The sequence below is a fragment of the Mobula hypostoma genome, chromosome 1 (assembly GCF_963921235.1).
Source record: "Mobula hypostoma chromosome 1, sMobHyp1.1, whole genome shotgun sequence".
Classification (NCBI taxonomy): Eukaryota; Metazoa; Chordata; class Chondrichthyes; order Myliobatiformes; family Myliobatidae; genus Mobula; species Mobula hypostoma.
The window spans coordinates 42,012,244-42,156,422 of NC_086097.1; positions in this window are offsets into that span (position 1 = coordinate 42,012,244).

The following is a 144,179-nucleotide window of genomic DNA, read 5'->3' on the forward strand; positions in this document are numbered from 1 at the left end:
TAGAGATTCGAGCACCTCCGCTCCGTCCGCCACAACAGACAAGATCTCCCAGTAGCCACCCACTTCAACTCTGTTTCCCACTCCCATTCAGATATGTCCATACATGGCCTCCTCTACTGCCATGATGAGGCTAAACTCAGGGTGAAGGAGAAACACCTTATATACCGTCTAGGTAGTCTCCAGCCCCTTGGTATGAACATAGAATTCTCCAATTTCCGGTACTTCCCTCCCCCTCCCTTCCTCTATCTCTATTTCACTCTGCCCCCTCCCCCAGCTGCCTACCACCTCCCTCTTGGTTCTGCCTCCTTCTACTACCCATTGTGTTTTCCCCTATTCCTCCTTCACCTTTCCTGCCTATCCCCTCCCTGCTTCCCCTCCCCCACCCGTTTATCTTTCCCCTTACTGGTTTTTCACCTGGAACCTACCAGCCTTCTCCTTCCCACCCTCCCCCCACCTCCTTTATAGGGCCTCTGCCCCTTCCCCCTACAGTCCTGACGAAGGGTTCCGGCCCGAAACGTCGGCTCATCGTTCCCACGGACGCTGCCCGACCTGCTGAGTAAATCAGTGTGTTGTGAGTGTTGCTCAATCTGTTTGTTCATGTGGGGGTACCATCATTCTGGGGATGGCACCAAAGTCATTTTATCACTTGGTGGTATAAGTATAGATCTTGGCTTGGGTACTGCATTGTCAGCAGGGGCAGCTCAAAGCACAGATGATGAGGGAACATTCGCTGTGTCATTTGATCTTAACAAGTTTCTGCAGTCATCACAGAATCCTGTCCCATTTCTACAACTGGATCTGGATTGGTCAGTTTGTGCTGGTTTTCAGTAGCCTGAGAAGTGGGCAACAGCTAACCAACGTACCTTCTCCACGTGTTGAGGTTACTAGTTTCCACTGTGTATGACACCGGACCAGTTTGTGCCACCGCTGTCACAGGTATCCACTTTGTTCCAGAGATGTGGTTTGGGGCAAGTACTCTCTGCCTTGTTATGAAACCTCTGTACTTCGTTTTGGCGTGTCTCTCTGCTTGGGTTTTCTGCTCATTTAGCACAATTTGTTTTGTATTTGGGAGTCTAAGCAGGTCGGGTCTGGTGTGAAGTTGTCTCTTCATCAGTGAAGTGGCTGCCATTTGAGGTGGAGTGAGGTGTGTTGTGGTTTGTCAGCAAGACTGTGCTAGGGCGCTGGCTGAGGGAGTCACTTTCCACTGCAGTCTTGAGGACTTGTTTCATTGTTTGTACAAATTGTTCAGCAAGACCATTGGTAGCTGGATGATAAGGTGCTGAATAGCATTTGCTTCCATAAATGCTTTGGACTCTTCAGATGGGAGTTGTGGTCCATTATCACTTACAAGCTTTTGAGGAGGCCCAAAGTGACAGAAGATAGAACATAGCTTCTCAATGTATTTTTCAGATGTAGTGTTCTTCATGATGACAATGTCAGGCCATTTGCTGTGTCTGTCCACTATGATGATGAACATGTGGCCTTCTATTGGTCCTGCAAAAGCTACAGTATGTGAATCCTCTGCCGTGGTTCTTTAGGCCGTTCCTATGGATGCAAAAGAGCAACAGTGTGGCAAGCTTTGGCCTTCTATTCAATGGCCACCAGAAGTAGCTGCATGTGATCTCTTTCGTGCGCACTATGCTATGGTGTCCTGTACGTAGCTCGTCAAGCACTTGCTTTCTAAATGGTGGAGGAATGACAACATGGTAGTCCCATAGTAAACATCCTGCTAAGACTGAACTTCTTCCACTGAGCTTGGTAATGCTTCAATTCCATAGTTGGATCTCCTTTCCATTCACTTCTTACCATGTCCACTACTTTAGTTGGAACTGGGTCAGTACATGTGTGCTTCCGGACTTGCACACAGTTTTTGGAGTTGTAGGTACTTCCTTGAGTAAAAGATCTCTTTCAGGAAAGGCTCTGGAGCTGCAGCAGTTAAAGGAAGTCTGGAAAGCCATCAGCTTTAAAATGGTACTTGGATTTGCTATACCTTGTATTGTATTGATAGTAACAGAGCCCAATGTTCCATTTGATTAACAGCCAGGGAAGGAATGCCTGGATGTGGACCAAAAATTGACACCATAGGACAATGATCTGTCAGTACGGTAAATTGTAGACCAAAGAGAAATTGATGGAATTTCCTAACTCCAAAGACAATTGTGAGTGCTTCCTGCTCAATCTGGGCATAATTGTTCTATGGCTTTCTAATATCCTTAATGCAAAAAATGATTGGATGCTCTTCACCCGATGGCATGATGTGTGAGATAACTGCCCACAAACCATAAGGTGATACGTCACAAGCTAACTGCATGGACAATAATTGGTTGAAGTGTGTGAGTGCCTCAGGTTGTGACAAAGTTGCTTTGGCCTTTTTAAAATCCCCTTCACAATGATCACAGTCTATTGCCAGAGTGTTGATTTATTTAAAAGTTCATGAAGTGGTTTCTGCATGCTGGTTAGGTTAAGGGACAAACTTTGTGTACTATATTAGTAGTCCTAAGATAGATCTTAACTGACATACATTCTGTGTTGATGGAGACTCCATGAATGCCTTTACCTTTGATGGTGCCTGTGCTGTCAATTGCATGGTCCACATATTCAGTCGAAGGTTAAAAGAACTCACACTTATCCTTCCAGATCTTTAGCCCATATTTCTTGAATCTTTGTAGTGTAGCATCCAAAGTTCTGTAGGTGCTCACGCTCATTTTCCCCAGTAATAAGCAAGTCATCTAAATAACATTGCACCCCTGTCAACCCTCCGGATCTGCTCACTGTCAACTGTAAACCCAAGGTGATGCCAAATGGAAGCTTTCAGTACCTGAACATTCCTTCCTGTGACTCTGGCTCCACGTGCGTCTACAACTACGTTTGATACAATTCAGTCTTGCTAAATGTCTGTTCTCTGGCCAATCCTGCAAAAAGGTCATCAATGAGGGGGATGAGAGCATTGTTCAGATGTAGGAACTGGAAAGGTTCTACAAAGCCTAAAAAGACCCATCCCTTTTTAGGACAGGTGTAGTGTATTTAGTATTTTAGTAATAGTTGAGAAACATTGTAAATATATTGTTTGATTAAGTGTTCTTTGTTTAAATAATTCATTACAGGTTATATGTGAAAGAATATGAATGGCATATGTCTTTATGCCACCATCATATGCTGCACCTCATTAAAGTAAAAACAAGACTAAAGTAGACATGCATTACCTCCCGGTTCCATGTTTTTTAAAATTAGTTTTATGTTTTAGAGTTACAAATCTCTACAGTGGCAACAAGAAAGTTTGAAATGAATCCAAGATGATACCTACCTATTGAAGTACAGTGAGATGTTAGAGTTTAAAAAAAAATAAAACACAGCGAGACATTCAAGTTTTAAAAAAGCATAGCATGTGCTTCTTCAGGAAGGGACAGAAATAGTCGAGTTAAGGGGAAAAAAAAGAAAATGGACAAAATTCATGGGTTTATAAACAGTGAGTTCCAGGTGATAATAATTATAAATAATAAATTAAAAAGACAGCAGAAATGGCTGGCTACATTGGAAAGATGGATGCATTTGATTTCACAAATGATAACTGGCTGATGTATATTGAGTGAATTGAGCAGTATTTTGAAGCAAATGAAATAGCCAATGGGAAACAATTGCCAGATTTACTGAAAGTATTGGGTGAAAGAGTGTAGAGTTTGCTTAGAAGTTTGACTGCTCCAACCAATCCAACTGACATAAACTTTGCTGATATTGTCAAAGTAACGCAGGAGCATTTAGAACCAAAATTATTGTCAATTGCAAAACATTTAGGTTTCATAAGTGGAACCAAATGGAAGGGGAGTCCACTTCAGCATACGCCAATTGTCAGTTCTGTGATGGTCTTAATTATGTATTGAGAGACCGTCTGGTTTCTGGAATCTTAGAAGAAAGCATTCAGAAAGGCTCCTAACTGAAGTACAACTCACATTTAAAAGAATAATTGAAATAGCTGTATCAATGGATACAGCAGATAGAGACAAAATTGAGTTGCAGTCAGGAATGAAAGTGAGTGTGAATGAAATAACAACATCTATACAGAAACCTGCCTGGCCGAACAAATTGCGTTACCATTGTGGCTGAGGCTCACATACACCAGACCATTCAGGTCCTGGCTCAAAACGTCGACTGTTTATTCTTTCCATAGATGCTACCTGGCCTGCTGAGTTCTTCCAGCATCAGGATTTTCAGTATCAGCAGATTTTCTCGTGTTTGTAACAGGAACCACTGGACATGCCCATTTACTTACACACATTGGTCCAATACCTTACTCTAGACTAGACTTCCCAATGCAGCCTGTACCTTTGGGTTGAGGGCATAAGGAATTTGTCTTGCCTTCAGGCATTTAGTTGTGTCTTGGGCTTAATAGTGATTCCTCTCATGCTGTGCAGTTCACTGTTGGATATTTGTGCATGGTTCTTCAATACCTCTTGTAAACCATGCTTCCAATCAAGTGCACTTCACGCCAGTTGAGTTTGAGTTGCTCCATGAGCGGCCCAGAAGTACTGAATAACTCTCTTTAACAACGTACAGTGCAAGTTTTCTTTCTCTATTCTTTTAATATCCACTATAAAATGTACTACACCCCTCACTGGAACAATCTCACCAGGGTGTATTTAAAGTCAATCTTGTCCCTTCTGGGGTGAGATGGTGCAATTTCTCCTTGTAAACTGTCTCTGACACCTGTGATACTGCACCACCCTGTCCGACTGCATCCCCACTGTGGCTCCATCCAACCATGGGGTCACCCAATGACCATCTTTGTGTCTTGAAACAGATAAAACATGCAAAGCTTCTTCAACCACAGAGTGAGAGTCACTCAGTCCATCCTCAATATTCTCCATCTTGTTCACATGTCTCTTTTTGTTTTCCCAAAAGTTAGTTTTTGTTTGGTTGATAGTGTCTATTTGCTTTTACAGGTGTGTTCAATATGTCCCTTTTTGCCACAGCTTCAGCAGTCTAAATCCTTATACAAGCATTCTTTTGCTGAATGCCACAATGGTAACATTGATTGCCAATAGATGTCTTATTCTTAAAGGCAGTAGAAACTTTATGAACTTGGGAAGATACATTTAATAGCTGTGCTTCTTTAGCTGCCATCGCCATAGGTATATTAATCTCAATTGCCTTCTAACATGTTAGTCTGTCTTCTATAAGCAAACATTTCCAAATTGCCTCACTATGCAGACCACATATGAGTCCATCATGTAATATGTCATTCAGCGACCGCCCAAAATCACAGTGTTCAGAAAATTGCTTCAGCACCACCAGAAACTGTGAAATAGACTCAACTTCTTCTTGATTTCTTTCATGAAATCTAAACCTCTCAGGAATAATTTGAAAGGTTTTGGTGAATAGCAGTCCTTTAAGATTTCAACTATGTCCTCTTAACACTCATCGCTAGGCTTAGCATGTCACACTAGATTCTGTAATAAACTAAATGTTTTTGTACCCATCCCAGTCAGAAAAGTTGGAACATGAATATCATCTGAAATTTGATTTGCCAGTGCAAAGTATTCAAATCTTTCAATATATGAACTCCATTGCTCTGTTGTTTCATCGTACAGGTCCATACTTCCAAACACTGTCGCCGTTTTCAAATACAATCACATCCAGAAGAGTTAACTAGTCTTATACATCTCTCTCTCCCTCTCCCCCTCTCTTTTGTTTGAATTAACCATCACATTCTCATTCACTCTCCTGAGATTCTTCACTCACCATGCTTCCTGTGGTCATTTTCTTTTCGCTCACCCACATTCACAGCTACACAACCAGCGTTGCACATAGACCTTTCTTGCCGAAGGGCGCAAGACAATAAGTATCACATGAGGATTTGTCACTTCGTCACCAGTCATTACGTTTGTGGTACTGAGGCTACGTCCACACTACGCCGGATAATTTTGAAAATGAAGCTTTTTCTCTTCATTTTGACCTTCCATCCACACTGAAATGGCGTTTTCAGCCCCCGAAAATGGAGATTTTCAGAAACAGTCTCAAGAGTGAATAAATCTGAAGACGCCTAATATCCATTGCAGTGTGTACGGGGTAACCGGAGCTTTTTAAAACCGCTGTCGTGAGGTGCCGGAACAGATGGCGACAGCGCGGCATTTCATTGTTTTCTTCTTATTATTATTACTACTTTATTGTCGCCAAAGAATTGATGCTAGAGCGTATAATCATCGCAGCGATATTTGATTCTGCATTTCGCAGAACCTAACCATTTCAGAACAGATGGCAACGAGACTGAAGCCAGAAGCGTTTGAAATGTACTCACCAAATACTTTGACCCATAGCTTACTGAATAAATAAGTATACTCACTTTGCCCTGTTTTCTGTCCTTACTTGTATGAAGGTGCTTTACCTAGTTATGCAAGTACTTCTCTTGACAATAGATGTGTAACAGCCCTATGTAACATTGTATGCAAACACAAGATAACACTGATGCAGATGTGTTTTATACATTTAACAAGGTACTTTATTAATGCAACAGAGTTAGTCAGTTTTTCAATTTTCGTCATCAGCCGGGTCATACTGTCCGTGAACTCCTTGTTGGTTGCCTCCATACGCTCCAGTATTTGTTTTTTTTTGGTTTTAAGTCCTGCTGCACGAGAGCCAAGAGCAATTCCTTTTAAGTTTTTCTATTCTGTAACCAGACAAACGCGCACCAAGTATATCGTTTCCTCTTTGCTTGTTTTCTGTGTGTCCTGCGCATGCCCAGTAGGAGGAGATTCACCCAAATATCCGTCTAATGTGGACGGAGATATTTTGAAAAATGCTTAGTGTGGACACCTATTGTTTTTCCTTGAAACCAGCGTTTTCAAAATTATTCAGCGTAGTGTAGACGTATCCTGTGAAGCTGGGTGGCCATGAATAACACACACATGAATAACGGGACAGAGAGATGAGGAACAAATGTGCAACTGTCTATTTTACTTGTAAGCCATCTACCAGAATGCCTTCTCACATTACGTTCAGTATGTAGCACACAGGGAAGCTTAACAGCAACCCATAATGGTCAAATACGGAACATTGAGACTTGAGGAAGGGTTAAGTCAAGAGAATATATGCCAGTCCTCATTCAGGCATCAGTGGTGGAAAGGATGAGCAGCTTTATGTTCCTGGGTGACAGCACCTCAGAGGATTTATCATGGGCCCAACATGTGGATGCAATGATAAAGCCATATTTAAAGCTCTGCCCTGTCAGGAGTTTGAGGAGATTTGGGGTGTGAAAGACTCTTGCAGATTTCTATAGATGTATGGTGGAAAGCTTCCTGATGGGTTCCATCACAGCCTTGTACAAATCTCCAATGCACAGGGTCCCCAGGGGCTGCAGGCAGTTATAGACTCAGCCAGTTCCATCACACTCAACCCTCCCCACTATCGAGGACATCTTCAATAGGTGATGGCTCAAAAAGTTGACATCTGACATAAGGACTGTCACCATCTGTGACAAGCTCTCTTCTTATCAGGGAGGTGGTACAGAAGCCTGAAGATCCAAACTCCGTGATTCAGGAACATCTCCTTCATTTCTCCAATCATATGGTACCCTATGCCAGGCTTATTGAGAATGAAAGGAGGCACGGGATCCAAGGAGACCTTGCTTTGTGGGTCTAGAATTGACGCCCACCGAAGGGAAAGAGTGATTGTAGATGGGTTATATTCTGCATGGAGGTCGGTCACGAAAACAGAAGTGCCCCAAAGAATGAATGACAGCTAAATGTGAGAACCCCAAAGATTCCCCCCCCCATACGTAAGCGGCAGCGAGCAACATTCCCCTTTCCCCCCACTGGCAAAACAAAAAGTGCACCTGCTACCGAGCACAAGCGTGAGCTAAGCGATAGCAAAGACACAGACCAAAGTTGCCCCAAAGGCATCACATTTAATCCAACATAGGATGCAATACTGGGCTAAGAAGTGGCAGATGGAGTTCAACCCTGATAAGTGTGAGGTGGTTCATTTTGGTCGGTCAAATATAATGGCAGAATATAGTATTAATGATAAGACCCTTGTCAGTGTGGAGGATCAGAGGGATGTTGCGGTCCAAGTCCATAGGATACTCAAAGCAGCTGCTCAAGTTAACTGTGTGGTTAAGAAGGCATACGGTGTATTGGCCTTCATCAACTGTGGTATTGAGTTCAAGAGCCAAGAGGTAATGTTACAGATATATAGGACCCTGGTCAGACCCCACTTGGAGTACTGTACTCATCCCTGGACACCTCACTACAGAAAGGATGTGGAAAGCGTGCAGAGGAGATTTACAAGGATGTTGCCTGGACTAGGGAGCCTGCCTTATGAGAATAGGTTGAGAGAACTCGACCTTTTCTCTTTGGAGCGGCAGAGGTGACCTGATAGAGGTGTATAAGGTGATGAGAGGCATTGATCGTGTGGATAGTCAGAGGCTTTTTCCCAGGACTGAAATAGTTGCTACAAGAGGACACAGGTTTAGTGACAGTGATTTTATCGAGGTCCTCACCTCCTACTTCGTCCATAACATCCTTCTTTGGTATATTAGATGTATCCTCCACTGTGAAGACCGATACAAAGTAGTCGTTCAATGCCTCAGCCATTTCCTTATCACCCAATATCAATTTCCTCCTCTTGTCTTCCAAGGGACCTACGTTGACTTCAGCCACCCTCCTCCGCTTTATATATTTATAAAAACTTTTGCTATCTCTTTTTATATTTTGTGCTAATTTACTTTCATAGACTATCTTCTCTTTCCTTATTTCTTGTTTAGTTGTTCTCTGTTGCTTTTTAAAGTTTTCCCAATCCTCCAGTCTCCCACTACTCTTTGCGACTTTGTATACGAGTTTTTAATTTGATACTATCTTTTATTTCCTTTGATATCCAAGTCTGGCTCTCCTCACACTCACTGTCCTCACTTTTGACTGGAATATACTTTTGTTGAGCACTGTGAAAAATCTCTTTGAAAGAATTCTACTGTTCCTCAACTGTCCTATTAAATAGCCTGTGCTCCCAATCTACATTAGCCAACTCCTCCCTCATCCCGTTGTAGTCTTCCTTGTTCAAGTATAATACACCAGTTTTAGATTTAACTATTTCATCCTCCATCTGAATGCAAAGTCCTTTAAAATACTTCTCCTATATTGAGTATACATTTGTTTTGAATGCTACATTAAATTTAATATCTGTAAAGTTGGTTATAGATCAGAAGACTGTAAGACATAGGAGCAGAACTAGGCTATTCAATCCACCATGTCTGCTCCATCATTTAATCATGGCTGATTTATTTTCCCTGTCAAACCCATTCTCCTACCTTTACCCATAACTGTTGACACCCTTACTAATCAAGAACCTATCTAACTCCACTTTAAGTACACCCAGTGACTTGGCCTCCACAGCTGTTTTATGGCAATGAGTTTCACAGATTCACCACCTGAAGAAATAGCTGAATAAACTCTCCCTTATCACTGTTCCAAAGAGATATCCTTTTATACTGAGGCTGTTCCCTCTGGTCCAAGACTCTCCCACTACTGGACACATCCTCTACACATCCACACCATTCAAGCCTTTCAATATCTGGTAGATTTCAATCAGATCCCCCTTCATCCTTCTCAACTGTGGCAATTATAAGCCCAGAGCCATTAAATGCTCTTCATGTTAATCCTCTGATCCCTGAGATTTTTCTCAGAAACCTTCTCTGGACCCTTCCCAATGCCAGCAGATCCTTCCTTAGATATGGGGACCAAAACTGCTCACAATACTCCAAATGTACTTTATATAGCCTCTGCGTTGCATCCTTGTTTTTATATTCCAGTCCTCTCAAAATGATTCCAACATTGCATTCTTTCCCCGTTTAGAAAATAGTCTTCATCTTGACTCCATCTACTGAAGTGTATGGCCATACACTTCCATGCACTGCTTTCCATCTGTCCTTTCATGGCCCATTCTCCCAAATATTCCAAGTCCTTGTGCAGATTTCCTATTTCCTCAACACCATCTGGCCCTCCATTTACCTTTGTATCATCCTTCTTTTTCGAATGGGCTTCGTCACAAGCAGCTATCTTATAGGCACTCGAGATTCCTTCTTTTGGGATCCATTGCCAACATGATTTTCCCAATTTACCTGCATATTGAAGTTCTCCATAACCTCTGTAATATTGTTTTTCTTCCATGTCTTTTCCACCTTCTTTTGTGATTTGTACCCCACATCCTGGCAATAGATCAGGGGCCTTAATATAATTCCATTCAGGCTCTTTTCAATATTGAAATTTCTTACTTCTACCCACACAGATTATACATCTTCTGGCCCTAAGTCACTCCATGCTAAGGATTTGATTTCACTTTTTACAAACTGAAATCTCTCCACTCTGGCCACCTGCCTATCTTTTTGATAAAATCTGTATCCTTGATTAGGTCCCAGGTGTGTTGTTCTTCCAGCCATGACTCGGTGACGGCTACAACTTCGTATCTGTCAATTTCTAACTGCATTATAAGTTCATCTACCTTATTTTGTATTCTGTTTGTATTAGAGTACAACAACTGATGGCAGATGGAGTTCAACCCAGATAAGTGTGAAGTGGTTCATTTTGCTCGGTCAAATATGATGGTAGAATATAATATTAATGATAAGACTCTTGTCAGAGTGGAGGATCAGAGGGATGTTGGGGTCCAGGTCCATAGCACACCCAAAGCTGCTGCTCAGGTTGACTGTGTGGTTAAGGCATACAGTGTATTGGCCTTCATCAACCGTGGGATTGAGTTCAAGAGCCAACAGCTGATGTTACAGATATATAGGACCCTGGTCAGACCTCACTTGGAGTACTGCGTTCATTTCTGGTCACCTCACACCTTCAAGGTTGGCAAAGGTGCTGCAAGTGAAGGAGTGAGTGCGGGGATTGGCTGAGAAGTTAAACTCTTGGAAGTCTTTTTTCTGTTGTTTTCAGGAGCGGGTGATTTAAAAACTGGTCAGGACCAGCCTGCACCTCATACCTTCAAGGTCGGCAAAGGTGCGGCAGGTGCAGTGAATTATTCAGTTTATCATCCAATATAATCAAGGTTTGCTCTAGGGGAGCGGCCTTGTTGAGGGAAGTGCCTTGTGTGAAAAGTGCGAGTCTTTGTCTCGAGAGTCTTCGGTGAGGAGGCTGAGGGAGGAGACTACGCCACAGTTGGAGAGGGTGAGAGGTGGTGAAGAAATGACAGGTAAACTGATTCAGTGTGCTGCTTGTATGATGTGGGAGGTCAGGGACACTGATGGTGTCTCTGTCTGCTACAACTGTGGAAAGTGTGTCCAGGTTCAGCTCCTGAAGGACCGTGTTGGGGCACTGGAGAAGCAACTGGATGACCTCAGGTTTGTCCGGGAAAACGAGAATTTTCTGGACAGGACCTGCAGCTAGATCGTTACACCGAAGATACCGGAAGAGAGAAGGGGGGCGACGATGAGGAAGGGATAGATGCTTGGAGTAAGGAAACCCTGGGGAATGTACCTCTTGAAAACAGGTTCACCCTCTTGGAAGCTGTTGGGACAGAAGACACTGCCGTCTGAGAGGCGGACAGGTCTATGAGTCAAAAATTGGCGCTGAAACAAAGCCGAGGAGACAGACATCAGACAGAGCCGTGGTAGTAGGGGACTCCATAGTGTGAGGTACAGATAGGGGTTTCTGCAGCAACAGGCAGGATTTAAGGATGGTGCGTTGCCTCCCTGGTGCCAGGATCAAGGACATCACGGACAGATTGCAGGGCATCCTCAAGGGTGAAGGTGAACAGCCGAAAGTGGTGGTGCATATCGGCACAAATGATATCGGGAAGAGGAAAGAGATTCTGCAGCGTGACTTCAGAGAACTCGGATGAAGGCTGACAAGCAGGACCTCCAGCGGGGTCTCCGGTTTGCTTCCAGTTCCTCATGCTGGTGAGGGCAGGAACAGGGAGATAGGGGATCTGAATGTGTGTCTGAGGAGCTGGTATGGGAAGCAGGGATTTAGATTCTTGGACCACTGGGATCTGTTTTGGGGTAAGGATGAATTGTACAAAAGGGACGGGTTGCACCTTAACAGACGGGGGACCAGCATTCTGGCAGGCAGGTTTGCCACTGCCACACGGGTGTGTTTAAACTAAGTAGTGGGGGGGAGGAGGAGAGGAAATATAAAGATGGAGTTAAAGGGAAAGAGAGAATAAGGAAAGTAAGAAAGACAACAGAATTAACGGGACAGAAAGATCAGGAAGGAATCAGAGAGTACAGGCAAGTGCAATAGGAATCAATGTGAAAGGTGAGGGGAGTAATGGATTAAAAGTATTATATATGAATGCACAAAGTATAAGAAATGAAGTGGATGAGCTTGAGGCTCAACTGGAAATTGGCAAGTATGATATTGTAGGAATAACAAAGACATGACTGCAAAAGGACCAGGGCTGGGAAATGAATATTCAAAGTGCTACGTCCTATCGAAAGGACAGACAGGAGGGCAGAGGGGGTGGGGTGGCTCTTTTGGTGAGGAATGAAATTCAGTCCCTTGCGAGGGGCAACATAGAATCAGGAGATGTAGAGTCAGTATGAATAGAACTGAGAAATTGTAAGGGCAAAAAGACCCAAATGGGAGTTATCTACAGGCCCCCAAACAGTAGCCTGGATATAGGATGCAAGCTGAATCAAGAGTTAAAATTGCAATGTCGAAAGGTAATGCTACTGTTGTTATGGGGGATTTCAACATGCAGGTAGACTGGGAAAATCAGGTTGGTACTGGACCCCAAGAAAGGGAGTTTGTGGGGTGCCTCCGAGATGGATTCTTAGAACAGCTTATACTGAAACCTACCAGGGAGAAGGCAATTCTGGATTTAGTGTTGTGTAATGAACCAGATTTGATAAGGGAACTCGAGGTAAAGGAGCCATTAGGAGGTAGTGACTATAATATGATAAGTTTTAAACTACAATTTGAGAGGGAGAAGGGAAAATCGGAAGTGTCAGTATTACAGTTGAACAAAGGGGACTATGGAGCCATGAGGGAGGAGCTGGCCAAAGTTGACTGGAAAGTTACCCTAGCAGGGATGGCAGTGGAACAACAATGGCAGGTATTTCTGGGAATAATACAGAAGGTGCAGGATCAGTTCATTCCAAAGAGGAAGAAAGATTCTAAGGGGAGTAAGGGAGGACAAGGGAAGTCAAGGTTAGTATAAAAATAAAAGAGAAGAAGTCTAACATAGCAAAGATGAGTGGGAAGCCGGAGGATTGGGAAACCTTTAAAGAGCAACAGATGATAACTAAAAAGGCAATATGGGGAGAAAAGATGAGATACGAAGGCAAGCTAGCCAAGAATATAAAGGAGGATAGTAAGAGCTTCTTTAGGTATGTGAAGAGGAAAAAATTAGTTAAGACCAAAGTTGGGCCCTTGAAGACAGAAAGGGGTGAATTTATTATGAGGAACAAGGAAATGGCAGACGAGTTGAACAGGTACTTTGGATTTGTCTTCACTAGGGAAGACACAAACAATCTCCCAGATGTAATAGTGGCCAGAGGACCTAGGGTAACGGAGGAACTGAAGGAGATTCACATTAGGCAGAAAATGGTGTTGGGTAAACTGATGGGACTGAAGGCTGATAAATCCCCAGGGCCTAATGCTCTGCACCCCAGGGTACTTAAGGAGGTGGCTCTAGAAATCGTGGATGCATTGGTAATTATTTTGCAATGTTCTAAAGATTCAGGATCAGTTCCTGAGGACTGGAGGGTAGCTAATGTTATCCCACTTTTTATGAAAGGAGAGAGAGAGAAAACAGGGAATTATGGACCAGTTAGCCCGACATCAGTGGTGGGGAAGATGCTGGAGTCAATTATAAAAGATGAAATTACTACACATCTGGATAGCAGTAACAGGATTGGTCCGAGTCAACATGGATTTACGAAGGGGAAATCATGCTTGACTAATCTTCTGGAATTTTTTGAGGATGTAACTGTGAAAATGAATAAGGGAGAGCCAGTGGATGCAGTGTACCTGGACTTTCAGAAAGCCTTTCATAAGGTCCCACATAGGAGATTAGTGGGCAAAATTGGAGCATATGGTATTGGGGGTAGGGTACTGACATGGATTGTAAATTGGTTGGCAGACAGGAAACAAAGAGTGGGGATTAATGGGTCCCTTTCAGAATGGCAGGCGGTGACTAGTGGGGTACTGCAAGGCTCGGTGCTGGGACCGCAGCTATTTACAATATACATTAATGATTTAGATGAAGGGATTAAAAGTAGCAAATTTGCAGATGACACAAAGCTGGGTGGCAGTGTGAAATGTGCGGAGGATGTTGAGATAATGCAGGATGACTTGGACAGGTTGGGTGAGTGGGCAGATGCATAGCTGATGCAGTTTAATGTGGATAAATGTGAGGTTATCCACTTGGTGGCAAGAACAGGAAGGCAGATTACTATTTGAATGGTATCAAGTTAGGAAAAGGAGAAGTACAATGAGCTCTTGGTGTCCTTGTTCATCAGTCACTGAAAGTAAGCATGCAGGTACAGCAGGCAATGAAGAAAGCTAATGGTATGTTGGCCTTCATAACAAGGGGAGTTGAGTATAGGAGCAAAGACGTCCTGCTGCAGTTGTACAGGGCCCTGGTGAGACCACACCTGGAGTACTGTGTGCACGTTTTGGTCTCCAAATTTGAGGAAGAACATTCTTGCTATTGAGAGAGTGCAACGGAGGTTCACGAGGTTAATTCCCGGGTTGGGGGGACTGTCATATGTTGAAAGGTTGGAGCAATTGGGCTTGTATACACTGGAATTTAGAAGGATGAGAGGGGGTCTGATTGAGACATATAAGATTATTAAGGAATTGGACACACTAGAGGCAGGAAACATGTTCCCGATGTTGGGGGAGTCCAGAACCAGAGGCCACAATTTGAGAATAAGGGGTAGACCATTTAGAACGGAGTTGAGGAAAAACTTTTTCACCCAGAGAGTTGTGGATCTGTGGAATGCTCTGCCTCAGAAGGCAGTGGAGGCCAATTCTCTAGATGCTTTCAAGAAAGAGTTAGACCTTTCTTTTGTTACCTTCAATTAAGGGCTTATTTAAAAGGCAAACTGGGTCAAACAATGTTTTTGCCAAAACCCAGTGAAATTGAAATTTTAATTCAAGAAGGAAAAATTAAAAAATTTATTTCTTTTATGTATAATTTGATTCAAAAACAGACAATTAAACATGGAATCCACAAGTCAAAACAAAAATGGGAATCGGATCTGAATATGACAAATACAATAAACGTTCGACTTAGAATAGTACAATATAATTTTTTACACTAATTATATATTACACCGCAAAAAATAAATAGATTAAATTCAAACTTATCTGATCAATGCTTTCGGTGTAATCAAGAAATTGGTACTTTCTTACATTCTACTTGGTCTTGTTCCAAAATTCAAACTTTTTGGATAAATTTAAGAGTTTTATTGGAACAAATTACTGCAACTCAACTTCCACATAACCCCATATTATTTCTATTAGGTGATATTGAAGGGATAAAACCGAAACTTAAACTGAATAAATATCAGAAAGAATTTATAAAAGTTGCATTGGCAGTAGCCAAGAAGGCTATAGCAGTTACTTGGAAATCAGATTCGTATTTAAGTATGAATCGTTGGAATAATGAAATTTCTAGTTGTATTCCACTCGAAAAAATTGCTTATAATTTAAGAGATAAATATGATACATTTTTAAAAATTTGCACCCATATTTACAGAAGATAGGATGGCATATTTAGTTGCTCCGATGATAAAGATGTTGGTCTCTTGGGGTAAGTAATAAATAAATATGCTAAATTTATTTTGAATTCCATGGAGCATGTGGAAACCTTCCAATATCCAGGCGGTTCTTCTTTCTTTTTCTTTTTTTTTCAGGTAGGGGTATATATCGGGGGAAGGGTTAAGGGGAGGGGGGAGGGTAGATATTATCATTCTATTATCATTCTATGTAATCAAAAACTCAATAAAAATTATATTTAAAAAAAGAAAGAGTTAGATAGAGCTCTTAATGATAGCGGAGTCAAGGGATATGGGGAGAAGGCAGGAACGGGGTACTGATTGTGAATGATCAGCCATGATCACAGTGAATGGCAGTGCTGGCTCGAAGGGCCGAATGGCCTACTCCTGCACCTATTGTCTATTGTCTCACTACAGGAAGGATGTGGAAAGCGTGCAGAGGAGATTTACTAGGATGTTGCCTGGATTGGGGAGCATGCCTTATGAGAATAGGTTGAGTGAACTCGTCCTTTTCTCCTTCGAGTGACGAAGGATGAGAGGTGACCTGATAGAGGTGTATAAGATGATGAGAGGCATAGGTCATGTGGATAGTCAGAGGCTTTTTCCCAGGGCTGAGATGGCTAACATGAGAGGGCACAGTTTTAAGGTGCTTGGAAGTAGGTCAGAGGAGATGTCTGGAGTCGTTTTGAGTGTGTGGAATGGGCTGCCAGCAACAGTGGTGGAGGTGGATACAATAGGGTCTTTTAAGGGACTCCTGGATAGGTACATGGAGCTTAGAAAAATAGAGGGCTATAGGTAACCCTAGGTACTACTACTACGTCGACTCAGGCCTAGGGGGCTGGCGTCGGGCACGATGACGGACTCTCCACTTCTCCCTCTCCCTCATCAGTGTGTTCAGTTCATCTACATTAGCCGCGCCGCTGTCTTCTAGGAGCGTGTTGACCATAGTCTTGGGAGGGCGCCCAGGGTTCATCCTCCCGTGCTTGGGCTCCCATATGATGACTAGGCTGGCAGGTAGCTCGGGGTGGTGTAGACGGTGCCCTGCTAGTTGTAGTCTTCTCGCGTTGATTTTAGTGGTGAGCATCTGTAGGTCGTCATAGAGCTCAACGTTCATCATGTGCTGTTGCCAACTCACGTCAAGAGCCATCCGGAGCATTCATATATAGCAACCATCTAGAGACTTTTGCATAATCTTGGTGAGTGCCAACGTCTCACATCCATACGTGAAAATGGACTCTATAACTGCTATAAAAATCCTCTTTTTAAGCCCTCTGGTCAGGTTCGACTTCCAGATTTCCTTCATGTCATTCATAGCCCTCCACGCCAGTGTTTTCCGTATCTTTATGTCCTTCTCCGAATTCATCATTCTTGACCCAAGGTACTTGTAGTTATAGACTTTCTTAATGGTATCATTCTTTATGGTCTTGAGAATATCTTCGTTGCAGTTAAATGCCATGTACTCTGTCTTTTTAGCATTTAGGTGAAGTCCAACTTTATTGCACTCAATTTCCACTTTTGTCAGTAGCTGCTGTGCTTCTTCCATCTGGTCAGAGAGCAGGACTATGTCATCTGCAAAATCGAGATCTGTGAGCATAACTGGTCTGCCCTTTTGGTTCGTCCTGGTTTTATGGTAAAACCAAGCTTGTCATGATCTTTGGTAGCTTGACGTAGAGCGTAATCAAGGACGATTATAAAGATGTAGGGTGCCAGAGTGTCTCCTTGCAGCACACCAGCTAGGAGCTCGAACACTGCTGTTTCTCCATCTGGTGATACAACTTGCGCCATGGTTTTGGTATAGCTGGACTCCATTGCTCTCAGTAGATGGTCTGGCACTCCGTAAGCTTTCAGGATCTTCAGCATTTTACTTCAGTGAATGGAGTCAAAAGCTTTGTGAAAATCGATGCAAGCAAGCACGGCTGGTAGGTTGTTCTTCTTGACTTCCTCGATGATTCTACGGAGAGCAAGTATTTGCATTACTGTTGTGCGCTTCTGCCGAAAACCATTCTGATTGAATCTTAGCTTAGGGTCAATGGAAGTGCGAATCCTGTTCAAGATCATCCGATTGTATAACTTTGCTAAGATGCAGGTCAAGCTGATACTGCGGTAGTTATCTGTCTTCGTGAGGGATCCAGACTTGGGGACTGGGATAATGTTTGAGAGTGACCACTGTCCCGGTTTGTCGCCTTTCATCAGTGCCATATTACATATGTCCAGCAAGATATCGTCCAGGTCGCAGTTCTTCAGGACATCTGGTGGTATCCCATCTGGTCCAGCGCTCCTGCCCTGTTTGAGTGTATATTTGGCCTTCTTCAGTTCCTCAATGGTGAATGGGCCGTCATCGATGTCAACTTGCATTAGTATCATGGCTATGTCCTCTTCTCCTTCTGTGATCGTTGGATGGGTTCCCAGCAGGTTCTTAAAGTGGGTAAACCATGTCTGGACACGGTCTTCTGCTGTTTTACCACTTATTTGACCTGATGGGGACTTCTTCCGTCTACTGATCTCATTGACTAGGCGCTATGCTTCTCCATGCTGCTTTTCTTCATTAGCAGCCTCTACCTCTCTAATCCTCTCAGCTAGTTCCTCTTCATTCAGTCGGTCGTAGGTGGCAAAGAGATTCTTCTTTGCTGTCTTGAACTTGTCTTTTAGCTCTTCTGTTTCGCTCCTTCTAAGTTCAGCATGACAAGTATTGACCACACTTCCTTGCTGTGACGTCAGGATGTGTCAAGATCCGGCTCTAAACCCTAGGTAATTTCTAAATTAAGTACAAGTTCGGCGCAGCAGTGTGGGCTGAAGGGCTTGTACTGTGTAAGGTTTTCTATGTCTATGTTTCTATATTCCTGAATGATCCATGAACCTATACACGCTCCCTTGTCATTGCTCTGTTTTATTTATTTATTATTGTAATTTATAGACTTGTGGGCATGTGGCCAAGTAGTTAAGGCATTGGACTAGCAACCTGAAGGTCGTGAGTTTGAGCCCCAGCCAAGGCAACATGTTGTGTCCTTGAGCAAGGCACTTAATCACACATTGCTCTGCGATGACACCGCTGCCAAGCTGAATGGGTCCTAATGCCCTTCCCTTGGACAACATTGGTGTCGTGGAGAGGGGAGACTTGCAGCATGGGCAACTGCTGGTCTTCTGTACAACCTTGCCCAGGCCTGTGCCCTGGAGAGTGAAGACTTTCCAGGCGCAGATCCATGGTCTTGCAAGACTAACGAATGTCTTTAGACTTGTGTCTTTACATTGCTGTTGTCATATGCTGTTCACAGCTTATGTCAGTGTTAATAAATCTGATTCTGATATAAGATATTACAAACGTACATCAGTTCACTATTTGAAGGTTATAATTCAAATCATTCACAAATCTAAAATGAAGCACACCCTTAATGTTTGAAGGGATTAACTGCTATTTATAACATCTGCTATATTACACAATAGGAGATATTCAGAATTTTAAGTCAAATCATATCAAACGGGCAAAGGGAAAGCACTGGATAGCTGCAAATCTGATATGAAACAGAAAACAATGAAAATATTCACTTGGCCAGGAAACAGATGTGGAGAAAGAAAAAATTACTTTTACAGGTTAGTGGCCTTTCAGAGTGGGTATTGCCGGCATTTTCTATTTTTGTCTTGAAACCTACTGGCAGAGCAGTTGTCCACATTTCTGCAAGACTGTATATAGCAATTGAGGCAAATTCTGCCTGCTTTGCAGTCAAGAAATACCTCTGCTTATCTGAAGTATAAACTTAAACCGGGCCTGAAGAGAAGCTATGATAGTATCCGAAACAATGAGGGAAATGGACTAACTGGACAGAGGGAAACCATTCCCTTGGTAGAATAATCAACAACCAGAGGGCAAACTGAAGAAAACATTTTTATACAGCAACTGTATTACCTGGGATCACTTTTAAAAGTGACTTAGACCACAAGATATAGGAGCAGAATTAAACCCTTCAGCCCATCGAGTCTGCTCAACCATTCCATCGTAGCTGATCCCGGATCCCACACAATGCCATACACCTGCCTTCTTGCCATATCCTTTGATGCCCTGACTGATCAAGAAACTATCAACTTCTGCCTTAAATATATGCACAGACTTGGCCTCGAGCACAGTCTGTGGCAGAGCATTCCACAGATACACTACTCTGGTTAAAAAAATTCCACCATACCTCTTCTCTAAAAGGTCACTTCTCAATTTTGAGTCTGTGCCCTCTAGTTTTGGATACCCCACCCCCCCAACATAGGAAACTTGCTCTCCACATCCACTGTATCAACATTCAGGAAGTTTTAATGAGATCCTCATGCATTCTCCTAAATTCCAGTGAGTACAGGCCCAAAGCTGCCAAACACTCCTCATATGTTAACCCCTTCATTCCCAGTATCATCCTCGTGAACCTCCTCTGGACTCTCTCAAATGAAAACATTTCCTTTGTGAGATATGGGGCCCAAAACTGTTAACGATACTTGCTAATCTTGTTAATCTTGAGTGGCACCTTATCAAATGTCTTCTGGAAATCCAGTCAAACAACATCCACTGCCTCTCCTTTGTCCACCCTGCTTGTTACTTCCTCAAAGAACTCTAACAGATTTGTCAGGCAAGGTTTCCCTTTACAGAAGCCATACTGACATGGACTTACTTCACCATTAAGCCCAATTTATACTTCTGCATCAAATGTACGCCATAGGTACCATGTACCCTACGCCGTACCCTATGCCGTACCCTACGCCGTAGGGTGACGTGCACCTCCCCAAAAATGTAACTCAAGCATCACGGCGATGCAGACTGCAACAACTGTAATTGGTCCGCTTGGTAACATCGCATTTCCGCTTGCTTTTCTCTGCCATGTCTGTACACTGATGTGAAATAAATGCTTGGAGACGATGAGCCAAATCATCAAATCTACCTGCCGACATCCGAAAATATTTGAAATGCATTTCCTCGTCCATGTCTCTCACGAAGAAACTCAACACAGTGGCATAGAAACCCCACCGCCAACCAACGTTTTGGCGGTGAATTGCAGAGGAACGCAGACACAACTACACATGCTCGCTATGGCGTAGGGCTACACAAAAGTATAAATCAGGCCTACGGCGTAGGCTGTACGCACAGGTATAAATCAGCCTTTAGTCTCCATATACCCCGAAACCTCATCCTTAATAATGGACTTCAACACTTTCTCAACCACTGAGGTTCGGCTAACTGGCCTTCCGCCTTTCTTAAAGAGTGGAGTGACATTTGCTATCTTACAGTCTACTGGTAACATGCCAGAATTGTGATTCTTGAAAGATCATGACCAATGCATCCGTTATCTCTTCAGCAATCTCTCTCAGGACTCTTGGATGTCGTCCATCTGGTCCAGGTCACTTATCCACCTTAAGATCTTTCAGTTTGCCTAGTACTTTTTTCCTTTGTAACAGCAATGGCAATCACTTCTGCTCTCTGACACACCTGGATCTCTGGCACACTACTTGTATCTTCCACAGTGAAGACTGATGCAAAGTACCCATTAAGTTCATGTGCCATTTCTTTGTCCCCCATTACTACCTCACCAGCATCATTTTCCAGTGATCCAATATCAACTCTCGCCTCCCTTTTACTCTTTATGTAACAGAAAAAAAAACATTTAGGATCCTGCTTTATATTATTGGCTAGTTTGCCCTCGTATTTCATCTCTTCCCTTCTTAGAGCTTTCTTAGCTGCCTTTTGCTGGATTTTAAAATCTTCCCAGTCATCCAATTTCCCACTCACTTTTACTACCTTATATGCCCTTCTCTTGGCTTTTATGCAGTCCTTAACTTCCTTTATCAGCCACAGTTGCCTATCTCTGCTACTTGAGAACAACTTCTTCTGATGGACGCATCATTCCTGAGCTTTGTGAACGTTTCCCAAAAACTTCAGCCATCTCTGCTCTGCCATCATTCCTGCCAGTATCCCTTTCCAATTCATCTGGGCAAGCTCCTCTCTCATGCCTCTGTAATTCCCTTTATTCCATTGCGATACTGATACATGTGAATTATGCATCTCCCTCTCAAATTGCAGTATGAATTCAGTCATCTTGCTATTTGAATTAATACTGCAAAGAAAATTACATGTCTGTGTAAAGAGCAACTATTCAGCATGAGCTGCCTTGTGGAGACCCTGTGTAGTCTTGGCTCCAAAATGTTGTTCCATAGCAGAGAAAAAAAAGGAGCAAAATACATCACTAAATGAGTGCCCTACAGGCTTTAAATTCCAATGAATACTCCTAAGAAATAAATGGTAAAGTCTTGGGTACTTAAGTCCAATTTAATCAAGTAGTGAAATGATTTGTAAGAATGATTTACGGTCAATAAATCTATTCAGGGGTAACGCTGTGGTTTGCGAAGTGAATCTCACTGCTGTTTATCGATATTAGAATAATTTACATAATAAGTGGTGCAATGTTGAAAGCAGGAACTAGCCTTGCATTTAGAATAATTCAGAGTAATCTTATTAAAATATTCTGTTTAGTTAATGAATCCGTCAAATGATGGTTTTATTCGGAGCAGGAGTATCAAATTGGTCATTTAACAGTCCCTCTGGTTGTCAGTTTCCCAGACAACCTAAGTGTGGATAATCTACTGGAATCTGTTTAGTCATCCATTCGCCGTAGAACATTGGTTGTATGTGACAGTCTCAGCAGCCCCAAATAAATTATATTGATATCTCTCAGTCATTAAAGCACAGCGATTAGCTTATTCAGTCCTATCACTATAAACCAACCTAAGTCAAACCACCTGCATTATTGCAGGTGCTGGCATCTTGTGCCCCAAAGACCCATTCATCATCTAAGTAAAGTTTGAGAATCTAGTGTGGATTAGAGAATCTCTGGAACAAATATTTTTAAAAATCAATGATAGATATTTTAAGTATCTTTATTAGATGTAGAAAATGTGCATAATTAATATTACAGGTGTATTTTGAGACATGTCATCACTATATTAATCATTATGAGGTTGACTTGGTCAGAGCTGTGGGCATTGTAGTGGGAGATAGTTCCAGGTGGCAGATTTCAATTAAGTTGGCTTTGTCCTGGATGTCATCAAACTTCTAGAATGCTATTGAAGGTGCATTCCTCCAGGTAAGGGAGAGTGTTCCATCATTCTCCTGATTCCCGCCTTTGTGTGAAGAATATCCAGTCTCTAAATAACTGCCATTCTAGCCAATACTATCCCAGTTACGTTCTTGATCAATAGTGATAAGATTTTTATATTAACTTCGTATTAGACCAGCTGCAGGACAGTTATGACAGATTCTGAGATGTAGGTGAATCATAATCAAAAGCAGATTTATTATCACTGTCTTATGCAGCGAAAGGTCCTGAGTTCAAATCCAGCCTGCTCTCCTGCATGCTTTCCATCCGTGCGGGGTTACGAGCTGGTGATCTCTTTGGAAACTCACCTGGCAGAAGGCAATGGCAAACCACTGCTGTAACTTGCCTCGTACGCGGTTCCCCACCACGTCAGAGAGGCGGGGAGGGAAATCGGCCGCTAGCCGGAGAAACTCCTGATACGACGTACCTTTCCTTCCTTCCTTATGGAACACGGATTTTGTTATTTTGTGGAGGAGCTCAGAGCAAAGACAAAATTACAATGAATTACAGAATAAGTGTCTTGTGCAAAAAAAAAAGGAATAATGAGATAGTGTTCATAGACTGTTCAGAAATCTAATGTCAGAAGGGAAGAATCTGTTTCTGAATCATTGACAGAGGGTCTTCAGGCCTCTGTACCTCTCCCCCACAGTAGAAACAAGAAGAGAGCCCGTCCTGGATGGTGAGGGTTGTTAGTGATGGATGCCTCCTACCTGAGGCACTGCCTCTTGAAGGCATCAGAGGTGGGGAGGGTTGTGTCTTTGATGGAGCTGGTTGTGTCTTGAACCCTCTGCAGCCTCTTGTGATCCTGTGCATTGGAGACTGCATACCAGCTGATGCTGCAACTGGTCAGAATACACCCTTCTGTAATCTATAAGAAATCTGCAAGTGTCTTTGGTGATATGTCAAATCTCCTCAAACTCCCAAAAAGTAGAGCTGTAGACATTCCTTCTTCATGATTGCACCAACGTATAAGGCTCAACATAGATCTTCTGAGCTGTTGAAACCCAGGAACTTGAAGCTGCTCACCCTTTCCACTGCTGACTCTTCAATAAGGACAGCTATGGGTTCTTAGAATCAGAATCAGATTTAATATCACCAGCATATGTTGTGAAACTTGTTCACTTAATGGCAGCGTTGTAGCAGTGTGCTACACACAGCGCTAGAATAACCACATGGAGTCGGTGAGTTAGAGTTGCGATGAAAGAGACTTATTCAAACTTCACGGCCTGCTTTAAAGCCTTCCTGTTCCCGCCCTCCCTGGGGCAGGACTGCTGTGGGGAATGCATATTCCCAGACCCTTTCTGCGCGCGGGATTTTCCCCCTGCTGGTGAAGATGGCCTGGTGCCCTTTTTGGGGCCGGCCCTCTGCCTGCGCACGCTGTTGTGAGCTGGTTCGTGTGTGCCAGAAAGTGGGTCGCCACATAACCCCCCCCCCCAGAACCGGCGATACCTCCCCCAATGTCCACAGTCTGGATCGGCCTCTGTTTGGGAGGTCTGCCCCTGCGCCACGGTGCCTGAGCCTGGACCGGCTGCGCCAAGTCCACATGGGCTGGTTTGAGTCGGTCCACCGTGAAAACCTCCTCTCTCCCCCCAATGTCCAGCACGAACGTGGACCCGTTGTTCCTGATCACCTTAAACAGCCCCTCGTAGGGCCGCTGTAGCGGTGCCCGGTGTCCGCCCTGTCGTACAAAAAGAAACTTACAGTTCTGCAGGTCTTTGGGTACGCAGGTCGGGCTCTGTCCGTGCTGTGAAGTGGGTATGGGGGCCAGGTTACCGAGCCTCTCCCGTAGTCTGTCCAGGACTGCTGTGGGTTCTTCCTCTTGCCCCCTTGGGGCTGGTATGAACTCTCCTGGGACGACCAGGGGCGCGCCGTACACCAACTCGGCCGACGAGGTGTGCAGATCCTCTTTGGGCGCCGGGCGGATTCCAAGCAGGACCCAGGGAAGCTCGTCCACCCAGTTAGGCCCCTCCAGGCAGGCCATGAGAGCTGACTTCAGGTGACGGTGGAAGAGCTCCACTAGTCCGTTCGACTGTGGGTGGTAGGCAGTTGTGTGGTGTAGCTGAGATCCTAAAAGGTTGGCCATAGCCGACCACAGGCTGGAGGTGAACTGGGCGCCCCTGTCAGAGGTAATGTGGGCCGGTACCCCGAAGCGGGCTACCCAGGTTGCGATCAGTGCTCGGGTGCAGGATTCAGAGGTGGTGTCGGTGAGCGGGACTGCCTCTGGCCATCTGGTGAACCGGTCTATCATAGTTAGGAGGTACCGCGCTCCTCGTGACACTGGCAGGGGCCCCACGATATCCACATGAATGTGGTCGAACCTCCGGCGGGTGGGTTCGAACCGCTGCGGTGGAGCCTTGGTGTGCCGCTGCACCTTGGCCGTTTGGCACTGCATACATGTGTGTACGCACACGACTGGCGGCTCTCCGCCTCAGGACTCTGCAGAGATTCCTGTACGCCGAGCGCCCTCCCAGGTGGCACGTGTTGGCGACTTTCTTCCTCCGGAGGGGCTGCTGCCTTCACGAAGATATGCAGCTACCACCGGCAGGCGTCAGCCGTGCTGCTTTGCAGAGGCTGCCCGGCTTCTATCAGGACCTACTGAGAGTCTGGAACATGGTTGCCTCAGGCCGGGAATCCCCTCCTCTGGCAGAGGGCGGGGTCCTGGCCGACCCTTGCCCTGCCTCAGCGGATGTCGGTGCGGCTCAGGTGTGTGGATCGACTCAAGCTGAGCTGCTCGTCGGGCCCAGGCCCCGCAGCCTTACCCGAGAGACGAATCCACACAACTTGAGCCGTCTTTCATCGACACCCACAATCCCATTCAGGGATGCAGGCAGGAGGTACCTTTATGGGCTGCTGCTCCACACCCTCCACTTCCTCGCCTTTGTCCACCGTCCCGACACGCCATGGCGGTCGGTCTTTCCACCTGGAGGTGAGGGGGGTCCCCAGTGGAAGTCCCTTTACAAGGGAGTCCTCCCCATGCACCTTGGGGATCTCGGCTGGAGGGTGCTGCATAAAGCGGTGCCCTGCAATAAGTTCTTTAGTCTGTACACGGATCTCCCAGCCGCGTGTCACTTCTGCGGGCTGGAGGAGACCGTGTACCACATGTACGTGGAGTGTGTGAGGCTGCAGCCCCTTTTCGCGTTTTTGCGTGGGCTGCTTCTCGCCTTCTGGTTGCATTTCAGTCCCACCCTATTTATATATGGTCATCCAGTAAGGAGGGGGGCACAGAGGGATGAGGATGTCCTTGTCAACTTGCTCCTGGGGCTGGCGAAAATTGCCATCCGTGGCTCCTGGAAAAGGGTGGCAGGAGGTTCTCCCCGGGCGGACTGCCTGGCTATGTTTAGGGGGTATGTTCGTGCCCGGGTGAACATTGAAAAGGAATACGCACAGTCCACGGCGACCGTAGAGGTGTTCCGGGACCGTTGGGCTCCGCGGGGTGTAAATGCCATCATTGATGAGGATGGCAATATATTGGTTTAAGATGTATTGTCTGTATGTAGTGTAGTAAATATGTTAGTCAGTGGGTTTGTAAATATTGTATAGCACCGACATTTGTAATAAAGAATTTTGTAAAAAAAAAAAATAATACATGTTTTGGCCCATTCACTGACCTGTTTACGAAGTCCATGCCACACGAACCTGTTGGAGACCAGCCGGACAGTTGTCCTGATGGAGGGGTGCGCTAAGTTGTGAATGGACTCGAAAACCCGCCGGCGCCAGGCTGCTGGGACGACGGGGCGGGGTTGGCCGGTAGCGACGTCACATAGTAGAGTCCTCTCACCTGGGCCTACGGGGAGGTCTTGGAGCTGCAAACCGGAGACTGCAGTCCTGTAACTGGGGATCTCAGTGTCTGCCTGCTGTGCCTCTGCCAGCGCTGCATAGTCCACCCCCTGGGACAGGGCCTGTATGGTAGGTCTGGAAAGTGCGTCCGCCACGACGTTGTCCTTTCCCAGGACATGCCGGATGTCCGTCGTGTATTCGGAGATGTAGGACAGATGTCGCTGCTGGCGGGACGACCAGGGGTCGGACACCTTAGTGAACGCAAAGGTAAGCGGTTTGTGGTCTGTGAACGCGGTGAAGGGCCTACCTTTTAAGAAGTACCTGAAATGCCGGATTGCCAGGTATAGTGCCAATAGCTCCCGGTCGAAAGCACTGTATTTGAGTTCGGGTGGTCGTAGGTGTTTGCTGAAGAACGCCAGGGGTTGCCAGCGACCCTCGATGAGTTGTTCCAGCACTCCACCGACCGCTGTGTTGGATGTGTCCACCGTGAGGGCAGTAGGAATGTCCGTTCTGGGGTGCACTAGCATCGCGGCATTTGCCAAGGCTTCTTTAGTTTTAACGAAAGCGGTTGCGGCCTCTTCGTCCTAGGTAATGTCCTTGCCCTTACCCGACATTAGAGTGAACAGGGGTTGCATGGTTCGGGCTGCTGAGGGGAGGAAACGGTGGTAGAAATTCACCATACCCACAAATTCCTGCAGGCCTTTGATTGTGTTGGGTCGGGGGAAGTTGCAGACCGCGTCTACCTTGGCGGGCAGCGGGGTTGCCCCGTCTTTAGTAATCCTGTGGCCCAGGAAGTCAATGGTGTCGAGTCCGAACTGGCATTTGGCTGGGCTTGTAAGGCCGAATTCGCTCAGGCAGGAGTAGAGCTGGCGGAGGTGGGACAGATGCTCCTGCCGACTACTGCTGGCTATGAGGATATCGTCCAAATAGATGAATGCAAAGTCCAGGTTGCGTCCCACCGCATCCATTAGCCGCTGGAAAGTCTGTACGGCATTCTTTAAACCAAACGGCATTCGGAGGAATTCGAAAAGTCCGAACGGGGTGATAAGTGCTGTTTTGGGGATGTCGTCCGGATGTACAGGGATTTGATAGTATCCCCGGACGAGGTCTACCTTGGAAAAGATTCTTGCGCCATGTAGGTTTGTTGCGAAGTCTTGAATGTGCGGCACAGGGTAGCGGTCTGGCGTTGTAGCCTCGTTCAGTCTGTGGTAGTCACCGCATGGTTGCCAGCCCCCCGTTGCCTTGGGCACCATGTGAAGGGGGGAGGCCCATGGGCTGTCGGACCATCGTATGATCCCCAATTCCTCCATCTTCTTGAACTCCTCCTTCGCCAGTCGGAGCTTGTCCGGGGGAAGCCTTCGAGCACGGGCGTGGAGGGGTGGTCCCTGGGTCGGGATGTGGTGCTGTATTCCGTGTCTGGGCATGGCTGCCGTGAACTGCGGTGTCAGTACTGATGGGAAATCTGCCAGGACCCTGGTGAATTCGTCGTCGGACAGCGTGATGGAGTCCAGGTGTGGGGCTGGCAACTGTGCTTCACCCAGGGAGAACGTTTGAGAAGTCTTGGCGTGGACTAATCGCTTCCCTTGCAGGTCGACCAGCAGGCTGTGGGCTCGTAGAAAATCCACCCCCAGGAGTGGTTGGGCCACGGCGGCCAGTGTGAAGTCCCACGTGAACCAGCTGGAGCTGAACTGTAGCCGCACCGTGCGGGTGCCGTAGGTTCGTATTGTGCTGCCATTAGCGGCCCTCAGGGTGGGTCCCGGTTCTCTGTTGCGGGTGTCGTAATTCGTTGGAGGTAAGACGCTGATCTCCGCTCCGGTGTCGACCAAAAAGTGGCGTCCCGACTGCTTGTCCCAGACATACAGGAGGCTGTCCTGATGGCCAGCCGCCGTAGCCATCAGCGGCGGCTGGCCCTGGCGTTTCCCGGGAATTTGCAGGGCGGTCTGCAGCGGTGGGCCTCTGTACCCCACCGCTGGTGGTAGAAACACCATTGTTCTTTGGGTTCCTCACTCCCGTCGTCGGGTTTTGTAGGCTCTGCTGCCGGGCCTGGTCTGGTCTGCCGTTGGGCACGCGGCTTGGTGATCTGTGCGATGGACGCCCCTCTCTCTTTCCTGGCATTCCACAGCACATCTGCCCGGGCCGCCACCTCCCAGGGGTTGCTGAAATCTGCGTCGGACAGGCATATGTCCTCGGGCAGTTGCTCTAGGAACGCCTGCTCAAACATGAGGCGGGGTTTGTGTCCTTCAGCCAGGGCCAGCATCTCGTTCATTAATGCTGACGGCGGCCTGTCTCCCAAACCATCCAGGTGCATTAAGCGGCGTGCTCGTTCGCGCCGTGAGAGTCCGAAAGTCCTTATGAGCAGGGCCTTGAATGCTGTGTATTTGCCGTCCTCCGGGGGCGACTGTATAAACTCCTCAACTTGTGCAGCTGTCTGCTGGTCGAGGGAGCTCAGCACGTAGTAGTAGCGAGTGGACTCCGAGGTTATCTGCCGAATGTGGAATTGAGCTTCTGCTTGTTCGAACCATAAATGGGGTCGCAGTGTCCAGAAGCTTGGCAGTTTTAACGAAACTGTGTGAACAGATGCAGCGTCGGTCATCTCTGGTCCAAATATCGTTTGGGCCATCGGGGTCACCAATTGTATCGGTGTGCTACACACAGCGCTAGAATAACCACACGGAGTCGGTGAGTTAGAGTTGCGATGAAAGAGACTTATTCAAACTTCGCGGCCTGCTTTAAAGCCTTCCCGTTCCCGCCCTCCCTGGGGCGGGACTACTGTGGGGAATGCATATTCCCAGACCCTTTCTGCGCGCGGGATTTTCCCCCTGCTGGTGAAGATGGCCTGGCGCCCTTTCTGGGGCCGGCCCTCTGCCTGCGCGCGCTGTTGTGAGCCGGTTCGTGTGCGCCAGAAAGTGGGTCGCCACAGCATTACAATGAAATACATGGTAAATAAATATAGAGAAAATAAAGTTACACTAAGTATTTGTACATATGTCAATTAACTAGTTAAGTTAAAGGAAGTAGTGCAAGGCAGCAGAAATAAAAAAGTAGTGAGGTCGTGTTCGTGGGTTCAATGTCCATTTAGGAATCAGATGGCAGAGGGGAAGAAGCTGTTCCTGAATTGTGGAGTGTGTGCCTTCAGGCTTCTATATCTTCTTCCAATGGTAACAGTGAGAAATGGGCATGTCCCAGGTGGGGGAGATCCTTATTGATGGATGTAGCCTTTCTAAGGCACCACTCCTTGAAGATGTTTTGGATACTATGGAGGCTGGTACCCATGATAGAGCTGACTAATCTTGCAAGCTCCTGCAACTTATTCCCATCTTCTGCAGCCAGTCAGAATGCTCTCCACGGTACGTTTGTAGAGGTTTTTGAGTGTTTTAGTTGACAAACCAAATCTCTTCAAACGCATAATGAAATATAGCTGCTGTCTTACCTTCTTCATAGCTGCATCGATATGTCGTGTCCCGGTTAGGTCCTCCCAGATATTGACACCTAGAAACCTGAAATGCTCACTCTCTCCACTGCTGATCCTTCTATGAGGATTGGTTAGTGTTCTCTTGTCTTACCCTTGCCGAAGTCCACCATCAGCTCCTGGGTCTCGTTGAAGCTGAGTGCAAGCTTGTTGCTGTGACACCACTCAACTAACCGGTATATCTTGCTCCTGTATGCCCTTTCATTACTAAATGAAACTCTGCCAGTTTCCTGAAGTCAACAATCAATTCCTTGTTCACTTTGAGTGTGAGAGTGTTGCTACCACACCATTCAACCTATATATCTCACTACTGCATGCCTCCCTGTTGCCATCTGAGATTTTAAACAACAACTATGTCATCTGCAAGTTTATAAATGGTGTTTGAGCTGTGCTTAGGCAAATAATCACAACCATAAAGAATGTAGAGCAGGGGGCTAAGATCTAACCCTTGAGGTGTGTCTGCGTTGGTTACTAATGAATATTGTCAGGAAGACTTTAGGGTGGACTTTGTAAAACTTTACATCCCAAATGGGACTGGGAAGCAGTCCACACAAAATGCTGGAGGAACTCAGCAGGCCAGGCAGCATCTATGGAAAAATGTACAGCTGACATTTTGGATCGAAACCCTTTGGCAGGACTGGAGAAAAAAAACAGAAGAGTAGATTTAAAAGGTGGGGGAGAGGGGAGAGAGAAACACAAGGTGAAGGGTGAAACCTGAAAGGGGAGGGAGGAAGTAAAGAGCTGGGAAGTTGATTGGTGAAAGAGGCTAAAGGCCATGGAAGAAAGAAAAAGGGGGGAGGAGCACCAGAGGGAGACGATGGACGAGCAAGGAGATGTGAGAGAGGGAAAAAGGATGAGAAATGGTGAAGGGGTTGGGGGGGGTGTTTATTACTGGAAGTTTGAGAAATCGATGTTCATGCCATCAGGTTGGAGTCTACTCAAACAGAATATAAAGTGTTGTTCCTCCAACCAGAGTTGCTTCATCACGACAGTGGAGGAGGCCATGGGTGGACATATTGGAATGGGAATGGGAAGTGGAATTAAAATGGGTGGCCACTGGGAGATCCTGCTTGTTCTTGCAGACGGAGTTAGATGCTCGGCGAAGCTGTCTCCCAATCTACGTCAGGTCTCACCGATACTCAGGAGGCCGCACCAGGAGCACCAAACACAGTAAATGACCCCATCAGACTCATAGGCGAACTATTGCCTCACCTGAAAGGACTGTTTAGAGCACCAAATGGTAGTGAAGGAGGAGGTGTAGGGGCAGGTGTAGCACTTGTTCCGCTTGCAATGATAAGTGCCAGGAGGGAGATCAGTGGGGATGGGTGAATGGACGGGGGGTCTCATAGGGAGCGATCCTTGCGTAAAGCAGAAAGGGGGGAGGGAGGGAAAGATGTGCTTGGTGGTGGGATCCCGTTGAAGGTGGCAGAAGATTCAGAGAATTATGTGCTGGACGCAGAGGCTGGTGGAGTGGTGGGTGAGGACAAGAGGAATCCTATCCCTGGTAGGGTAGCAGGAGGATGAGGCAAGAGCAGAAGTGGGTGAAATGGAAGAGATGCAGTTGAGGGCAGCGTTAATGGTGGAAGGAGGGAAGCCCCTTTCTTTGAAAAAGGAGGACATCTCCTTCATTCTAGAATGAAAAGCCTGAGTCCCGCCAGCATTTTGTGTGTGTTGCTCAGATTTCCAGCAAATGCAGGTTTTCTCTTCATTCTGAAAAGCAATCCTATTTGATTATAAAAATAGATAATATTATCTAAGCATCCTGAAAATGAACTATGCTATATTAGGAATATGATCTAAATTTCAAGTGCATTCATTTTACAGTAAAGTTTGCTGTTTATCGTTAATCTTGTTTACAAATGGAAAGTCAGTTAATTGCACAGAAGATAAAATATGATTACTAGAATTTAGACCATAAAGCGTCAGATTTCTGCAAAGCAATTTCAATATAAACTACATGTATTTGGAAGCTGTGCAGTGTCTATGATTTTTCTTTCAGCCTTCATGGGCCATTCACGAAGAAGTAGATTTTGCATTGCTTTTGAAGCCAGCTTCACAATGATGAATAGACGATTTGTCCGATCACTCCCAAACCAACACTTCACGCCATCTGCTTCAAAATAGCTATTTCCTTGCTCTTCTTTAAGTGAAACCCCTAACCCGAACAGTAGCTTCATGGATAAAAGTGAAATGGAGTGTTATGGGCTATGTAGGAGGGAAGACTTAGATTGGGCATGGAGTAGGTTAAAAGGTTGGCACATCATGGGCTGAGGACCCATACTTTTTACAGTTTATGAACTTTACCCACTGAGCTTATACAACTGGATATTCCTCATTTACCACCACTACCTACCGTTACTACCCCTCGCATCAGCAAGCCTGAGCCCACCGACTACCAAGATCCTGGTGATCAAGCTTACCTATTGATTGCGGTGGCTGCTCGTCAAGTTCGACGATGACAGAAGACCTGTGCGGGAGAGATTTTAAAAGTGGAAAAGACATTGCTCTGGGGCAGTTCCTCTCTGTCAACTTCAGAAGACCAGGACCAGTGGTATGAAGAAGCGTCACGAACTGAGGTCGTCCTTGGTTGCAGTGCATGGCCGTGTTGTCTTCTATGCCTCGTCATGCCCTTTGCTCTCTCTATGGAACATTGCAGTACTGCCTTCCTAGCTGTTGGATCTCAGTGTGGATTTCATCTGCCCAGTCCGTCCAAGCTGACTTTGCACGTTGGGACCAGCACGTCCCTATCTCACCAGGGTATGAGGCCACTGGCTACCCTTTGCATGTTAGGACCAGCATGTCCCTATCTCACCAGGGTTCGAGGCCACTGGCTACCCTTTGCATGTTAGGACCAGCATGTCCCTATCTCACCAGGGTTCGAGGCCACTGGCTACTCTTTGGCTTCGCCCACCTGTCGAAGCGCTGTCCTGGGGTGGGGCTGCTGTAGCTTGCAAACAGTATCAAGTGGGGACCAAAGGAGAGTGAGATGCCCCAGAACGGACACAGCAAGCCCCTTCACCAGAGGTGGTAACTCTCCCTGGACACTCCATACACCCTGGTTATTGATCATCAGTTTATTATTGTCAGATGTACCAACGTATAGTGGAAAGCTTTGTTTTGCATGCCAATTCAGACAGATCACGCCATACATCAAGGTAGCATGAAAGGAAAACATGATCAACCAGCCTGTGATACATCACAACCCTGCCTAAGATCCCAGTACGTCCATGCAGCCCTGGCCATGTCTAATTATCAACACTTCACTGCCCTCAGTCCGTAACCTAACTGATTCTCTCTGCAATGGCTGGATGCATGGAAGAAATGTCTGGAGCATGCAAATCCACTCAGTAGCAAATAAAGCTTTGGTCCTCAGGCACTGCTGGACCTCCCAATGCCAGGCCCACAATTAAAACATTCATTAGCCTAGACTGAACCATCTCATCAACAGGCCTCAAGAGATGCTGACCCTGGATCTGGACTCATGATTGAACAATCCCTTATCTCAAACAACATAGCTTTAAAATATAATGAAATGCTTGATGCAAAGCCCTCTACACCATTGGGCACGTCTAGAAGAAAGCAGCAGGCACCATCAAGGACTATCTAGGCCATGCTCACTTCTCACTGCTGCCATTGGGAAGGAGGTTCAGGAGCCTTAGGTCCTACATGACCAGGTTCAGCAACAATTATTACCTTTCAACCATCAGGCTCCTGAACCAGCATGGATAACTTCACTCACCTCAACCCTGAACTGATTCCACAACCGATGGACTCACGTACAAGAACTCCGTCACTCACGTTCTCAGTATTTATTTATTTTGCCTTCTTTCACACATTGCTTGTTTGTCTGTCTTTGTGGGTATTTTTTCACTGATACTATTGTATTTCTCTGTTTTACTATGAAAGCCTGCAAGAAAGTAAACCTCGAGGCAATATATGGTAACATCTAAATACTTCAACAATAAACTTACTTTGAACTTTAAAGTGCCTCGGCCCAAATTGCCGACTGTTTATTCCCATCCGTAGATGCTGTCTGACTTGCTGAGTTCTTCCAGCAGTTTTGAGTGTGCAGAATCTTGTGTCAACCTTCAAGATGCTCAGATATCTTTTTATGCTGCGCCTCTCAAGAAGTTGCTGTGATGATTAACAGGGCTCAGTCTAGACGGACACTGCTGTGTAAAAAAAAAGAAAAGGAAATGTGTGTGGTTTCCAGGCAACACCAGGAGTAGCCAGTGGTTGTTTCCATAATGCTGCATACACTTCACTATAAATCCCAGGACTCCTGGTGTGAGCCTTCGTCTTGGGAACGCACAGTAAAATTGTCTGCTTTGACAGGATATTTACCGATGGCATAAAATTTACATCTGATTTATCGCAGAATAAAATGTATGCAAATAAGATTACAATAACTTATAAATCTAAATTTGTCAGCTGTTTCTTAAGTTTTGGAGAACAAATCCGAAATATACATTTTACAAAGCAGTAAACATTTTTAAACATCTTTAAATAAGTTAAATATCATTGCATAAAAATGATTACATTCCCAAAGGAGAGCAGCTTAGTCCTTAAATTTAAACTGCATAATAAGCAAATTTTGAACACTTCAACACAATTATGAATCATCACACACAAATTGCTGGAGGAATTCAATAGGTTAGGCGGCATCTATGGAGGGAAATGTTTTGTGCCCAGATCCCTCATCAGGACTGGAGACAAAGAGGGCAGAAGTCAGAATAGAAGGTTGGGGGCCAGGGAAAGTGGAAAAGGATACAAACTGGGATGTGATAGGTCAGAGAGGCAAAGGGCTGAAGAAGATGGAATCTGATAGGAGAGGACAGTAATCTATGGATTAGCAAGAAGGGTGTAGAGAAGCAGTTAAAGGGCCTGAAATAGGAGAAAATGGGCCGGGGGGGGGGGGGATAGTAGAGGAGAGTATTCCTGAAAATTAGCAAAATCGACATTGATCCCATCAGTCTGACACTATCGAGGAGGAATACAAGGAGTTGTTCCTGTAATATGTGTCTAGAGTCAACGTGGCAATAGAGGACCTTGTGGACAGACATGTCAGTGTGGGAATGGGAAATGGAATTAAAATGGCTGACCAGCGGAAGATCAAAGTGATGGTGCTTGACGAAGCAATATCCAATCTGCATCACGTCTCATTGATATAGAGGAGACCAGACCAGGAGCATTGGGTGCAATAAATGACTAAAGGATTCATGTGTGAAATACTGCTTCACCTGGAGACTCATGTTACCCCCTTGTCAGCTGTCCTACCTTTGCCTTTTCACCTGGATTCGCCCATCACCCACCAGATTCTGCTCTTCCCCCTCCCTCCCCACCCTTTGATTTTAGTTTTTGCCCTCCTTCAGTCCAGTCTTGAGGAAGGGTCTTGGCCAAAACATTGACCGACCATTTCCCTCCAAACTAAACTCATAACATGCTGGTCACTAAGTCTGGTAGAATTTTGCACTATTTTCACTCTAGAACATAAGAAAATTTGCTCTTGCCTCATACAAACTCAAGTTATTTGTGAGCAAAAAAATGTAAGTCATCTCTTCCAGTAACAGAAAATAATACCCTCCCCATGAAAATACATCATTAATTGCAAAATATTATATCTAATCTGTCAAACAAAACCTATCCTACTCTACAATACAGAAGTTTTCTTCATACATTGAAAAGCAAAGCTAAAAGGCTTTCATTTAGCATCAAAAGCACGACATTGCTGTAGTTTTCACTCTTCAGATGCCTGACCCAGTTCTGATTGTAATTTTGCATCCTTCTGTAGAACAGTATCCAAAAGGGCTCAGCATGATTCCATATTAAACAGAACCCCTGCTGAAACCAAAATATAACAAAAATCAACATTAAATAAACAGAAAAAAATGCCTGTTGAGAATGAATAATAAGCTGTGCTATGTATTTAACTGTGAACGTACAGCAGATTGCCACTGTTGTTATCAAGTACTTTCTGTTTTTTTACCTGATGGGTGTAAACTGAGTGTGGATGTCATTAGTATCTAAACATTAATCAACAATCTGATACCCAGGGTCTGTTTTGGCTTCCGATAGAGCAGAATCATCCTCATCAGATCTACTGCTGGGAAGTCTGAAACATCTGTTATCAATCAAATGAGTCCTGGGTTAATTGGAATTGGAATTGGTTGATTATTGTCACATTTACTGAGATGCAGTGAGAAGCTTGTTCAGCCAGATCAAATTATTACACAGTGCTTGAGGAAGATCAAGGTAAATCTATAACAGAATGAAGAATAAACTATAACAGCTACACAGAATGGGCAGTGCAGGTAAACAATAATGTGCAAGAGTTTAGCTTTTACACCCACCCCACCTCTCACTGTCCATGTTGCCAGTTGATAGCAAAGCTCTTCAACTGAATATATCCAATACTCCACAGCTCTCTATATCTTCCAACAGTCCCAGTCCCTTCCACCAAGCATCTCCTAATCGACCCTTTTTGAACACCTTACCAACCCACTCTCCATTCATCAGTCCTCTCTACCCTCCGATCTTCTTCGCACTCCTCCCATGCAACCCGCCGGGCAACTCACTTTTTTTTCCCTGAATGTCAGCTGCACCAATGGAGTGAAAAATGAAGTTAATATAAATGAAGTCAAAACTTTTCAGAACTGGAAAGTAATTTTCCTCCCAAGCAAGCCATTTTAACACAGCTTTTAGGCATCATATTTGTATTAAACTGTAACAGGATCATTTTTCTGGTGGCTTTGACAGTGTACAATAAGAGTAGACATCAAAGCAATGTGATGTGGCATCCAAGGCAGTGCTCCAAAGGAGTGGTCTATGGGGAATTAGGTCATCCCATGCCTGTGTTAAACAGCTACAATTCATAATTAGAAATGGGCCAGCTAAACTTCTGGAACTGTATATTCCAACCTAGAAATCAAGGGCGACACGGTAGTGTGGTGGTTAGCGCACCTTACAGTGCAGTGACCCAGGTTCAATGCCCACCACTGCTTGTAAGGAGCGTGCACATTCTCGCCATGATGGCATGGGGTTCCTCCGCAAACAAGAGAAAAGCCACAGGTGCTGGGAATCCAAGCAACACACACACAAAATGCTGGAGGAACTCAGCAGGCCAGGCAGCATCTACGGAAAAGAGTACAGTCGATGTTTCAGGCTAAGACACTTCAGTCAAGTATTTAAGGGGTAACTTCTTCACTCAGAGGGTGGTGAGTGTGTGGATTGTGTTTGCAGTGGAAGTGGTGAATGTGGGTTCGATTTCAAAACGTAAGAGAAGTTTGGACAGGTACAAGGATGGGAGGGGTATGGTCCAGGTGCAGGTCAGTGGTCTTAGGCAGAGTAATGGTTTGGCACAGACTAGATGTACCGTAGTGTTTTATGACTCTAAGAATTTATGTTGAATGTTAACAGATTTTTTTTAAACTTCCATGTCAACTGATAGCAATTTTACTGCTATTCAGAAAATTAAGCTGTTTTATGTATTCGTATTTATATTTGTATTATTGTGTTCTTTATCTTATTCTGTTTCTTTTTGTGATGCAGCAGATCCACCATAACAATTACTTCATTCTCCGTTACACTTGTGTACTAGAAATGACATCAAATATCAAACATGACGTCGATCTTGTAGTCAGGGATCCTCTTGGAAAGAGTGATTATAGTATGATTGAATTTCACATTCGGATGGAGGATGAAATAGTTAGATCTAAAACTGATATATTATGCTTGAACAAGGGAGACTACAACGGGATGAGGGAGGTTGGCTGATGTGGATTGGGAGCACAGGCTATTTGGTAGGACAGTTGAGGAACAGTGGAATACTTTCAAAGAGATTTTTCACAGTGCTCAACAGAAGTATATTCCAGTCAAAAGTAAGGACAGTAAGTGTGGGGAGAGCCAGCCTTGGATAACTAAGGAAATAAAAGATAGTATCAAATTAAAAGCTCGTGTGTACAAAGTCGCAAAGAGTAGTGGGAGACTGGAGAATTGGGCAAACTTTAAAAAGCAACAGGGAACAACTAAACAAGAAATAAGGAAAGAGAAGATAAGAGTACGAAAGTAAATTAGTACAAAATATAAAAACAGATAGCAAAAGTTTTTATAAATATATAAAGTGGAAGAGAGTGGCTGAAGTCAATGTAGGTCCCTTGGAAGACAAGAAGGGGAAATTGATATTGGGCGATAAGGAAATGGCTGAGGCATTGAACAACTATTTTGTGTCAGTCTTCACAGTGGAGGACACGTCTAATATGCCAAAGAAGGATGTTATGGACGAAATGGGAGGTGAGGACCTTGATGAAATCACTGTCACTAAAGAGATAGTGAAGAGCAAACTAGAGGGCCTGAAGGTAGATAAGTCCCCTGGTCCTGATGGGATGCATCCCAGAGTGCTAAAGGAATTGGCGGAGGTTATAGTAGACACGTTGGTAATCATTTATCAAAACTCTCTCGACTCTGGGCAGGTCCTGGCGGATTGGAAGACAGCAAATGTCACGCCACTTTTTAAAAAGGGATGTAGGCAAAAGACGGGCAACTATAGCCCAGTTAGCTTAACATCTGTAGTTGGGAAAATGCTTGAAGCTGTCATTAAGGAAGAAATAGCAAAACATTTAGAAAGGAGTGGTTCTATTAGACAGACACAGCATGGATTCAGAAAGGGCAGGTCCTGTTTGACAAAGTTACTGGAGTTCTTTGAGGACATAATGAGTGCAGTGGATAGAGGGGAACAGGTGGATGTCGTTTACTTGGATTTCTAGGAGGCGTTCGATAAGATGCTGCACTAGAGACTTATAAATAAGATACAGATGCATGGAGTCAGAGGAAGTGTATTGGCATGGATAGTGAATTGGTTAACTGACAGACGGCAGAGAGTTGGTATAAGTGGGTGTTTCTCCGGTTGACGGTCAGTGGTGAGTGGGGTGCCACAGGGGTCGGTGCTGAGCCCGCAGCTGTTTACCATTTACATTGATGATTTGGAAGAGGGGACTGAGTGTATCATAGCAAAATTTGCTGACGATACTAAACTGAGTGGAAAAGCAAATTGTACAGAGGATGTGGAGAGTCTGCAGAGGGATATAAATAAGTTAAGTGAGAGTGCCAAAGTCTGGCAGATGGAATACAACGTTGGTAAATGCAAGATCATCCACTTTGTAAGGAATAATAGAAGAGTAGATTATTAATTAAATGGTGAAAGATTGCAGCATGCTGTTGTGCAGAGGGACTTGGGAGTGCTTGTTCATGAATTGCAAAAAGTTGGCTTGCAGGTACAAGAAGTTATTAAGAAGGCACACGGAATGTTGGCCTTCATTGCTAGAGGGATTGAATTCAAGAGCAGGCAGGTCATGCTGCAACGATACAGGGCACTGGTGAGGCCGCAGCTGGAGTACTGTGTGCAGTTCTGGTCTCCATACTTGAGGAAGGACATACTGGCTTTGGAGGCAGTGCAGAGGAGGTTCACCAGGTTGATTCCAGAGATGAAGGGGTTAACTTATGAGGAGAGATTGAGTCACCTGGGACTATACTCTCTGGAGTTCAGAAGAATGAGAGGGGATCTTATAGAAACATACAAAATTTTGAAAGGGATGGATAAGATAGAAGTAGGAAAGTTGTTTCCATTGGTAGGTGAGACTAGAACTAGGGTACATTGCCTCAAGATTGAGGGGAGAAGATTTAGGACGGAGATGAGGAGAAACTGTTTTTCCCAGAGTATGGTGAATCTGTGGAATTCTCTGCCCAGGGAAGCAGTCAAGGCTTCCTCACTAAATATATTTAAGAAACAGTTAGATAGGTTTTTACATAGTAAGGGAATTAAGGGTTATGGGAAAAAGGCAGGTGGATGGAGCTGAGTTTACGGACAGATCAGCCATGATCTTATTGAATGGTAGGGCAGGCTCAATGGGCCAGATGGCCTACTCCTACTCCTGCTCCTATTTCTTATGTTCTTATGTTCAAATGATCTTGAATCCTTAAACCAACAGCTTAGAATTCTAAATGAACATTTTCAAACAATCAAATAACAACTGGCCTTCACTCTTTGCTTTTTAAGGAAGGAAAACACCCCTTTAAACTACACCCCCACTCCCTTGTGTCAATTACATTACTCAGTTGAAAAGGATTTTGATTTGTCAGTGAATGGTTTTCACCTGATGAGAATTTAGGTCAGCACTTACTCGCCTTAACAACTGATTGACAGTGACCTCATCATTCATCACCTGCGATATCAACAGAAGTAATTTCTCTGCAACATCAAGAGTATAGTGACCCTTTTTACAAACTATAAAGCACTAATGAATTGATGGAGCTGCATATTGAAAGGCAAAGACAACTGATATCCGATCATCAGATCTTCACTGCAAATCAATACAGAAGACCAAAGAGACTGCTGGAACCTGGAAGAAGAAAAAATATCAAAATTCTGGAAGAGCTCGGTAGGACAAGCAGATACAAGTCACTGTTTCAGCATGATACTCTGTATCACAGCTAAGGGAAGATTGCTAGTATACAGCAGATGGGGGGAAAGAGACTTATGAATGATATATGAAAAATGATGGATGGACAGAACATAATATTCTTCTCCCTTTGTTCTCCTTTCCCATCCTCCTCCTCTACCTAGTTCCATCTGCCAGTGATTCTCTCCCCACCTAGTTCCACCTATCATCAACGAGCTTCTATCTCCACTCTCCCCTACACTCCCAGAAGGTGTACACTGACAAGCTTTCCTCTTTCCTTTCATTCCTGATGCAGTGTCACAAACAAAATATAGGCTTACACCTTTTCCCTCTACAAATGTTGCCAGTTTGTTTTATATTAAAAAAAGATTTTTTAAAATTTATTATCCTAAAATATAAGATAAATGATTAAAGATGCAAAGGTTATGCTTGTAGCACTGCACAACTTTGACCTGTTCATATTTGCAAGCTTTCAAAATGGTCATTGTTGGTTAGTCTTGCACATATCTAGTTTTGCCTCAGGAACGTTGTAACATCTGAACTTCTAAATAGACACCATTAAAGACTGACCCAATCCTGAAATCAGACCTCCTTCTGGATTCTATTGCACATGTTTCCTATCCACACCCACCAACCCCCCACCCCCACCCCGCCCCGGCCCTGTCCAGATCAGGAAACTCAACCTAGAACGTTTCCCTCCAAAGTTCCTCCAGAGAACTTTGTGTTCCTCCATATTTCCATCATCTACCTCCTCATCCACCCCACTCTGCCTCTTCTCAAACTCTTGTTGATCACACGTTTTCTTGAATGAATTCTCACAAAAACTATAACCATATGAGATGTTCACGATCTTCCAATATCTTCCAAGACATTGTGTTTCACCATCATGGGGCTGACTAGTCCTCCAACAATCAACAAACCTGGCCACTTCATAAAAGCTTTCAGAGGCAGTAGAATTTAAGGAAGGAGTTTATTTAAAATAATTAGTGGGGACTGAAGGCAGGTACCAATAGTATTTGCCAAGAATGTCAAGCAGCAATTTCAAGAAAGCAACTTGAAGCCTCAGCGTCACTGAGAAGGAAAAGTTATGACAACATTGGGAAGTTAAAACACTGGCCTTTTTAACAGAGTAGATCACTTTTCAAAACTCTTCATTGATAATGACTAAACAAAAACAAAAACCAGAGCCAGCTACATTTCCAATATGGCAGAATTTTATATGTTGCATTATGTTCATTCCAGCATCATTCATACATTGCACAGCATTTAGTTTATGTAGGGTAGTGCTCCCATAAATAATTCATGATATCATTCATCTAGAAATTATTGCATTTTATGCATTTGCATAATAATCATTTATTGTTACTACATTTATTGCAGTTTCTTCCTGATAACCTCAAGCAATCAAATAACCTTTCGGTATCATGATGTAACTTTTATTCTTGTTAACCAGAAAGGGTTGATTTGAATTGATGATAAAATACTGGTCATAAGAAAGACTTTAGCCCCATGTTTTATTGAAAGGGCAGAGCTGGCAGAAGAGCTGCTTCACAGCTCCAGTGATCAGTCTGGTGCTGTCTGTGACAATGGTTTCCCCCACCCCCGCATGCTAGGGATTCCACCCACCCCTCAGAAATATGCGAGTTGGTAGGATAATTGTTCACTGTAAATTGCCTTTAGTGTGTAGGTGAGTGTTAGATGCTAGGTCACTTGGTGAAAACATAGGGTGAATTAAATGGATAAACGTAAATGGTGGTGGGTGTGGACTCAATGGGTTAAAGAACCTGCTTCCTTGCTGCAGCATTTTATAGACATTCTCTCCTTCTGACTCCCTCGTTTATTAATAGAAATCAGGAAAATGTATTCCTGTCCAATTAGACCCATTGCCTCAGCTTGCTCCTGCCCCACTGAGCTCATTTCTGCATACCTCGACACTTTTTTTCCCCCCACCTATGTTCGTTACGCTTCTCAGGATCTGAATTTTTTCCAATAATTTTAAGTTCCCTGGCCCCCACCACTTTATTTTCACTATGGATGTCCAGTCCCTATATACCTCCATCCCCCACCAGGATGGTCTCAAAGCTCTCCACTTCCTTTTGGATTCCAGACCTAACCAGTTCCCCTCTACCACCACTCTCCTCCGTCTAGTGCTATTAGTCCTTACTCTTAATAATTTCTCCTTTGGCTCCTCCCACTTCCTCCAAACTAAAGGTATAGCCATGGGCACCCGTATGGGTCCCAGCTATGCCTGCCTTTTCGTTGGCTTTGTGGAACAATCCATGTTCCAAACCTATACTGGTATCCGTCCCCCACTTTTCCTTCACTACATCAACGACTGCATTGGCACTGCTTCCCACACACATGCTGAGCTTGTTGACTTTGTTAACTTTGCCTCCAACTTTCACCCTGCCCTCAAATTTTCCTGGTCTATCTCTCTATCTCTTGCAAAAATGCCATCCCCTTCTCGCAATTCCTCCGTCTCCGCCGCATTTGCTCTCAGGATGAGGCTTTTCATTCCAGGACGAGGGAGATATCCTCCTTTTTTAAAGAAAGGGGCTTCCCTTCCTCCACCATCAACTCTGCTCTCAAACGCATCTCTACAATTTCACGCACATCTGCCCTCACCCCATCCTCCCGCCACCCCACTAGGAATAGGGTTCCCCTTGTCCTCACCTACCACCCCACCAGCCTCCGGGTCCAACATGTACTCCTCCGTAACTTCCCCCACCTCCAACAGTATCTCACCACCAAGCACATCTTTCACTCCCCGCCCCCCCAACTTTCTGCTTTCCACAGGGATCACTCCTTATGCGACTCCCTTGTCCATTCCTCCCATCCCTCCCCACTGATCTCCCTCCTGGCACTTATCCTTGTAAGTGGAGCAAGTGCTACATATGCCCTTACACTTCCTCCCTTACCACCATTCAGGGCCCCAGACAGTCCTTCCAGGTGAGGCGACACTTCACCTGTGAGTCGGCTGGGGTGATATACTGCGTCTGGTGCTCCCGATGTGGCCTTCTATATATTGGCGAGACCCGACGCAGACTGGGAGACCATTTCACTGAACACTTATGCTCTGTCCGCCAGAGAAAGCAGGATCTCCCAGTGGCCACACATTTTAATTCCACATCCCATTCCCATTCTGATATGTCTATCCACGGCCTCCTCTACTGTAAAGATGAAGCCACACTCAGGTTGGAGGAACAACACCTTATATTCCGTCTGGGTAGCCTCCAACCTGATGGCATGAACATTGACTTCTCTAACTTCCGCTAATGCCCCACCTCCCCCTCGTACCCCATCCTTTATTTATTTATTTATTTTTCCCCCTTTCTTTCTCTTTTTTCTCCCTTTGTCCCTCTCACTATATCTTCCCCTGGTGCTCCCCTCCCCCTTTCTTTCCCCCCTAGGCCTCCCGTCCCATGATCCTCTCCCTTCTCCAGCCTTGTATCCCTTTTGCCAATCAATTTTCCAGCTCTTGGTTCCATCCCTCCTCCTCCTCCTGTCTTCTCCTATCATCTCGGATCTCCCCCTCCCCCTCCCACTTTCAAATCTCTGACTACCTCTTCTTTCAGTTAGCACTGACGAAGGGTCTCGGCCCAAAACGTCAACTGTGCTTCTTCCTTTCGATGCTTCCTGGCCTGCTGCATTCCACCAGTATTTTGTGTGTGTTGGTTAAATGTACTTCTTTATCTTCCGTGTTGCTGGGGTGAAGTGAAGCTGTCATAGTTCTGGATTCAACCAAATTGTTATTAATATTAATTTATCATTAAACAAAATGTTTTCAGCTATTAAGATCATGCTTCGCGTAGGTATTAAGGTCAAATTGACAGCATTTTAGACCATAGGAGAAGAATTAGACCATTTGGCCCATTGAGTCTGCTCTGCTATTGCTTCATGGCTGACTTAACCCAATCCCGATCCCACTCAACCCTACTCTCATGCCTTCTCCCTGTAACCTTCAACGCCCTGACTAATTATGAACCCTATCAACCTCCGCTTTAAATATACCCAGTGACTTGGCCTCCACAGTAATGAGTTAGACTGATTCACCACGTATATCGATTATACCTGTACTCAGATGTTGTATCTTAGTTCCTTTCGTTGCTAATAATTTTGAAATTATCATCAGTGGTTGATTATGGACCATGTTACCAAGCTGAGTGTTATTTTCACCCATGAATAAGTTATGTGTTTTGCAGCAATCTGGATTAGCTATGTGGTCAATGAATAATAATCAGTCACTGAAAAGTGTGTGCCCCTTGTATTCTTATTTGCAAAATGGTACAAAAATAACAGAAACAACAAAATTGCATGTTTAAACACAAATTACCCACCATTAGTAAAGAAGTTGTTCGGTTAAAAACTCAATTATCAACAACTTCAGGGAGACAGCATACTATATATCCATATGTGTAGTATAATGGTATGAACTGATGTTTCTCTCTCTCCTGGTTGATTACCTCCTGTGATTCGTTCATATTAAGGGGAAACAGCAGCACTTTAAATGTAGTTGCTGATTATTCTCTGTCTTACTGTCAAAAATGTTGAGATTTCCCCTCAAATACAGAAATTCTGACACTTTGGTGAACCATTTTATTTCCACAGATCTGTTCCTCAAGTCCAGCAAGGGAATCCAAAACTGCAGCAATTCCACGTAACTGTTACTGTGGATCTGCACAAGCACTTGGTAGAGAAATGGCTTCATTTATTTCAATGGATGGAATTTGATGTGAAGTTCTAAGATAGTTCCATTTACATTTTTTGAAAAGATTTTTTGAATATTTTTTATGGCTTGAGCCGTTGTGGTTTAGAAGATGCTGTCAAAAAGTCTTAAAGTGCTACAGTGCATTTTGTAGTCTGATACATGGTGCAGCCGTAGTCCACAAACTATACAAGGAGCGCATGATAGATGAAGAGTCAATCAAACAGGCTGCTTTGCATTAGGTAGGGTTAATTTTTAATGTTTTTGGAGCTGCACTCATCCACACAATTTGAGAGTATTCCACACTTTTGACTTAGGCTTTGGAGAGTCAAGAGGTAAGAAGGTGTGAGTCTTGTTATCTCAAATTAACAAGGCTCAGAACTTCTTGTGTAGTTACAGAATTTACATGTTCTGATCATCAGTGACTCCAAGGATATTGAGCTGGAGGCAGCAGAGATGGCAATGTCATTCAATCTCAGAGAAAGTCTGTTAGGCTCTCTCTTTACAAAGATGGTCATTCACACGTGACACAACATTATTTGATGCTTATCATCCTATGCTTGATCACTATCCCGTTTTACTGCATGTAGCATGAACCTCTTAGTTTGCAAAGGAATTGTGAATAGAATTGAAAATAGTGCAATCATCAGCCAAGAAACCCATTTCTGAACTCATGAAGAAGAGGACAGAGATCAGTACAGTGTCAATCCTTTAACCTAATCAAAGATCAATCTAACCCTTCTCTCCCACATGGCCCTCCATTTTTAAGATGTTATCTTAGATGCGAATCTGTGTCATTCCTACCTCCCTGAGGTACACCGACAGAAATGTCCTGGGGTTGTGGCAGCATATCTGAATTGGCCACAGCTTTTTGTGACATAGTGATAAAAGGCATAATCTTTGCTTGTCACAATGCTGAAGTTGAACTTGTAGGACCTTGCAGTGTGAGTGGTTTAAAAAAAGATAGGAGCAGCAGGATATCATCAAGACAACACGAATGTGAACTTTTAATTAACAAATCCTTCACAATGTCCAAGTAATTATAAACTGTCCTATATGCTGCTGTTTTCAGATTGCACTGAGTTGTACTTGTCTGTTTTAAGCTTTCATTCATTCGTTCAGTTGTCTCTCCATCCCACTTCCTATTCTGTTTTATAAACAACTCCGTTGATATCCTCGCCTCACCTGTTCAGTGCTTTCCTTTAGCTTGGTAGGTGGGGTGTTCTAGAAAGTGCTGAGGCTCCTTTTTATTGAATTATAGAATGGTAGAAGGCCATTTGCCCAGCATGTGGGCGACAGTCAAAGAGGAACTGTCCACTCTTGTTATTCTCATCTCTTGGGTGATCCCTCGAGAATGAGGATGACTTCTTTCCACTACAGTTTTATAGGTCCTGAAGCTAATGTGGGACCCAAGCTCTTCCCACAGGTGGGGTGGAAGGTGTTTGTAGGAGGTGGGCAAAGAGGATGTTTGGAAAGAGTTGTGCTACTTCCACCAATTACACTAGGCCTCTATTTTCTCCCAGCATATCCCTACTTTTTCTCCTCTTTGATCAGTCGAGGACCAGGTTTTCCACATGGTAGTGGAGATGCTGCTTTTATTCAAAGATGTTTTGATAATATATTTGAATTTTTTTCCTCTGTCCACCTGACGAAGACTTGGTATCACCATGTAAATGATGTGACCTGCCAGCTGGCTGAAATTAGGGCCATAGTGCTGGGGATGTTAGCCTGGGAACATTTGTTTCCCACCTTGCCTAAGATGCAAAACCTAACCAAACAAGATACCTGGACAATGTGCAGTTAGATACTTTAGGGTCGATCATACTTTCATATGAGCATGAGGAAACATCACCTCATCATAGGCTCCCTAAATTAAAGTACCAGATTATTAGATTAGATTAGATTAGATTCAACTGTATTGTCATTGTGCCGAGTACAGGTACAAAGCCAATGAAATGCATTTAGCATCTGACCAGAAATGCAAAGAATAGTGTTATTTACAAAATAACTGCGCATAAAAAAGTGCTACAGCACACAAATATAAAAGTACTGAGACAGTACAATATGGATGCAATACTGCTTAGTGCTGTGATGTGAGGTTCAGCAGTGTCACAGCCTCAGGGAAGAAGCTCTTCCTGTGCCAGCTAGTGCAGGAGCGGAGGCTCCTGTAGCGCCTACCAGATGGGAGGAGAGTAAAAAGTCCATGGTTAGGGTGAGATGTATCCCTGATAATGCTTTTTGTCCTGCCCAGGCAGCGTTTATGGTAGATGTTCTCAATGGTGGGCAATTGGATACCAATAATCCTGCTGATTAAAACCTGCCAGTTTAATTGGAGCTCAGTAATTAGTGTGAAGAATTCTCAAAACATTATTAACATTTCTTGTAAAAATTCATATGAACGAAGCAATTGAGGGTTGATATACAAGACTTTGGCATTAAAATACTTCCCCAGGTTCTGGTAACAATTAAAGATTTCAAAGTACTTTTATTATCAAAATAAATATACAGTATACAAACCTGAGATTCATTTTCTTGCAGACAGCCGCAAATGAAACACCATAGAACCCAGAAAAACACAATACAAGACCATTAGATGTGCGAAAAAAAGAACAAATCGTGCAAACAGCAAAAGGTGAAACTACACACAAAACATTAAATATCAAACTGTAGAATCCCCAAAAGTGAGTCCATAGCCACAAGCCATCAAGATGAGTAAAGCCAGACCAGGAGGCCATGGCTGCAGCTATCGCCATCAGGTCAGCTCAGCGCAGTGTTGATGGCTGCAGACCACAGCAGCAGATCCCATTCCTCGCTGAAGCGCCTCGATCAAATCACACAAATAGGAAAACATGTTTATTGCTGAGAACAATAAACAGCAATTCAGTCAAAAGTGAGTCCATAGCTACGGCAATTGAACCTTCTAGTGTGGAACCTAAGATTCCTGCACCTTCTGCTGGCTGCAGCAAGAAAGAGACAGGTCGATCTCCGGCAGATGGCACTGAACACCCGTTCATTTTCCACTCATACTCAGTTTTAATATTGCTCAGCCCTTTAACTGGCACAGAGTAATGGAGCCAACGACAAGTTCATATTCCGCCATTAGTGATCGAGACAGTGTACACCCCCAGCAACAGCCATAGCAGCAATCTACGCCGAATTCCCAGGTCATTCAGTCGGCCCAAAATTTAAAGTTTTCTTAACACCTAAAAATGTTCATTGTTCTCAAGACAGAGTCATAAACACTTTTACCCCTGTGGTTGAGAGTTGGGAATTGGATTACTGTAGAACAGTAAATGTAGAAAGGAAACTTAATTCATGACTTTGAGCAGAAAATCACTCTCTGAATATGGACATGATTGGCAAGGTCTGGTTCTATTGCTCTTTACACCAATCTCTCCATTGTTTCATGTAGCACATCATCCTCCTCCTCAGTGAGTGCCTACTACAGCCCCACAGATCCTGTCAACAATTGCTCGGGTTTCTGGTAAAAGCCCAATCACACGTCGTGAAACAGGGTAAAACGATTTTCAGATTTTGTAACAATCAAAGTAATTTGTAAACTTACCATTGCTGACGTCTGTGGGTTACTTTGGTGCAGGCGACAACACATAGTGAAGGACTAGGGAATCACTCATAGCAGTTGCTTTATTTCCATGTTTTACAACTCATGTGGACACACCAGAAACTGCTATCATTCCAATTCCAATTGAACGGAGAATTCTGAATGTTCACAGTTATTCTCATTGCAAGATCTGGTGATAATGCTCATACCAGCAGCTGACAAAAAGGTGGTGGTGGCGTCTCTTTTAGCCCACTGCAGTGTGTGTGATATAGGACCTCCACAATGTGTGCGATCAGTATGAAGCCAAAATACCTACATCAAGATAGCATGCGAGCTGGAGGGAGGGAGGGGGCAGAGGGAAGGGGTGGAGGGGTGCATTAGTTTTCTCACACAGTGCAGATAATATCCGGAGCTACAAAATGGACATTTCACAACTCTATAGCATGCACATTATTTATAGATGTGAATAGATCTTCGTGTAACCCCCTCACCAGGGCTTGTACACCAGCTCGGCTCGTTAGCGAACTCTGCTAACAGCCACGTTACTCAGCGGTGAGAAGGACACCTTTCATAAACAATATACGTCTAGTGTCAGTATGATTAGGGGTTCAACCTGTGACGGGGTCCTGAATTACCCCTATGAACTGTGCTCGTTTACCCCTATTAACTGTGCTTTTGAATAAGAGAGAGAGAGAGTTATTTAACACCGACATGTGCTTTTGAAAAGAGAGAGAGAGAGAGACGAAGACTAACTGTTGGACTGTCACTTTAAGGCATGAGAAAGAACTGGCTAACTTTTGGATTTCTGCTGAGTTGGAGATGGCACTGAGCAGCTCATAAGTTGCTATGGTGACCGAAGGCGGCGTTATTTAATGGACAATTAATGTTATGATTTTCCGGCAGCGTGTTTATACTTCTCAAGGACATTCGCCTGCTTGTGCATCTCTTACACAGAGAGAGGAAGGAGAAGTTATTGGAATGACAGCTGGTATCCAGTACGGTGAATAAGTAGGAGGTCAGATGATATAGACCTCGGGCACATGTTTTGGACACTGAATGAGCTTTGTTGTGCCCTCAGAAAAGTGGGTTTTTGGAGGATCGATCAGGCAGATCGATCAGTGGCTCTTGCAGTGAAAAGAAAAGACTCCCCAGTGGGGAGTTGTCCATGTGTCCACCCTTGCCTGGGTGATAGCTCCACCACAGAAAACTGATCCCCTTTGTTGTGGTCACAGTCGGTGACTTGTAAAGGATTTCGGAGGACAACGAGAAGATCGACGGCATCAGCTCACCTGAAGACTCAAATCTCTCCCTCTCTCTCTCTCTCTCTCTCTCTCTCCATCACTACTCAACTCAATACCACAAACTGAACCGAACTGAACTTTACTCATCATCGTAAGACTGTATCTTTTTACCCCTAGACTTAAAGAAGCTTGGTTTTTCGCATATATTTCCACACTTACTGATTTACTTACTTATATATAATCATTACTAACCTGTTTGATTTATTTACATTTATATTACTGTATTGCATAGTTACTAATAAATATTATTAGTTAATAGCAATATTGGACTCCAAAGTGTTTCTATTTCTGCTGGTTCTTTATTCCTGTCACTGGGTATGTGACAAACCAAAAACGAACGTTGTGATGGTCAGATAAAAAGAACCTCGATTTGAGTAAATGTTGTGTAAATGCTGCCCATACACAATTGTTGGTCAGCAAGAAATAACAAATCGTACATCACATAAAGTTATAAAGAAAGTACGTTTACCAAATTTGCGACTTTAACAGAGAAAAAGAAAAGGAAAATGAAAGGGCCCATTACAGTTAAATGAGTCCAATGTGCACACAAACATTGGAGCTCATATTGGAATAGTTGGGGGGTGTATAATTTTATTCATGCACTGGACCCACATTCTGCATGAAAGCACCCATCACGTTCTGAACTTCCCTCTGAGCCCATCTCGAACAAACTGGTTCTCTCTCAGGAGTGTTGGCCCTTCCTCCTTGGAGCCATTCATCTGCACACCGGACTTCTTGTAACAAGGACTCTCCTAACGGCATTCTGCGGCGTCTTCCCTTGTGCCCCGCTCCGCAGCTCCCGCCAAAAGAGCCCAAACCAGATAACAGTCCTTCAGGAAGCTCTTCGCCTCAGCTCTCTCGCACATCCCACAACCCTGACTGGCTGACACACATTACCAAGTTGGACAACATGGGAATATCTTTAGCCAGAGCCAAAACCCTCTTTCCAGCAGGTCACACTGCTTTTTCAGAAAACTGCTAAAATGCAATACCTCACGGCAATAACAGTAGAAACCTTAACCAGGGCATTACATGCATATACCCAATTAATCTGGAACTAATTTAGTTTGGTTGGTTAATTTGGAAGTTGAGCCATGATCACTGCATGCTGCTGTATTGTTTTCTGTATGCTGTTGATATTATTTTCTGGGTAATGTGAAGATTAAAGGTAAAGTTGAAGATTAGCTTTATTTGTCACATGTAGAGTACGTCCAAGCGTACAGTGAAATGGACCATTTGCGTCTAACTGAGGATGTGCCTGAGGCAGCCACCAAGACAGCCTGCTGACCCTTACTAATCTCCGCATCTTTGGAACGTGGGAGGAAACTGGAGCACATGTAGGAAACTTGCATGGTCACGGGGAGAACGTAGAAACTCCTTACAGACAGTGGCAGGAACTGAGCCCCAATCACTGCAGCTGTAAAGCATTGTGCTAGCCACTACACTACCACTGCCGCCCCCATGCATGGAAGAGGAATAAAGAGTACCGCTGTATAGTGTTTTAATTTCTTAAAGAAAACTATCTGAAAAGACAATCTACCAAAAGACTACCGAGCAACACACTTCCTGAAAGTACCATGAGAATGCTGGATGAGGAAATAGTTGATTAAAGGCAGCCCAAAATGTCTTCATATCCCTGACAACAAGATCTACATATTCCAGGTCAAGACAGGATAACCATATAACAATTACAGCACGGAAACAGGCCATCTCGGCCCTTCTAGTCCATGCCGAACTCTTACTCTCTCTGCACTCAGCTCATAACCCTCCATTCCTTTCCTGTCCGTATAGCTGTCCCATTTAACTTTAAACGACAACATCGAACCTGCCTCAGCCACTTCTGCTGGAAGCTCGTTCCACACAGCTACCACTCTCTGAGTAAAGAAGTTGCCCCTCATGTTACCCCTAAACTTTTGCCCTTTAACTCTCAGCTCATGTCCTCTTGATATCTGGAGACGTAGGTTGTAACAATAGAAAACATTTGATGGATAATCTTACTGCCTCCAGTAGTAATGGAATTACTGTCATGATGAGAAATTGTTTGCATTTTGCATCCAGAGTACTTAGATGTGACTATTAATACTACATAATGGTACATAATTGCTTAACCTTTTTGTATGTCATTTTTGTATAGTTGGAAGAAGCAAGTGAAATTAAATGTTATCAACATCTATAGACGGTACAAAAGTGTGATGCTGAACCGTACGGGCTGGACTTTGCGGACATTGATAAGATGACGGCACTTGAAACCAGCAAATACCAGGGAGATTCTACAATACAAATTTCTCCCTTCCCAGAGACAGCTTCCAACAGGCTTCAGCTTTTGGGGATCTCTAGTGACAGCAATGATGATAAGCATGAAAAGCAGATAATCACATGAAAGAATTCATGGGGAAGGGAGAACAGAAAGTTCTGCACTTAAATTCAAAGGATTCAAAGTACATTTATGAGCAAAGTATGCATGCAGCATACCACCGAGATTCGTCTTTCCCACAGACAGCCACAAACAAATAACCATGGAGCCTGTTCAAAGAGAAAGCATCAACCCCACCTCCCCGCACAAAAAAAATCATGCAAACGACGACAAAAAAAAGCAAAAAACATAGAATATGAAACACAAAATCAAAAGACGTTTCAGTTCACCTCAGACATGAGGAAAACTGCAGATGCTAGAAATTCAAGCAACACACACAAAATGCTGGTGGAACGCAGCAGGCCAGGCAGCATCTATAGCAAGAAGTACAGTCAACGTTTCAGGCTGAGACCCTTCGTCAGGACGTCTGCGGGCAACAGATAAGAGAAAAGCAGTGAATATAAAAACTAGAAACACACCATAACGTGAATTAGAGTCCACAATCCACACTCTCAGCGTCGATTAAACCTTGCTCCTTGGGAGCAGCGAGCAAGAAGGACAGAGAGACCGTCACGCACAGACACCTTTCTCCTGCAGCAGTGAGCAAGAGGCTGGTAGATGGCGCAGAACATTCACTCGCCCTCCGCACCTGCTCCATCACCAAGCTTTACTCACAGCCTCATAAAACCCTCTCGGAAACAGCAAAGCGCCAGATCAGTCAGTCGATCTGAAAAAGCACTACCAGACTGTAGATCACAGGCTCCAATGGTAGCAGAACCACATTTGAAATAAAAGGAAGATGCAAAAGAAATGAAAGGAGAAGCTTTGAGAATGTCGCCCTTACTGGTGTTGTTTGTTGGCACCTTCAGAACTTTAATGTTTGAGATGAGAAAGGTAGGAACTACAACATGATAACAGCTTTAAAGATGCAAATTGGGCAGTAAAGCCCAACTTATACTTCTGCATCAAATGTACGATGTAGGTACCATGTACCCTACGAAGTAGGGTGACGTGCACCTCCCCAAAAAAGTAACTCATGCAACATGGTGACGCAGACCGCAACAACTGTGATTGGTCCGCTTGGTAGCATCGCATTTCCTTCTACGCATTTCTGCTTGCTTGTACACTGAAGCGAAATAAATGGTTGGAGACGATGAACCAAACCGTCAAATCTACCTGCTGACATCCGAAAATATTTCAAATGCATTTCCTCGACCATGTCTCTCACGAAGAAACTCAACACAGTGGCATAGAAACCCCACCACCAACTAGCGTTTTGGCAGTGAATTGCAGAGTGATGCAGACACAACTACGCATGCTCGCTACGGCATAGAGGTACGCAAAAGTATAAATCAGGCCTACGGCGTAGCCCATATGCATAAGTATGAATCAGGCTTTATTGTTGATTCAAGTAACTGCTACAACAAGGAAGGCTGTAACCCTAGAGTCAGCAGCAGCTCTTTAGGAGTGCAATCTTATTAGACCCATGCTCTATCTCTTTCTCAGCTAGGCATTATTTTCTTCCAAGAGTTTTGGCCCAATTCCCTCTTGTAAACCACAACTGAATACTTCCAGCATCTTTTTAGGCAGTGAATTCCAAATCATGGCACAATACTGATTTCCTTCGTGCTATTCCTGATTGTTATGCCAGTCCTCTTAAATCAATATACTCTGGCTCTAGATCCCTTTTATCAACAAAATCAGTTTCACTTTGATGATTTTGGATGCTTCTATCAAGTCTCTCTTTAGCCAGTTTTACACTGAGGAGAACAACTAGATCATTCAGCAAGCTGGAGCCCTTCATCTCAATCCCTTCTGCATCTTTTCTGAAGCCCAAGTTCCATGAAACCATCACTGGGTTCCAGCAAACTAGCAACAGAGGAGCTGAGGGCAGTGTGGACAGGGTCAACGAACTTAACCTGTTCTTTAACAGATTTGACATTGTGGCCCCTGCCCATACCCCACATGAGTCATCTGTTGTTGGCCCCCAACAAACACATATTCCACTCTCCCTTCCCACCCAACCTCACAGTCCCCCGCCCTGCTCTCATGACTACACCCCCCCCCCACATGAAACCACCACACTGGGCTTCACAGCTCTACAGGTGAGAGGACAGTTGAAACGTCTCCACCCAAGCAAGGCTGCAGGACCGGATGGTGTCAGCACCAGGGTGCTCAAAGCCTGTGCCCCTCAGCTATGTGGAGTGCTTCACCATATCTTCAACCTGAGCCTGAGTCTCCAGATGGTTACTGTGCTGTGGAAGACGTCCTGCCTTGTCCCTGTGCCGAAGATGCCGCGCCCCAGCGGCCTCAATGACTACAGACCGGTGGCATTGACCTCCCACATCATGAAGACCCTGGAGAGATTTGTTCTGGAGCTGCTCCGGCCTATGGTTAGGCCACAATTAGATCCCCTCCAGTTCGCCTACCAGCCCCGACTAGGAGTTGAGGCTGCCATCGTCTACCTGCTGAACCGTGTCTACGCCCAGCTGGACAAGCCAGCGAACACTGTGAGGGTCATGTTTTTTGACTTCTCCAGTGCGTTCAACACCATTTGCCCTGCTCTGCTGGGGGAGAAGCTGACAGCGATGCAGGTGGATGCTTCCCTGGTATCATGGATTCTTGATTACCTGACTGGCAGACCACAGTACGTGTGCTTGCAACACTGTGTGTCCGACAGAGTGAGCAGCAGCACTGGGGCTCCACAGGGGACTGTCTTGCCTCCCTTTCTCTTCACCATCTACACCTCGGACTTCAACTACTGCACAGAGTCTTGTCATCTTCAGAAGTTTTCTGATGACTCTGCCATAGTTAGATGCATCAGCAAGGGAGATGAGGCTGAGTACAGGGCTATGGTGGGAAACTTTGTCACATGGTGTGAGCAGAATTATCTGCAGCTTAATGTGAAAAAGACTAAGGAGCTGGTGGTAGACCTGAGGAGAGCTAAGGCACCGGTGACCCCTGTTTCCATCCAGGGGGTCAGTGTGGACATGGTGGAGGATTACAAATACCTGGGGATACGAATTGACAATAAACTGGACTGGTCAAAGAACACTGAGGCTGTCTACAAGAAGGGTCAGAGCCGCCTCTATTTCCTGAGGAGACTGAGGTCCTTTAACATCTGTCAGACGATGCTGACGATGTTCTACGAGTCTGTGGTGGCCAGTGCTATCATGTTTGCTGTTGTGTGCTGGGGCAACAGGCTGAGGGTAGCAGACACCAACAGAGGGTAGCAGACACCAACAGTCAACAAACTCATTCGAGGGGGGGCGTCACGTGATGACGTGGGACTGAGACGTGTGAATCCAGCTCTCCTGTAAAAAATCAGCAAAGTACCGTTTAAAAAAAGCAAAGTTAATAAATACTTTCCGAAAACTACTCATAAACTTCGTAAGACTACTCTACGATATGCCTCATAAACCACAACAGAAGAAGTCTGTTGTTGTGAAGTCGCCATGAGATGGGAAGAAAAAAGGGCCTACTGCAGCGATAGAGCCTCGGATTCAGGTTGGATCTCCTTCAGAGGAGACGCATTTTATCTCTGGCGTAGAAGAACGGGGAGCAATGGCAGCGGTAGCGGTCTCTCGGAAATTGATGCCGGAATTGCACATGCGTAAAGTAGTACGCATGCGCAAATCGACACAACTTAAACTACAAGAACCGACGGCCACTGCAACTGTAAGTGACTCAGAGTCAGAATTGGATATAGCAGAGAATACAGATGAAGAGGAGGAGGAAGAACTGGAAGAGACTGGAAGTAAAGGAGACGACGGAGACATAAGAGAGGCTTTATTGCAATTAACGGCTGAATTGAGAAAATTAAGAACAGAGTTTAGAGACGTGAAGATGTGCTATGATAAAGCTATGAAAAGACAGGATAAAATGGATAAGAAACTTCAGAAGATGGAAAGAACAATGGAGCATATTAACGATAGAGTGGAAAAAACAGAAACTGATGTACTTGTCTGGAACACGGAAAGAAATCGACTCTTGGAGAAAGTGGACGTGTTGGAAAATTTTAGTAGACGTAATAACATCAAAATTATCAGTCTTAAGGAAGGTATAGAGGGAGATAATCCACTAGAATTTTTTCAAAGATGGATCCCGAAAACTTTGCAAATGAAAGAGGAAGACCGATCAATTGAAATTGAATGGGTACATAGAGCTCTAAGACCAAAACCACAAGATGACCAATATCCACGATCAATTTTAATAAAATCCTTAAGATTTCAAGACAAGGAAAGGATCCTACAGGTGGCTGCCCAAGCTGCCAAGAAGAGAAAAGGGCCACTGATGATAGAAGGGAAGAAAATTTTTTTCTACCCTGACATAAGTTATGAACTTCTGAAGAGAAGGAAGAAATTTAATCCAGTGAAAAAAGCCCTATGGGATCACGGTTATCAATTTATATTGCATAATCCTGCAACCTTGAAGATTTTTTTGCCTGGTGGAGAAAAAAATATTCACCAAATACAAGAACAAACCTAGGGGAGCGAGATGGATTGAAGATGAAGACTGGATTAAAGATTAGGCCTGTTGGATTTTTAGGCGGATGAATATATAAATATATTATTAATTATATGAGGGAAGGGAAGAAAGGTTAAAATTTGAGGAATATTAGCTGGGAATAATGACATTATTTTTTTATATATATATACAATTTTTTGTTACGGGGGAGCTGGAAGAAACACTGACCAATCACTACATTACTCGTGTGCAACCATGGCAATAGCCACGACCCGCACAATGGAGGGGGTAGTGTTGTGTATCTTTTCATTCACAACAGTAGTCGGGGGGGGGGTCTTTTGTTTTTCTCTTTTTGTATCTTATCTATCTTTTTTTTCTTTTTGCCTGGATGATTGGGAGGGAAACACATAGCAACATGGTGAGGTTCAAAGAGATTCCCCAGGGAACTATGAGAGTTGAGAAGCTAAGTAATGTTTTAGATTTTAAGAGATAAATATGAAACATTTTTGAATATTTGGAGCCCTTATTTATAGCTCCGATGATGAAGATCTTGGTTCCTTGGGGGGGGAAGTAACAAATATATATTAAATTTATTTTTATCCCATGGAGTATGTGCAAACCTTCCAATAGTCAGGTGGTTCTTTTTTTTTCTTTCTTTTCTCTTTAGGTAGGAGTATATACCGGGGGGGGAGGGTTAAGAAGAGGGGGGAGGGTGGATATTATTTTCTCATGTATTACTTTGAAAACTTAATAAAAATTATATAAATAAAAAAAAAACTCATTCGTAAGGCCAGCGATGTTGTGGGGATGGAACTGGACTCTCTCACGGTGGTGTCTGAAAAGAGGATGCTGTCTAAGTTGCATGCCATCTTGGTCAATGTCTCCCATCCACTACATAATGTACTGGTTGGGCACAGGAGTACATTCAGCCAGAGACTCATTCCACCAAGATGCAACACAGAGCGTCATAGGAAGTCATTCCTGCCTGTGGCCATCAAACCTTACAACTCCTCCCTTGGAAGGTCAGACACCCTGAGCCAATAGGCTGGTCCTGGACTTACTTCCATCTGGCATAATTTGCATATTATTATTTAATTATTTATGGGTTTTATATTGCTATATTTATACGCTATTCTTGGTTGGTGCAGCTGCAACGAAACCCAATTTCCCTCGGGATCAATAAAGTATGTCTATCTATCTATCTATCTTTTCCCTCTCTATCAGCAGTGACCAGAAACACTATCAGTAACTGACTCATTGTTTTATAATGTGAGAGGTGGCCTGAACAGATAGAAACATATTTTGAATGTAGAAACCTACATTTAAAGGATTCTGATGTGCTTCAGTCTTTAAATGTCATTTCTGTAATGGAACAGTGTTATAAAGATTGTTAGAGCAAATACAACACATATAAACTCTATTAAAATGATGCAAGGTCAAGGATCATTTAAGTCAAAAATAATGAGAACTACAAAGAATTTGCTGAAGCAGAATTATGTTAAAACCTGCGAGATGTGGAAGACCAGGCACTAATTGAGACTAGTGTTTTGCTTGAAACTGTTCGACAGGACAGAATGATTTCATGAAATTTACAGAGACCCTGCCAACGATGTATGTTACTTAATGCAAGTAGAATTACAACACTGTAATAAGAAAGAGGGGAAAGGAGGAGGTGAGGGTTGGGTCGATGTTACTAAAACAAGTGACATATGTGACAGACTGCTAGACGACTGATATTAGGGTACCATTCAAGGAAAAGCTCACTCTGTGAGAAAGCAAGCACAGCTGATAAGCTCAATCTACGGAAGAGATGGGGCTATTAATAAACGGAACATAAAATTGACTTCTGAAAGGAACAGAAGTAAGATAACTGAAAATTGGTAAGTAGCTGATATGATCAAAGAGGAAAATCATGTAGGAATGGATAAAGAGAGAATGAGAGAGGGGGGGCAAGGGGAAGAGGAGGAGAGAGGGAGAAAAAAAATGCATAAAAAAGGAAGAGAACCTCTGGAGTATGGAGAGGGAGTGCTTGGTAAATCTTGTGTCTGTGTGCTGAATGCAACTCGCTCAATAAATTTGTTGAGCTTATATCCAATGTAATTCTATGCCAATCATGGTTTGCTGCAGCCACAGGCTGAGTTAGGCCAAATTAATTATGAATTGACATACCTGCCACTATTTACAAAGCCCGGTATTCTTTTTTTTAATATTTACTTTCTCAATCTGTCGAGCCATCCATAAAAAATTGTGTGCATCAATAGTCTCTGCCCCCTCAGCTGCCTCAGAATGCCTCCTTTCATATCTTATTGTTTTTGCTTAATATTCCCAAAGTTTATCACTTCAGGTTTCCCTCCCTTAAACTCCACTTGCCTCATGCTCTTTCCACCAATCTCTCCACATCATCTTCTAGCACATCACCATCCTCATCCGTGCCTACCTGTATTCCCACAGTTTGTGTCAACAATGGCTCAGGTTTCTGCTAAAAGCTCAGTTGCACATCATAGCAACAAAGCATATGATTTTCAGATTTTGTTACAGTCAAAATAATTTGCAAATTATTGTAATTTGCTGATGGCTGTGTAATTTGGTGAAGGCAACAACACAGAATGAAGAATGAAGGAATCACTCACCGCAGTTTCTTTATCCCCATGTTTTGCTGCACATGTGGACGCGCCAGAAACTGCTGTCATATTGTCTCCAGTTGAAAAGAGAATGCTGGAAGCTCATTGTTATTCTCATCGCAAATTCCAAACCATTGTGAGTAATACATACAACACCAATTGCAAAGTTATTATATTGTCAACTGTGTAAAACACTTTCTTTAATTGCATCTGATCTGTGTGCTTACTGGTTTATTAAACATATGTATTCTTTTCATCACTCTATTACACTAGTCATAGCTTTAATTCTTAAAACATTTGTAAAATGTCAAAAACCATCTTAAATCACAATGTTAACTGTATGAGAATGTTAGCGGTGAGTTGGGAGTCACACAGAACATGCGAATTGTTATGGTTAGATATTTTCATAACTTATGATGAATATGTACTGGCAATCACCAGGCATTTCATAGCAAAGGGCATTAAATGAAGATATCCAGCTGTTTTGTTGGATGTTCCCACTGCATTCATTAAGTTGTAATTCATGCAAATATGTAGCACAGAAGTGGGGCCTTTGGCCTAGTATATCAAGGCCTTTTGGCCCAGCCACATGAATCCCATTTGCATATTTTAAGTCTGCATCTCTCTCTGCCTTGCCTTTCTAAGTGCCCGTTTAAACGTCTCTCAAACACTATTATCTTAACTGATTCTACCACCTGAGTGACTTTCAAATTTCAAGCACTGTGTGAATAAACATTCCCTTCAAATTCCTTGGAAAACGCCTTCCCCTCAAAGTTAACTTATACCCTCTTGTTTTTGGATGACACTGCCATGGGAAAATTATTCTGACTATCTACTCTATCTATGCCTCTCATAATTTTATCCACCCCTCAGCCTTCTTCATTCTCGGAAAACAAGCCCAGTCTAGCTGATCTCTCCCCATAACTAAAGTCCTCCAGCCCAGGCAACATCCCATTGAATCCTCTTGGCACAGTCTCCAGTGTAATCATACCCCTTCAATAGTGTGGTGACCAAAACTGCACACAATTAGTGCTTAAATTATATATGAAGAAAGATAGAATTTTCTTTAATTACTTACAATGCAATAAATCTGTTAAGTTTCTAAATGGCATCACTGTAATTATTAAAACTGTGTTTTAGTAATACATATCTGTTTAGAAAAACAAACAATACAATCACTGACCGTTGCACAATCAACAACAATAGATTTGAAATGTCCCCAAAATCTCCATTAATTTCTCTTTAGATCTCTAGGTTGACATGATGTTACTTATAAATTTAAAAAAAAACAAGCTTTCACTCAGCCATTTTGGGAACTCTAGGCATTGACATTTTCTCCAGCTTTTACTGCCCAACCGATGTTTACAGAGTAAAGGAAGGAATAAAAACAGTTTGAAACCTGGATCGTTGCTTTTCATTATTGCTTCCTATAACTGGATTTTTGCCAGTTTTTTTCCTGTCAAAACTAAATGCCCACTGGACTGATAAGCTTTGCTGTATGAACATCAAAAAGGCCATCTTCCTTGCCGTCGAGGATGTGTATACTGGTGCACCGTAATAAATACCTGAAGTCTGCTGACAGACAGTATCATTTACCGGTTATATGATTTCTGTGCAGATTACTTGATTTTGTAAAATGAAATTACTTAGACACTCTTGTCTAAACAGCTCTTTTTGTGTGCTGGTGTACAGAGTTTTATCAAGGTTATGACTGGGTACTTTGTACTTCGGTAATAAATTTAGGGATTTTCAACATGACAAATGAATGAACTTCAAAAGTAATGCTGGTCTTAACTAGATGTCTTAACATTTCTTGAGTTGCTGCCTTGAGAGTTTGACATACTCCATCTGAGCACCTTCTTTAATTTTGCATTGTCTGTAATGGATCGAGTAAAATGACCTTGACTGTCGTCAGGTTCCTCGTGCATTCATTTCCTCCATGATCTCCCCTTTCTCTAACAGCAGGAGATTAAGACCTTTGTCCTTGTGAGTGGTGATTGGAGGAAAGTATAGGGGGCATTGGAGGTAGTGGTGGTGGGTGTGTAGAATACACTGCCAGGAGTAGTGGTTGAGGCAGATACATTAGGGGCATTTAGATAGGTACACGGATGATAGAAAAATGGAGAGCTATATAGGAGGGAAGGATTAGATTGATCTTTGAGTAAGTTTAAAGTTCGGCTCAACATCGTGGAATGAATGTCCTATATTCTATGTTCAATGTTCTGTGTTCTAATGATAGAATATTTCATCAATCCTTTCAGGAGTGCTTTCTTTCAGCAGGTCAAAACAAAAAGTTCCTGCTAGCTAATTTGGCCCTCAAACCATAATGTGGGGCCCTTTGTCTGTAGTCTTCATTTATTAAAAAAAACAACAGCAGAGATAGGGTAGCAGGTAACTAGTTACCCTTCCTATCACACACTTGACATAATTCCCATTTCCCAAGGCACATATCCTAACCAGATCTGTTGCCACTACAGAATATGAAGTAAATCACTGCAGAATGCACTGCTGGGCAAAGTGCTTACAACTACTTTACTTGGAATGTGCATCAGGCAATTGATGGTATCAAGAATTCTACTGGTTCACACTAGTGGAAAGCAGGTAGCATAATTCTGTACACAGAATAAAATGCATGCAGGTCACAAAAACGAGGAATATGTAAGATCCAGTAATTCTAAAGGAGTTCTACTGGTCTCATGAGCTAGACTGATAAAGTTTCCCCTGGGGCTGCTACTATTTAGGTAACATTACTTCAAACAGTAGAAAGAGAAATACTCAGTAGGGTGAAGCTTTCACGTTGTGTGTTAAATCTAAAAGATTTAAAAGGCATAGTACTGAAGTTCAGAGTTTACAGAACTCTAAGCATTTGGTAAATCATTATCAGGACTGGTTAACACTAGGATAAATTTATTAACGAAACCATCATAATGGTTGAACAACTTTACGTCTAAACGTCGACTGTACCTTTTCCTATAGATGCTGCCTGGCCTGCTGCGTTCACCAGCAACTTTGATGTGTGTTGCTTGAATTTCCAGCATCTGCAGAATTCCTGTTGTTTGCGTTTTAAAATTCACTACTGCGAAGCCTCTTCCGGTGATGCCTACACCGAAGAAGATTAGATCCTCTCTTCGACTGGAGTTCAGTGAAACCATCTCTCACTGCTCCCCATCTGTAAATTCTTTGGCTCTTCAACTTCTTGGCCATATTTTGACTCAGACTCGCTATCACAGACTCGCTATCTTTTTGGATCTTTCCCTCCCCCTCCCACTTTCAAATCTCTTACTCTTCCTTCAGTTAGTCCTGACGAAGGGTCTCGGCCTGAAACGTCGACTGTACCTCTTCCTAGAGATGCTGCCTGGCCTGCTGCGTTCACCAGCAACTTTGATGTGTGTTGCTTGAACAACTTTACAGCCATTTTGGAAGCCAACCTGAATTCAGAGTGCTGAAAGTCACCCACTCGTATAGGGGAAGACAACTGATTCAGAAAACAACCCATTTTCCAGCCATAGGTATTGTGGACCTGGCCCTCTATATTTGATGAGTAACTCATTCCACACCAAAGCAGTAAGGATATGGCTGCAGCCCCTTCTGCCAAAATTGATGTTAAATAAAATTTAAAAATGTTGGTTACAAATAATAAAATCACAATTTTTTGTAGTTCATTATAGCTACAATTTTTTTGTATGGCTCAACTTTGAATAATTTTGTCAAAAGAAAGTATAAGTATGTGAGAAGATGCAACCCCACCTTTATTAATGGAAAAGAATGGATTTTTGCTACTTATGCAGAATATCAATAAAGCAATTCAGATTCGTGGAGAAATTTACACTGACAAAGTTGTAATTGCTTTCTGTATTTGCATTTGTTTTATCTCTAGCTGTGAAATGACTGCTGAATACAATATTTAAGCTACTAGCTCGGGGGAACAATTATGCAGGCACTTTCAGTTGAGCAAAGGGAGTTAATTGGATATGGAAAGTTACTATTGCATTGCTTCCTTTTCCTCCATCCACTTAACTAAAAGAGAAGTACAATAATTCAGCTAATAGTTAAAATAAAAAAGCACTTGCATTTACCTGGAGCAAAGCACACAAAATACCAGAGGAACTCAGCAGGTCTGGGAGCATCTGTGGAGAGGAATAAAGAGCTGAAGTTTCAGGCCAAGACCCTTCATCAGGACTGGAAAGGAAAGATGAAGAAGCCAAAATAAGGTGGTGAGTGGTGCAAAGAGTACAATCTGTTGGGTGATTAGTGAATCCAGGAGAGGGGAAAGTTCTCTAGTGTTACTCTAGTTCTCTAGCATTGTTAAAATCTCATGTGTTTATGATGCGTATTTACCTTACATCCTTTCTGACAGACAGTTGGTTATAGAGTCAATGAAATATTTTTGAAATATATTGAATGAAAGAAATATGTTGGTCAATTTGCATACAGCAAACTCCTATAAAATTTTGTTTTTGGTAATGGTAGAGGGATGATTAAGGAAAGTGAATTTAAGTTGAGTGCAGAGAAGTTTAGGGGAGATGACAGAGGTTTTTTTATTCACAACGATTGGTCTATACCTGGAACACAATGCTTGGGGGGTGGTGGTAGAGACTGATTCAACAGGGACATTTTAGAGATTCTTAGACAGGAACATTTATATAGGCATCCGTTACTCTCGTGAGACCATGGATTTGCACCTTGGAAGGTTTCCAGGGCATAGGCTTGGGCAAGGTTGTATGGAAGACCGGCAGTTGCCCATGCTGCAAGTCTCCCCTCTCCACGCCACCAATGTTGTCTAAGGGAAGGGCACTAGGGCCAATACAGCTTGGCACTGGTGTCGTCGCAGAGCAATGTGTGGTTAAGTGCCTTGCTCAAGGACACAACACGCTGCCTCATTCAAGGCTCGAACTAGCAACCTTCAAATCACTAGACGAACGTCTTAACCACTTGGCCATGCGACCACGCACCGACACGCACATTAATTAAGAAAAATTGAGGGTTATAGGCTGTGTAGGAGAAGAGGATTAGATTGAACGTGGAGTCGGTTTATTCAGGTCAAAACAAAATCATAGGTTGTATTGCTCTGCGTCCTATGTTCTATATTGGGCCAAGATTGAACTGGTCCTAACCCACCACTTCAGTGTGTAACTGCTGCCCTCTCATAGTTGGCCCCAGAGCCACATTGGCATTCCACAACCACCCGATTCGCAATGAACTGAACGCCTCAGCTCTGTAGCAGATGTGTGGGAGTCGAAATCCAGATTGTAGGAAATCATAGATCTAAGGAAGGACAAAGAATGGTTAAAATATTGGCTGACGAAATAACTCAGTGGTATACACCTGCTTACATTTCTTTCAGAACACTAAAATGATAGAACGATATCACTACTAGAGTAGAAAGAACCACCAGCTTTGAGAAGCAAGAAGAGAAAACATGTCGTAGTATGAGACACACCAATTTGTCTATCTGTACAAGAAATAGTCAATATGAATGGCAACAATAACTGGCCAAGTTTCTGCATCCCTGTCACTAAGAATATGGGGAGAATATGAAATGGTGCTGGGGGAAATTTGTGCTAGAGGGTCAACACAGACTCAGTGAGCCAAAGGATCTGTTTCTGTACTGTATCTCTCTATGACAACGTCGAAGTTTATACCCATCAGCACAGTGCAACTACAACAGTGCTGCCAATGACCAGGCTAGAGATTTGATAATACTCTTTCCTCCATTATGAACCGGGAACCAGCCTAACATTAAGTCTGTTGTGTCTATCAGCCTATTATCAACTCAGCCACAACCTATTAGCTGAGGGGAAGTAGTAGAGAAGCTCAGAAAGACCTCCTGTAGCACGGAGATATGGGTGAAAATGCTTTGTTAATGTAGGAGGTCAGAGAAGAATGGCCAGACTGGTTCAAGCCTACAGAAAGGCGACAGTAACTCAAATAGCCATGCATTACAACAGTGGTATACAGAAGAGCATATCTGAACACACAAAATATTGAACCTTCAAGTTGATGGACTACAGCAGCAAAAGACCATGAACATGGACTGAATGGCCAGTTTATTAGGTAACTCCTGTACTCCTGTATAGTGGTATTTGCACTCAACACTGGGAGAGGAAGGATAGACCATAAGACAAAGGAGCAGAAGTCGGCCATTCAGCCCATCGCATCTGCTCCACCATTTTATCATGAGCTGATCCATTCTCCCATTTAGTCCCACTCCCCTGCCTTCTCACCATAACCTTTGATGCCCTGGCTACTCAGATACCTATCAATCTCTGCCTTAAATACACCCAATGACTTGGCTTCCACTGCCGCCTGTGGCAAAAAATTCCACAGAATCACCATCCTCTGGCTAAAAAAATTTCTTCACATCTCTGTTCTGAATGGGCGCCCTTCAATCCTTAAGTCACGCCCTCTCATACTAGACTCCCCCACCATGGGAAACAACTTTGCCACATCCACTCTGTCCATGCCTTTCAACATTCGAAATGTTTCTATGAGGTCCCCCCTCATTCTTCTAAACTCCAAGGAGTACAGTCTAAAAACAGTCAAACATTCCTCATATGTTAACCCTCTCATTCCCGGAATCATTCTAGTGAATCTTCTCTGAACCCTCTCCAATGTCAGCACATTCTTTCTTAAATAAGGAGCCCAAAACTGCCCACAGTACTCCAAGTGAGGTCTCACCAGCGCCTATAGAGCCTCAACATCACATCCCTGCTCCTATACTCTATTCCTCTAGAAATGAATGCCAACATTGCATTTGCTTTCCTCACCACTGACTCAAACTGAAGATTAACCTTAAGAGTATCCTGCATGAGGACTCCCAAGTCCCGTTGCATCTTAGAACTTTGAATTCTCTCCTCATTTAAATAATAGTCTGCCCATTTATTTCTTCTACCAAAGTGCATAACCATACACTTTCCAACATTGTACTTCATTTGCCACTTCTTTGCCCATTCTCCCAATCTATCCAAGTCTCTCTGCAGACTTTCTGTTTCCTCAGCACTACCGGCCCCTCCGCCTATCTTTGTATCATCAGCAAACTTAGCCACAAAGCCATATTTTCCATAATCCAAATCATTGATGTCCAACGTAAAAAGAAGCGGCCCCAACACACACCCCTGTGGAACACCACTGGTAACTGGAAGACAACAGAATAGGATCCATTTATTCCCACTCTCTGTTTCCTGCCGATCAGCCAACGCTCTATTCATGTATGTAACTTTCCCATAATTCCATGGGCTCTTATCTTGTTAAGTAGCCTCATGTGAGGCACCTTGTCAAAGGCCTTCTGAAAATCTAAATATACAACATCCACTGCATCTCCCTTGTCTAGCCTACTTGTAATTTCCTCAAAAAATTGCAATAGGTTTGTCAGGCAGGATTTTCCTTTAAGGAAACCATGCTGAGTTCTGCCTATCTTGTCATATGCCTCTAGGTACACCATAACCTCATCCTTGACAATCGACTCCAACAACTTCCCAACCACCGATGGCAAGCTAACAGGTCTATAATTTCCTTTTTGCTTTCTTGCCCCCTTCTTAAAAAGCGGAGTGACATTTACAATCTTCCAGTCCTCCGGAACCATGCCAGAATCTATTGACCTTTGAAAGATCATTGCTAATGCCTCCGCAATCTCCACAGTTACTTCCTTCAGAACACGAAGGTTCATTCCATCTGGTCTGGGTGATTTATCTACCCTTAGACTATTCAGCTTCCTGAGTATTTTCTCTGTCATAATTGTGACTGTGCACACTTCTCTTCCCTGCCACCCTTGAGTGTCCGATATACTGCTGATGTCTTCCTCAGTGAAGACTGATGCAAAATACTCACTCAGTTCCTCTGCCGTCTCCTTATCTCCCATTACAATTTCTCCAGCATCATTTTTTATCAGTCCTATATCTACTCTCACCTGCCTTTTACTTTTTATATACTTGAAAAGGCTTTTAGTATCCTCTTTGATATTATTTGCTAGCTTCCTTTCATAGTTCATCTTTTCCCTCTTAATGACCTTCTTGGTTTCCTTTTGTAAGGTTTTAAGACCTTCCCAATCCTCTGTCTTCCCACTAATTTTTGCTTCCTTGTATGCCCTCTCCTTAGCTTTAACTTTGGATGTGACTTCTCTTGTCAACCACGGTTGCAACCTTTTCCCATTTGAAAATTTCCTCATTTTTGGTTAGCTTAAGTCCCTTAAGTAAAACCACAGAATCGTCTATAGTGAATGAAGGCTTTCCTTCAGGTTAATAATGTAATAGCATTGGAGGAAACAAGGGGGAACACCTAGAATTTGAACTGCAATGGCTAGGAAGTTTAAAAAAAATGCTTTTCTTTGAGAAAGGTCCAGAAGCAAATCAAATGATACTCCACTCCCATTCTATTTACATAACTTTACTCAGGCCTTACTGGTAAAATTAACATTTATTCTCCATCTGTAATCCCGCCTGTACTGCACTCGATCAGCTTAGGCGTCTGTGCTCAGCCCTTGAAGTTACATAATGTGCATGGTTGATAAATTGCACTAATGCCAAAATCAGAGTGCTACCAACTACACCACAGCTGACCAGGAGAAACATGGGTTTTATAAGCAAATTTCAAACGGCAATGTGCACCAATCACATCAATGCTTCTGGTAAAAATGAACTTGCAATTATTTATAGATGCAAGACATTCTGCAAATGACAGCAAGTGCCGGGTCCTTTCATGCAACTGGGAGGATTATCCCTGGAAATAATGGTTCCTGTTATTTATACTGGGAGAAATCAAACTTGGATCATATAGCTCTGTATAAAAAATCAGCATTACACTATTCAATTTCTAGGTAAACATGTTTTAACTAGTAGTTGAAGCATAAATAGATGTTATATATAAATTTATAATCAGCATTGTATCTGTACTGGTGAGAATATCATTGGTCAGGACACTAAGAGAATTCTTCTATCATAATTTTATCATGGAGATTTGGAGCAGAGCAGGTTCTCATTTGCGAAGTAATCTTACTAAGAGTCCTCAAGGCTCTATGTGAGGCCGGAGTCCTCCAGAAACCAAAATGCTGCCACTGATTTAACTAAACAAAACCAAAGTAGATTATCTTCAATAATTTAAATGCAAACAACAGGAATTCTGCAGATGCTGGAAATTCAAGCAACACACATCAAAGTTGCTGGTGAACGCAGCAGGCCAGGCAGCATCTGTAGGAAGAGGTGCAGTCGACGAAGGGTCTCGGCCTGAAACGTCGACTGCACCTCTTCCTACAGATGCTGCCTGACCTGCTGCGTTCACCAGCAGCTTTGATGTGTGTTGTTGTATCTTCAATAATTGTACATATTATTCACAGAACTCACACTGTCATTACATATGCATTTGACGCTTGCCTTAATTCAACATATGATTGTATACTTGCCCCACAAAGAGTTTCAGACCTGAAACATTAGACCGTAAGACCGTAAAACATAGGAACAGAATTAGGCCATTCAGCCCATCGAGTCTGCTCCACCATTGCATCATGGCTGACCCCGGATCCCACTCAACCCCATACACCTTCCTTCTCCCCATATTCTTTGATGCCTCGACCAATCAGGAAACGATCAACTTCCGCCTTAAATATAGGCACAGATTTGGCCTCCACTACAGTCTGTGGCAGAGCATTCTACAGATTCACCACTCTCTGGCTAAGACAATTCCTCCTGACCTCTGCTCTAAAGGGTCGCTCCTCAATTTTGAGACTGTGCCCTCCAGTTCTTGATGCCACACCAGAGGAAACATCCTCTCCACAACCATCCTATTTAGTCCTTTCAACATTCAGTAGGTTTCAATGAAATCCCTCTGCATTCTTCTAAGTTCCAGTAAGTACAAGCCCAAAGCTGCCAAACACTCCTCATATGTTAACCCCTTTATTCCCAGAATCATCCTCACGAACCTCTCCTGGACTCTCTTCGATGGCAACACACCTAGGGCCCAAAACTGTTGACAATACATTCAGTCTGGCCTGACTAGAGTCTTATAAAGGCTTAGCATTATCTCCTTATTTTTATATTCTATTCCCCTTGAAATGAATGGCAACATTGCATTTACCTTCTTTACCACAGACTCAGCCTGTGAATTAACATTCTGAGAGTCTTACACAAGGACTCAGCAGCTCTGATATTTGAACCTTCTCCCCATTTAGAAAGTAGTCTGCACTTTTGTTCCTTTTACCGAAATGAATTATCATACATTTCCCAACACTGTATTCCGTCTGCCACTTTTTGCCCAATCTTCCAATTTGTCTAAGTCCTGCAATCCCATTGCTTTCTCAGCACTACCTACCCCTCCACCTATCTTTGTATCATCCACAAACTTTGCCACAAAGCCAACAATTCCATTATCTAAATCATTGACAAACAATGTGAAAAGTATTGGTCCCATACTGACCCGTGAGGAACACCACTAGTCACCAGCAGCCAACCAAAAAAGGCCCTTTTCATTCCCACCTGCTATCTCCTACCTGTCAGCCAATCTGCTATTCATGCCAGTATCTTTCCAGTAACGCCATAGGATTTTATCTTGTTAAGCAGCCTCATGTGTGGCACCTTATCAAATGCCTTCTGAAAATCCAATTTAAATGACATCCACAGCCTGTCCTTTGTCCACTCTGTTTGTTACTTCCCCTAAGAACTCTAACAGATTTGTCAGGCAAGATTTCCCCTTTACAGAAACCATACTGACTTTGACTTACTTTGTCATCAGTCTCCAATTGAAACCTCTTCCTCAATAATAGACTCCAACATTTTCCCAGCCGCTGAGGTTGGGCTAACTGGCCTATAACTTCTATTCCTTTGTCTTCCTCTGTTCTTAAAGAGTGGAGTGACATTTTCAATCCTCCAGTCCTCCATTAATCATGTTTCGCTCTGCACAATTCTGCTGAGCTGCTGAGTGTTTCCAGTATTTTCTGTTTCTATCATTTTGTCTTTCCCCATTTGCCTCACCTAGCTTTAGAAAGCCAAGCAGCTACATTGATTTTTGGTGCGACAAGGTGAAGATTATACTGCAGCTCAATGCTGTATGTTACTGCAAAATCCTGATAATGCAAAACATCAAACTACATGTCAAAGAAAATACTCCTGTTACTATATGCACTGTTCTGTTACCAATAGAGATTTGATCTGTATGAGATTTTAAAAGACTTTTTTGCATGCCAATTCTTGAATAATATGGCTGCACAGCATCATTTCTGTGAAGATTTATCTGAAGCAGTCAGCTGTAATGATAAAGGGTTGTTTACTCAAAATTAATCCTGTGAATTCAGTTAAAAGGAATGCTATCCAGACACATTGATCTGAAAGAATATAACCACATTTTAATGAAAATTGAGGACATTGAATGTCCTTCATTGAAGGAGTCATGTTCAAGGGGAGCATTCAGAATGGAAGGGAAAGAAGTAAGGAAAACATCAGAAAAGTTCCTTTAATCGATTAATATTCTCAATTCTGACCGGTGATTTCAGGATGCAAATGAGGGAGCTCTGGAATGAATTACCATGAGTTTTCAGGGGGTTGATGTCTGCCAGATATTACATTAGCAATAAGCCCTCCAATAATCTCAGAGAGGGGTTTCAAGTAAAGAAATTACAGTCAAATTTGGGAAGTTACTGCTCCTGCTAGAATGCCTTTATGAAACACTTATTTTTAGTTTTCCTAGCAAGAAGAAGAGAGCTGATATCATCAGTCTGGAAATGGCAGAAGGAACTTCTGGTATTGAGGAGTGAGAAACTCAAATATCTGACAGTGATAGGAAAAATTGACAGAAGACAGCACTTGACATTCATGAGTTACATCAAGGGATGGATAGGCAAAAGTTTTGAACAGCTTATTAGAACTTCTCAAATTGAAAATGGATGGAAGGCCATGATCTCCCACGTCATTTGACATGGCACATATAGATCATGATGATGACCAATGGTGCTCAGGGGTTTACTGAGGGTGTTAGAGTGGATTGGATCAATGCCAATGCCAATCATTATTGAATAATTTCTGAATAGGATTCCTCAATAAAGGTAAGGTTGCAAATTTACACATTTAAGTGATATCATTTCAATTAATAGCAATCAGTGAGAGTATTTTCCCAGGCTGTGTCAAACACCTCTGCAGATTGGACAAAGCATGTCCCATTTTTGAATTACTGTATTTCAATTGTGTTTTCCAGCTCAGAAATTAGCTCTAGTCTGGATTATCTACTGATTAAATGTCTTAATTTTGTTCTTAAACTAATTCCTGAATGATGCTCAAACTTGGCCTTAAGGGAGATGTTGAGGGCACAACTCTGAACTCTGCAGATGACCTGAAAGTTAGAAGTATAGTAACCAGTGCAGCGGGTGTAAACTTAAGAAAGACATACTGTATACTTGTTGGGAGAATGGCCAGAAGCAAGGCAGAGAAGTATCATGGCAGAAACATGAGATGAGATACTGTGTGTGTGTGTGTGTGTGTGTGTGTGTGTGTGTGTGTGTGTGTGTATGCCCCCATGTCGGCTACCCCACAGAGTGTTATACGGCCAGCTACATCATGGTCGATGCTCAGCTGCAGGGCCGAAGAAGCGCTATAAGGATCAGATGAAGAATGCTTTAAGGAAGTGCAAGATCAGACCCGAGGACTTGGAGGATGTTGCTGCTGACTGTACCACTTGGCGACAGCTATGTAGGGACAGGGACCAATATCCTGGCGGGGAGATTTGTGAGGGCTACTGAGGTGACTTTAAACTAGAATGGTTGGGGGGTGGGAATCAAAGTAAAGAGACTAAGAGAGAGGAGGCTAGTTCACAACAGGGGGACGGGAACAAGTGCAGAGAGACAGAGGGGTGTAAAATGAGGGTAGAAGCAAAAAGTAGTGAGGTGAAAAGTAAAAGTGGCAGGCTGGCAAATCCAGGGCAAAGATCAAAGAGGGCCACTTTTCAACATAATTGTATAAGGGCTAAGAGTGTTGTAAAAGTGAGCCTGAAGGCTTTGTGTGTCAATGCAAGGAGCATTCATTACAAGGTGGATGAATTAAAAGTGCAGATCGTTATTAATGAATATGATATAGTTGGGATCACAGAGACATGGCTTCAGGGTGACCAAGGATGGGAGCTCAACATTCAGGGATATTCAATATTCAGGAGAGATAGACATGAAAGAAAAGGAGGTGGGGTAGCATTGCTGGTTAGAGAGGAGATTAACACAATAGAAAGGAAGGACATTAGCCGGGAGGATGTGGAATAGATATGGGTAGAGCTGCATTACACTAAGGGGCAGAAAGCGCTGGTGGGAGTTGTCTACAGGCCACCTAACAGTAGTAGTGAGGTTGGGGATGGTATTAAACAGGAAATTAGAAATGCGTGCAATAAAGGAACAGCAGTTATAATGGGTGACTTCAATCTACATATAGATTGGGTGAACCAAATTGGTAAGGGTGCTGAGGAAGAGGATTTCTTGGACTGTATGCGGGATGGTTTTTTGAACCAACATGTCGAGGAACCAACTAGAGAGCTATTCTAGACTGGGTATTGAGCAATGAGAAAGGGTTAATTAGCAATCTTTTTGTGAGAGGCCCCTTGGGTAAGAGTGACCATAATATGGTGGAATTCTTCATTAAGATGGAGAGTGACATAATTAATTCAGAAACAAAGGTTCTGAACTTAAAGAAGGGTAACTTTGAAGGTATGAGACGTGAATTAGCTAAGATAGACTGACAAATGACACTTAAAGGGTTGACAGTGGATATGCAATGGCAAGCACTTAAAGATTGCATGGATGAACTACAACAATTGTTCATCCCAGTTTGGCAAAAGAATAAATCAGGGAAGGTAGTGCACCCGTGGCTGACAAGGGAAATTAGGGATAGTATCAATTCCAAAGGAGAAGCATACATATTAGCCAGAAAAAGTGGCTCCCCTGAGGACTGGGAGAAATTCAGAGTCCAGCAGAGGAGGACAAAGGGCTTAATAAGGAAAGGGAAAAAAGATTATGAGAGAAAACTGGCAGGGAACATAAAAACTGACTGTAAAAGCTTTTATAGATATGTGAAAAGAAAAAGATTGGTCAAGACAAATGTAGGTGCCCTACAGACAGAAACAGGTGAATTGATTATGGGGAGCAAGGACATGGCAGACCAATTGAATAACTACTTTGATTCTGTCTTCACTAAGGAGGACATAAATAATCTTTTGGAAATAGTAGAGGACAGAGGGTCCAGTGAGATGGAGGAACTGAGGGAAATACATATTAGTAGGGAAGTGGTGTTAGGTAAATTGAAGGGATTAAAGGCAGATAAATCCCCGGGGCCAGATGGTCTGCATTCCATTGTGCTTAAGGAAGTAGCCCAAGAAATAGTGGATGCATTAGTGATAATTTTTCAAAACTCTTTAGATTCTGGACTAGTTCCTGAGGATTGGAGGGTGGCTAATGTAACCCCACTTTTTTAAAAAGGAGGGAGAGAGAAACCGGGGAATTATAGATCGGTTAGCCTAACATCGGTGGTGGGGAAAATGCTAGAGTCAGTTATCAAAGATGTGATAACAGCACATTTGGAAAGCGGTGAAATCATCGGACAAAGTCAGCATGGATTTGTGAAAGGAAAATCATGTCTGACGAATCTCATAGAATTTTTTGAGCATGTAACTAGTAGAGTGGATAGGGGAGAACCAGTGGATGTGGTATATTTGGATTTTCAAAAGGCTTTTGACTAGGTCCCACACAGGAGATTAGTGTGCAAACTTAAAGCACACAGTATTGGGGGTAAGGTATTGATGTGGATAGAAAATTGGTTGGCAGACAGGAAGCAAAGAGTGGGAATAAACGGGACCTTTTCAGAATGGCAGGCAGTGTCTAGTGGGGTACCGCAAGGCTCAGTGCTGGGACCTCAGTTGTTTACAATATATATTAATGACTTAGATGAGGGAATTAAATGCAGCATCTCCAAGTTTGCGGATGACACGAAGCTGGGCGGCAGTGTTAGCTGTGAGGAGGATGCTAAGAGGATACAGAGTGACTTGGATAGGTTAGGTGAGTGGGCAAATTCATGGCAGATGCAATTTAATGTGGATAAATGTGAGGTTATCCACTTTGGTGGCAAAAACAGGAAAACAGATTATTATTTGAATGGTGGCCGATTAGGAAAAGGGGAGGTGCAATGAGACCTGGGTGTCATTATACACCAGTCATTGAAAGTGGGCATGCAGGTACAGCAGGCGGTGAAAAGGGCGAATGGTATGCTGGCATTCATAGCAAGAGGATTCAAGTACAGGAGCAGGGAGGTACTACTGCAGTTGTACAAGGCCTTGGTGAGACCACACCTAGAGTATTGTGTGCAGTTTTGGTCCCCTAATCTGAGGAAAGACATCCTTGCCACAGAGGGAGTACAAAGAAGGTTTACCAGATTGATTCCTGGGTTGGCAGGGCTTTCATATGATGAAAGACTGGATCGAATAGGCTTAGACTCGTTAGAATTTAGAAGATTGAGGGGGGATCTTATTGAAACGTATAAAATCCTAAAGGGATTGGACAGGCTAGATGCAGGAAGATTGTTCCCGATGTTGGGGAAGTCCAGAACGAGGGCTCACAGTTTGAGGATAAAGGGGAAGTCTTTTAGGACTGAGATTAGGAAAACTTCTTCACACAGAGAGTGGTGAATCTGTGGAGTTCTCTGCCACAGGAAACAGTTGAGGCCAGTTCATTGGCTATATTTAAGAGGGAGTTAGATATGGCCCTTGTGGCTAAAGGGATCAGTGGGTATGGAGGGAAGGCTGGTACAGGGTTCTGAGTTGGATGATCACCATGATCATACTGAATGGCGGTGCAGGCTCGAAGGGCTGAATGGCCTACTCCTGCACCTATTTTCTATGTTTCTATGTTTCTAAAGATTACAGGGTCACCAGATGCTGCAATGATTCTAGAGATGGAAAGAACAACCAGAAGACAGCAGAAGAGAGCCAGGAGAAATGCAGCCATGGTTGCCACCACTATCACATATACATGTCCCACCTGTAATAGAGCTTGTGGGTCCAGGATAGGACTGTATAGTCATCAAAGATCTCACCGTTAAAGGAGTGGAAGTCGTCATCGGATTTTGATGGACAACCGAAGAAAGAAGTGTGTGTGTGTGTGTGTGTGTGTGTGTGTGAGAGAGATTTGTGAGGGAGCTGGCCGGGGCAGGCAGAAGATATATGAACACAAAGATGGGGTGTTTATGATTGGCTCTGAAGGTGACAACCAAGCAAATAAATTGGTTAATGAGCCCATGAGATTCTGGACATTGTAAATGGCCACACTAAATTCATTGAGTGCATGAGCTGAGAGGTTAGACTGCACATTTACTAATCACTAATTATCCTTTGGCAGAAGTTTGTGTCCATTTCTTTAGAAAGGATATCATGGCTTCAGAGAGGATGCAGAGGAGATTTCCTGGAATAAATTTCCAGGACCTTTATGTGGATAAATGAGAAGAAATAGGATTATTCTTCTTGAAACAAAAATTTGAGCTGGTGTTTAAAATTCAGAACAGTTTCAATAGTTTAATTAAAGAAAATGTTCATTTGGCTTACAGTCAATAGCAAATTGGAAGCGATTGGCAAAAGAACCAAAGGTGACAAGAGCGTATGTCACAGAGCAAGTATTTATGCTCAGCCTGACAGGGTGATGGAAATAATGAAATATCATCTTCAAAAAGGAATTACATAATGACAAGAAGGAGGAAAATGTTCACAGTGATGGGAGGAAAAATAGGCTCACGTGTCTTTGATGGACTGATGATCATCATTCAGAAATGATCCTTTGAATAATTTATACTCTCCACAGATGCTGTCTGACCTGCTCAGTACTTCCGGTGTTCTCTGTGGTTAGCTGTCAGTGAATTATTAGCATTGTCTGATATTTATATCAATCTTTCCAATGAGATACACATAGGTGTACATAACAGAAATTCCAGAAGACAAAATTGGGAACCATTCATTCAGCCCCTCTGTCTGCTCCACTATCGAATTAGATCATGGCTTACCTACTACTGATGTAACAGGGTGATGGAAATAACTTGAAATGTTATCTTCAAACAGGGATTACATAATGAGAAGAAGGAGGAAAATTTTCACAGTGATGCGAAAGCTGCTTCAAATTTCAAGATTCAGGGTTGTTTAATGTCATTTCCAGGTGACAAGTGTAAACAAAAATGAAATAATTGCTATTCCAAATCCAATGCAGCACAAAAAAAATCCACAAAAGATAAAGAACATAATAGAAAACACAATACATATAAATACATAAGATAGCTTACACATATACAGTAGATTGTGCATAAAGTGATGTTAGGCACAGGAGTGTCTATACATAAGGTGACTGACAGGAAATGATAAAGCAGTGGTGGTTGGGGATTGGGTGGGTTACTAGGTGGAAGTGTTAATCTGCCTTACTGATTGAGGAAAGTAACTGTATTTCAGTCTGATGATCCTGGTGTGGATGCTACATCACCTCCTCTCTGACAGGAGTGGGACGAACAGTCCATGAGCAGGGTAGTTTGGATCATTCATGATATTGCTAGCCTTTTTTCAGGATCTTTCTGTATAATTGCAGAAATATAACATATTTCACAACATGTGCCAGTGATTAAATCTGATTCTGATTCTGAAATGCTTCAAAATGTAATTCCTCAAATTATGTCTTTGAGTCTGTGCTTTTAAAATTTATCTTCCATGTGTGAGACATTTAATTGTTCTGGTCTTGGTTTCGGAATCATTTATGCTTCAATTAAAACGTTTACCCTAATTTTCATCTCATTATCTTTCATCTTACATTAATTTAAGATAGGAAAATGATGCAGGTGTGCTGATAAAACTCAGCACTAAAATCTTCCAGGAGTGACTCTGCCAAGTTTAGACCAACCCGTATCCCTCTGACTTAAGTCAAAATATTGTTGGAATATTTACTGCAAAGTGAAATGACCATGTGAACCTGTTCATTATAATCCATATACTTTACACACATGTTGGCAAAGGCATCAAGATAAATGAATCAAAGGCAGGTAAATGACACGAGGCTATAGACCAATCATGATCTAATCAAGTTTTGAAGCAGCCTAAAGCAGTTTTACTAATACCATGTTTATCATTCTTCAAAACTGTTCTAAAATTACTTTTATCAAAAATAACAATTTTTTCTTTCTTTTGTTAAACTGTTCTCCATTAGTACCCCTGTAGCATCTTCACATATCCTTTCTGCATGTCTTTTTGCATTATTTCAACAGTTTGCAAAGGTTTCTTTCACAATTATTCATTGCTTCAAAATACACTAAATACCAAGATTTTATTCTGCTGTTCCTCAGAGAAAAATAGCAATTTTAACAATTCAAACTATAACTGTATTTCAATTTGAAGCCTATTGCCCATCCTCACTGGACTTATCTCATGTAGATAGTTTCATTTCCATTACAACCTAGGTGCATGAATACTCAAACAACACACATAAAAATTGCCGGTGAACGCAGCAGGCCAGGTAGCATCTCTAGGAAGAGGCACAGTTGACGTTTCAGGCCGAGACCCTTCGTCAGGATTAACTGAAAGAAGAGATAGTAAGAAATTTGAAAGTGGGAGGGGGAGGGGAGATCCAAAATGATAGGAGAAGACAGGAGGGGGAAGGGATGGAGCTAAGAGCTGGAAAGTTGATTGGCAAAAGGGATATGAGAGGATCATGGGACGGGAGGCCTAGGGGGAAAGAAAGGGGGAGGGGGGAAGCCCAGAGGATGGGCAAGGAGTATAGTGAGAGGGACAGAAGGAGAAAAAGGAGAGAGAGAAAAAAAATTAATAATAAATAAATAAACAAATAAATAAATAACAGATGGGGTACGAAGGGGAGGTGGGGCCTTAACGGAAGTTAGAGAAGTCAATGTTCATCCCATCAGGTTGGAGGCTACCCAGACAGAATACAAGGTGTTGTTCCTCCAACCTGAGTGTGGCTTCATCTTTACAGCAGAGGAGGCCGTGGATAGACATGTCAGAGTGGGAATGGGATGTGGAATTAAAATGAGTGACCACTGGGAGATCCTGCTTTCTCTGGCGGACAGAGCGTAGGTGTTCAGTGAAATGGTCTCCCAGTCTGCGTCTGGTCTCGCCAATATATAGAAGGACTCGTTGGGAGCACCGGACGCAGTACATCACCCCAGCCGACTCACAGGTAAAGTGTCGCCTCACCTGGAAGGACTGTCTGGGGCCCTGAACGGTGGTGAGGGAGGAAGTGTAAGGGCATTTGTAGCACTTGTTTTGCTTACAAGGATAAGTGCCAGGAGGGAGATCGGTGGGGAGGGATGGGGGATACGAATGGACAAGGGAGTCACGTAGGGAGCGATCCCTGTGGAAAGCAGAGAGAGGTGGGGAGGGAAAGATGTGCTTGGTGGTGGGATCCCGTTAGAGGTGGCAGAAGTTACGGAGAATAATATGCTGGATCTGGAGGCTGGTGGGGTGGTAGGTGAAGACAAGGAGAACCCTATTCCTAGTGGGGTGGCGGGAGGATGGGGTGAGAGCGGATGTGTGTGAAATGGGAGAGATGCACCTCCCGCCACCCCACTAGGAATAGGGTCCCATGATCCTCTCATATCCCTTTTGCCAATCAACTTTCCAGCTCTTAGCTCCGTCCCTTCCCCCTCCTGTCTTCTCCTATCATTTCGGATCTCCCCCTCTCCCTCCCCCTCCCACTTTCAAATCACTTACTATCTCTTCTTTCAGTTAGTCCTGATGTAAGGTCTCGGCCTGAAACGTCGACTGTACCTCTTCCTATAGATGCTGCCTGGCCTGCTGCATTCACCAGCAATTTTTATGTGTGTTGCTTGAAATTCCAGCATCTGCAGATTTCCTCGTGTGTGCATGAATACTCATTGCCTAGTTGATTGTCCTTTCCTGAAACACAAAACTGACTTGTTACAAAAAGGATAAAAAGAACTTTGAAGTTTGTCTTTTATTTCCTTTCTGCTAGGGAAATGAACTTACCCTTTGTTGAGCCAAGATGCAAACATCACTTATGTTTCACACTCTATTTTGCAACTAGCACATGGAATATACCTGCTGAGGGTCGAATAGGAACTCAAGTCTACATTGATTTTCCTAACTGGAATTTGTAAGGAATTGTGAATTGAATTCAAACCTATTAAGCACTATTTCAGAAATTCTGGATTACACAAATATAATTTTCAGAAATTAGTTGCAAAAAATGAGGTTTTAACAACTCATGCCTTCAGCTTTCTTGTTACTAATGACTCTGACAGAATTTACAATTCTATTATTAAGTTCTTGATTTATGAACAACACAGTGGAAGATAGAATGCAAACGATGAAGGGCGAGGTGGGAGAGTTCATACAAAAACTAAAAAAAATCTTTAAAATGAAACAAACCTAATGATTTTTTGTTGGGCATTAATAATCATTAGTGATCAAACCAAGCAGCAGAGTGGGATGTTCACAAATGTATTAATGTAACTATCTGTGCTTCATGTATAAAGCTACAAGCAAATTAAATTTTATTAGTTGTCACGTAAACACAGCTATAGTGGCATAGGATTATGTTTTCCATGTTGAAGGTTCTACAATTAAATGTTGATTAACTGCAGATCATTAAAGTAGCAGTTATGATTAATCATTCTGAAAAACTTGTAATAACTGGTTTTGAAATAAAAACACATGGACCTAAATAAATCCATGATCATAATAACCAATATACAAACATGTTGTGGCTGAATTATGAACAGTAATGCTGGTTACATAAGCATGGGAATGTACTGTATAAGCAAAGGTAATGAGCCTTGAATAAAACACAACATACTGGATTTTCTCAGCACGTCAGGCAGTATCTTTGACAAAAGAAAGAGAATTAATATTTCAGATTTAAAGTTGCAGTTATTTTCATTGTAGTAAATGAAAATGTAAATTCTTTGAGCCCATGTTATGATCATTATGAGTATTCATCAACAATTTAAGGGGAAGTAGTTATTTCTATTCATCAACGATTTAAGGGGAAGTACACTGTTTTTGCTTTGCACTTTTGCCTAATGAATCTTCAGGCTTGGGACATGGATTATATTCTTAATTCCTCCATGTCCTCACACTTTCCCATCCTCCAATCATTAATTTGATAGGCCTAATGCCATGCACTTGACTCCGATTTGTGCACCCCCACCCCCTTCAACCAGTATTGATGTTAAGTTCTTGTTCTTGCATTTTGTTTGCTTTAAAGCACCTCTTATAACCGTTTTGTTGACTTGACCTTGAACATCCATTTTGTTATGATTTGTTGCCCACTTGAATCATAAAGTCAACCTTTGACATTCTAGAATCGCAAGCATGCACCAGTAGGCTCAAGGATAGCTTTAATCCTAAACACTAGAAATTCTGCAGATGCTGGAATTCTGCAGCAAAAAATACAAAATGCTGGAGAAACTCAGCAGGTTGGCCAGCAGCGCTGAGAGAATCACCAGTTAACGTCTCAGGCGAAGACACTTCATCAAGATGGGAAAGAAAGGAGGAGAATGCCAGAATAAAAAGGTAGGGGAGGAGAAGGAGGACAAGCTACAAAGTGATAGGAGGAGCCAAATGGGTGGGACAGGTATAGGGCTGGAGAAGATGGAATCTGATAGGAGAGGAGAGTAGACCATGGGAGAAAGGAAAGAAGGAGGGAGCCTCTGTATCTAACACATCATTCCCAGAATCATTCTAGTATTCACAGAGAATATACAACCACTTCTGTGATACCAGAGACACAAGATGCATGTGGCAAGGAATTCAGAGGATTAAAGACTACAAGTCAGTGAGCAGGACACTTCACTCCCTGACAGGCTGAATGTCTTTTACGCCCGGTTTGATGCACAGAACAAAATGCTGGTGAGGAAGGCACCCCTCCCCCCAGGTGAGCAGACACTCTGTCTGGCTGAAGCTGAGATGACGTAGACCCTGCCAGGTCAACCCACGCAAAGCTGCAGGGCCCAATATACCAAACTTTTACAGGACGGGTTGTAAAAGATGTGCAAACCAACTAACCTGAGGTGCTGAGAGATATTTTCAACATCTCTCTGAAAAAGTCCATTGTCCCCTCAGAACGTGGAGAAGACCAAAGAAACGATTGCGGACTTTTGGAAGGTGCAGATGAACCATCCCTGTCTGTGCAAACATAGATCCACCATAGAGGGAGTTAAGTGCACCAAGTTCCAAGGATCACTTCATCCGTGATTCCCTTGTCCCTCTCCACTAATCTCCCTCCTGGCGCATATCCCTGCAGGAGAGGGTAATGCCACACCTGCCCATTCATTTCCTCCCTCACCTCAATTCAGGGCTTCAAACAGTCCTTCCAGATGACTGATTGCAAGATGCATTACTCTGGATAGATTTGATCTGGAAACAGCAACTGAAGTAGTGTAGGTAATTCCCCCAAATATCTGGGACAATGTTCTTCACTCAACCAATATGGTTCAAAGCCATTGCACCTTTTTCAGCATGTACGTGTATAAAAGTAGCATCTCAAACCAATCTGTTGTAAATGAAGCCATCGTAATATATTTGTGTAGAATTAGTAGTGCACAATACTATTGTGAGGTTTTGTTTTCAGCTGGACATCCAACCTAATTCTACCTTTCCAGAGATACTAACGAAGCTCTACACTCTACAAATGATAGCCAGTGAGCATGCAGGTGACCAATTGATGGAATGCCAGAAATGGTGACCAAGACCAGGCTAATAGATTCACTTCTATACGTGGAAATTGAAAAGGAGTCTTCATTTCCTGCCAAAACACAAAATAGAAAGCTTGTTGGTATGGTATAAACAGTCTTTAATTCAAGACACGTAAGGTTTCTGCCAAATTTCAGCTAATGTTCTGAAGGAGATGTCTGTGGAAGAGTTCCTCCAGAATCTCTAATGGATTGTTGATATATACTGTGTATCAGTGAAATTCTGAAGAATTACAACTAAATACTGAGCAATACACACAAAATGCTGGAGGAACTCAGCAGGCCAGGCAGCACCTATGGAAAAGAGTGCCCCTCGGCAGGTTTTGGCCCGAAACATCGACTGCACTGTTTTCCATAGATGCTGCCTGGCCTGCTGAGTTCCTCCAGCGTTTTAGACCTTAAGACAAAGGAGCAGAAGTCGGCCATTCGGCCCATCGAGTCTGCTCCGCCATTTTATCATGAGCTGATCCATTCTCCCATTTAGTCCCACTCGCCCACCTTTTCACCATAACCTTTGATGCCCTGGCTACTCAGATACCTATCAATCTCTGCCTTAAATACACACAATGACTTGGCCTGTACTGCCGCCCGTGGCAACAAATTCCATAGTTTCACCACCGTCTGGCTAAAAAAATTTCTTCGCATCTCTGTTCTGAATGGGCGCCCTTCAATCCTTAAGTCATGCCCTCTCGTACTAGACTCCCCCATCATGGGAAACAACCTTGCCACATCCACTCTGTCCAGCCTTTCAACATTCGAAATGTTTCTATGAGGTGCCCCACATTCTTCTAAGCTCCAAGGAATACAGTCCAAGAGCGGACAAACGTTCCTCATATGTTAACCCTCTCATTCCCGGAATCATTCTAGTGAATCTCCTCTGTACCCTCTCCAACATAAGCACATCCTTTCTTAAATAAGGAGACCAAAACTGCCCACAGTACTCCAAGTGAGGTCTCACCAGCGACTTATAGAGCCTCAACATCACATCCCTGCTCCTATACTCTATTCCTCTAGAAATGAATGCCAACATTGCATTCGCCTTCTTCACCACCGACTCAACCTGGAGGTTAACCTTAAGGGTGTCCTGCATGAGGACTCCCAAGTCTCATTGCATCTCAGAACTTTGAATTCTCTCCCCATTTAAATAATAGTCTGCCCGTTTATTTCTTCTGCCAAAGTGCATTTTGTGTGTGTTGCTTGGATTTTCAGTATCTGCAGATTCTCTCATGTTTGTGACTAAATACTGAGCACTGAATTCCTATCAGCAGATCAATCCGGACATTGAAATCTCCGCACTTGATGGCAACACGAATGAGAACGAGCATTGCGTGCTCACGTCACCCACATACGATGTCAGTGTCCGAGGATCCAATCAGTTGCACAGGTTCATAAATTGCTCCATTTTCATCAAAGGAGAATGGTGAATGCTTTACAAATCATACGTATAGGATGGCCAGGAAAAGACCCATGCATCCAGTCAGTATAACGCATGAAACAGTTTTTGGCTGACAGGGTCAGACTTGTTCCCTGTTGGTCTGCTGCTGCTGCTCTAGTCACAGAACCTCAGAACGATAGGAATGTTACAACACAAGAGGCTGTCGTGGAAACACCCAGAGTGACTTAGAGTTTCATTTTAAGAGTTTATCATGGAGAGCCTGTAGCAGTCTCCACCATCACCAGGGCTCTGATTTTTAGGTTATACTGAACTCATATTTATACAGCAAGACAAACAACTTCAACATAACTTTGTTTGGCATCCCATAGGTCACTACATAATCAATCGCTTAAAAAACATGTCAATTATCTCTCAGTGCGGGTCTAACAGCTCTTCCTGCTTTCTGTTATCAGGACTCATAATTTACCCCCAGAGGCACCCTCCCTCCTGGTTCCAGGGGCCTAGTCTCTTGTTTATTGGAGTTCCTGGTACTGCGCTTATCATCCAAGGTTATCCTCGACATGCATCAGCAGTCTTGAGCCCAGCAGCTCCAGAATGGTCAAGTATCCCATCATACACCAGTTTTAACCATTTCTACCACAGAGGCCATTGTGCCTAGTTCTAGAAGAGCTATCCGACATGATCCCACCTTCGACACTAGATCTGTTATTCTGTAGGTTAGGGTCCGCCAAGTGTTGTTTAAATGTAAAGGGCATTTATGTCTCTACCACTCTTTCAGGTAGTTGTGATCCATACTGCCATCACATTCTGGTGTAAAGGATTTTTCCTTATTCTACGCTCTAATCCTTTTGATAACTCCTGTGAATGTATGGTCCCCAATTTTTGACCCCTCTGCTGGTCTTCATAATTTTGTATAGCTCAGTTCAATTATCTCATCCTCCTCTGTCCCAATAAAACCTCAGTTTTCCTCATAGTTACAACTTTCCAGCCCTGGCAACGTCCTAATTGATCCCATTTACACCCTCTCTAGTGCAAGCACAAATTTCTTGTAATATTGTACCTGTAACCTAATTCAGCTACAAACTCTGAGCTAACTAGTGTTTTGTACATTTCTGGCATGATCTCCCTGCACTTGTATGTAATGCCTCCATTTTCCTTTTTAACCATCATGTCGAGCTACATGCCTCACTATCAGTAAAAGTCAGCTCACATTCACTCTGTGTGTTCCACAGCACGACTCTATTTCCTCCCATTTGCAGTGCTTTAGAGTTAGGGTGTTATACAGCATGGAAACAAGCCATTCAGCCCATCATATCCACACTGACCACCCACCAACTTTAATCCCATCCTCCAGCACCTACAGGCTTCTGAACAGTAGCCAGGATCTGCAGGGTACAAATTACAATGGGAGATAGTAAATACATGTAAAAAGAAAAATGTTACGATAGTCATGATGGATTTCAAAATGCAGGTAGATTGGAAAAATGAGGATGCTAGGTGGAAGATCACAATAGAGTACCTGGTAAGGCTCTGAAAACTTGTGCCAACCAACTGGCAGCAGTATTCAAAGACATTTTCAACCTCTCACTGCTATGTGCTTCAAAAAGTCGCCAATTATACCACTGCCTATGAAGAATAATGTGGGCTGCCTTAATGAATATCGCCCGATAGCACTCACATCTACAGGGGTGTGTGCTTAGCCTACTGCTCTACTCTCTCTACACCCATGACTGTGTGGCTAGGTATAGCTCAAATACCATCTATAAATATGCTGACGATACAACCATTGTTGGTAGAAACTCAGATGGAGAGTGTACGGGAGTGAGATATGCCAACTAGTGGAGTGGTGTCAGAGCAACAACCTTGCACTTAATGTCAGTAAGACAAAAGAGCTGATTGTGGACTTCAGGAAGGGTAAGACGAAGGAACACACACCAATCCTCATAGAGGGATCAGAAGTGGAGAGAGTGAGCAGTTTCAGGTTCCTGGGTGTCAAGATCCCTGAGGATCTAACCTGGTCCCAACATATCGATGTAGTTATAAAGAAGGCGAGACAGCGGCTGTACTTCATTAGGAATTTGAAGAATCAGAATCAGAATCAGGGTTATTGTCACCGGCATGTGATATGAAATTTGTTAACTCAGCAGCAGCAGTTCAAGGCAATACATAATCTAGCAGAGAAAAATAATAATAAATAAAATAAAAAATTAATAATAATAAGTAAACAAGTAAATCAATTACATATATTGAATAGATTTTTTAAAAACCTGCAAAAACAGAAATACTGTATATTAAAAAAAAGAGTGAGGTAGTGTCCAAAGATTCAATGTCCGTTTAGGAATCAGATGGCAGAGGGGAAGAAGCTGTTACTGAATCGCTGAGGGTGAGCCTTCAGTCTTCTGTAACTCCTACCTGATGGTAACCGTGAGAAAAGGGCATGCCCTGGGTGCTGGAGGTCCTTAATAATGGACGCTGCCTTTCTGAGACACCGCTCCCTAAAGTTGTCCTGGGTACATTGTAGGCTAATACGCAAGATAGAGCTGACTAGATTTACAACCTTCTACAGCTTCTTTCATTCCTGTGTAATAGCCCCTCCCTACCAGACAGTGATGCAGCCTGTCAGAATGCTCTGCACGGTACAAATGTAGAAGTTTTTGAGTGTATTTTTTCACATTCCAAATCTCTTCAAACTCCTAGTAAAGTATAGCCACTGTCTTGCCTTCTTTATAACTACATCGATATGTTGGGACCAGGTTAGATCCTCAGAGATCTTGACACCCAAGAACTTGAAGCTGCTCACTCTCTCCACTTCTGATCCCTCTATGAGGATTGGTATGTGTTCCTTCATCTTACCCTTCCTGAAGTCCACAATCAGCTCTTTCATCTTACTGACGTCGAGTGCCAGGTTGTTGCTGCAGCACCACTCCACTAGTTGGCATATCTCACTCCTGTACACCCTCTCGTCACCGCCTGAGATTCTACCAACAATGGTTGTATCATCAGCAAATTTATAGATGGTATTTGAGCTATGCCTATCCACACAGTCATGCGTATACAGAGAATAGAGCAGTGGGCTAAGCACACAACACTGAGGTGCACCAGTGTTGATCGTCAGTGAGGAGGCTATGTTATCACCAACCCACACAGATTGTGGTCTTCTGGCAATAAGTTCAGGATCCAATTGCAGAGGGAGGTACAGAGGCTCAGGTTCTGCAACTTCTCAATCAGGATTGGGGGAATGATGGTATTAAATGCTGAGCTATAGTCGATGAACAGCATCCTGACATAGGTGTATGTGTTGTCCAGGTGGTCTAAAGCCCTGTGGAGAGCCATTAAGATTGCATCTGCCATTGACCTATTGTGGCGAGAGGAAAATTGCAATGGGTCCAGGTCCTTGCTGAGGCATGAGTTCAGTCTAATCATGACCAAAGTCAAGTAGTCACTTTTTATTGTCATTTCGACCATAACTGCTGCTACAGTACACAGTAAAAATGAGACAACATTTTTCAGGACCATGGTGCTACATGAAACAATAGAAAAACTACACTGAACTACGTAAAACAACACAAAAACTACACTAGACTACAGACCTACCCAGGACTGCATAAAGTGCACAAAACAGTGCAGGCATTACAATAAATAATAAACAAGACAATAGAGGGCAGTAGGTTGGTGTCAATCCAGGCTCTGGGTATTGAGGAGTCTAATGGCTTGGGGGAAGAAACTGTTATATAGTCTGGTCGTGAGAGCCCGAATGCTTCGGTGCCTTTTGCCAGATGGCAGGAGGGAAAAGAGTTTGTATGAGGAGTGTGTGGGGTCCTTCATAATGCTGTTTGCTTTATGAATGCAGCGTGTGGTATAAATGTGTGTAATGGCGGGAAGAGAAACGCCAATGATCTTCTCAGCTGACCTCACTATCTGCTGCAGGGTCTTGTGATCTGAGATGGTGCAATTTCCGAACCAGGCAGTGATGCAGCTGCTCAGGATGCTCTCAATACAACCTCTGTAGAATGTGGTGAGGATGGGGGTTGGGAGATGGACTTTTCTCAGCTTTTGCAGAAAGTAGAGATGCTGCTGGGCTTTCTTTGGTGTGGAGCTGGTGTTGAGGGACCAGGTGAGATTCTCCACCAGGTGAACACCAAGAAATTTGGTGCCCTTAACGATCTCTACGGAGGAGTTGTCGATGTTCAGTGGAGGGTGGTTGCTCTGTGTCTTCCTGAAGTCAACAACCATCTCTTTTATTTTGTTCACATTCAGAGACAGGTTGTTGGCTCTGCACCAGTCCGTTAGCCGCTGTACCTCCTCTCTGTATGCTGACTCATCATTCTTGCTGATGAGACCCACCATGATCATGTCATCGGCGAACTTGATGATCTGGTTCGAGCTGTATGTCACAGCAGTCATGGGTCAGCAGAGTGAACAGCAGTGGACTGAGCACACAGCCCTGGTGGGCCCCTGTGCTCAGTGTGATGGTGTTGGAGATGCTGCTTCCAATCTGGACTGACTAAGGTCTCCCAGTCAGGAAGTCTAGGATCCAGTTGCAGAGGAAGGTGTTCAAGCCCAGTAGGCTCAGCTTTCCATTCAGTTTCTGAGGAATGATTGTGTTGAATGCTGAACTCAAGTCTATGAACAGCATTCGAATATACATGTCTTTTTTGTCCAGGGTGGGTTAGGGCCAGGTGGAGGGTGATGGCAATGGCATCGTCTGTTGAACGGTTGGGACGGTATGCAAACTGCAGGAGTTCCAGTGAGGTGGGCAGCAGGGTCTTGATGTGCCTCATGATGAGCCTCTCGAAACACTTCATGATGATGGATGTGAGTGCGACGGGACGGTAGTCATTGAGGCAGGACACTGAAGACTTCTTCGGCATGGGGACGATGGTGGCGGCCTTGAAGCACGTAGGAACGACGGCACTGCTCAGGGAGATGTTGAAGGTGTCAGTGAGAATCTCAGCTAGCTGGTCTGCACATCCTCTAAGCACTCTGCCAGTAATATTGTCTGGTCCAGCAGTCTTCCGTGGGTTGACCCTGCACAGGGTTCTCCTCACATTGGTCACGGTAAGACACAGCACCTGGTCGTTTGGAGGAGGGATGGTCTTCCTTGCTGCCACGTCATTTTCCACCTCAAAACGAGCGTAGAAGTTATTCAACACGTCTGGGAGGGAGGCATCACCAGCACAGGCAGGTGGTGTTGTCTTGTAGTTGACGATGTCCTGAATGCCCTTCCACATGCGCAGCATGTCGCTGCTGTCCTGGAAGTGGCTGTGGATTCACTGGGCGTGTGCACACTTTGCCTCTCTGATGGGCCGGGACAGTTTGGCCCTCGCTGTTGTTAGGGCTGCCTTGTCACCTGCTCTAAAGGTGGAGTCTCGGGTCCTCAGCAGCGCACGCACCTCCGCAGTCATCCATGGCTTTAGGTTAGCGCATGTAGTGATAGTCCTGGCTACAGTGACGTCATCGATGTACTTGCTGATGTAACTAGTCACTGATGCCGTGTACTTCTCTAAGTTGGTAGAGTCGCCATCGGTTGCAGCCTCCCTGAACATGTGCCAGTCAGAGTGCTCAAAGCAGTCTTGAAGAGCAGAGATGGCTCCTGCTGGCCAGGTTTTCACCTGCTTCTGAACTGATCTGGAGCGCCTGACGAGCGGTCTGTATGCTGGGATTAGCATAACAGAGATGTGGTCTGAGTAGCCGAGGTGGGGGGCAGGGATCTGCCTGGTACGTGTCAGGAATATTTGTGTAAACAAGGTCCAACGCATTCTCCCCTCTTGTTGCAAAGTCCCCATTCTGATGGAATCTGGGGAGCACTGATTTAAGGTTCGCATGGTTAAAATCTCCGGCGACAATAAACAGTCCATCAGGGTATACATTCTGCAGTTCATTAATAGCCCCATACAGTTCACAGAGCACCTCCTTAGCATTAGCACTGGGGGGAATGTAGACACTGACTATAAGAGCAGTGGTGAATTCCCGTGGCAGATAAAATGGTCTGCATCTAACAGTCACAAACTCCACTAGCGATGAGCAGTATCTGGAAACCAGCACAGATTTCTTGCACCATTCCGTATTGATGTAAACACACAAGCCACCACCATGAGTCTTACCAGAAAGAGCTGCATCTCTGTCCACTCGAAACAAGACAAGCCCGTTCAGCTGAATGAATGGCGGTGTCCGGGATTCCGTCAGTGAGCCACATTTCCGTGAAAACATATGCACAGCAGACTCTGTACTCCCGCGGAGTATTTCATTGGAGTCGGTTGTAGTCCAATTTATTGTCCAGGGAGCGGACATTGGAGAGCAGAATGGACGGGATAGCCGGCCGGCTAGGATCTGCTTTTTGCCTGGCACGGTCTCCTGCCCGCTTGCCTCGCTTCCGCTTCCTCACACACCCCTTACGACGTCTCCACCTCCGGCCACTGGAATCAGGCGACTCTGAGGACTGTAGGCCTGATCGCCTCAGCAAGCTGAGGTCACATAATTTAACCAGCAGATCTTCATGAAGGTTTGTTTTCGGGCGCTATCTATATTGTAGGAGCATCTGGCGACGGTAGATAGTCGCTCTGTTATCCATGTGCCCTCATCAAAAATTGTGCCTTGAAATTAAATTAAAGTAACACCAGAGCCGAAAGGCTGCTGCTGCTGTGCCGCGTCGCCTGCTGGCAAATTCTGGTGCAATGATCAATGATTCATGATCAAGGAGATTTGGTATGTCAACTTCTATGGATGTACCATGGAGAGCATTCTGACAGGATACATCACTGTCTGGTATGGGGTGGGAGCTACTGCACAGGACTGAAAGAAGCTGCAGAGGGTTATAAATTTAGTCGGCTCCATCTTGGGTGCTAGCCTACAAAGTACCCAGGACATCTTCGAGGAGTGGTGTCTCAGAAAGCCAGCGCCCATTATTAAGGACCTTCTGCACACAAGGCATGCCCTTTTTTCACTGCTACCATCAGGTAGGAGATACAGAAGCCTGAAGGTTAACTTGAAATACTCAGCGATTCAGGAACAGCTTCTCCCCCTCTGCCATCCGATTCCTAAATGGACATTGAACCAGTGAACACTTCCTCACTTTTTTTAATATACATTATTTCTGTTTTTTGCATGACTTTAACCTAGTGAATATGCATTTACTGTAAATTTATTTATTTATTTATTTATTATTGGGTTGTTTTTTCTTCTTCTTCTTCTATATTATGACCCCTGTTTCCATCCAGGGGGTCAGTGTGGACATGGTGGAGGATTACAAATACCTGGGGATACGAATTGACAATAAACTGGACTGGTCAAAGAACACTGAGGCTGTCTACAAGAAGGGTAAGAGCTGTCTCTATTTCCTGAGGAGACTGAGGTCCTTTAACATCTGCCGGACGATGCTGAGGATGTTCTACGAGTCTGTGGTGGCCAGTGCTATCATGTTTGCTGTTGTGTGCTGGGGCAGCAGGCTGAGGGTAGCAGACACCAACAGAATCAACAAACTCATTCGTAAGGCCAGTGATGTTGTAGGGATGGAACTGGACTCTCTGACGGCGGTGTCTGAAAAGAGGATGCTGTCCAAGTTGCATGCCATCTTGGACAATGTCTCCCATCCACTACATAATGTACTGGTTGGGCACAGGAGTACATTCAGCCAGAGACTCATTCCACCGAGATGCAACACAGAGTGTCATAGGAAGTCATTCCTGCCTGTGGCCATCAAACTTTACAACTCCTCCCTTGGAAGGTCAGACACCCTGAGCCAATAGGCTGGTCCTGGACTTATTCCCTGGCATAATTTACTATTTAACTATTTATATATTACTATTTAACTACTTATGGTTTTATTACTATTTATCATTTATGTTGCAACTGTAACGAAAACCAATTTCCCCTGGGATCAATAAAGTACGACTATGACTATGACTATGAACTGCTGCTGCTAAGTTAACAAATTTCACAACACCTGTCGGTAATAATAAATCTGATTCTGATTCTGATCCCAAGAGAAAGAATTTGTAGAATGCCTACGAGTTAACATTTTAGAGCAGCTTGTGTTTGAGCCCTCTGGGGAAAAAGCAGCTCTGGATTGGATATTGTGTAATGAACCAGATTTGAATAGGGAGCTTAAGGTAAAGGAACCTTAGGTGTTAGTGATCATAATATAACAGAATTTACCCTACAGTTTGAGAGGGAGAAGCTAAAATCAGATGTATCAATATTACAGTGGGGTAAAGTGAACTACAGAGGAATGAGAGAGAAGCCTGCCAAAGTTGATTGGAAGGAGAAACTAGCAGAGATGATTGCCAAAAAGCAATGACAGGAGTTTCTGGGAGTAATTAAGAAGGCTCAGGAAGGATACATCCCAAAGAAGGAGAAGTATTCTAAAGGGAGGCTGAGGCAACCATGCTGACAAGGGAAGTCAAAGGTTGCATAAAAGCCAAAGAGAGGGCATATAATAGAGCAAAGATTTGTGGTAAGTTAGAGGATTGAGAAGCTTTTAAAAATCAACAGAAGGCATAACCTAAAAGGCATAGGAAGAGAAAAGATGAAATATAAAGGTAAGCTAGTCAATTATAAAAAAAGGATACAAAAACAATTTTCAGATATATAAAGAGTAAATGAGAGACAAAGGTGGATATAGGACTGCTGGAAAATGATGCTAAAGAGGTACAGTAGTAATGTGGGATAAAGAACTGTTGGAAAAACTTAATAAGTATTTTGAATCTGTCTTCACTGTGGAAAACAACAGCAGCATGCCAGAAATTCATGAGAGTCAGTGTGTAGAAATGAGGTTCGTTGTTATTACTAAGGAGAAGGTGCTTGGGAAGCTGAAAGGTGTGAAGGAAGATAAGTCACCTGGACCAGATGAACTACATCTGGGGGTCCTGAAAAAGGTAGCTGAAGAGATTATGGAGGCAATAGTAGTGATACTTCAAGAATTACTAGATTCTGAAATGGTTCCGGAGGACTGGAAAACTGCAAATGTCACTCAACTTTTTAGGAAGAGAGTGAGGCAAAAGACAAGAAATTATAGGCCAGTTAGCCTGACTTCAGTGGTGATAAGATGTTGAATTTCATATTAAGTATGAGGTTTCAGGGTAATTGGAAGCACGTGATAAAATACACGGAAGTTAGCATGGGTTCCTTAAGAGGAGATATTGCCTTTCAAGTTTGTTGGAATTCTTTAAGAAAGTAATAGGCAGGATACACAAAGGAAAGTCAGTGGATGTTGCTTACTTGGATTTTCAGAAGGCCTTTGAAAAGGTGCTGCTCATGAGGTTTCTAAACAAAGTTACAGTCCATTGTATTACAGGAAAAATTCCAGCATGGATAAAGATCGGCTGACTGGCAGGAGACAAAGAGGGGGAATAAAGGGGGCCTTTTCTGGTTGATGGCCGGTGATTAGTGGAGTTCCAAAGGGATCTGGGTTGGGACCGCTTCTTTTTACATTATACTGTATGCCAGTGATTTTAATGACTTTGTGGCCAAGTTTGCAGGTGATACGAAGACAGGTGAATTGTCAGGTAGTGTTGAGGAAGCAAGGAATCTACAGAAGGACCTGGGAAGATTAGGAGATTGGGCAAAGAAGTGGCAGATGGAATACAGTGTAGGGAAGTGCATGGTCATGCACTTCGGTAAATGCGTGGACTATTTTCTGAATAGATTCAGAAAAAAATCAGAAATCGGAGGTGCAATGGGACCTGGGAGTCTTCATTCATGTTCCCTAAAGGTTAACTTGCAGGTTGAGTCAGTGGCAAGGAAGGCAAATACAATGTTAGCATTCATTTTGGAAAGGATAGAATATAAAAGCAAGGATGTACGCTGAGGCATATAAGGCATTAGTCAGACCACATTTGGAGTACTGTGAGTAGTTTTGGGCATCTTATCTAAGAAAAGATGTGCTGGCATTGCAGAGGGTCCAGAAGGCGTTTGCAAGAACGAGTCCAGGCACGACAGGTTATCGTATGAGGAGGGTTTGATGCCTCTGGGCCTGTACTCACCGCAGTTTAGAAGAATGAAGCAGGTTTCATTGAAAACTATTGAATATTGAAAAGTCTAGATAGCGTAGATGTGGAGAGGTTGTTTCATATAATGTGTGAGTCTAAGAGCAGAGGGCACAGCCTCAGAATAGAAGGATGTCCCTTTAGAACAGAGATGAGGAGGAAATTATTTAGCCAGGGGCTGATGAATCTGTGGAATTCATTGCATTGACATCTGTAGGGGACAAGTAATTGGTTATATTTAAAGCTGAGGTTGATAGGTTCTTAATTAGTAAGGGTGTCAAGCTTACAGGGCGAAGACAAGAGAATGGGGCTGTGAAAGATAATGAATCAGCCATGATGAAATGAAAGAGCAGACCTGAAAGCTAAATAGCCTAATTTCACTCCAATGTCGCATGGTCTTATATGTCAGAGTAATGCACTTGTCAAAATTGAATTTAATGTAGTATCTTTTAGCTGTGATGTGTGATACAGAGTCTTGGGATAATAAAGGTACTTGAATGACAGTTGGACATATTAATATCAGGGAGCATCCTATGGAGATTATTGGAAGGAAAGTGAAGAGGGACATTTACATGGAGGAATATGCAAAACAAGTGTATTTATTTGGAGACAGGAACATAATGACACAAGCATTTACACATTAGGGTCCTCCTGCACACCGATTTTAAAAAATTCATGACTATCTTCTACTTTAACACCATATTCTTGCATTACCTACATTCCCTTGATTCCTTCAGCATCAGGACATCTATTGATCTCTCTTTAGAATGTACTCACTGATTGAGCCTCCACAGGCCATCCTCTGTGTGAAGAAACGTCCCCATTTCAGAGCAGAATGACACTGAGATTATTGCTTGTCGAGGTTTCGGCGATACAGGATCAGAGTGAATTTAGCAAAATGCCAATTCATGCAATCAGCTCTGGAATATGATGCATCCAACTCAGAGTGAAGTGGATGCCATTGCTAATACACAATGAGGTAGTCAGAGTGTTAAACCAGCCATCACAGAATAAAATAATGGAGAATGCTGCCACATACAAGGATGGTTAATAATCTGTGAACCTCAAGTCCAAGTTCAAATTTATTGTCATCTGACTGGACATATACACAATCAAACAAAACAACATTCCTCTAGATCACTCTGCACCCACACTACATACATCAAGCACAGCACATAAACCAAAATATTATACTATAAATAAGTTAACAAAATATAATTAAAATGCATGTAGTAAAGTGCAACGTAGGTAAACAGTGAACAGCTCGCTATCCTAGAAACGAGACTTCATTGGTACAAGGTATTTATTAGGCTCAGAACCTGAGGAAAGAAGCTGTTACCCAGTCTGGTCCAAGTCCTGGTGCTTCTGTACCACTTTCTTGATGGTAGAGGGCCAAAGAGATGGTAGGATGGGTGGTAGGCTTCCTCAAAAATGCTTTGCGCCCTTCGTCTGCAACGCTCTCAGTAAATGTCAGAAATAGGGGAAAGGGAGATGCCGATAATTCTTTCAGTGGTTTTAACTATCCTCTGTAGGGTCTTGCGGTCCAACGCCTTGCAGCTTCTGTACCACCAAATGATGCAGCCACACAGGAGGCTGTTGATGGTGCTCCTGTAAAACGTTGTTAGAATGGGGGCAGGGAACCTTACATGCCCCAATTTCCTCAGAGCGTGGAGACGTTGCTGTGCCTTCTTGGTTAGTAAGGAGGGGTTGTGGGTCCAGGTTAGGTTGTCCATTATGTGCACGTCAAGGAGCTTTGCACTCTTCACTCTCTCTTCAGCAGATGTGCAATGGAGAGTGCTTGACCTGTGCCTTCCTGAAGTCCACAATCATCTCTCAGAACACTGAGAACATGTAAGTAAACAGACTGATAACAGAGTAATCAAAGAAATCTATATCCAACATTGATTGACTGTAGAATTCTGAACCAGGAATGGTATTTAAGCAATCTTGTATATATATTATTTGATTAAGTATTCTTTTTTGTTTAAATAATTCATTACAGGTTTAAATCATTCATTATCTGTTAATTGCATACGTCATCATGCTACCACATATATGTTTATGTCTCACTTAAAGTAAACTCAAAATTACACCCACATTTCTTGGAGTTCTGTGTCTTTCTTCAAATTAGATTAATGTTTTGCAGTTACAAAAAGTAACATTGGCAAAGAGGTATTTTTAAAATGAACTTGAGACAGTTACCGACCCATTAAAGCACAGAGAGATGTTGGAGTTCAAAGAAAAGTACAGCAAAGAACGGTCGAGGGAAAAACAGAACGTACAGAGACGGCCTTCGGAAGGGAAGACATAACCAAGTTTTTTTTAAGTCATAAAACAAAAGAATTCACAGGTTCATCAAGAGTGAGTACCAGGTGAAAATAATCATTTTAAAAAATCAGAAATGGTTAGCTACATCAGAAGAATTGATGAGTTTGATTTTACAATGGGTTATTTGCTCATGTATATTGAGTTATTGGAGCAGTACCTTGAAGCAAATGAAGTAGTAAATGAGAAACAAGTACCAATTTTGCAAAGTGCATTGGGTTTAAAGGCATACAGTTTGCTTCAAAGTAAAACTGTTCCAACCAAACTTGCAGAAATTAGCTCTGCTGATAGTATTAAAGGAACATTTAGAACTGAAGCCATTGTAGATTGAAGAAGGCTTCAGGTTTCATAAGCAGAATCAATCAGAACTGGAGTCCAGTTCAGCATATGTGGCTGAATTGAAGAGATTATCTGAGCATTATCAGCTCAGTAATAGGCTTAATGATGTACTGAGAGATTGTTTAATTTGTGTAACCTTAAAAGAAAGCATTCAAAACTCAATGAATTAATTGAAATGGCTGCCTCAATGGAAACAGTAGACAGAGACGCAGTCAGGAATGAAACTGAACCTGAAAAATATTGCAGCGTCGAAACAGAAACCAACCTGGCCGAACAAATTGTGTTACCATTGTAGCAGGAGCTCACACATACCAAAGAAAGGTAGCTTTAAAGGTGAAACCTGCATAAGATGCAGCAATGTAGGTCACATACAAAGAGCACGTCGGGCAGACAAAAGTAAATGGTCTGCACAGGAAAGAGAAAATGCTAAAAAGTCAAGTTCCCGTTTTAAAGAGTACTAATCTGCATACTGTTGAAGAATCTGATAATGATGAAAGTGACACAGGACTGAGTAGCCTTGAAATCTAAAGTGTGAGAGTGAACAATAGACAAACAATATGGCTTACACCAGAAGCGAACGGCAAATTAATTAAAATGGAATTAGACACTGGTTCAGTCTTTGCACAAAATGAGTTGAACAGCATTTCAATTTTACCAAACTGAAAGCTGCAGATGTCCAGTTAAGAATTTACACTGGAGGAAAGATAACTCCTGCAGGAATGACATCGTAACAGTGAAATACGACCAACAAGCCACATCAGAATCAGGTTTACTATCACCAGCTTGTGACGTGAAATTTGTTATCTTAGCAGCAGCAGTTCTATGCAATATATAATCCAGCAGAGAAAAAAATAATAATAATCAATAAATAAAATAAAAATAATAATAACAATAAATAAACAAGTAAATCAAATACAGTATATGTATATTGAATGGATTTTTTTTAATGTGCAAAAGCAGAATTTCTGTATATTAAGAAAAAGTGAGGTAGTGTCCAGAGATTCGATGTTGATATAAGAATCGGATGGGAGGGGAAGAAGCAATTCCTGAATCGCTGAGTGTGTGCCCTCAGGCTTTGGTATCTCCTACCTGATGGTAACAGTGAGAAAAGGGCATGCCCTGGGTGCTGGAGGTCCTTAATAACAATAGCTGCCTTTCTGAGACACCACTCCCTGAAGATGTCCTGGGTACTTTGTAAGCCAGTACCCAAGATGGAGTTGACCATATTTACAACCTTCTGCAGCTTCTTTCAGTCCTGTGCAGTTGCCCCTGCATACCAGACAGTGATGCAGCCTGTCAGAATGCTCTCCATGGTACGAATGTAGAAGTCTTTGAGTGTATTTGTTGACATGCCAAATCTCTTCAAACTCCTAATGAAGTATAGCTGCTGTCTTGCCTTCTTTAAAACTGCATCCATATGTCGGGACCAGGTTAGATACTTAGAGATCTTGACACCCAGGAAGTTGAGACTGCTCACTTTCTCCACTTTTGATCCCTCAATGAGGTTTGGTGTGTGTTCCTTCGTCTTACCCTTCCTGAAGTCCACAATTAGCTCTTTGGTCTTACTTCGTTGAGTCCCAGATTGTTGCTGTGGCACCACTCCACTAGTTGGCATATCCCACTCCTGTACGCCCTCTTGTCACCACCTGAGATTCTACCAACAATAGTAGAATCGTCAGCAAATTGAAAGACGGCATTTGAGCTTTGTCTAGCTACACAGTCATGTGTACATAGAGAGCAGAGCAGTGGGCTGAGGTGCACCAGTGTTGATTGTCAGTGAGGAGTATATGTTATCACCAATCCACACAGATTGTGGTCTTCCAGTTAGAAAGTGTTGTATGTGGTAAAAACAAGAGGAAAAGCTTTGTGGGGGTGTGACCAGCTGAGACAACTAAAACTTGATTTGAGATCCATCCACAGTTTGCAAGACATTTTCCCTGCAATGAAGCCAAGTGAAAGCAAATTAAAACATAGACTGAATGATGCCACAAATGTCTCCATGCTGTACACCATTGCCCAATAGAGGACAAATAGCTGTTGTTGCCAACCTCTGTGCCTCTGGTTGGAAAGCATATTGGACCAAGGAAGGACCATGCTGCGCAGAGGAATTCTGAAAGTGACAAAAGCAGTTAGTATAATTATAACAGTTTTTGTAGACAGTATCTCTGAGAAAGCTGCTGATATGTTAATCAGGCAGCTACTTTGAAATGTGGCTTGGTTTTAAGCTGATAGAGCGTTCAAGGAACTTCAGGAAAGTCACAAGTATTCAGCTTTTGTGATTATAAAGATCCCGAATCTACCCTGAGTGCATAAAACCCAAGTGGGAGACAAAAAGCTGCTTGAAAAAGTAAATGCTAAGACTAAAGCCGAGCTGGATGAATAGAAGGCCAAAGACAAAGGAGTAAATGGAGATACAAAAACAGAGGGTTTATCAGATGATGTTGTAGGTGATGAAACCAAGAGGAGAAATCAGATCATAAAGAGAGCAATAAAAGGATGAATAAGGGAATGTTCCATTGCACTAAAGGCACATTCCTGAGATCAAGACGCACAAACTAGAAGAAAAAGGAGGTAAGAGATGAAGAGGAAGAATGTGAATGTGAAAGAGAAAGGTGAGAGAGAAAGAAGGAATGTTAGAACAAAAAAGATAGTGATCTAAGCAGACCCAGACGGAGAAAAGGAGAAGATAGATATTCAGGGCTGTCAGAACCACTCCCTGCCATCTCAGAATCAACTCCTACAACCAGCATAGAGGAGGCCCCAGACCTGAGATTATTTCATAACCTCGTCTCACCTGCCAAGAAGAATGATCGCTTTTTGTCAGAAATGACATTATCTCTCAAGATTAAGAAATCCTGTGCAGTAATTAAATCTTTAGGCTCAATAGGACAATTAAAATTTACCATGCTGTTGATGTCCATATATAGTTGTTGTATAAAATAGTCTCCTGAGTGTGTAGCTGAGATAGACACATAGAAACATAGAAAACCTACAGCACAATACAGGCCCTTTGGCCCACAAAGCTGTGCCGAACATGTCCCTACCTTAGAAATTACCTAGCGGTATCCATAGCCCTCTATTTTTCTAAGCTCCATGTATCTATTTAGGAGTCTTTTAAAAGACCCTATCGTATTCACCTCCATCCCCGTCGCCAGCAGCCCATTCCACGCACTCCACCACTCTCTGTGTAAAAAATGTACCCCTCACATCTCCTCTGTACCTACTTCCAAGCACCTTAAAACTGTGCCCTCTTGCGTTAGCCATTTCAGCCCTGGGAAAAAGCTTTGGACTATCCACACAATCAATGCCTTTCATCATCTTATACACCTCTGTCAGGTCACCTCTCATCCTCCATCGCTCCAAGGAGAAAAGGTCAAGTTCTCTCAACCTATTCTCATAAGGCATGCTCCCCAATCCAGGCAACATCCAAGTAAATCTCCTCTGCACCCTTTATATGGTTTTCAGGTCCTTTCTATAGTGAGGTGACCAGAAATGAGCATAGTACACCAAGTGGGGTCTGATCAGGGTCCTCTATAGCTGCAACATTACCTCTCAGCTCCTAAACTCAATTCCAAAATTGATGAAGGCCAATGCACCATATGCCTTCTTAACCACAGAGTCAACCTGCGCAGTAGCTTTGCGTGTCCTATGGACTCGGACCCCAAGATCCTTCTGATCCTCCACACCGCCAAGAATCTTACCATTAATACTATATCCTGTCATCATATTTGACCTACCAAAATGAACCACCTCACACTTATCTGGGTTGAACTCCATCTGCCACTTCTCAGCCCAGTTTTGCATCCTATCAATGTCCCGCTGTAACCTCTGACAGCCTTTCACACTGTCCACAACACCTCCAACCTTTGTGTCATCAGCAAATTTACTAACCCATCCCTCCACTTCCTCATCAAGGTCATTTATAAAAATCACGAAGAGTAGAGGTCCCAGAACAGATCCCTGAGGCACACCACCGGTCACCATCCTGCATGTAGAATATGACCCGTCTACAACCGCTCTTTGCCTTCTGTGGTCAAGCCAGTTCTGGATAAACAAAGCAATGTCCCCATGGATCCCATGACTCCTTACTTTCTCAATAGGCCTTGCATGGGGTACCTTATCAAGTGCCTTGCTAAAATCCATATACACTACATCTACGGCTCTACCTTCCTCAATGTGTTTAGTCACATCCTCAAAAAATTCATTCAGGCTCGTTAGGCACAACCTGCCTTTGACAAAGCTATGCTGACTATTCTTAATCATATTATAGAACATAGAACAGTGGCCCTTTGACCCACAATGTTGTGCCGACCATGTAACCTACTCTAGAAACTGCCTAGAATTTCCCTAACGAATTCCCCTTTATTTTTCTAAGCTCCATGTACCTATCTAAGAGACTCTTAAAATATCCTATTGTATATGCTTCCAGCACCGGTGCCTCTCCAAATGTTTATAAATCCTGCTTCTCAGGATCTTCTCCATCAACTTACCAACTACTGAAGTAAGACTCACCGGTCTATAATTTCCTGGGCTATCTCTACTTCCTTTCTTGAATAAGGGACCAACATCTGCAACCCCCCAATCCTCCAGAGCATCTCCTGTCCCTATTGATGATGCAAAGATCATTGCCAGAGGCTCAGCAATCTCCTCCCTTGTCTCCCACAGTAGCCGGGGTACATCTCGTCCAGTCCCAGTGACTTACCCAACTTGATGCTTTGCAAGTGCTCCAGCACATCTTCTTTCTTAATATCTACATGCTCAAGCTTTCCAGTCCGCCATATGTCATCCCTACAATTACCAAGATCCTTTTCTGTAGTGAATACTGAAGCAAAGTACTCATTAAATACCTCCGTTATCTCCTCCGGTTCCATACACACTTTTCCACTGTCACACTTGATTAGTCCTATTCTCTCACGTCTTATCCTTTTGCTCTTCACATACTTGTAGAATGTCTTGGGGTTTTCCTTAATCCTGTCCGCCAAGGCCTTCTCATGGCCCCTTCTGGCTCTCCTAACTTCATTCTTAAGCTCCTTCCTGCTAGCCTTATAATCTCCTATATCTCTAGCATTACCTTGTTTTTCTGAACCTTTTGTCAGCTCTTCTTTTCTTCTTGACTAGATTTACAACAGCCTTTGTACACCACGGTTCCTGTACCCTACGATCCTTTCCCTGTCTCATTGGAACGTATCTATGCAGAACCCCATGCAAATATCCCCTGAACGTTTGCCACATTTCTTCTGTACATTTCAATGAAAACATCTGTTTCCAATTTATGCTTCCAAGTTCCTGCCTGGTGGCCTCATATTTCCAGTTACTCCAATTAAACACTTTCCTAACTTGTCTAACATGAACTCTGCTATCAACTCTGCTCTTAAACGCATCTCCCCCATTTCACGTACATCTGCTCTCACTCCATCCTCCCGCCACCCCACTAGGAATAGGGTTCCCCTGGTCCTCACCTACCACCCCACCAGCCTCCGGGTCCAACATATTATTCTCCATAACTTCCGCCACCTCCAACGGGATCCCACCACTAAGCACATCTTTCCCTCCCCCCCCCACTGCATTCCGCAGGGATCGCTCCCTACACAACTCCCTTGTCCATTCGTACCCCCCATCCCTCCCCACTGATCTCCCTCCTGGCACTTATCCTTGTAAGCGCAACAAGTGCTACACATGCCCTTACACTTCCTCCCTTACCACCATTCAGGGCCCCAAACAGTCCTTCCAGGTGAGGCAACACTTCACCTGTGAGTCGACTGGGGTGATATCCTGCGTCCGGTGCTCCCAATGTGGCCTTTTATATATTGGCGAGACCCGACGCAGACTGGGAGACCGCTTTGCTGAACATCTACGCTCTGTCCGCCAGAGAAAGCAGGATCTCCCAGTGGCCACACATTTTAATTCCACATCCCATTCCCATTCTGACATGTCTATCCATGGCCTCCTCTACTGTAAAGATGAAGCCACACTCAGGTTGGAGGAACAACACCTTATATTCCGTCTGGGTAGCCTCCAACTTGATGGCATGAACATCGACTTCTCTAACTTCCGCTAAGGCCCCACCTCCCCCTCATACCCCATCTGTTACTTATTTTTATGCACACATTCTTTCTCTCACTCTCCTTTTTCTCCCTCTGTCCCTCTGAATATACCTCTTGCCCATCCTCTGGGTCCCCCCACCTTCTTGTCTTTCTTCCCGGACCTCCTGTCCCATGATCCTCTCGTATCCCCTTTTGCCTATCACCTGTCCAGCTCTTGGCTCTATCCCTCCCCCTCCTGTCTTCTCCTATCATTTTGGATCTCCCCCTCCCCCTCCAACTTTCAAATCCCTTACCCACTCTTCCTTCAGTTAGTCCTGACGAAGGGTCTCGGCCTGAAACGTCGACTGCACCTCTTCCTACAGATGCTGCCTGGCCTGCTGCGTTCACCAGCAATTTTGATGTGTGTTGCTCCTAACTTGTCTGTTCCTATCCCTCTCCAAAGCTATGGTAAAGGATCACTATCTCCAAAATGCTCTCCCACTGAGAGATCTGACACCTGACCAGGTTCATTTCCTAATACCAGATCAAGTACAGCCTCTCCTCTTGTAGGCTTATCTACATATTGTGTCAAGAAACCTTCCTGAACACACCTAATAAACTCCACGCCATCTAAATCCCTCCCTCTAGGGACATGCCATTCGATATTTGGGAAATTAAAATCTCCCACCACGACAACTCTGTTATTATTACACCTTTCCAGAATCTGTCTCCCTATCTGCTCCTCAATGTCCCTGTTACTATTGGGTGGTCTATAAAAAAAAACCCAGAAGAGTATTTGATCCCTTCCTGTTCCTAACTTCCAACCACAGAATCTCTGTAGACAATCCCTCCACGACTTTCTCTTTTGCTGCAGCCGTGACACTGTCTCCAATCAACAGTACCATGCCCTTACCTCTTTTGCTTGCCTCCCTCCGTGTCCTTTCTGAAACATCTAAAGCCTGGCACTCGAAAGAACCATTCCTGCCCCTGATCCATCCAAGTCTCTGTAATCACCACAACATCATAGCTCCAAGTATTGATCCACACTCTAAGATCATCCGCTTTGTTCATAATACCCCTTGCATTAAAATAGACACATCTCAGACCATCGGTCTGAGCATATCCCTTCTCTATCACCTGCCTATCCTCCCTCTCGCACTGTCTCCAAGCTTTCTCTATTTGTGAGGCAACCACCCCTTCCTCTGTCTCTTTAGTTTGGTTCCCACCCACCAGCAATTCTAAGTTAAACTCTCCCCAGTAACCTTAACAAACCTCCCCACAAGGATATCAATCCCCCGGGATTCAAGTGCAACCCATCCTTTGTGTACAGGTCACACCTGCCCCAAAAGAGGTCCCAATGATCCAGAGATCTAAATCCCTGCCCCCTGCTCCAATCCCTCAGCCACACATTTATCCTCCACCTCATTTTATTCCTATACTCATTGTCATGTGGCACAGGCAGTAATCCCAAGATTACTACCTTTGTGGTCCTGCTTCTCAGCTTCCTTCCTAACTCCCTGTAGTCTGCTTTCAGGACCTCCTCTCTTTTCCTACCTATGTTGTCGGTACTAATATGTACCACAACCTCTGGCTGTTCACCTTCCCACTTCAGGATAGCGTGGACGTGATCAGAAACATCCCGGACCCTGGCACCAGGGAGGCAAACTACCATCCGTGTTTCATTCCTTCATCCACAGAATTGCCTGTGTGATCCCCCCAAACTATAGAGTCCCCTGTCACTGCTGCCATCCTCTTCCTTTCCCTACCCTTCTGAACCACAGGGCCAGACTCTGTGCCAGAGGCATGGCCACTGTTGCTTCCCCCAGTGGGCAGCCACAGGGGTACTCTCTAGCCTCTGACTCCTGCCCTTCCCTCTCCTGACTGTTATCCACTTACGTATCTGTTTCACGAGGACTCAGTGTGACTACCTGCCTATAGCTCCTCTCTATCACCTCCTCACTCTCCCTGACCAGATGAAGGTCATCGAGCTGCATCTTCAGTTCCCTAACGTGGTCCCTAAGGAGCTGCAGCTCGACGCACCTGGTGCAGATATGGAGGTCCAGGAGTCTGGGAGTCTCCAGGACTTCCCACATCTGATATCGAGCACAGAACACCAGCCTCACACACATACTTCCTGTCTGTATTCTACACAGGCAACCTACCTCACCTCGACGTATTATCGCTGAAGCCCCTTTGAGCCAAAGCCTTCCTACTCTGTCTCCCTCTACTCTGTTGCCCACTCTGTAAAGCTGTCTCCTTTTAAACTCTTCTCACTGTTCTACTGGCTGAAGTCCACACGCTTGTGCAGTTGTGCCCCGATCAAACCGCTGAAGAAATAACTGTCCTCTTTTAAATAGAGATGTATTCTCTATCAAGTCGAAGTTTATAGCTAAGTAGGATGGAGTGTTGTGTATTTAATATTACAATAATATTTGAGTAAACTTGTATATATATTATTTGCTTAAGCATTCTTGTTTGTTTAAGTAATTCATTACGGGTTCTAAGTAAAATACTTGAACTCCATACGTCATTATGCTACCAGGTGTAAGTTCACATCTTGCTTAAAGTAAACTTGAAGATACACCCACGTTTCTTGGACTCTCACGTCTTCCTTTAAATTAGATTAATGTTTTGAAGTTACAAAACAGAACAATAACCATTGTCTGGAAGCAGTCCAGCATATGAGGAAGAACAATACTCCAATGCCACATACTCTCAACTTCACTAAGTGGCAGTAATGAATTAGGAAATTAGTTCGGCTTTATTAAAACTAAAGGTCTCACAGGCCTTCTAAATTGAAAGCAATAAGACTCTGGCCATTTAGTTGCAGTGAAATAAGAAACCACGGATCCTCTCTAAGGTATCTCCAATTGGATCGAGGCCCGCAGAGGCAGGAAGAGGAGCTACTATTATTATAGTAATGAAAGAGAACTCTAGGTCTGGCTTGAAACAGGGAAATAATTTGTGACAGGCTTGGTTATGGGACCCTCATGAAAAATCAGGTTCCTTTTATGAACTGTCAGGAGCATCCCCATTCCAAGTAAGCTTCTGATGTGTATGCTTACTTCCCCTGTTCTTACCCTAATGTTCAGTGCCACTAACAAGGATGCTACATACTTGGTGAAGTATCAAATGAAGGTGGAAGCAGATAGTCCATTCGCAGTGCATTGGGGTAAACTGGATAAATTAGGATAAACTGGATGAGGCATTGTACTGGACTGTCAATATGGTACCATCTCTTTGAAGGATAACAGAAGGAAAAGGAGGGAGATGGAATCTAGAAACAAGATTTATCTTCTTTACAAATCCAGTTACAAGAACCAGTAATCACCTGAATCTGGGGCTCAGCGAAAGGAAGCCTTAAGAGATATCAAATATGATCACTTTGTTCCCTGATAGGTTGTAAACAGTACAAGATGTGAGATTAAGTACATCTTTCACCCGTTGTCACTAGTGTGATTCTAAGTGCAAATTCAGCAAAGCAGCCATTATCGACCAAAATGGCAAAATTAAGATCATCAACCAATCAATCTTGCTCCAATCACTATATTATTACAAGAAGACCCTGGATAGAGTTACAAATAAGAGGAAATCTCCAGCATTTTGCATGTGTGTTGCCTGGATAGGGTTAGCCTCCTCAGCATGAAAATGCATTTCAGCAATGCAAGCACTACCTCAAGGAAGCTTCTGATGTGTATGCTTACTTCCCCCATCTCACTCCTTCTGATTCTCCTATTTTTCTTCCCTTTCCCATACTCCCGCTTCAGCCTCCCATCACCCAGTTTTGTCCCCGCTCATCCACCTATGATCAACTCATTTCACCCATTGGAACCCTCCACCACTTGGTTCCATTTGCCCTTCATCTTGCCCCAAATTCTTCCTATTATTACCTTCCTTACTTATTAGAGATTCCAGCACTGGTGGCCTTGGTTCCCTGCTTTTCACCCTCCCCCTCCACTTACGTGAATCCATTTGTCCTTTTCTCATGACAAACCAGCCTCTGTCTGCCAACTCCACCCCTCCTCCTTCCTCATCTGTCTCCATCTACCCATCATCCTTTGCCCCTCCTTAGTTCAGCTCTCACCACTTCCCCACCCCTCTTTATATCTTCTCTCTCCACTCTCAGTCACGCTGAGGGTTCTCAACCGAAACATCGACAACTCCTTTCCTATCCCCACTTGGCCCCTCCCATCCCCCCCCCCCACAGAGCTTGCTTAAGCTTCTGAGTTCCTCCAGCTGGTTGTTTCTTGCTCTTGTGCTTGCATGTGATGCAGCCCAAATGAAGCTATTGCAGCCATCTCACACCTCGCAATAACTTTAGGAGTAGAATCATTTCTCGTCTCCAGAAGCATGATACCAAGTGAATGTAATTATGCTGAAACTGAAAAAGAAGCATTGAGTGTAATCTTCGGGACCAAGAAATTTCATGTTATGTTGGCAGAATCGAAACTGTTGACTTATTGCAAACTAGGCTGTCTCTGAGTCTGAGGCTTCTATCGGTCAGAGTTGACCATGGATATTGCATCCTAGTTGTCCAGGGACGCAAGCCTGGGCAGTACAATATGGAGAGCAAGCTGTTGCCCATGTAGCAAGCTCCCCCTCTCCACGCGGCTGATGAACCCAAAGGAACAGCGGAGACTGATACAGTTTGGTACCAGAAGTGTCACAGGAGTTGCCAGTCAGCATTGAACTCCACATAGCACTGCCTTAGGGACTCCAGCTTTGGATTTTTCCCTCAAGGTTTACTCCCGAAGCCTTTCCCATGGGTGGGTGTAGCTGCAAGGCAGCGGAGGTTTGAGATCAGAGTTTTCCTTCTCTTAGATCAGCTGCCAACCGTGGCTGATGAGCTCCATCTACCCAAAGTGACTAATTTTAAGGCACCAGTAACCTGCCTTTGCCCTTCTCTTGTCAGTAGAAACAGTTCCACCAGGCTTAGTAGCTAAGCCACACGTCCCCATTACCACTTCTGGCTATAACAACCATAAGGAACTAAACTAGACTGTAACTGGGCTAAAATCATCAATGCCAACTTTTGCAGTACTGAGATGGCAAGGTTGGGCCTGGACCTTTTCAATCTACAACAAGGTCATGTAGAGACATTCATAGGAACGTGCAAATGTGGAACCATTGACTCAGCTGTTGTGTAATAGAACTGCAGGAACAACAATGGCCGAGTAGTAACTTACGTATCAAATATTGGGGAACTACTTGCTAGTGAAACAAGATGTGATCCTATTCTTTCAAAAGTCAGATTTTATAGAGGGGTTGGCCCAGTTTGCTGAGAGACATGACATTCTGTTATTTCTTGGTTAAATGGGACCAGCTATCCACAGGTCAAAATAGCAGTCTGTAGGGTTCCAGAGTTATGAAATCTCCAAAGATCAGGAAATGTTTCCTTGCTGTCCTACATTAGTGTCACTCTGGCATTTCTCATGTGAAGGCCTTGGCCTGCATTATCTCTGGTGGCCGGAATGGGTCAAGACACAGACAATTTTGTGAGTTAGTGTGCTTCCTGTGAGGGTTTTTGAGAGCAGTTTCCATCTGCACCTCTGTGTCCATGGCCTGGGCCACCAGACTGTAGAGTCATACGCACATGAAGTGAATAATCAGTATTCCTAGTTGGGATTGAGTTCTCTTGAATGCAAATACAACATTAGCGTTCATTTCCAGAGGACTGGACTATTAAACCAAGGACGTAATGCTGAGGCTTTAAAAGGTATTAGTCAGACCACATGTGAGTAGTTTTGGGCTCCATGTCTAAGAAAGGATATGTTGGCATTGGAGAGGGTTCAGAAGAGGTTTACAATAATGATCCCAGGAATGAAAGGGTTAATAATATATAACAAGTGTTATATGGCTCTGGCCTGTACTCACTGGAGTTCAGAAGAATGAGTGATGATCTCAATGAAACTTAACAAATGTTGAAGGGTCTAGATAGAATGGACAGGGAGAGGATATTCCCAATAGTGGGAGAGTCTAGGACTAAAGGGCACAGCCTCTGGATAGAAGGATGCCCCTTTAAAACAGAGATTAGGGGGGTTTACTTAGAATCATCATGCTCAGAATAAGAAACAAAATTAGACCAGAGATCAGTGAAGAACAGCGCGGCTTTGTGGAAGGCAAAGGAACATCAAACACCACTTATATTCTCAGGAATATTATCGAAAGGTCAATAGAAGTACAAGACCTATACAGTACTTCTGTTTCATTGACTACACAAAAGCCTTTGACACAGTGAAACACCAAGTCATCATGAAAATGCTTAAAGATATTAATATCGACGGAAAAGATCTAAGAATAATCAGGAATCTCTACTGGCAACAAAGTGCAGCCATACGGATAGACAATGAGATTGGTGAATATCAGCCAATACAGCGAGAAGTCAGACAGGTTTGTGTTCTATCACCAGACCTATTCTCCCTGTACAGTGAAAACATCATGAGAACCATACAAGACCTACCTGGAATAAGTATAGGAGGATAAAATATCAACAACCTCCGCTATGTGGATGATACAGTACTGATAGCAAACAGTGAAGTAAATTTACAGAAACTGGTATCTACCATCAACACAGAGAGTGAAAGACTTGGTCTAACCTTAAACAAAAAGAAAACTGAAGTAATGGTAATATCAAAGAAACCTGATATTCCAAGCTGTAGGACTGTATTGGGAAATGAAATCCTGAAACAAGTTCACAACTTCAAGTACCTTGGATCATGGGTAACATCTGATGGCAAATGCGAAACAGACATAAAAGCAAGAATAGCAATGGCAAGAACAGCATTTACAGAAATGAGAAACATCCTAACGAACAAGAAAATAGCAATTGACATCCGCCTTAGAAGTTTCAGCTGCTACATTCTTCCTATATTGATGTATGGCTGCGAGTCATGGACCATCACAAATGCAATGGAAAAAAGAATCACTGCAGCAGAGATGGGGTTCCTCAGAAGAATGCTATGCATATCGTATACGGACAGGATAACCAACAACGAAGTTCTACAGAGAACGAAAACAAAATGTACATTACTTTAAAAATTCAGAAGACAGCAATCAAAATTCTTTGGACACATCATGCGAAGAGAGACATTAGAACATTTAGTTACAACTGGAAAGCTGGAAGGAAAATGAAGCAGAGACAGGAAGAGAATGAAAATGATAGATGGAATAACATCATGGTTAGAAACAGGAGAGGCAACAACTACAATTCGGAAGGTCAGGGACTGTGATGGATGGAGAGACATGATCGCCCTACACCGAACAACAAGGCACCTGAATATATATAGGGGGTTTTCTTTAGCCAGAGGGTGGTTAATCTGTGGAGTCCATTGCCACAGTCAGCTATGGAAGCCATGCTATATGGGTATATTTAAAGCGGAGGTTGATTAGTAAGTGCATCAAAGGTTATAGGGAGAAAGCAGGAGAATGGGGTTGAGAGGGAAAATAAATCAGCCATGAGTTATGCAAACTCATTGGGTGGAATGACCTAATTCTGTTGCTTTATCTTAAGGACTAGAGGTGTCTCCCACATAACAGACTTCTACTCAGATCCAGTTATCTTCAGCTGCTTCACCAATAATCTTCTTTCCCTTATATGGTCAGAAATAGGAAAGTTCACTAAAGATTACCAATCATCCATTCACCATGCCTCATTACGCGATTCAGTCCATGGTTACCTGTAGTAAAACTTCAGGCATAACATCCAGCATGGGCAAATCAGTAACACATAACATTCGTACCACAAAAATACCAGTCAATGTCCACCTGCAACAGGAAAGAGTCTAACCCCCTCTCCCCAGTATTCACTAGCATTACCTTTACTGAGTTCTCTACCAGCAATATCCTGATGGTCTGGAGCTAACCCCAAAATGGACACGGAATAGCAAATCACTGCCGTGCCATTGTAAATGTAGCAGTGTACTCAGTGAATGTCAGTTTTCATCACTTTGCTAACAACTGAAAACAGACTGATCGGCAGGTATGTAGCCCAATTGGAATCCAATTTGGCTTGTTTTGTATCGGAAATATCTAGGAAATGTCGTATTATAACTGAATTGAAACAACTCAGTGTAGAACAAATGTAGAACAACTTGGCTGCATAGTTAGATACAAGTTATTTAGCTTGATTAACAATAGTACTTGATCACCTAACTCTATTGTTTTCTTAAAATATGTTATCTTTTCTCCTTTCTGAAGCCTGGTCACACAAGCACAGATTAGAACACTGAGCCACCTTCTGATATGTTAGAGCAAAGCTGCCCTCCTAGAATGCATTAGAAAGGCCACTCTCCTCAGGGAGCAGAATATTTACTTATTTATTTTGACAGCCAGGACTGCCATTTCATGACTAGTCACAGGCTTGTCTTTGTGCTTTCACATTGAGTTTTCTTTCATTTCATTTTCACCTGACACTTCCTTTCCTATCTCCCTCACAGTTTGACAACGTCTGACAAATATTTCAAATCCTTTCGGACTTTTTTTTTATATAAAGGCTGAGACAGTATATGGCTTCATACATACAATATGGCAACTGACCTTTACTTTCCCACATCACTCTCATTTTCAGCTGCCACTGAGGTTTCACCGTGTTTCTCCATTAGTCCAACTCCTGACACAGGGTCATATCGCTGGTGAGAGCTGATGGCATCTGTTCAGATTAACAGACCCCACAGAACTACAGGCAATCAACTCAGCGTGCTTTCCACTGATTTGTGCCTCTCTCAACAGGCTTCAGTGGGTCCACAAAATCTTTATCGTGGGCTAGAAATTAAATAGCCTAAACAGGGCAAGCAGGGCCCTGTGACTATCTGCCCTCTTATCATTGGCATGCACTTTCCATCCCCACACTCTAATAGCCTTTATAATAACACAGAAGGGAATATATTTTCAGTGTTGACCAGAGACCCAGATGGAACATGGTTACAGGAGCAGGTCACAGCCTATGTATTCTACATTGATTTAATCTCCTCCTGACACCCCAAGACTTTTCCACCATCTACTGGGCACACAGCAGCAACATGATGGACTGTTCTTCTCTGCCTTGGATGGGTGCACTGTGGATGAGTTTTAAGAAGCTTGACACTGTTCAGAAATGCATGTGTCAGTTGATAGATGGAGTGCCTATTCATTACCATACACATTCAGTTCTTCCACAAACAACTGCAGAATAAACCACCTTCAAAACTCACAGCAGCTTCTTGCCTAGACGTGTGACCTTTCCAACAAGTGAGAGAAAGGCAGTAGGTGCATTCCCATCCAAGTAACAGGACATACCATGCTAACAAAGAAATATACTGCTGTTCCTTCATTGTCACTGGATCTGACATGTGGAACTCCCTACCAATAGCACTGTAATGGTGCTATCATTAGAAGGACTGTAGTGGTATAGGAAGATAACTTGTCGTCACTTCTTCAGGGCAACTAGGGATGGTCAATAAATGCTGCCCTTGTCAGCAATACCCAAATCCCACAAATGGATAACTCTCATGCACAAATCAACTTTGATATACAGTTAAGCAAATAGAAACTAATGGCCACTGTCTGCCCAGTGTTTTTCTTTAATCAAACGATGTTGTAATATCAAGAGGTCCATGGTATTTGACTGGAAGTTAATGACTACCAGTAACATGGGGACATCAGGGGCAATTTCCAATTATTAAAAAAAATAGTAGAAGTGTGAAACAGACTTTAGAATGCCTTGTTTGTATTAAGAAAGCATGACAATGTGGTCAGTCTCCAAGTTGAAAATAAAACTCTCACCTCGTCGAAAGGGGATGTGACTAAATTTCATCACTGGTACAAATCGGGGGAGCAAGCCAATATTAGACCTGACCTTTGATTGGGAATAATTTCTTCCATGAGTCATGTACCATGTTGTACACATGAATACAGAAATGACAATTTACAGAGCATCTTTAATGTTATGTGATGAATGCGTGTGCGGACAGCCATAACTCCAGTTTAACTGTTTCCTTTGGATGAATACTTGAGGGTGGGATTGGGGATAGCTATATGGACTCTTCCCATCCTCCCACCCCTTTCCACACTATGCTTGTAAAGAGTATGCTTGATTTCTCCATACCCAGCCCGCCCAACAAATGCTCACACAGGATAATGAAAGTGTAAAAATTCATTTGTTGGAATCAAATTTCTAATAAACAAAATAAAATTTATCTAAAAAATGTACATATTTGAATAAATTCAAATACCTGAGGAGGACATTATCAACTTTAAGCATAGCTTTCATCATATGTAATTCATCTTGCACACAATCTAATTTTCTTTTATATACTGTTGCAGAATGCATGTTGTTGGTGCAATTATGCAGATAAAACACAAAGCAATTAACTGCTCATTTTGAAGACAATCACTTGTCATTCCCTTTTTAATGAATTGACTTATTTGGAAATATATGCAGCAAATATTCTGAGCCTGAGGCTACATCCACACTAGACCGGATAATTTTGAAAACGCTGGTTTCGCGTAAAAACAAAATACCTCCATCTACGTTAAAACGGGTACTTGGGCGAATCTCCTCCTGCTGGGCATGCGCAGGACACATCTACAGAAAACAAAGCGAAGAGGAAACAGTATACTATTTCCGTTTCCGTGGCGGCGTTGTGCTATCTCCATTGGTCAAAAACTAGAGTACCTACAACAACAGCGAAAGAAAGTTTTCAAAAATGTCTTTGAGGAATACAAGGAAAGCCTTTGCTGGAAAAAGCAGACCGGACTTCTTCGTTTGGACAGACAAGTTACAAATAACTACAAAGTCAGCAAAGCAGTGGAGAACGTGGGACTGGGAGACGTGCCAAACCAAATACAACGACATCCTCGACTGCTATAAAGAACGCTATATGTATTCAAGAAAACAATGAAATGCCACACTGCTGCCACCATCTGTTCCCGCACATCCTGACAGCGTTTTTTAAAAGCTCCGGTTACCCCGTACACACTACACCGCCCAGCCGGCGTTTTCAGATTTACGCAGTCAGTCCACGTCCACACTAGACTAGATAAATCCATAACCGAAGCTTTTTCTCTTCGCTTTGACCCTCCGTACACACTGAAACGGCGTTTTCCTCTCCCGAAAATGGAGCTTTTCTAAAATGCTCTCCAGAGTGTGTAAATCTGGAAACACTGGTTGGGCGGTGTAGGGTGTACAGGGTACTGGAGCTTTTTAAAAACGCAGTCATAACGTGCGGGAACAGATGGCGGTAGCAGCGCAGCATTTCATTGTTTTCTTGAATGTATATAGCGTTCTTTATAGCAGTCGAGGATGTCATTGCATTTGGTTTGGCACAACTCCCAGTCCCACGTTCTCCACTGCTTTGCTGACTTTGTAGTCATTTGTAACTTGCAGAAGCAGCTCGACTTCATCGTCTGTCCAAACGAAGAAATCTGGTCTACTTTTTCCAGCAGAGGTTTTCTTTGTATTCCTCGAAGACATTGTTGAAAACTTACTTTCACTATTGTTGTAGGTACTCTCATTTCTGACCAATGAAAATAGCACAATGCCGCCGCGGAAACAGAAATAGTATACCGTTTCCTCTTCACTTGTTTTCTGTGGATGTGTCTTGCGCATGCCCAGTAGGAGGAGATACGCCCAATTACCCGTTTTAATGTGGACGGAGGTATTTTCAAAAACACCTGGTGTGGACGCCTATTGTTTTACGCGAAACCGGCGTTTTCAAAATTATTTGGTCTAGTGTGGATGTAGCTTCTGGACAGCATTTTAGAAAAGCTCCGTTTTTGGGGGAGGAAAACGCCATTTCAGTATGCACAGAGGGTCAAAACGAAGAGAAAAAGCTTTGGTTACTGATTTATCCGGTCTAATGTAGATGCAGCCTAAGTGGCTGTACCAAAAACTTTGTAACCTAGCTGTAACTTCTAATGAATTGTTTAATCTGTAAGTTGAATTCCCTGCTTTTTTTCAGAAAAGACACTATGAACACCATAAGCACTTTTGCTCTTTCATTAATCTTGATAAATTAAAGAAAACCTGAATAACACAAAATAAGTCTCATGTGTTTCAGTACATTTACAACATGTGTCAGTAAGTCTTTCTACAAGATTTACAAGTTTGATAAATTTTGTCTTCAAACTGCAATGAAAGAGAACATCACACACAGGGGGCACTATTCAGGAAGTTTAGAGCAGAAAGCAAGGATGAAACAGTGTTGTAGTTTTTTAATAGAAGATTCATTTATTTTAAGACACCCATAATTCATTTCTGGAGAGATTTTTTTTAAATGAGAAATAGGAACTAATATAATTCAGTTTCCATGTCTGCCCTTCACCTTCACCTAAATTAAAAATCAGTGTCGGTTCAGCATAGTAACCTTCCTTTTGCCATTTTTTACCAATGCCTGTAGTTGCTGGACAAGTTTAAAATAAAGAGAACAATGTCCAGAATTTGTTTCTGACAACATTTTCAACCACATTAATTTTAATCAGACTGCCACCATTCATTCACAGTAAAGTACAGATTTACAGTGCTAGAGGCTCCAAAGTGTTACTTAAAGGGCCAGACATACTTCTCCTGCAGTCATAAACATGGTGCTGCACAACACTCTGTAAAAACTGATTCAATCGGGAATCATGGCACCCATTAGTTTCAGTCTTTCCTTGTTCTAAAATTTGGTGCCCAAAAATACTAGAAGAAATCCTGCAAAATGGACACTGGCTCCATCATTATCAAATCCAAAGTGAGTAAGATGCAGAAGAAAGACACCTTATTAAAGAGATGGCACCAGAAACCAAAGTCAACTTGCACAAGTAAATAAAGTGTGAAGGAGGAACAAGTGCAAGTTTTCAGAGCCCAGTTAATCGGCAATGACAATGGCACCAGATACCTTAGTCAACTTGACCTCAGAGCTCTGAAAGAAACCAGCAGTGTTCTCACTACTAAGAAGTGTTGAAAGGGAGTGCGTGCATGCTCTAGTAGGACAGAGGAACATTCCTAGGCTAGTAGAAGCTAGATCATGTGGTAATGTTCCAGAAAGTGACAGTGATACTGCAATCACTACAGGCAGCACATGAAGGAGCTTGGATTCAATATGATCAAGTGTCATGCTGAGCGAAGGATTGTCTGTTTATATATTTATACATTTTTTGAGATTCCATGCAGACTAAGCCCTTCCGGCTTTTTGAGCCTAATCATGGACAGTTTACAATTAACCTACTGTGGGAGGAAACTGGAGCACCTGGAGGAAACCCATGTGGTCACAGGGAGAATGTACACACTGCTACAGGCAGCAGTGGGAATTGAACCCAGGTCACCTGTATTGTAAAGCATTGTGCTAACCACTACACTACTGTGCTGCCTAATCCCTCCTGTGAAGAAAGGGTGGAGAATACTTTTCGTGCCAACTCCTGTATCTTTTTCTTGTTCTGTACTGATGGATTTGGAACCACACTTCTTATCTTACTGTACTTATTTTGGCATTTCTCCCTGCAGTTGATTTAAGGAAGAGGAGCCTGCAGAAACCATTTGGGTAGGGGTAGGGGTAGGGGTAGGGGTAGGGGGAGGGGGAGGCGACTAAGACCTAATTTGAGTTGGATAAATCAGAGCTTTACCTGGCCGTTTAAGGCTTGTCTCTGTCTCTTGAAAGCTGCAAAAATTCAAACTCAAGAACCTTCAGTTAGTCAGGATTAAAACAGCATTCAGAAACTAATGTTGTGTCTATAAAAGAGAATTATTAACATTTCTTTAAAGTCTATAAATTATTTGCTGTTAATTGCTATAATTTAAAAATTCTTAGCTAATCTGTAGTTTTAAATATATTGATTAAATTGAATTAGTACACAACATCTCATTTATAAACCTTATAATTTATAAGTGCATTAGCCTTAGATTGTCGTCATTAAAATAAATATATTCATCTACTCTTAAAACCATTAACATCCTTTGATTTACGCAAACATTCTTAGGCTATTTTTCTCATTCGAAATTAAATGCTTGGTACAAAGATACACTGAATGATTAAAAGATTTTTCTTCAAAGTGAAAGAATATCAAAGAATTGAGGTTCATAGAGGGTGAGGCATAAAGAGCATTAGAAAAAGAATTCAAAGTTCAGAAACCAGACCAAGCAACTGAAGGCACTGTCATTAATGAAGAATGAGCAGACACTAACATAGAGCCCACTGTACAACATCTCTATTATACTCTCTCACAATTACGCAGTATTCTTCATGGAAAAATAAAGTGTTCTTAAACTTACATAATAACTTATTAATATGACAAGACTGGAGTGATATCTTGCTCTTCAAAGACTCTTGCTCAGATGCATAATGCTGCACATAATGCACATAATAGTGAGTTTCATCATTAATGTTTGCTTTTGCTGAAAGATGTTTTTGACAACATGGAAAGCGATTCAGTCTCCAGGTTCTTCTGTGAACAATTGTTGCAGGAAGGATGCATAAAAATCTAAAGTGGAATCAAATTAATAATGGGTCTCTGTCTTATGTATGCTTAGTGGAAGTCAATTTTCCTGATCAAGTTGACGATGACTGCTAACAGTTTGCATATCATCATCTTGCAGATGTAAACTGAGGAAATGAACTGACAGAACAGAAGACTTTGGTGAGGTTAATAGAAGACCAGGGAATTCACCGTGGGCTTCGGGAAAGGGAACACACACCAGCCCTCATCAGGGAATCAGCAGTAGAAAGGGTGAGCAGTTTCACGTTCCTGAGTTTCAACATCTCTGAAAATTTATCCTGGGTCCAACATATTGATGAAATCACAAAGAAGGCACAACAGTGGCTATATTTCATTAGGAGTTTGAGGAGTACCATGGAGAGCTTTCTAACTGTCTGGCATGGAGGACCCACTGCATAGGTTTAGAAAAAGCTGCATAAAGGTTGTAGACTCAGTCATGGACACTGGCATCCTCAGCATTGAGGACTCCTTCAATAAATGATGCTGCAAGAAGGCGGCATCCGTCATCAAGGACCCCCATCGCTCAGGACACACCATCTTCTTATTACTGCCTTCAAGGAGGAGGTAGAGGAGCCTGAAGAGGCACGCTCAACATTTCAGGAACAGCTTCTTCCCCTCTGCCATCAGATTTCTGCATGAACAATGAACTCATAAACACTTCCTCACTTTTACCTTTCTCTTTTTGCTTGCTTTACTTAGTTAATTTAATTTTTTATATACAGTGGGTTCCAGTTAATTGGGCCATCAGTTAATCACATTAATTGGTTATTTGGGACAACTCTTACTAATCAAGAAAATAGCCTGGATTCCCTGAGTTTATTTGGGACATTATGCCGCTTAGCCTGGGACAGAAGACTGTTGCTGAACAGTTTCTAACTAGCGTCAGTTGCATGAGCTTGAGTGGGTGTTAAACACTGCACCATGCTTAGAGCAAACAGTTTTCAAATACTGTCAGTTGTGTGTGTTTGTGTTCAAAAGCAATGATTTTTGTCAAGAAATCATTGGCAGGAAATAAGCAGTAAGACAATTTGGAACTGTTTTGCTCGCTGTGGTTTGAAACATTCTGACTTGGAAGTGCCAGAAATGTCAAGAGTGAAAATGAAATGATTTCATGACTTCAACAAGTTAGGTACTATGAAGAATTTTAAGGTATTGACAAATATCTTAAATGTTACCTTTGGTTCCCATCGGATACTCAGCTCCCACCTGAGGCTCCAAGCAGATGATTGCATGAGACAGTGGCCACACCCCTATACAATGCACAACAGGCGGGCGAAACCAGGTCTGGGTAGCTGGTGGGTCTCAAACCCTGGTGAGAAAGGGACATGTCTGACATAGCATGAAAAGTCAGCTGGGGCGGTCTGAGCAGATGGGATCTACAGTGAGATCCAATGGCCAGGAAGGTGGTTCTGGAACACGACATGGACAGCGAAGCGCATGACAAGGCATAGAAGTCATGGTCATACACTGCAACCGGGGAAGACCCCAGTTGTGACATCCACTCATACCACTGGGCCTGGACTTCTGAGGTCAAGAGAGTGGAACTGCCACAGTGGAATGGCTTTTCCACTTTTTTTTTAGATTATGAAGACACTTAGTCCTCTTTTATTGTCATTTAGTAATGCATGCATTAAGAAATGATGCAATATTTCCTCCAGTGTGATATCACAAAACACAGGACAGACCAAGACTGAAAAAACTGACAAAACCACATAATTATAACATATAGTTACAACAGTGCAACAACACCATAACTTGATGAAGAAGTCCATGAGCACAGTAAAAGTTCAAAGTCTCTCAAATACCCCACATCTCACGCAGACGGGAGAAGGAAGAAAAACTCTCCCTTCCATGCCGACCACAGTCTGACTCTGAGTCATCCGAAAACTTCGAGCTCTGATCAGCTCTCCGACACCGAGTACTGAGCGCCATCTCTGTCCAAACGATTCGACCTCAACCTCGGTCGCCAACAGCAGGCAAAGCCGGGGATTTTGAGGCCTACCCTCCGAAAGATTCCCAACCACGCAGTAACGACAGCAGCGAACGAGCATTTCAGAAATTTCTCCAGATGTTCCTCTGTGCTTTAAGTCCATTCTCCATCAAATCAGAATTGTCCATGGCCCCTATTTAACAGATACAATATCACTTTTCACCGGAGGGCTGCGCACGCGCAGTGCGCTGCTCCCTCTCCTCCCGCCAGCACAGGTTTCCTGTCATCATCAGATACGAGAGACAAGCACCATTGGTAGTGTTCTAATTTGTTCTGTATTTCATTTAAATATATAAAATGTTACTCAGTTAAATAGTTGCTTGTCTTTTTAACTATTTCGATGAAACTTTGGATATTTGGGGCAGCCGGTTAATTGGGACAAAATGTAGTGGGTCCAGTGTGTCCCAATTAACTGAAATCCACTGTATATTTCTTACTGTAAATTATTATTTTTTATTACTATGTATTGCAATGTACTACTGCCACAGAACAACAAATTTCACAACATATGTCAGCAATAAACCTGAATCTGATTCTGATTTTCAAGGTCTTATACAGAAGTTTTATTATCTCCAGTGCACCAACACAGTTTTGCCCACCTGCGGAAAAGTGTGTTTGAAAAACAAGTTCAGTGCTATGCTTAAGGTTCGCCAGACGCGATGATCCCTACCCCGTCATATGACTGGGAGGCATGGACTACCCACTGTAGCCACCTCAAAGCACCAGAGGGGCACCATATACAGGTTACCTACAAGATCCAGGAGGATCATCTGCCAGTGGATTTGCCAGACTTTTGTCCGCCCTCAGACCGATATACCCATCATCAAGGCTTTAATTACAACCTGACACCAGACTCCCAAAACTGACAGTCTGCCCCAAAATCCATTGTGGAAGGACAAAGGAAAAGCTTCGAGGATATTCTCAGCCTCCTTAGAAAGAAACATTAGGCATCTTCACCAACTTGTGTGAGCCCCTAGACCTTGAAGGACCAGAAGAGCTTTGTTCATCTTTGGTCTCTACAGAAGCAAGTGGGGGCCATGCACAAACTGGCAGAAGTAACAGAGGTTCTCTCACCGTGACAAAGGCCCGTCACTGACTACGGACGGCACATGACGTACTCGGTAAAACACTCATCCCCAGCAGTAATAGTGACTGGGTCTGAAACAGAGCTGCTGCATGGAGGTGTCTCAAATAGAGGCAGCAGCAACCTGCGCAGGTGTGCTGATGGTGGAGGATACCATCTTTAATTGGATAATTGAGTTAATTAGCTTTTGGTTAGTCTAGGGGAGGGGCTTAGCAGTTATAAGCCTCAGGTCACCAAGGTTTTGGGGTAGTGGTGGTAATGCACCATTAAGCTGGATGCCAACTGCTGTAAGACAAGATATAGCCAGACAGGCTTTGGGGTCAGTTGTCTTCGGTGTTTAGTCTGAGGGTGGCTATATATATAGTTTTTTCCCCCAGTTTTTGTCTTGTTTTGAGGTAAATAAAAGCACCTCAATTTATTTTTGTGACTCAAGCCATCTGGTTATTTTTCTTAAACATTTGATCTTCAGTTTTTTGTGACACTCACTCACTTGTCCCATCAGGCATCTTCTCCTCTACTAATGGCAGTGTGTGCAGATTCCAGACAGGATCCTTCAGTCTCCTCAGATTCTACAGAATTAGAGTGAAAAAAGTCAGCATTGGCCCGAGAGAACCATCTAAGAAGGAAAGAAACAAAGAATTATTAAAATTGATGAAATGCTTTAGATCAGAATTGGAGAAAAGTACAGACTTTGGAGAATTGTTGATTTGTAAAGTATTCCAAACAGCTGAAGGAATAGAGAGAGATTTGAAAGCAAGGATGAAGATTTTGCAATTAGTAAACAGAAGGCTGGTAGGTAGAGAGGACACTGAGGGAGAAACCATGAGCCATTTCCATGGAACATGTTCAGTTTTTGGACATGGAGGGACACTGAAACACTGACTTCCAAAGGGAGAAGGTAAAACGGGACATGAGCTTCAGAAAGGCCTGGTTGCGTCAGATTTGTGCTTCCTGGTATCTTTAGAAGTAGTAAAGCAGTGTTAGAAAGTAGTTAATTTAGCAATAAACCTTAGAGACAACATTAAGACAATTGAAAGAACTGCCAGTGAATGAATTAACTAATATCTGCTTTGAAAGAAGTTAGATGTTGTGATGGTCAGATAACTAGCCATAACATAGATCAGAGAAATTCCGATCTTTCCAAAGCAAGTCTTTGGAATTAAACAGTAAAGTTAAAGACCTACAACTTTAGTTGAGATATTACTATGTTGCCACAGAAGGCCAGTTGGCCCATCAAGTCCACGTTGGCTCCCTTTTTAGCTATCCACTAAGTCCCATTCCCCACCCTTTCCCAATAACTGTATGAATTATTTTTCTTCAGGTGCCTCTCTAATTCCCTTGTGAAAACCAAATTAAATCTGTCCACGCTGCACCTACAGCAAATGATTATCAGACTATAACTGCCCTTGTGTGAAAACAAATTCCAATAAAAAGATTTAAAAAGAAAGAAAGAAAGAACAAATTCCTTCCTTATATCACCCTGCATCTTTTAATTTAAATCTGTCCCTCCATCACTCCCTTTCAATCTTCAATCACTTATTAATGGCAATAATCTTAACTAAATCAGTCATGACCCTGTATCATCAGACTTAATGGTCAGTGATTCAAAGTACATTTATTATCGAAGTATGCATGCAGCGAATTTCATCTTCCCCACAGACAGCCAGAAAATAAAGAAAAACCATGGAACCCATTCAAAGAAAAACATCAAACCCCACACATGCAAAAATAAACAAATCACACAAAAATAAATGAATTGTGCTAATGACAACAAAAAAAAAATGAGCAAGAGACACAGGACATTCAGCTCAGCATTTGTTATCCACAGGCTGCCCTGTTTCAAAGTTGTCCAAAATAGCAACAAAAAAAAGAGAAATCAGAAACCAGAAAAACATCACTTCAATTAAGCCTTGCTCAAGAGCTGGAACTCCGGCACCATCTTCCGACAGCATCAAGGGAGAGAGAGACTATCACATGCAAATACCTTCCTCTGGCAGCTGTGAGCAAGAGGCTGTGAGCTGGTAAACAGTGCCGAACACCAGGCTGCCTTCCACACTTGTCTCGATGATTTCAATCTACCTTGGCACTTTAATTGGCAAGGTCGCCAAGAAACGAGTCAATCATTGGCTCGTGCCTCTTCTCCCAGCTTCTTGGCCTCAAGGTGGCATGCCTCCTGGATCACCTTCAGAGACAGCAAAGCACCAGATCATTCGATTGACCAACACCCAAATGTGGATCATAGGCTCCAACTGTAGCAGAACCACGTGTAAAAGAAAAAGATGAGGTAAAAGAAGTGATAGAAGTACCTTCATGAACTGTCTAGAGAATGTCACTCTTGGTCATGCTGTTTGCTGGCGCCATCTTCTTCCAGAAAACAGTTCAAATCAACAGATAGATAATGTGTGTTAGTATTGGATAAACAAAAGAGAGAGCAGAGGGTGAAGAAGGTGCTTTGACAACATGGTAAGGTGCACCAGCAGGATGTTAAAAGGATAAAAAGAAAAATGCAGATGACTCTTGCATTATGAGGTGGTGGTGGGGTTTTGTTCATAGAATTTCTTCCCGATTGTGATTTTCCAGAATATAGATGAAAGAAAAATAGAGGATTACAGGGGAAGGAGGGGTTAGGTTGATCTTGAAGTAGCTTAAATGTTGGCACATCATAGACTGAAGGATCTGTACTGTGATGTACTGTTCTATGTTCTATGAACCTGTGCATATGTCAAAAATGCAAATTGAAAACTATGTTTTCTGCTTAAACACGAGGAATTCTGCAGATGCTGGAAATTCAAGCAACACACATCAAAGTTGCTGGTTGAACGCAGCAGGCCAGGCAGCATCTCTAAGAAGCGGTACAGTCGACGTTTCGGGCCAAGACCCTTCGTCAGGACTAACTGAAGGAAGAGCTAGTAAGAGATTTGAAACGGCCCGAAACGTCGACTGTACCTCTTCCTAGAGATGCTGCCTGGCCTGCTGCGTTCACCAGCAACTTTGATGTATGTTGCATGTTTTCTGCTTATTTATTTTTACCACACAATTTTCATAAGAATGAATTTTTATTCCATATCCCAGATATATTGGTTATGATTTGTAGATTTCATCATGGCGAACTTCCACAAATCAAACCGCTGTATTATGGAGGCTGGCTGTACTGGAGACAGTACTAGAAACGATGACAAAGAGTCTCAGTTCTGAAACGTTTACTCCATTGTTGTTCGCGCAGACGCTGCTCTAAGCTAAGTGTTAACTTCAATTTCTGTTTTTATTTCAGATTTTCAGCATCTGCAGGCTTCTTTTCAAAAATTTTCATTGGACATTACAGGAATCCTAGATGCAAATAAATAAATATTTTGGTGTTGTGTCAGAAAAAAATAGTGCTTGGTTTTGATGATGATATGAATTGCCAATGGAAAATTCAAACAAGTGCAGAGCTCTGGGGTACAAGGTGGGAACTGGAGGTGTTGGAATAGCTGCTTCAATGGATAATCAATGTACAATGCTCAAATTAGCTGTAATTTTAGAATAGAACATACATAGAATAGTACAGCACAGTCGAATCTTTGTGGGTGGAGTTAAAAAAATGCAAGGGTTAAAAAAATAATTATGGGAATCATATATAGCCCTCCAAATAGTAGCCAGTATGTGGGGTTGAGATTGCAAAGGGAGCTGGAAATGGCATGTAATAAGGATAATGATGCTTCAATATGCAAGGAGATTGGGGAAATTAGGTCGGCGTTGGATCACAAGAAAGGGAATTTAATAAATGCCTATGAGATGGCTTTTTAGAGCAGCTTGTGCTTGAGCCTTCTTGGGGAATGGTTATCTTAGATTGGGTGTTGTATAATAACCCAGATCTCATTATGAAGCTTATTGTAAAGGAACCCGTAGGAGGCAGTGGCCATAATTTGATTAAACTCATAATGCAGTTTGAGAAGGAGAAGCATAAGTGACATATATCAGTATCAGAATGGAATAAAGAGAATTACAGAAGCATAAGAGAGGAGCTTGCCCAGGTGGATTGGAGGAGGATACTGGCGGGGATGATGGCAGAGCAGAGGTGGCTGAAGTTTCTGGGAATCGTTCATAAATTGCAGAATAGATACGTCCCACAGAAGAAAAAGTTCTCAAATAGCAGGGGTAGGCAACCGTGCCTGACAAGGGAAGTTAAGGATTGCATAAAAGCCGAGGAAAGGGCATACAAGATAGTAAAACTGAGTAGGAAGTTGGATGATTGGGAAGCTTTTAAAAACCCATTAAAAGGCAACTAAAAAAACTATAAGAAAAGATGAAATATGAGGGCAAATTAGCCAATAATATAAAGCAGGATACCGAAGTTTTTTTCAATTGTATAAAGAGTAAAAGGGAGGTGAGAGTTGATATTGGACCACTGTAAAATCATGCTGGAGATGTAGTAATGGAGGATAAAGAAACAGCAGATGAACTTAATGGGTACTTAGCAGGCCAGGCAGCATCTATGGAAAAGAGTGCAGTTAACATTTCAGGCCGAGACCCTTCAGTAGGACTCCTGCTAGAGGGATTCAGCCCAAAACACCGACTGTACTCTTTTCCAAAGCTGCTGCCTGGCCTGCTGAGATCCCCCAGCATTTTGTGGGTGCTGCTTGCATTTCTAGCATCTGCAGATTTTCTCTTGTTTGTTAATGGGTATTTTGCATCTTTCTTCACTGTGAAAGGCACTAGCAGTGTGCCAGAGGTTCATGAGTGTCAGAGAGCAGAAGTGAGTGCCATTGCTATAACAAAGGAAAAAATGCTAGGCAAACTCAAAGGTCTTAAGGTGGATAAGTGACCTGGACCAGATGGACTACATCCCAGAGTCCTGAGAGAGATTGCTGAAGGATAACAGATGCATTGGTCATGATCTTTCAAGAATCATTTGATTCTGGCATGGTCCTGGAGGACAAGAAGATTGCAAAAGTCACTTTACTCTTTAAGAAGGGAGGAAGGCAAAAGGAAGGAAATTATGGGCCGGTTAGCCTAACTCCAGTGGTTGCAAAAGTGTTAGAATCTATTAATAAGGAAAAAGTTTCAGGATACTTGGAGACTAAAGGTGAAATAAGTCAATGTCAGCATGATTTCTACAATGAGAAATCTTGCCTGACAAATCTGTTAGAGTTCTTCGAGGAAGTAACAAGCAGGATGGACAAAGGAGAGGCAGTGGATGTCATTTACTTGGATTTTCAGAAGGTATTTGATAAGGTGCCACAGATAAGGCTGCTTAACAAGATTATGTCCTATGGTGTTACAGGAAATATAATGGCATGGATAGAGGAATGGCTGACAGGCAGGAGGCAGCGAGTGGGAACAAAGGGGGCCTTTTCTTGTTGGGTCCCAGTGACAAGTGGAGTTCATCAGGGGGTCAGTATTAGGATCACTACTTTTCATATTGTTTATCAGTGATTTGGATAATGGAATTGATGGCTTTCTGGCAAAGTTTGTGGATGATATGAAGATAGGTGGAGGGATAGGTAGTGCTGAGAAAGCAAGATGATTGCAGCAGGACTTAGACAAATTGGAAGAATGGGCAAAGAATTGGCAGATGGAATACAGTGTTGGGAAATGTATGAGAATGCATTTTGGTAAAAGGAACAATAGTGCAGACTATTATCTAAATGGGGAGAAGGTTCAAACATCAGAGATGTAGAGGGACTTAGGAGTCCTCGTATAACACTCACAGAAGGTTAATTTACAAGCTGAGTCCGTGATAAAAGAAGGCAAATGCAATATGGCATTTATTTCAAGGAGAATAGAATTATAGAAGCAAGCAGCTAATGCTGAGGCTTTATAAAACACTTCTTAGGCCACACTTGGAGTATTGTCTACAGTTTTGGGCCCCAAATCTCAGAATGGATGTGTTGTCATTGGAGAGTCCAGAGGAGGTTTAGAAGAATGATTCCAGGAATGAAAGGGTTAACATATGAGGAGTGTTTGGCAGCTTTGGGCCTCTATTCACTGAAATTTAAAAGAATGCAAGGGAATCTCCTTGAAACCTACTGAATGTTGAAAGGACTAGATAGGATGGATGTGGAGAGGATGCTTCCTCTGGTGAGGGTATCCAGAACTAGAGGGCACAGCCTCAAAATTGAGGGGTGGCCTTTCAGAACGGAGGTAAGGAGGAATTGTTTTAGCCAGAGAGTAGTGAGTCTGTGGAATGCTGTGACACAAGCTGCAGCGGAAGCCAAGTTTGTGGGTATATTTAAAGTGGAAGTTGATAGTTTCCTAATCAGTCAGGGCATCAAAGGATATGGCGAGAAGGCAGGTGTATGGGGTTGAGTGGGATCTGGGATCAGCCATGATGGAATGGTGGAGCAGGCTCGATGGGCTGAATGGCCTAATTCTGCTCCTATGTCCTGTGGTCTTATGGTCTAAACCAATACAATTTCAAAAGTACAATAATGCACATGCTGTCGGGAATGCTAGAGCAACTGTTAAAAGTAGTTTCCCTGATATTTGTATTAACACGTTGGTGTACAGGTGTACATGTTATTAGGTATGCATGTACACCAGTCTATTAATGCAAATATCTAATCAGCTAATCGTGTGGCAGAAACTCAATGCATAAAAGCATGCAGACATGGTCAAGAGGTTCAGTTGTTGTTCAGAACAAATGGGGGAAGAAATATAATCTAAGTGATGTTGACCATGGAACGATTGTTGGTGCCAGACAGAGTGGTTTGAGAATCTCAGGAACTACAGGTCTCCTCTGATTTTCACGCACAATAGCCTCCAGAGTTTACAGAGAATGGTGTAAAAAAACAAATAAAATTATCCAGTGAGCAGTAGGTCTGCTGGCAAAAGCTCCTTGTTAATGAGAGAGGTCAGAGGAGATCAGACAGACTGGTTCAAGCTGACAGGAAGACACCAGTAACTAAAATGACCACGCGTTACAACAGTGGTTTGAGAAAAAGCATCTCTGAATGCATAACATATCGAACCTTGAAGTGGATGAGCTACAGCAGAATAAGAGCACAAACGTACACTCAGTGGCCATTGAATTCAGTATATCATTATGGATATTGTTATGTTGATTTTATGTCTTGTGAACTTATAGCTTTCAGAAGTCTGAACTGTGTTTTCTGGTGAGCATTCACTTGATGAGTGTCTTTGGTTCAGCAGATCATCATTTGAATTTAGTTTTCTTAAGGAAGAAAGACAAACATATTGGTGGAATGCATGCATCTATCTGCTTTGTGTGCCAACTTAGAAGGATAGTTTTAACAATGGATTAGCTTTAGCAATGCTCAGGGGTCTTACAAAGTACTATTGCAATTTGAATAATCTGCATCCTCACATTGGACGTCAAATTCGGGTTTTGTTTTACAAATGCCAAGGTTGTCCAACAGCACTTGTAGATTTAAACACAAAGCTGTTTTGGAAATGTTATTTTCTTGCACAATGGGATAGCTGTCAGATCAACTATCAAAGAATAACAATAAGAACATTGAGATCTTAGCTTTTTGATATGAGTATTTGAGGAATTTTACAGAATTGTCATTGGAAAATGGTGTAATTTGGCAGTATGATTTTTGTCCACACTTAAATTGTGATAGCAGTACTAAGCTTCAAATTTCTCCCTTGTCTAGTCCTATCAAGTTGAAATAATCACAAAAAACAGAATTGAAATGGGGAAAAATGTATAAAAAATGACACATTTTCCAATTTGATATTTATGTTTTATTATTATAAAGACAGGAGACAAGAAATCTATTTAGCTAGGGCTTTACTCTTTGGAGAGAAGGAGGATGAAAGGAGACATGATAGAGGTATACAAGATAATAAGAGGAATAGATAGAGTGGATAGCCAGCGCCTCTTCCCCAGGGCACCACTGCTCAATACAAGAGGACATGGCTTTAAGGTAAGGGTTGGGAAGTTCAAGGGGGATATTAGAGGAAGGTTTTTTACTCAGAGAATGGTTGGTGCGTGGAATGCACTGCGTGAGTCAGTGGTGGAGGCAGATACACTAGTGAAGTTTAAGAGACTACTAGACAGGTATATGGAGGAATCTAAGGTGGGGGCTTATATGGGAGGCCGGGTTTGAGGGTCGGCACAACATTGTGGGTCGAAGGGCCTGTACTGTGCTGTACTATTCTATGTTCTATGTTCTATGTTTGTCTTACCTCTTGATGTGTTGTATGTTTATATATGTCATTCTGCAATTGCAGACTGCTTCAGACCATCCAGTGAAACTGAAATCCAGCCAGGTGATCAAAAGCACACATGTCTGCCACAACAGAGGCTTTTAGCCAGGGCTGAAATGGTTGCCACAAGAGGATACAGGTTTAAAGTACAGGAGAGTAGGTACAGAGGAGAAGTCATGGGGTAAGTTTTTTACACAGAGTGGTGAGTGCGTGGAATGGGCTGCCGGCGACAGTGGTGGGGGCAGATATGATAGAGTCTTTTAAGAGACTTTTGGATAGGTACATGGATCTTAGAAAAATAGAGGGCTATGGGGAATCTTACGCACACGCAAACCTGTAAAAGTATCAGCAGCAATGGAACACACCTGGAGTCTGGTGTCACTGTTTACAAACCACTATTTTATTAGCAACTACATAATATGGTAACTTAAACCAGGTAAATCAAGAGTTAGGTGTTATGCATATACAGGTGTATAGATAAAGTTCCCAAACGCATTCGAGCTCAGGTGGCAAGAGTTCAGTCTTACGATGGTATGTAAGAGAGTTCAGTTCAGTCCACAGAGTTGTTATTGTTGTTATGAGAGAGATATTTGTAATCCAAGGTGAAATCCACAATAGGAGAATAACAAGTAAACAGGTGCCATTGGTCATCCGTCGTCAGCTCCGAATCCACACACGAAGTATCACCAACAGTGATCTTCACAGAATATCCTTCCTCACAAGTGGTTACCACAATAGCTTGCCAGAATTCAGCTACAGGTCATCCCAAAGTAGTGGCCACAGGATACTTAAACCGAATCCATATGTGGGTCATCACCAACAGCAGCTTATCACAAAGGGGACCATCTTCAATGGAAAACTACCACCCAAGCAGGGGTAGACACACCAGTAGATTCCACAAGGTTACCCCAATCACACAACATGATAGCCACTTATCCAATTCCACGACATTCGAAATAACTCCAAAAGTGATTTGCCACAGGGGTGCCTTCTTCAGTGAACTACCACACCCAGACAAGGGTAAACACACACGTGCTATTTACACAGGTCTCCCCTCACCAGAGAACCCACTCCTGTGAATTAACTGTGTGACAATCACATTTTTGTATTCAAATGGAATCAAACTCACCCCTACGGGCTACTTGGAGAGAGTCCAAACAGTGATCTCTTAGTCACTAGGTTTCTTCTGTTTCAAACTTTCCTCTCTCATCCTCCCTGCAAACTTCTTCTAGTTGCAACAACTTGTGAGAGTCGTTTATCAATACTCTGGATCGATCTCCACTCACCCCTTTGGGCTACTGAAAGTTTAAACCAGCGACCCCCCTGTCACTGGTGGCTTCCCATGATCGAAACCATCTCGACTCTGACCATGTGTCTCTGTGTGTCTGTGAGAGAATCACCTGACCTTGCTTATTCAAAACAAGCCGCGAACTTGTCTAAACAATCGATTGTCCATCATGTAACTCCTCCTCTCTCTCTTTCTCTCTAGCAACTCAGACAGTTAGCAGTAGAAAACAGTTGCTTTTCGTAACGCTGTATTCTCTTCTCTCTCTCTCTCTCTCTCTCTCTCTCTCTCTCTCTCTTCCCTTAAAGGCATAGTCTGTAACAAATGAAACTTAAGATCCCATCACAGGAAGTCTAGTAATTTCTAAGGTAGGGACATGTTCGGCACAACTCGGTGGGCCGAAGGGCCTGTATTGTGCTGTAGGTTTTCTATGTTTCTAACAGGGAAATGTTCTAATCTCTTTATACTCACTTACAACATGGCATCAAAATATTTAACCAACTATGACAGAAAGGATCACAGAAGACATGAACTGTGAAAGCAGAATTCAAGTTAAAGTCCAATACAAACAAGGTATGAATTTAAACATGCTATACAAATGATGCATAGTGCAAAAGTGAGAGGAATTGGAAGTGGAACATAGACATTGGAGCGCTGGGCATGAAAAGACATCGCAGAAAGCAGGAAAGCTGTCACTTTGCAACATGGTGGATATTGAAAGAATAAATCGAACGAACATTCTAATGCCAAAAGGCTGGATTTTGTTGTGGGGAATATCTGATGTCAAGCATCTTACATTAGACAACAGTTTCTATTCTCTCTACACTCATGATTGTGTGGCTAAGCACAGCTCAAACACCATTTATACATTAACCAATGATAGAATCTCAGATAGCAACAGGGAGGCGTACAGAAGCTAGATAGATCAGCAGGGTGAGTGATGTCACAACAGCAAATTCGCACTCAACCTCAGCAAGACTAAAAATTGATTGCAGACTTCAGGGAAAGGAAGTCGAGCAAGCGCACACAAATTCTCATTGAGGAGACAGCAGTGCAAAGACTGAGCACCTTCAAGTTCCGGGGTGTCAACAGCTGGCCCAACACACTGATGCAATCGCGAAGAAGGCATTCCATTGGCTCTACTTTATTAGGAGATTGAGGAGACTTGTTATACCACCAAAGACTCTGACAAATGTCTGGAGATGCACAGTGGAGAGCATTCTGACTGGTTGCTTCACAGCCAAGAGTAGCTCCAGTGCACAGGATCGCAAGGCTGCAGAGGATTGCAGACTCATCCAGCACCATCACGGCAACAACTTGCCACGGTCACAGACATCTTTCAGAGGCAGTAACTCAGGAGGGCAACATTCATAATGAAGGAGCCTCACCATCTTCTTGTGCTACTGTCAGGGAGTCGGACAAGGAGCCTGGAGAACCACACTCAACAATTCTGAAACAGTCCATGAATCCATGAACACTATCTTGTTATTGCTTTTTTTGCACTATTTTCTTTTTTTTTTTGTAATTGACGATAATTTGCCGCAAAACAACAGATTTCACATCACATAAGCCCATGATGATAACCTGGTACTATTTCTGGTTCTGATTCTGATTCCGAGACCAGGCAATGTCAAAGGCCACTGTCAACTTCATTACCTGTGTCTGGTAGCTCATGCTAACTCCATCACTTTTGCTGACTTAATTTGTCAGTGTCACATTTCTCACCCATAAGACCATAAGACCCCTTCTCTCCAGTCAGTTAGTCAATACAGGAGTGTCTCATACATCAGTCATCCCACTGCTGTGTGCAGTATCAGTTCAAACTGGGTTAGAAAAATGGCAACAGTGCTACTTATTTGAAAAATTGAGACCATGCCTGTGATATTGATATTTAGTTTTAGGTCAGTGCTCTGTATTTAGTGGAGAGAAGGAATTTGTTGAGACAACCTAGCAGGCGGGTCCGGTGAAGAAGAGCTCTACTATTGAAGCCAATGGAAGGAAAAGTTGGTTTTATGGATAATGGCCAATCCAATCTCATTGGTTTAAATATCACCAGCATTGCTGAAAAATTTGCCCAATATTACTGACTGATGGATGCTTTTTCATTTCAGTTCTTCTTAAAAAAGGTGGTGAGATTGAACCAGGTGTAACACTTTATATTCCTAACCCTGAAGAATTTTTCAGCACGAGAGAGAAATCTAGAGCTAAGCACAGGGAAAGCAGCAGTTAAAATCCTTGTACTTGTCCTTGCTTTCCTCCTTTACTTTATGCTTCTGGTCTGTTTTTCTTTTTATTCTGTTCTAGTATTTCTAACTCATGTCTTCTTACCTACAATAATTTTAACTTAATTTTTAACTTTGCAGTCCACATTGGAAATGAAAATACAAATTAGAAAAGTTATAGTGCATTGTGTATATAGTGTTTATTCGGTTAAAAGAAGGCATGGATATTGAATTGACTTTATTACCTACATCCTTCACATACATGAGGAGTAAAAATCTTCATGTTACGTCTCCATCTAAATGTGCAATGTGCAATCATAGTAATTTATAATAAATAGAACAGTCAATGTAACATAGAAATACATTCAAATCAGTGTGAGTTAATCAGTCTGATGGCCTGGTGGAAGAAGCTGTCCTGGAGCCCGTTGGTCCTGGCTTACACGCTGCGGTACCGCTTCCCGGATGGTAGCAGCTGAAATAGATTGTGGTTGGGGTGACTCAAATCCCCAATGTGAATAATTCTCCTCTGTAGCATATTGTATCTTTCCCTACATTGTTTATTGCCCTTTAGTTTTTAAAAGGAACAAATATCTGACCCCTGTTTTAATCTAATCCAGGGGGTTCCAGCTTTTTTTTATGCCATGGATCCCTATAACCAAAGGGTCCATGGACTCATCTAATCTAAGAATGTTTCCCAGCATCAGCAATTAACTGGGAACTTGATTAAGCTGATGTGCCACCATTAAACCCATTGTTGCAATATACTAATTGGCTCACTTTCAGTGGGATCAAAAGTAGCAGCTCTCTTCAGGAGTTCCACTTTAATAACCGTACCTAGATGTTCAAAGTTCAAAATAAACTTAATATCAAAGTGCAAATATGCCACCATATACAAACATGAGATAAAGTTGTCTACATGTCAGTACCAGTAAATGTATAATATATTATGGATTGTATTTAGTACCGTACACAAAATGCAGGAGGAACTCAGCAGGTCAGGCAGCATCTATGGAAAAGAGTAAACAATTGACATTTCTGACGAAGACCCTTTTTCAGGACTGAGAGGCATTGCTTTGGATTTTCAGCATCTGCAGATTTCCTTGAGTTTGTATTTAGTACACTGCTTTCAAAATTCAGTTTCATTTAAACATTAGTACTAAGTTTTGGTTCTTATGTTCTTATGTATATAAATTACTCAACTAAGGATGAAATTCTCAGCAATATTTAGAAAATATTTTAGACATTGTTTTTACTACGCAGTTATAATTTTGACAACTAACCCTTAGAACAGGTTCATTGCAGGAACACTTTAGACAATACATTATGGATAAATGTTTTAATATGTTTCAGTGTGCATTTGCATCCAGCTGATCAATTTCAGTGAGATTTCCCCTTGTCATAATTTTGGAGAGAAAAAAATTGTTAAGGTCTTTTGAGAAATGGTTGTTAACATCCCCCCATGGTTTCTGCTGACATTGTTCTGGAGAATAGGAGAATTTGTGCGTAATCCTCTCCCTTCCCTTCTTGTGTACCCAACCAGGTCATTTTTGACAACTGTCAGGACATTGTGGAAGGTTTGTGCAGAAACTGCAGGTCCCTAGTGGATGTATTTAAAATGTCCATTGCCATGAGTGAGATTCTGGAGGATTTGAAGATAGCTAATATTGTTCCACTGTTTAAGAAAGGCTCTATGATTAAGGCAAGAAATTATAGGCCAGTGAACTTGATATCAGTAATGAGTAAGTTACTTTAAGAAATCAGACAGAAAAGTATTTGAATAGAAAGGGTCTCATTGGCTGTGCTTCGCAGGGTACGTCTAACCAATCCTGTAGGGTTTTTTTGAGGAGGTTACCAGGAAAGTTGATTTTTTAAAAAGGCAGTGGATGTTGTCTACATGAAATTTAGCAAGGTAGTTGACTAGGTCCTGTATGGGAAGGTAGTCAAGAAGGTTCAGTCACTTGGCATTCAGGATGAAGTAAATTGGATTCAATATTAGCTTTGCGAGAAAAGCCAGAAAGTGATAGTAGACGGTTGACTCTATGAGTGGAGACAGGTGACTAGTGGAGTGCCACAGGGATCGGTGCTGGGTACGTTGTTTGCCATCTATATCAATGATCAAGACAATAATGTGGGTAACTAGATCAGCAAGTTTGCGGCTGACACCAAGACTGGGTTTGCAGTGGACAGCAAGGAAGACTATCAGAGGTTGCAGTGGAATCGGGACATGCTGGAAAATTGGGCTGAAAAATGGCAGATGGAATTTAATGCAGACAATGTGAAGTGTTGCACTTTGGGAGGATAAAACAGGTGGAATTACACACTGAATGCTAAGACATGTTGGTGAATATTATGTGCAGTTCTGGTCACCTAACTACAGGAAAGATATCAATAAGACTGAAAAAGTACATGAAAATTCACAAGGATATTACTGGGGCTTGAAGACCTGAGTTACTGGGAAAGGTTGAATATGCTAGGACTTTATCCCTGGAGCGTAGGAGAATGAAGTGAGATTTGATAAAGGTATATAAAGTTAACAAGGGTATAGGAAGGGTAAACAAAAACAAGCTTTTTCCACCAAGGTTGGGTAAGACTAGAACTAGAGATCAGGGGTTAAGGGTGAAATGTGAAATATTTAAGGGGAACTAGGGGGTGGTGAGAGGGTGGAATGAGCTGCTAGTGGAAGTGGTGGATATGGGTTCAATTTCGACATTTAAGAGAAATTTGGATAAGTACATGGATGGCAGGGGTATGGAGGGAGATGGTCCTGGTGCAGGTTGATGGCATTAGGCAGAATAACAGCTTGGCACAGACTAGACTGACTGAAGGGCTCGTTTTTGTGCTGAAATGATCTATGAGTATGTGAATGGAATTAATATTTCTTGGCCACAACTGGGAAGGGATTTTTTTTATTTTTGTTCCAAAAGGAGCAATGAGGGGTGGACAGGTAGTTGGTGGTGGGGGTAGGGGGCAGCAGTTTGGGTGACATTTCTGAGTTTCAGATGTGACCCATTTGATCAGAAACAGATTATATTCACAAAGCATTTGACTTTCCCACTTCTAGGATCTGACCTCAAATCAAATATGCTATTGCTTTGCAATTATTTTCCTGGTGTAAATTTAATTCAAAGGCTTAATTCAAATACTTTTCCAACATCTATAGCTCTCAAAATTTTCCTATACTAATTTGGACTATTGCAAAAAGATATTTGTTTGTCATTAAAAAAAGAACAGAGGAGTATAATTAGTTAAAAAGAGACACTGAGCACCCGCTCTTATAAAACTACCTCAAACTGGATAAGGGCAGAAGCTCTCCAATACTTCATATCAGAGAGTTGATCATTGAAGTAGATCATACCTTCACTACTGCCTCACACAGAAACAACTTTATATTTTACAGAGATAAACATCCCAGAGTTTTTAACAGGAGCTTTATCAAACATAGTTTGACAAGAAGTGAGCTGTCAGAAGGATACTAAGAGTTTGCAGAGTGACCAAGGCAGTCTTAGTCAGTGAGGACAGAAGAATATTAAATAGGAAAGTGTAAGGTTATTCACAAAAAAACAGACTTTTACTAGGGACAGATTAATAAACGTTGGTAACCAGGGACTTAAATGATTCTTGATGCATGGTAAGCAAATATGCGGGTGCAACATGCAAGTAGGAAATTAAGCAAATGCTTGGGGGGCTGGAAACTTAAGGGAATATTGATGAGATGTCATATAAAATATTGTGTGTAGCTTTGGACTCTGTGCCAAAAGAAGACTATACTTGTTGAAGTGCAATGTGAAATTATTCCTAAATTGTGGGGTTACCCTGTGAAAAAGAGATCAAGTGCAAACATTTATGTAGGGTGAAGTTTAAAAGAATGAGAAATGATTTCAATGAGCCATTCAAAGTTCTGACAGAAATCGACAGGGTGAATACCAAGATGCTGTTCACTGGCTGGAGACTCTAGAGCAGTGTCTTAGATGTCAGCTATTCAGAATGAAGGTAAGGAGGGATTTTTTTTTCAATAGCTTTAATTCTCTATGTCAAGGTCTACAAATGTTCATAATCCCAGTTAATTGTGAGATTAATGGAATTTTGGAATCAGTAAACCAGAAGGGAGGACAGGAGGCATACAACAAGTGTACAGTATTTGAAGCGCAACTTCTACTGAGTGGTAGAAAGGACTAAAGGAACCCTGTGGCCATTTTCTGCTAAGTTTCAGTTTGTGCTTAATTATATTAGTACAAAATCTATCAGGAAATGCAGAGGAGGCATGACCCAAAGGCAGAGCAGTGGAGATGATTAATCAGTAACCGATACTTTATTAATAAAGTACAAAATAACAAGCCACGAGGGGCCATAAATCAAGAAAGCACAGATACTAAACACAACCGGCAAAAAAGTAACTGAAGGCTAGGATCAACTGCTTGAGGCCGGCTGGTTCGATGGGTGAACAAGGACTGTGGATGAGAGCTGAGTTTCAACAGGGTGCAGGTGATGAGTTAGAAACAAGTAGCAGCTGATTCAGGCTAGCTGGGTAGAGATTGGGAGGTGCTTGCCTGTGCAGGCTTGACAGAAGCACTTTTCTTACGGCCAGCACCCTACGGCCCAGCATGATCGGATGAGTCCGGCGAAACTCTGCAATGAGCAAGGAATCCAAGTTAAAACTGGACGGCACCCAAGGCTTCTCATCTGGGCCATAACCCTGGCTGTTGGCCAGGTACTGCACCCTGTTCACAATGACATGAATCCATTAACCGGTGAACCGTGTACATTGGAACATCTTCCGCCATTCTAGGTTCCAAAGGTGCAGACTCAGGTGGGTCGAGTGGTCTGTAGACAACGGGCTTGATGCAGGACAGATGGAGGTAGATATAATCCGGAGAGACGGTGGCAGGGGCAGATTTCTGGTGGACAGCCAAACTCTGTCCCCAGGTCAGAGTAGTCTGCTGGTTACCATCAGTGGTTGGCCTGGTGGCAGCAGGTGCAGTTGGCAGCTAGGATAGTCTCCCCTGCCCTCTTCCAAGCATTCCAGGGTCCTGGCAGATGGGACTTCTACCATTGGCACCTCCATGGGGAACAACAGGGGTTGGTGGTCATGAAGCACTACAAAGAGTGCCATACCCATGGTAAAGGTGGGGTGAAGAATATCAGACAGCTAGGCCTAGAGCAGTCACTTCTTCCAGGGCAACATACATAAAATGCTGGAGCAATTCAGCAAGTCAGGCCGCATCTATGGAAATGAATGAACAGTTGGCATTTCAGTCTGAGGCACTTCGTCAGGACTGGAAAGAAAGGGGGAAGGGGAAGGAGGTCAAGCTAGAAGGTGATAGGTGAAGCCAGGTGGGTGGGAAAGGTAAAGGGCTGGAGAAGAAGGAATCTGATAGGCAAGGTGAGTGGACCATAGGAGAAAGGGAAGAAGAAAGGACAACGGGGGGAAGAGATAGACAGGTGAGGAGAAGGCACAAGTGGCCAAAGCAGTAAATAGAAGAAGAAGGAAGAGGGAGGGGGGATAAATTACTGAAGAAATCAATGTTCATGTGATCAGGTTGGAGGATAACTAGACAGAGTATGAGATATTGTTCCTCCAACCTCAGAGTGGCCTCATTCATGGCAGAAGAGCAGGCCATGGACCAACACGCTGAAACAGGAGTGGGAAAAGGAATTACAATGGTTGGCCACCAGGAAATTACTGCTTTTGGCGGATAGAGTGAAGGTGTTCACCAAAGTGGGGCCCCAATTTTACGTAGGCTTTCACCAATGCAGAGGAGGATGCATTGGGAGCACTGGATACAATGGACAACCCCAACCAATTTGGAGGTGAAGTGTTGCCTCATGTGGACAGACTGTTTGGGGCCCTCAATGGAGCTGAGGGAGAAGTGGGCAGGAGTAGCATTTCTGCTGTTTGCAGGATAATGTGCAAGGAGGGAGATGAGTGGGGGGCTGGAGCGATTGGACAAGGCAATCAGAGGGAGTGATCCCTGTGGAAAGCGGAGAATGGAGTGGGGTAGGGAAGTAAAGAGTTGTTTGGTGGTAGGATGCCATTGAAGATGGCAGAGGTTACAGAGAATGATGTGATGGATGCAAATGCTGATGTGGTGGTAAGTGAGGACAAACTATCCCTGTTTAGGCAGCAGAAAGATGATGTGAGCGCAGATGTCTGGGAAATGATGGGGCTGAGGGCAGCATCAATAGTGGAGGAAGGTAAACTGTTCTTTGAAGGAGGAGGACATCTCTGATGACCTGGTGAGGAAAGCTAGGGAACAGCTGAGACAGAGGTGAAGGGACTGAGAAAGGGAATAACATTTTTACAGGACACAGGGTGGGAGGCAGTATAGTCAAAAAAAGCTGTGGAAATCAGTGGGTTTATAAAATATGTCAGTAGACAGTTTGTCTCCAGAGATAGAGACAGAGAGAGGTTGAGAGAGAATTGTCAGAAATGTACTAAGGGATTTTAAGGATAGGGTGGAAGTTGGAGGTAAAGCTGTAGAAATTGATGAGTTCAGCATGGGTGCATGAAGCAACACCAATGCAGTTGTTAACACAGTGCAGCAAGAATTGGGGAGCATTGCCAGGGAAGGCTTGGAACATGCACAGTTCTGCATAGCCAACAAAAAGGCAGGCAGAATTAGGGCCCATGCGGGTGCCCATGGCTACCCCTTGAGTTTGAAGAAAGTGGGCGGAGCTATAGGAGAAATTGTTGAGGGTGTGGACCAGTTCTTCCATGTAGAATGATTAGAGGCAGCGAAGCATCACAGAAACCTTCACTTACCGATTGGCTCTTTCTGACAGACCACTGGTCTGCGATGTTTGCCAAAGGATAATGTCACCACTGAGGTGCAAAGGAGGGGGCAGAAGGCTCATCTGAAGTGGGAGATGAATTGTGGGCTCCCCCTCCAACACAATGTCTTGAGGGAAGCTGTGGAGGCAAACTACATGATGGAGAACCAGGTCTGCTGTCTCAGTGGCTGAGAAGTTTGGGGAAAGCAATGAAGTGGGATGCCTTGGGGAACTGATCCACCACTGCCATGTTCACCATGGCTCTGTCGAAGGTGGTGACCCTGTGATGAAATCCATGGAGATTTGTGACCAATAGTGGCCACAGGAGCCCAGAGAACTGCTGGTTGGAGGAATTGGACTGGGCACATTGAAGGCACGGAGCGACAAACTGACATACATCTACAATCATGGTGGGCCACCAGAACCGGTGTTTCACAAAATTCAGACACCTGAATACCTGGAGAAGGGTGAGGAGTAGGCCCCTGGAATTCCTCAGAGAACTCGGCCACCAGCCCATATATACATTGTCAGGTGTGTGGGCCAGAACAGGCTTGTGCTGTAGGGCCTGGCCAATCTGGTTCTCAAGGTGCTGGACATTCGGAGTGAGGATCTGCAAGGATGGAATGATGAGCTGAGTGTCGGTCTCCATTTCCACTGTGTTGAACTGTTGTGAAAGGGCATCTGCCTTAGTGCTCTTGGAGCTGGGTCAGTAGGAGATGCTGAAGATGAATTACTTGAAGAGGGCCCAGCAAGCCTTACGTGGGTTGAGGTGACTGGTCAGTTGAATGGATATGAGGTTCTGGTGGTCAGTCCAGACCAGGAAAGGCTTGGTGGGTCCCATCAGCCAACATCTCCATTCCTCCAAGCTCCATTTAATGGTGAGTAGCTCCCCGTCTCCTATTCCATAACAGCACTGTGTAGAGTTGAACTCGTCTGAAAAGAAGGCACAAGAGTGTGTCCTCCCATCCAGTCTTCGCTGGGAGGGGATGGCCTGGACACCAATGTCAGATGCATCTACCTCTGCCACAAAAGCTCTGGAGGCGTCTGAATGGTGGAAAATGGGAGTGGTGGTGAAGCATCACCTGAGCTCCTCAAAAACGTGGTCCATGGCAGCAGAGCAGGTTATCCATGAGGCAGGTGACTTGGTGAGGGAGGTCCGAGGAGCAGCAAATTGGCTGTATTTACTGAAGAAATGGCAGTAGAAGTTGCAGGAGCTCAAGAAGTGCTGTTTGAGGGAGCGCAGTCAGGGCCATTCAACAACAGTGCACACTTTCTCTGGGTCCATGGTTATGCCTTGGTGTGAAAGGTCGTAACTCAGGAAGGAAATGACCAGGTGTGGAACTGCCATTTGTCTAATTTGCAGTAAAGTTGATTTTTAAGGAGACACCGAAATGAATGCATGGACATGGCCCCGGTCGTCCTTGGAGAAGATGAGGATGTCGTTGAGGTACAAAGTAGATGAACATATACTTGTGTAGCATGTCTAGGAGGATCGCATTGATGCAGGCTTGGAAAATGCCTGGACTCATCCCCTTGGTGGATGTGGATCAACTCTGTAGATCCAGTTTGGTGAAGATCTGGGCTTTGGGGAGTGTTTTGAATACACCATCTATCAAGGGAAGAGGAAAGTGGTTGTTAATGGTGATTTTGTTGAGTCCAGAATAATCAATGCTGGAATGGAGACCCTATCTTTTCTTTTGCCAGAAAAAGAATCCTGCACCAGCGGGGATGGGTGAATGAAGCCATGCTGTGGCACTTTGGCAACGTAGTCATTCATGGCTTGGGTCTCAGGAGGCACAAGGGAGAACAGACAACCTTGGGGATGGGTGGTGCCCAGGAGGAGGTCGATGGTGCAGACATGCAGTCTGTGAGGCGGCAGGGTGCTGGTTTCCATTTTACTGAAGGCAATGGATAAGTTGCGGTGTTCCTGTGGGAGTTTGGTACATTGAAGGTTTCTTCTGTCTCCACGGATTCACAAGGTTCTGAGTATGCATGCAGGTGGTCTGACAGGTGGGTCGCCAACTTACCAGTGAGCCTGACCAAGCGAAGTGAGGGTCATGAGTGGAAGGCACGGGATATCCCAAGATGAGAGGAGTGTTGGGTGAGTCAATCAGGAGGAAATGGATGGATTCACGGTGCTCTCTGATGCTCATGTGCGCAGGCTGTGTGTATGTTCTGACCAACCCAGGTCCAAAGAGATATCCATTAATGGCTGTGATACAGAGGGGGTGAGAGATGGGCTAGGTAGGGAATCCAATTTTCACACAGTGTCTGGTTTAGAAAGTTGACTGCTGTACTGGAATCCACCAGGGGCTCTTGTGTGCATAGAGTCATCACAGTGTGGAGGAGGACAGCGAGATTGAGAAGGCTATGTTCCTGAAATGAGGGGGCCATGGGAGCTTACCAGAGAAAGTGCCCTCATCTCCACCTGACAGTGCCATTTTCCGGATGTGTGGGTGATCAGCTGCTCTGCTGTAAGCACAGTTGTTTTTCTATCGACATTCTCGCTCTTGGAAGGTTAAGGAGCTCTCCCTAACTGCTGGATCCTGGTGGCATGGGTGGTGAGGGCCCAGCAGCCAGAACTGCTCTGGGATCAGAACCGGGGGTCTGGCTGATGACCTAGAGCATCATTCAATAAGATGCTTGTCAATTCAGAGGGCCAGAGTGACAAGGCTTTCACGATCAATGGTCATCTGCCAGGTAGGCAGCTCATCTTTCAATCACTCCAAGAGACTGTGGTGGCAACAGGCCAGCAGTACTTCTGCATTCCAGTTGCACCCCACAGCAAGGGTCCCAAATTCCACAGTGTAGCCCAGCACAGAATATGAGCTGGTCCCAGTCTGTGGTGGCCAGCTCGGAACTCGCCTGGTCACGGGAATGATGAAGTCAATCTTGGCTCGTCCATAAAATACAGAGATGGCTGGAGCTTGAAATGCAAGATACACTGCAACAGAAAGTTGTGGCATTGGGTTGGGGATCTGTCGAAGTGTTTGTGCACCGGAATCCACAGCTTCGAGGGAGGAGGTTGACTGGTGCAGGTTGGTGTATCAAGACGGAGAGTTGGTTGAGAATGACAAGCAGATGGTCAATAGTTTCCTACTGCTTCCGGATCATCTGCTTATGGTGACGGACACTTCCTTTGGGCAAGTAATATCTGCTGGGTCAAACACTGGTTCACCCATCCTGTCAAGAAATGAAGAGGAAATCTGAACCAAAAGCAGAGCAGTGGAGATGATTAAGCAGTAAACAATACCTTACTAATAAACTGCAAAATAACAAGACACAAGGGGCCACAAAGCAAGAAAGAACAGATACTAAGCACTACGGGCAACTGGTTGAGGCTGACAAGTTCGATGGGTGAACAAGGAGTGGGCATGAGAGCTGGGTTTAAATAGGATACAGGTAATTATTTGGAAAGGAACAGCAAGTTACTCCTGTCAGCTGGATGGAGACTGGGAGGTGCCTGCTTGTGCAGGCCTGATAAGAACAAAAGGCAAAGGACTCCCACTTCTCTGATCTTATCTTGAAACCATCCACCTCTCCAAATCTGCAACATGTTCCCTGACTCCTTGTCTTCAGCCTTTACTTTTAGTCTATAATGAGCCTTTTGAAAATAGTGAAACATTGAGATCTAATGCAGCACCATAGTCTACTTTTTCTGTTATCCCCTTATAATATTCAATAAGGTTGAACATTATTTTGCTTTGTGAAATCCACACCATCTATTAAGCATTATATTTTTCATTATTCTCTCCTTTAAAAAAATCCCATTATTCTTTTCTTGCAACTGATTTTACTGCATGAAGACTTAATTTTCTGTGGATTGTTTTAGTGTATCACTACATTGCCCAATTAATTTTCTATTTTATGTATATAATAGTTGGAAAAACTGTATAATGCCAATGTAATATGTATTAACCACCCCTTCATGGAAGATGAAGATACAAAAACATTTTCAGAAGTTCTTGTGACTATATTTCTAATCTGATAAAACTATTGTTATTAAAGTGTAATAAAGGTGGATATAGGTCATTAAAAAATGCAGATGAGACAATAATGAATAATAAGGAAATAGAAATTGTTTTAGGAACACTGCATCCATTTCCACTGTGATAGAAGTGGTCAAAATACCAAAGATGTAGAGGAATTGATAGTTATTAAATATTAGAAGTTATGGATTTTAATTAATTAAATAATCCTTTGTTAGCCAGAAAGAGCTACAATTTACCAATCAGTGAACTAAAATCAGTTAAGGACAGTAGAAGTAGACAAATCTAATTGTCTTTGTTCTTGCCAAGAGTGAAGGAATAGAGGCTGCCATTTTGTGAAGTTGCTCTGTAGCCTCCATTTTGTGAGCTGCCTTGTAAACTGATTTCGCGCTGGAGTAGCTGTTTTAAAGTGGACACATTGATGCTGCTGATAGTCTGTATAATTAGAGATTATTTTTGAATAAGTTATTTGTTAGGTGTTCTTTGGTACAAACGGACATAGGGAGTCTGTGACACACATAAAAGTTGCTGGTGAACGCAGCAGGCCAGGCAGCATCTCTAGGAAGAGGTGCAGTCGACATTTCAGGCGGAGTCCCTTCGTCAGGACTAACTGAAGGAAGAGTGAGTAAGGGATTTGAAAGTTGGGGGGGGAGGGGGAGATCCAAAATGATAGGAGAAGACAGGAGGGGGAGGGATGGAGCCAGGAGCTGGACAGGTGATAGGCAAAAGGGATATGAGAGGATCATGGGACAGGAGGTCCGGGAAGAAAGACAAGGGGGGAGGGGGGGACCCAGAGAATGGGCAAGGGGTATATTCAGAGGGACAGAGGGAGAAAAAGGAGAGTGAGAGAAAGAATGTGTGTATAAAAATAAGTAACAGATGGGGTACGAGGGGAAGGTGGGGCATTAGTGGAAGTTAGAGAAGTCGATGTTCATACCATCAGGTTGGAGGCTACCCAGACGGAATATAAGGTGTTGTTCCTCCAACCTGAGTGTGGCTTCATCTTTACAGTAGAGGAGGCCGTGGATAGACATGTCAGAATGGGAATAGGATGTGGAATTAAAATGTGTGGCCACTGGGAGATCCTGCTTTCTCTGGCGGACAGAGCGTAGGTGTTCAGCAAAGCGGTCTCCCAGTCTGCGTCGGGTCTCGCCAATATATAAAAGGCCACATCGGGAGCATCGGATGCAGTATATCACCCCAGCTGACTCACAGGTGAAGTGTTGCCTCACCTGGAAGGACTGTTTGGGGCCCTGAATGGTGGTAAGGGAGGAAGTGTAAGGGCATGTGTAGCACTTGTTCCGCTTACACGGATAAGTGCCAGGAGGGAGATCAGTGGGGAGGGATGGGGGGTACGAATGGACAAGGGAGTCACGTAGGGAGCGATCCCTGCGGAATGCAGAGAGAGGGGTGGAGGGAAAGATGTGCTTAGTGGTGGGATCCCGTTGGAGGTGGCGGAATTTACGGAGAATAATATGTTGGACCCGGAGGCTGGTGGGGTGGTAGGTGAGGACCAGGGGAACCCTATTCCTAGTGGGGTGGCGGGAGGATGGAGTGAGAGCAGATGTACATGAAATGGGGGAGATGCGTTTAAGAGCAGAGTTGATAGTGGAGGAAGGGAAGCCCCTTTCTTCAAAAAAGGAAGACATCTCCCTCGTCCTAGAATGAAAAGCCTCATCCTGAGAGCAGATGCGGCGGAGACGGAGGAATTGCGAGAAGGGGATGGCGTTTTTGCAAGAGACGGGGTGAGAAGAGGAATAGTCCAGATAGCTGTGAGAGTCAGTAGGTTTATAGTAGACATCAGTGGATAAGCTGTCTCCAGAGACAGAGACAGAAAGATCTGGAAAGGGGAGGGAGGTGTCGGAAATGGACCAGGTAAACTTGAGGGCAGGGTGAAAGTTGGAGGCAAAGTTAATAAAGTCAACGAGCTCTGC